General features: G+C 39.6%; 1 protein-coding gene and 1 non-coding gene across 9 annotated transcripts; one reads left to right on the top strand and one right to left on the bottom strand.

Moving 5' to 3' along the window:
* Positions 1–39,268: 39,268 nt before the first annotated feature.
* Positions 39,269–111,370, top strand: FERMT2 (FERM domain containing kindlin 2). 8 transcript variants are annotated; one of them, XM_043472111.1, is made up of 18 exons: positions 39,269–39,510; positions 41,137–41,302; positions 68,116–68,349; positions 82,820–82,954; positions 89,201–89,233; positions 89,562–89,787; positions 90,145–90,247; positions 92,572–92,679; positions 96,237–96,371; positions 97,078–97,127; positions 98,325–98,449; positions 104,794–104,900; positions 105,166–105,387; positions 107,373–107,396; positions 107,926–107,946; positions 108,527–108,651; positions 108,978–109,119; positions 110,084–111,370. In XM_043472111.1, exons 2-18 carry the CDS (start codon positions 41,146–41,148, stop codon positions 110,255–110,257), a joined length of 2,121 nt encoding a protein of 706 aa, XP_043328046.1. In that variant the 5' UTR covers positions 39,269–39,510; positions 41,137–41,145; the 3' UTR covers positions 110,258–111,370. The 8 variants fall into 8 exon arrangements, with proteins under 8 accessions (XP_043328046.1, XP_043328043.1, XP_043328051.1 ...); XM_043472108.1 differs by having other exon boundaries at positions 39,269–39,524; XM_043472107.1 differs by lacking the exon at positions 39,269–39,510 and adding an exon at positions 40,574–40,734.
* LOC122444361 lies at positions 61,764–61,870 on the bottom strand. The gene has a single exon (XR_006270205.1). It is a non-coding gene; the product is annotated as a U6 spliceosomal RNA (small nuclear RNA).
* Positions 111,371–144,179: the final 32,809 nt, after the last annotated feature.

The raw sequence follows: 144,179 nt of genomic DNA, 5'->3' as shown, positions 1-144,179 counted from the left end.
ACCCAGATTATAAATACTATATGTAAATTTTCATTTTGTAAATTTGGGTTCAAAACTTGGGACTAGTATCTTTCAAGTAATGATCCTGTCATTCAGGTAGCTTTCATTCCCAGGTTTATGCTACTACACACTTTCTACATACTTTCTTTGTGTTTCTCCAGACTCACAGGAAAGCCTCAAAAGTAAGCATTGTGATCAGGCTTCCCTCTGACTTGAAGACCACATATTAATCTTCAGGAAATGTATTCCTCCTGCCACACCCAAGAAGAGAATACAACCTCCAACTGGGTGAAAGAAAGCTGGTATAGGATATCTAACAACATTTCAGAAAAGCAGAGATCAAATATTCTACAGCTGAGAATTGCTTCAGTTGATGTCTATCTTCTCTACCCACTACCATCAACTCAAGTCACAGACAGAAAAGTGTGAAGACAAAAAATTTCCAGCCCTCAAACCATGATAGAGGAAAACCAAGTAGACCTAACTGGGTTCTGAAGTTTACAGAAGAAAAAGAATCTTGACTCAAAGCAAATAGAATGTAGACAATCTAGCTAAAATGTGAGCAGGATGAAAAAAAAAATTGTAAAGTGATTTAACAAACACTTATTTTTCCAACATTCAAAGAAAGGAAAATAGCATAAACATGATAAAGGGCCTAATTTAGAAGAACCCTAGAAACAAAGGAATCGACTACAAATGCTTTTGACCACAAATCATTTTAAGAACATGAATTAAATAAAACAGGGGCTCAAATACACTGTGATAAAAGAAAAAAAGCAGAATGAGCCGAAAGGAGGACCAAACAACATAATTACAAAATTAATAAAAGTAAAAGCAGCAAGGAACAGAGTAGAAATTGCTAAAAAATTTGAATTACTACCATAGAGCAAAGGTTTGAAATACCTAATCATAAATGATGTCCCAGAAATAGTAAACCCATCAAATTAAACAAAAAATATTCAAGAGAATACCCCTGAAACAAAGGAAGGTGAATTTGCAGAATTAAAAAACACACAGTTTCAGAAAACCTCAACATGTAACATTCAGTACTGAGATATATCATGACTTAACCTTAACCTATTGAAATTCAAAAGTAAGACTTCTCCAAGCATTCAGGCAAACAATATCAAATTATCTGCTGACTCAGAATTCAATGACAGAAAATAGGAACAAAGACTAAAGTAATGCAACCAAGAGTGTGTTATCCAAATAGGTTGTCATTCCTGTACATACACAAAATGGACTTTTTCTAAACATACAAAAATATCAGGAAACATAATGCCCATGAGCGTCTCTCAAAAAAACTACTTGGTGATATCCTGGCATTTAGGGGACAAATTTAAGGGGAAAAAAGGAACAAAGAAGCATATAGAGGACTTTCAGTGAACCCCAAATCCATATAAATACAAACCAGTACAAACTGCCAGACTGTCACTGAAGAGAATGTTAATGTTCCTGAAGAGATTGTTAACAAATATAAAGAGTACTCTAAAAGTCAGGAAGAGAGGCTGTGAGGTGGGAGACCATGTATGCAGTTTATCCCCATCTTTTACAGAAGGGGTCAATCAATGTATGAAATTGAAACGACTAAACATGCTTAGTGACATCCAGAATCTCTTCTCGGTCTTTTTTTTTTTTTTGTCTTTAACTTTTATTGGAGTATAGTGGCTTTACAATGTTATGTTAGTTTCTTGGTGTCCAGCAAAGTGAATCAGTCATATATATATACACATATCCCCTCTTTCGTAGATTTCCTCCCCATTTAGGTCACCACAGAGCACTGAGTATAGTTTCTTGTACTATACAGTAGGTTCTCATTAGTTACCTAGTGTATACACAGTAGTGTATATATGTCAGTCCCAATTCATCCCACCCTTTCTTCTCAATCTTAAAGAGATTGTTTAGGGACTAGTGTTTCTTGAAAGAAGAAACAGTTATTGGAGTTTTAGCGATTCTTTCCACTTCAATTTTGTTTTCTGTGAAATCCAAGTTATTTTCTTCTATGAAATTCAAGTGAAATTAAATCAAATGCTACTATTTTTGTTGATAGTAAAGGAGACTTACTATGAGATGATGTTACATCAATGGGATTAGGACAATACAGGAGAATATTAAATACTCCTGATTCCCCCTTTAACAAATGTACATTTTGGGCTTCCTGATGGTTCAGTGGTTAGGGGTCCACCTGCCAGTGCAGGGAACATGGATTTGACCCCTGATCCAGGAGGATACCACATGCAGAGGGACAATTAAGCCCATGCTTCACAACCACTGAGCCAGCGAGCCACAACTACTGAACCCAAGAGGCACAACTACTAAAGCCTGTGCATCTAGAGCCTGTGCTCCACAAGAGAAGCCACGGCAATGAGAAGCCCAGGCACTGCAACAAAGAGCAGTCCCCCACTCACTGCAACTAGAGAAAGCCCTCACATAGCAATGAAGACCCAGCACAGCCATAAATAAAAAACAAAACTAAAAAAATTTTAAAGATTAATTACTCATTAAAATGTACATCTATTTCATTGTGTTCATATCAACTAAGTTAGTGATTTCAAATTATACCTTTCATGGGTATATACAATTTACCAAAACTCTAAATTGAACTGTACACTTAAAATGGGTATATTTTTATTGTGTGTAAATTTAGTTACAAAGATGTATTTAAGTGATTTGTTTAGATTATGTCCCATTGGAGCCTATCTAGAGGATCAGGGGCGAAATGAAGGTAAAGGTCAATGGACAGGGCTTTCTTCTCCTCCAGCTCCCACCCATATCTGTTTAATTAACCTGAGCAGTTTGGCATTTACTTCTTTTACACAGACTTCAACACAGGATTCCATAGCTTGAAGGAAGGGGGTAAAAAAGACACTACTGTTTTAAAAGTATTAATAGATATCAGTTGACCTGAATATAAAAAAATTGTGTATGGCTGTACACGGTGGGTAAGAGAAAATGAGCTAACAAAGTAATTCTAGTGAATTAAAGGTAAACATATTTGAAGCAGACCTTTCTGGATGAGACACACATTCCTGCTTTCCAGCATGACTTCAGCCCAGGTCCTTCCTGGACAGATGGAGATGGTCTCCAGATGGCCTGTGGTGCTTCTGGATACACAAACGGGCCTCACTGGGGCTTGGACAACCCCCTCCACACCCCAACCCCCCACCGCTCGGCCTCCACCGCATCCCCCAGCGCTGCTCAAATTACCAGCAGGCCCACACCAGCGAGCGGCTGGCTGGGGTCCTGCCCGCACAAAACATTTTCAGTTTCCCTAACAATTTTTTCCCTCATCCTTGCAATGTTTTGGCAGCTGCAGGGCCTCTTTTTCTCCTCTCTTTCAACTTGCCTTGTGCTTCGAGCCACAGGGGAGACCCAAAACCCTGCAGAACATCCCGGAATGCAAAGCATTTGCAATGAGTCACAGCTGCAAGAGGTGCCAGCGAGGGCTGTTCCAGACTGAGAGAGGGAACGAGGGAGGAGGGGTAGGTGCGGCAGCCGCAGAGCTTGTGTCAAAGGCTGGACCAGGAAAGAGGAGCGGCAACGCTGGCTGAAAGGAGTAAAGAAAACCACCAGGAAAAATCTGTACAGGGACCACTCCTCTGAAACATCACCACCTGCTCCGCATGGATGGAGCTGCCGGCTCTTCTAGCCTCATCCTCTAAGCCCCATTCATTTTCCCAGGAAAAAACAACCTGGACTGTAGAGGGCTGCAAGTTAGCTGGAGGAAATGATCCTGACAGTCCTGTAACCAACAACCAGAAGGAGCTGAGCCCACTGAATTTTGCAGTCAGTACACTATTTTAAGACACTCTTTAAAAATGCAGTGGGCGTTCTTTCCTTTTACACCAACAGAGGGGGTATTCACTGGCTTTTCCTGCCTGAAGACACTCCTCCCTTTTAAGTCCTGGAAAGAGCATTTGGTGTCAAAATATTACCCTCTTTTCAATGTTTTTATTCGTCACTATGAATAGAGAAAATGTTCATAATATTAATCCAAACTATTTGAAAAACTATAAAATAAGAAGTAAGAGCCCCCTCTCACTTCTGCCCACCCTAGCCTCCTAGTTCCACATCCTGGAAGTTAGCATTGTTATTTATTCCTTGGGCATTTTTCCTGAAGTGTTTTCTGCATGTACAAGCATGTCTGGTATATGCAAATTTTTGTACAAATAGCATACATCACACAATGTTCCGTTCTTTGTTTTGCTTTTTTTTTTAACTTATTTATTTTAATTGGAGGCTAATTACTTTACAATATTGTAGTGGGTTTTGCCATACTTTGATATGAATCAGCCATGGATTTACATGTGTTCCCCATCCTGAACTCCCCTCCCACCTCCCTCCCCATCCCATCCCTCTTGGTCATCCTAGTGCACCAGCCCTGAGCACTTGTCTCATGCATCAAACTTGGACTGGAGATCTGTCTCACAATTGATAATGTACATGTTTTGATGCTGTTCTCTCAGATCATCCCACCCTCGACTTCTCCCACAGAATCCAAAAGTCTGTTCTATACATCTGTGTCTCTTTTTCTGTCTTGCACATAGGGTTATCGTTACCATCTTTCTAAATTCCATATATATGCGTTAGTATACTGTATTGGTGTTTTTCTTTCTGGCTTACTTCACTCTGTATAATGGGCTCCAGTTTCAGCCACCTCATTAGAACTGATTCAAATGTATTCTTTTTAATGGCCGAGTAATATTCCATTGTGTATATGTACCACAGCTTTCTTATCCATTCGTCTGATGATAGGCATCTTATTATTACTCCTTCTTTAATCACCAGCCCCATCATCACCAGGCTTACCAAGTAGCTCAGTGGTAAAGAATCTGCCTGCCAAAGCAGAAGACACAAGAGATGGGGGTTCGATCCCTGGGTCAGGAGGATCCCCTGGAGAAGGAAATAGCAACCCATTCCAGTATTCTTGCCTGGAGAATCCCATGGACAGAGATGCCTGGCAGGCTATACAGTCCATGTGGTTACAGAGTCAGACGTGACTGAATGACTGAACGTGCAGCACACCATCATCATCACTTACACTGTGCTTACTAATTCTGAGTACTTTTCTAAGTGCCTTACACATATTAACTTATCTAACCCTCACAGCAATCTGATGAGGGTAGGTGCTATCGTTGTCCTTATTTTACTTGAGAGCAAAATGAAGTGCAGAGAGGTTAAACAACTTCCAATGACCTACAGTGGTGAGATTGGGGGTGGGGGGGTGGGCGGGGAGGACATGAGAGGGAGGCTCAAGAGCGAGGGGACGTACGTGTACCCGTGGCTGATTCACATCATTGTATGGCAGAAACAAAAACAACACTGCTAAGCAACTATCCTCCAAATAAAAATTTTAAAATAAATAAAATATTTTTAATAAAGAAATTAAAAAAACAACTTTCCAAGAAGGTACAGGTAGTAAGTGGCAGAGTCAGACATAAGATGGGTGTTCATGGAAGAACAATTTGTAGGAGGTTTGAGGGAAGGAGGGACTAAACAGGTGTTGTCAGCTGGCAAATCTTCTCTGTTCCTTGTAACACAAAGTTTGTGAGAGAGAGAGAGAGAGAGATGGTTTAACCCTTTCTGCTCCCCAGTCAGCAGCAATCAACAACTGTGGGGCTGTTCACAATTCACGGGTATTTTTTTTCGACCCTATTTCACCAACAGGCTGCTTCAGCAAGTATAGCAAAGGTGTGTTTTTCCTTTTTACCTATCCCTCCCCTGCTGCTCCTCAGGGCCACCTGGGAGCTCCTGCAGCCCGCTCAAACCAGCCTGTTCACGCCCCTCTCTGACAGGAGAGTGTGGAATTCTCGCTCACGTGGAGGCGCACCACATGGGGGACTCTGTGTGGGAGCCACACTGCAGGCCTCCGCCTGCCACCTCCACCACCCCTCACTGACCCTCGCTGCATCTGGCCTCCATTTCCCATTGTTGTGGATCAGGGTTTGTGGTTCTCACTTTTGGTTGCCCACTCAGTTTCGTTCCCCATTGCCCTACTTCTAATAGAACCCCAACTTTTTTCAGGCATCCCAAACACCCACACACAGCCCAGGAGTTTCCAGGGAAGATGGCTCCATCCCCTCGATTCTCAGTCAAGGAACAGGCTATGGTTGGCCTAAATGCATTTCAGTAGGAGTGGCTTAAACTCCTTCCTTTGCCTGTATTTAGTTAAATATCCAAGGTTTGAGCCAAACAGCATGTGGCGATCTCTTTGGTGATACTTACTGATCCAGAGGCAGGCGTGTGAGCTAACTTGGCATCAGGACTTTCACGGCTCTCTCCCCTAGAGGATGTGAACAGGGAATCAGGTAGCCAAAACTGCTGGGGCAGCCTCAGGGGGAACAGAATGAGGAGCAGCCTTTAGATGAATCCTTAGGACAACAGCAAAGAGAGGCAGGAAAAATAACACTGATGATATTGTCCAGCCTGACATATCTTTGGAGTTCTTATTACATGACTTAATGCATTTCCTTATTTTTTAAGCCAGTCTGAGTCAGACTTTCTATTACTTGTAGTCAAAAGCTTCCTAATTAGTACAGAATTAAAGAAGTTGCCTAGCATGGTCAAAGATGTATCTTGTGTTTTTTATTGTTTTAGCTTTTCCACTTATTTTTGAAGATGTTCAAAAAACTAAAGAATCCACCTGCCTATGCAGGAGATGCAGGAGATGCAGGTCCAATCCCTGGGTCGGGAAGATCCCCTGGAGGAGGGCATGGCAACCCACTCCAGTATTCTTGCCTGGAGAATCCCAGGGACAGAGGAGCCTGTCAGGCTACAGTCCGTGGGGCCCCAAAGAGTAGGACACAACTGGGTGACTGAGCAGCAGAGCAGAGCAGTTCAAATTACCTTCATGAACTCGACTAGTTCGATCAGAATTGTAAACCATCAAAAAAGACGGTTAGCTTCAAAACACAGAGCAACAGCATTGGCCAGGGAAAAAAGCCTTGCAGTAATTGTCATACTCAAGGAAGCAGGGGCATCCTTCACCATTACATATGGACAGGCCACCTTAGACTTTCTCGCTGCATTTCTCTCTTTATGTGTCAGTCACCCACCACCATGGGATGTGGGGTGCTAGAGGCAGGGACTGGGTTCGCCTTGTCCAGTGTCTTAGTATAGTACCTTCAACTTGGGAATGAGTGCCAAGCATGAAGCACTCCAAATGTCAGAGTAATTCTGAAGGCCCTTAAGATACCCCAGGTATAAAAACTGAAATCAGCATAGTAAAGAAGAGGTGCTGAGTAAAAACTTCTCTGAATTTTCAAAACCCATAGCCATGGTGGAGCACAGGAGGAAATGTTAAATCTGGGTTTTTCTTCCTCAATTACTCGTTGTGTGTGCTAAATTTGTTGTATATTGTTTCTGAGTGGTCCTTTCTACTCTTTTTCTCCTAAAGAAAGGTAAAGAGCTTTTGTACTTCAAGGCCAGCATGGAGGATTGATTTAAGTGAGTCCAGAGGAGGATGGGATAAGGCTGGGCTTGGAACTGGACATTTCCCCAAACATGAGTGGCTAGGAATGGGCAGCTTTGACAGTCTCCCAGGAAGTGACAAGTGTAGGACTCCTTTGCACAATGTCTCAGGTAAGGAACTGAGGGTATGCCTGCGTCTCTGCAATAAGTTTACCCATCAGCAGAGTGGACCACCCTGAAGAGCTACCAGGTTGGCTCAGATAAAATTGTCTGAGTGGATGACCCTGGAGGCCCAGCCCTTGACAGCTGGAACAGGGAGCAGAAAGGACAACCTCAATAATGTCAAGCAAATCTCATTTCCTCTCATGGCTTGTGCATTTTGCATTTTAAGAAATCCTTTTCCACACATAGGTCGCAAGGATCCATATATATGTATATTTTTCTATTAGCTTCATGATACCTTTGAAAATACGTCTTTAACCCATTGGGAGCCAATGCTCATTTATGTGATAGACAGGGATTCAGTTTAGTTTTTCTCGATACAGTGAGCAAGTTTTCCCATCTGATAAACAGTCCATCCTTTCCCACACATATGTTCCAATCTAAACACAGTTGTACCTCTGCGTTCTATCATTCTGTTCCAGTTGTTCATTTTGTCTGTTCTTGTACCAGTACCATAATGTTTGAATCATCATGGCTTAGTATTCTTAGTATTCCTAAATATTCCCTCTTTGCCTTTCTTTCTCAAAGTGGACTTCACTGAATCATGGACATGTATCTCCAAATTAATTTTAGGATAAATTTTCAGAGTTTCTCAGAAAACAAACAAACCCTGACATTTTGATAGAGATTCAATTTATGGATTAATTTGGAGAAAATCTGCATTTTCATATTATGCCATTCTACTCATGAGTATGGAATACCTTTTCATCTATTCAGATGTTCTTTTATGTACTTTAATAGAGTTTAAAATCTTTTCTTATAGAGCTCTAGTATATTCTTTGTTAATTCCTAGATATTCTGATAGTCTCAGGTGCTACTGTGAAATATGTTATTTTTCCCATTATATATTTTCTAGTTGCTTATTGTTAGTATAAAGAAATGCTATTGACTTTTGTCTCATCAATTATTTATACCTTACGGGAAACAAGTTCCATAGATTTTTCCCTGGGAGAGATTTTAGTCGGTAAAAGAGGGGAGGAAAAAGAGCATGAAGATACATGTGAGGACAAGAGGCTCTGCAAGAAGCCCAAAGGACAGGGAGGAGGCTGCCAGGTGCTTTGGAAAGCAATTTTATTGCTTTGTCTTTTTCCCTGAATTTTCATAGAATTATCCTAATTCTAGCAAACAGACCAGCCTCTTCACAAACGGGACACTCTTTCCTCAGTGACTAGTTCCACCATCAGAATCTATCTGGAGTCCAGTTCCCTCTCAGCACCGTCACCACTACCTCTGTAACCCAAGCCCTCTCCTCTAATCCAAGCAGTCACCTATGACGCTAACCTTCCAATTGGTCTCCCGCATTTGACACTTCCCCTGTACAGTCTCTCCCATGAAACCTGTCTTTTCATCATGTCACCCACCTGCTCATAACTTTGCACTCTGGATCCTCACCTCATTAGGTGCCCAGTTAGAAGCCTGAGTGTTACTGTTGCTCATGAGACTCCAGAGAGCTGGCCTGCCCGTCTGCTCTCTGAATCATCACCTACCATGCTCCCTCCTGCTCACTTTGTTCCAGCCACGTTCCAACTTGGCAAGCAAGCTGCAGCCTTGGGGCCTTAATGAATTATACTTTGCTGCATAACAAATTACCCCAACACTTAGCATCTTGAAATAACAAAGCTGTATTATTTCCCAGTTGTTGAGGGTTAGAAAGCCCAGAGTGGCTGAGCTGGGGGATTCTGACTCAAGATCTCTGATAAGGTTACTATCAAGCTTTCGTCTGTGGTTACAGTGTCAACTGAAGGTTCACCTGGGGAAGGATATATTGGTACTTCGAAGCTCACTCACGAGGTTGTTGGCAAGCCTCAGGTCCTCATGGATTTGGGGACTAAGGACTTCCTTTCCTCCTTGGCGGCTGGCCAGACACAGCACTCAAGTGAGCCTCTCTAGAGCAGACAGCAACTCTCCTGGCAGCTCCCCAGGGAGAGTGATCTGAGAGAAATGAGCACCCAGAGTGGAAACTGTAATCTTTTTAAAAGCTAATCTCAGAAGTAACACACCATCAGTTCCGCCATATTCTATTTATTTCAAATTCAGCACACACTCCAGGAGAGGGGAGTCGAGCTCCACCTCTTAAAGAGCGCCAAGCATTGATGACACAGTTTTTATAACCATCACGAACGTTGCACACATTCCATCTGCTCTGGGGTCTCGCTGCAAGGCTGACTCCTCTCATTCAGGTCTCTGCTCATCAGAGAGACTTCTCGTTACCTTCCTGTCTAAAACAGCATTATTCTCTGTTCCCTTCCTCTGGTTTTTTCATAGCCTTTATCTTTTGACATATTAAGTTTTATTTGTTTATAATTTGTCTTTCCACTAGACTATTAGCTTGAGAAAGGTAGGAACTTTGCTTAGCTTGCTGTTGAATCCCAGTACCCTAGAACTTTGACTGGCATATAGTAAGCACTCAATAAATACTTGGAGGGCAAGAGAGGAGAAGGGAATCCCAGAAAAGGGGCCCCTGTCTTTAGTGTCTTCCTGTTGGAGACCTTGTTCGAGTCTGGAGCCAACTATCTGTCCAACCCCTTGGGTCTGGAGGAATCCCAGGTGTTGGATGAAAGGTCAGAAATGTCCAAATCCATGGGACTTCCCTGGTGGTCCAGTGGTTAAGAATCCACCTTGCAACGCAAGGGTTGTGGGTTCGATCCCTTGTTGGGGGACTAAGACCCCACCTGCTGATTAGCAACTAAGCCCCTGTGTCACAACTGGAGAGTCGGTGGGACACAACGAAAGATCCCGCAGGACGCGTGCCACTACCAGGACCCAACACAGCCAAGTTATTTCGTCAATTAACTTAAAAAAATATCTTCTGGGGTGAGTTTTTACAAAATAAGAAAAAGACATGTCCAAGTCCTAACCTCTAGTACCTATGAAAGTGATCTTATTTGAAAATAAAGTCTCTACAGATGCAATTAAGTTAAAGATCTCAAGATGAGATCATTGTGGAGTTAGGGTGGGCCCTAAATTCAACAGCTGGTGTCCTTATAAGAGGAAAAGGAAGATCTGTAATTCAAAGACACAGAGAGAAGAAGGCCAAGTGAAGATGGAGGCAGAGATTGTATTTTTGCTGCGGTTAAACCAAGGAATGCCTGAAGCCACCAGAAGCCAGAAGGAATAAGGCAGGATTTTCCCCTGAGCCTTCCAAGGGAGTGCAGCTCTGCCAACACCTTAATTGCAGACATCAAGCCTCCAGAACTAAAAGAGAATGCATTTCTATTGTTTAAAACTACCCAGTTTGTGGTAATTTGTTAAGGCAGCTCTAGGAAGCTAATACAGAATCTAAGCACTTCTCTGAGACTCTCTCCTTAGGCCTCTGATTATAAGTGATTAAGAAGAATCATCTCCAAGACTTAGATAAAAATTAATGACTCAGATCAGTTTTCATAACTTACATGCCAGATAAAAACCCTTTAGAATCATTTGGAGAAGGAAATGGCAACCCACTTCAGTATTCTTGCCTAGAAAATCCCATGGACAGAGGAGCCTGGTGGGCTACAGTCCATGGGGCCACAAAGAGTCAGACAGGACTTAGCGAATGAGCAAAATCATACTGCTAACTACACATAGAACTTTTTAAACACAACTTGCTTGTCTGTTAAGTTGCTTCAGACATGTCTGACTCTGCAACCCTTTGGACTGTAGCCTGCAAGGCTCCTCTGTCCATGGGATTTCCCAGGCAAGAATACTGAAGTGGGTTGCTGTGTACTACTCCAGGAGATATTCCCAACCCAGGGACTGAACCCGTGTCTCCAGTGTCTCCTGCATTTTGGCAGGCAGATTCTTTATAACTATCACCTCTGGGAAGCCCCAACTTGCTTACACATGCTCAGAAAGAAAGTGAAAGTGAAAGTTGCTCAATCATGTTCAACTCTTTGCGACCCATGGACTATACAGTCCATGGAATTCTCCAGGCCAGAATACTGAAATGGGTAGCCTTTCCCCTCTCCAGGGGATCTTCCCAACCCAGTGATCGAACCTAGGTCTCCCACATTGCAGGCAGATTCTTTACCAGCTGAACCATCAGGGAAGCCCAAGAATACTGGAGTGGGTAGCTTATCTCTCCTCCAGCGGATCTTCCCGACCCAGGGATCCAACCAGGGTTTTCTGCATTGCAGGCGGATTCTTTAACAACTGAGCTATCAGGGGAGCATGCTCAGAATTCTGTCTAAGTTCAGGATATACAAGAAATGGTATCATTTGATGTCTCTGTGGAAGGGGACAAGGATGGAGGAGCAAAGGCAAGAGGCAGACATTTTGAAGTAAATACCCTTTTGTGCTACTTGAGGTTTTATCTTGCACCTTCCTTTTCTTAACCCACAAACGCACAATTAAGAAAAAAACAACAAAGCATTCCTATTACTTCTATAAACTGGGATATAGTTTTCACAGAGTTATGTAAGAGTACATTTTAGCCAACAATTGCTTAATCAAAAGCAAACATCTATCAACAATATTCACTTGTTTATTAAGGAAAAAAAAGAACTGCAATAGAAGCAGAGAATAGAATGGTGGTTACTAGGGACAGGGAGGAGGGGAAATTGGGAGATGTTGGTTGAAGGGTACATAGTTTCAGTTATGCAAGATGAGTCATTTCTAGAGAATCCACTCTGTAGTATAGTGCATATAGTTAATAATACTATTCTGCATATTCCAGAACTTGTTAAGAAGGTAGATCTTGTATCGAATGTTCTTATCACAAAAACAGAGGGAAGGAGGAAGTGTTTAGAGTTGATGGTCATGTTTCCAACAGTGTTGATTGCGGTAATGGTTTCACAGCTATATCCTTACTTTCAAACTCATCAAGGAGTACACAGCAAATATGTACAGCTTTCTTTTGTATGTCAAGCATTCTTCAATTTAAAAATATTTTTAAAAGGGGCTTCCCTGGTGGTCTAGTGGCTAAGACCCTGTTCTCTCCATGCAGGGGGCCCAAGTTCAATCCCTGATCAGGGAACTAGATCCCACCTGCTGCAATGCAGGCAGACAAATTATCTTTTAAAATTTTTTAAAGGACTGTGATATTACTAATAACAGTTGGGCACACAGTAGTGAGAATGTAGCAAAAGTCAGTGCTTTGTTACATTGCTACTTCCTGAAATCTGTTTACAAATCAAATTTGTCTCCCTCCACTTACTTAATTTCTTTGTCATAGTTTAGGATTGTCAGGGTGTGCTTGCACCTTCTACAATGTGGTTAGATGAAAGTGAGGGCACCCTGAATGACAATTACCACTAGATTCTCTTTAAATAAAGGAAAGACGGGAACTTGCTGGCAGTCCAGCAGTTGAGACTCTGCACTTCCATCACAGGTACAGCCCCTCCCAAAGAGATGGTGACCACAGAACACAGGCCATTTTTTGGTGTTTGTTTGTTTTCCAAATAGAAAGGTGAGATAGGCTTATGTGTGAATGTTCACGTAAGGATAATGATTTTTGTATCTGTCCATAAGTCAGTGTTTTGGGAGATCCAAGACAAAAATGCACTCATTGATACTCACTTCTTCTTTGTTTAATTCAAATGTAGTGCCTGCATGTGCCTTGAAATGTGTCAGAGGCTAAGGATAAAAGCAGTAAGGCAGGGAATCTGCTCTCAAGATGGGGACAGACTTGTAACTGAGTGTGCATGACTCACATGATGGGCTTAGTGAGCCCGCAAGGAAAGGGTGAGCTGCCATCCAGGGACCTTCGTGGAGCTTCAAGGGGAGGCTTCAGAGAGTAAAAGTCACAGAGATGATTAATTTTGTTAATGGCTCCATGATGGGCAATATTTCTGTACAATAACTGTAATCCCAGACCATCTAAACAGAATTGGTTTTTTCTCTTACTTTAGGAATGTCTGATTCTTGGCAGTATATATTCCGGATGCACTCTTCGTAAATTTCAAAGACTTCACTGGGCTCAATCACATACATCGTGGGAGAATGATGACCACCCAACAAGAGGTATAAATTGGAAGCAGAGAAAGATTCCTCTGTAAGGAAGAAAACTTAGGGGCTAAAGGGGTGTATGCCACTATCAGGCCTGGTCCATGAAACCCCATGCTCTTTGCCCCTTGCAGCTGGCTGGAATGCAGATGACCCCCAAGCAACATCATGGAAGCCACCAGTTAAAGCCTGGCTGCCCAAATAATACAGAAGGAGGAGCCCTACTGACTCAAGTCATTTACCTGGTCCTATTCTGCGAACAAGAAATCACTCCGTGGTATTCCAATCATAATAAAATAAGGGTCAGTTTGTTGCAAAAGTTAGCCTTTTCTAAGTCATACACTTGCCTAGTAAAATTCTTCCCTTTTGTTTTTGGGGGGAGGGAGGAGACGCATAAGAAAGGACAAACAGGGAAATTTAATTATACGGCTTATGCTGAGCCTCTGTCATTTGCCCCTTTAAACCCATGCTCCATCTTTCCATACCCTGCTTTCAGTCCCTGAAGACTGACCTGCATCTCCGGGCCTCTGAGAGCCTGGGAGATGAGTGGGAGGGAGGGAAGGGAGGTCTTGCCCTGGTTTGCTCCCTGTGAGGTCCTGACCGAAGTTCTCTGCTGCTCCCAATTTGACTGTTTCCCATGACTATCTCACACTTCCGGATTCAAGCAGCAGCTCCCTGCTCTTGTCCACGTGGGCTTTGCATTAGTCAGCTCAGCTTAGTCAGCTTCGGCTGCCATAAGGAAATACCATGGACTGGGTGGCTTCAAAAACAGACATTTGTTTCTCACAGTCTGGAAACTGGGAAGTCTGAGATCAGGGTGCCAGCATGGTCAACTTCTGGTGGAAGCCTACTTCCTGGCTTGCAGACAGCTGCCTTCTTGCCCTGTCCTCACATGGTGGTGGGGGAGAGAGAGGGAGAGGGAGAGAGTGAGCTCTGGTCCCTTCTCATAAGAGTAGTAATCCCACCATGAGGACCCTACATGCATAACCTCATCTAAACCTAATTACCTCCCAAAGGCCCCATCTCTTGATGCCATCACATTGGGGGTTACGGGCTGCCTAGGGGAGTGGAGAGTGGGGGGATCACAAGCGTTTAGTCCATAACAGGCCTAAGCATGTGTTGTCGGCCAGGCTGCTATGAGACCCGGGTCACGGTAGCATCCCTTGCATACAGCTACCCTGCACCCACACCTGTATGTTGCCCATCTGTAAACAAACAGTCCTAGAATCATCCTCCTTTGATTGTGCCATCTGTTTCCTGTTAGCACTCCAACTGAAACAATATTGTTTTGTTTTAACTCTCAAAGATGACAGTAACAAATACTATACACATCACCAGAACCTAGTAAGGCAATGGTACATTTTAGGACAATAACAATCACAAGCAGTAATTCACAGGCAAAGTATTCCATCTCCCTCTTCAGTACAGCAGAATTCTCTCCACAATGCAACCCAAACCTAGTATGTCAGTTCCCTTAGCCTTTCTGCCAGAATTGAAACCCCTAGCCCAGCCTTGAAGGCTCTTCATTATCTGATCTCTTCTCTCCAGTGTTATCAATGCCATTTCCTGCCCCCTTCCCCCTACTCCCTCATGCCCCGAGCCTTCTCTCTGAATCCCCTCCTGTCTTCCTCTTCACTTTGTGCCAGGTAGTCCTTTAAAACTCAGCTCACCTCTCTCCTGCTGAGGGAATCCTGACACCTACACCCCCACCCCTCCGCATCTTCACACACACATCCCTTCCTAGGCTGGAAGACACTCCCGTCCCCCTACCCCACACCGCTTTGTTTTCCTGTCCCCTGACACCTGGATCATGATTCTTTTAAGGACTGGAGTTGACTGTTATTAATGTTTGTAAGCTCATAGTAGGCACTTTAAAATTTTGTTGAATGCATGTCTCCAGTGGCTTTACACTTTTGTTAAAAGCCTGTATGTGAACTGGACTTCCTGTAGGAGACCTGGATAAAGCTGGGACCATGTTCCTCTTCTCTCCCCACTCACCTTCTACAAGAGCTGGAGACTTGGGAGAAGAGTCTATTTCTCTTACAGTATTTTGGCACTTCCCTCCTCCTCGTAGAATGAAGACATAGCTCACCATCCTTACCTCTAATGTGTCTGACTCTTTGCAACCCCATGGACCGTAGCCCACCAGGCTTCTCTGTCCATGGAATTTTCCAGGCAAGAATGCTAGAGCGGGTTGCCATTTCCTCCTCCAGAGGATCTTCCCAATCCAGGGATCAACCCACATCTCCTGTGTCTCCTGCACTGGCAGGCATATTCTTTACCACTGTACCACCTGGGAAGCCCTTTAACTTGTTCAACTCACTACAAATTCCCAATGAATAGGACCTGAGTTACCCAAGGTTTTGCTCTTACACACTTCTAGGTATTTTTTAATTTAGATTTCTGAATAGGTAATGCATTCTTATTGGTCAAAACCAAAACGTATACAAAGTTATATATATAGTGAAATTTCTCCCCTCACCCACCCCATGTTTCTGTGAACTCAGTTCATACCCTCCATATGTAACCACTCTTCTTAATTTCTTACATATACTTAGTTCCAGAGTTGTTTAGTGCACATACAAATTTCAAATATACATTCTTATATTTCTCTCTTCTTTACCAAAGCATGACATACTTTTTTGAACTGTGGGGTTTTTTCTAACTGAATATGTTTAGAAAACTTTCCTTACCTGTTCATAACTAGCTTCCTTGTTCTTTTGTACAGCTGCACAGTATTCCAATGTGTGAATTTACTTAACTAAACCTTTATTATAAACATTTGAATTGTTTCTAATCTTTCGTTGTAAGTAATGCCTATAGTGATGCACATTTTAAATTTTTTTTTTTTTTTTTTTGACTGTGCTGGGACTTTGTTGCTGTGCGGGCTTTCTCTAGTTGCAGGGAGTGGGGACTACTCTCTAGTTGAGGCTCGGGAGTTGTGTTATACGGGCTTAGTTGCCCCGAGGCATGTGGGATCTTCCCGGATCAGGGATCAAACCCGAGTCTCCTGCGCTAACAGGCAGATTCTTCACCACTGAGCCGCCAGGGAAGCCCCTTTCCTTTTTTTAATTTATTTTTTAATTGAGATACAGTTGATTTACAATATTGTGTTAGTTTCAGGTACACAGCAAAGGGATTCAATTATATCTATGTATATATTCATATCCTTTTAAAATTTTTTCCATTATAGTTTATTACAATATATTGAATATAGTTCCCTGTACTCTATAGTAAGTCTTTGTTATGTATTTTATATACAGTAGTGTGCATCTCTTAATCCCATACTCCCAACTTATCCCCCCCACTTTCCCTTTGGTAGCCATAAGTTTATTTTCTATAATAATGATGCAGATCCAATCTTGATATGATGCTATATGATTCGATGTATAATTTTTTTTAACATTTTGACTTTATCCTTTATTTCAGAAACTTTTAATCTGTTGACCAATCAATACATGACATTTGCTAAAGGATAAATTAAGGTTAGACCACAAATCAATGATCTGAAAAAGTTATTTAACTTTATGAGTTCATTTCTGGGCATTTATCCATAGAATGTTGGATGATCTAGCAGAGTATGAGTTCATTTCAATGGAGCAGGCGGGTGGATGTGTAAACTTTGCAATTTCTGCCAAGGTCATTTGGACAAAGAAGCATTCTGGATTCCCCTTGGGAAAAAAATCTCAATTGTTTTAGTGATTTGATGATCAGTAATATTTTAATATGTGTTGTTCAGTCACTCAGTCGTGTTCGACTCTTTGAGACCCGATGGATGCAGCAGCCAGGCTTTCCTGTCCTTCACCTTCTCCTGGAGCTTGCTCAAACTCATGTCCTTTGAGTCAGTGAAGCCATCCAATCATCTTGTCCTCTGTCTTCCCTTTCTCCTCCTGCCGTCAATCTTTCCCAGCATCAAGGTCTTTTCTAATGAGTTGGGTCCTCACATCATGTGGCCAAAGTAGTGGAGCTTTAGCACCAGTCCTTCCAATGAATATTCAGGGTTGGTTTCCTTTAGCATGGACTGGTTTGATCTTCTTGCAGTCAAAGGGACTCTCAAGAGTCTTCTCCAGCACCACAGTTCAAAAGCATCAATTCTTTGGTGTTCAGCCTTCTTTATGATCCAACTCTCACAACTATACATGACTACTGGAAAAACTGTAGCTTTGACTATATGGACTTTTGTCGGCAAAGTATTGTCTCCGCTTTTTGATACACTGTCCAGTTTTGTCATAGCTTTTCTTTCAAGATGCGAGTGTCTTTTAATTTCATGGCTGTAGTCACCATCTGTAGTGATTTTGGAGCCCAAGAAAATAAAGTCTGTCACTCTTTCCATTGTTTCCCCATCTCTTTGCCATGAAGTGATGGGACTTGAAATATTAATGTGCTGTATTCAGCAGAAGTTACAAGAAAGGGAAGGGCTGAGCTTGTCCATCCACATCCAGGGCACCATGAGCCCTTGAAGGAAGGCACGCTGCTTCAGGAGTGCACTCTGCCCTCTGCTTCAAGACCATGCTCATTCCAGAGGCTGAGAGGTCAGTTGTGGGTTCCTCGTCTGCTCCCCAGGACAGGATAGATGTGTGTGGGATTCTGTATGTTTATCCTGCTGCTGTACAGACTGGCGTCCTACTTGGCCACAGGAATTCTGTCCAGCTGCCCCCTGGCAGGGTTGATTAGTGAGGCAAGCCTTTGGGCATGGTACGTGCTACATCTGCTAGAGGGCAGTGATGGGCTGGAAGGGGCCAAGAGACTATTACTAGAACTTACTAACAGCTTGTAGGAGCTCCTTTCCTCAAAGAGGAGGACTGTGAATCTTATGAAGCTGTTCAGTCTAAACAGTGTCTGGCCTTAGACCTAACCTCAAGATGAGACACGTTTCCCTTCAGGAAGGCTGGGCCTCTAGGCCCTCTGACTAGAACCAACTGAGAATACTCCGTGGGGCCATGCCACCCTCTGCTAAACCTTGCTTTGGGGCCGAGATACCTAAACTCCTCTAAAACAGTGAGATGCTTCATCTCCTGTATCTCTTTTATTAATTAATTTATTTGTTTATTTTTGGCTGCCGTGAGTCTTCATTGCATGGTTTGGGTTCTGGGGCAAACAGGCTCAGTAGTTGCAGCACACAGGCTTAGTTGCCCCATAGCACATGTGATCTTAGTTCCCCGACCAAATATTGAACCTGCATCCCCTGCATTGGAAGACAGATTCTCAACTACTGGGCCACCAGGGAAGTCTCTTCCTGTATCTCTTTACATGCATATTTTATACTTTCCAAAGTGAAAGCCTTTATTTCTGAGAAAATAAGACAAAAGAAAAATTTTACCTTCTTTTGTCAAAAAGAAAAAGGTGAAGATAAAATTAGAGGTCTAAATCAGAGAGAACTGTTGCTAAAAAACACAGGCTTAAAGACTTTTTATGAATAGTTTTCACAAAGCTTGCTTTTATTTTGACCATTAGCCTTCCTGACCCTTTGAAGTCTCTGGTAATGGTATTTTTATCTCTTTCATAGGTTTCTGGAACTCTCTCCAGTTAACCAATTCCACCTCTTCCCATCTTATCAGGTTGGAAACCCTATATTGGATGGACTACTCTATTTCACTTCTGATATTTAGTAGGTAAAATTTTTAAATTATATTATGGTTTTCATGTCTGTTTATTTCCTGCCACAAGTCTTCACTGAGCACTTATGAGTTCCTGTTCCAGTCATCTGGGGATGCATCAGCGAGCAAAACCAGTGAAATCATGGCCTGTACCAATTTCTCCACTGAAGGGTGGGGTGGTAGATAAACGCTTTTTTTATGACCAATAGTTGAACACAGGTCAGTTTAGTAAACTGATTTCCAATTCTCAAGTTCAAATATGATCCTGAGAAAAAAAGTGAGCCCTTCTGTTAACTATTTTCCTTTTTTTCTTTCTCCTCCTTCAATTTTCCCAGACATCTCTTTGATTTTCCCCCAATACACACACACATACACACCTATTTTTTAAAATCTCTTGCCTGAAAACTCATGCAATTAAGTGATTAATTAAGGTTTTATATTGTGACAATATTTATACATTTCAGTTATCTATTGCTGTCTAATAAACAGCCCCATGATATAGTGACTTAAAATAACAGCCATTTTATTTGCTCAGGATTCTGTGGATCAGGAATTAGGGCTGGGCTCAGCTGGTGGTCCTGCTTCATATAATATTGTCTGGCTCACTCATGAGGTTATGTTCAGCTGGCAGTTTGGTCGGGGCTGGAGTGGTCAAGGTGTCTTCAGGCTTCTCTCCACTGGTCTCTCTCCAGCAGAACAGAGGGTTTCTTACATGGCAGCTAGCTTCCAAGATGGAAGACCAGCCTTGAAAATTACATATCACTTCTGTCACATTTTATTGGCCAAAAGATATCTCAGAGGCAGCACAGATTCAAAGAGAGGAAACATATGCCACTCACTTCTTGTTGGGGAAATAGCAAATTCACAATGCAAAAGAGCATGTGGGAGGGAAGATGTCATTACAGCCATCTTTGGAACATGAAGTACTGTACGGACCTATTTTATGTTAGCTGGTAATCCACCAGAAACAACAGTTATAGTCAGTAGTAATGAATCAAGTATTACTTTTCTCTCTGTGTGTCTGTCTGCTTTTTACTAACAGTATCTGAGCTATAAAGAATGACTTGAACAATAATCCTGAGTTTCATGAATATCCATCAGTATTTTTATTAATAGCTCCGTTAGTTCCAAGGAAGCAATTCTGGCTAGCTTTGTTAGTCACTAAGTCGTGTCCAACTCTTTTGCAACCCCACGGACTATGGCCCACAAGGCTTCTCTGTCCATGGAATTCTCCAGCCAACAATATTGGAGTGGGTTGCCATTTACTTCTCCAGGGGATCTTCCCAACCCAGGGATCGAACCTACGCCTCCTGCATTGGCAGGCGGATTCTTTACTGCTGAGCCACCAGATGGGAGTTTTCATTGGTTTACCAGTTAGTTTACAGACCATAGGAAGGTTGGAGAACTAGACACAGAACATGGTTAGAACCGAAGGACGGCTAGGTGGAAGACCCCACCCTGGCGCTCCAGGTGAGACACTACTGCTGGCGCTGCGCACACACACAGTGAACACGGCTGCCTCGGGGTCTCCCTGCAACCACGCCTGTGCCAGAGGCTTTCTTATGGCCCCAAGTCCTGAGTAAGAAAAATCAATTGTGCAGTCTACCTGCTCCCTCATTGACCAGGAGGTGAGGAGAGGGTCCTTTCCCCTTCAAAGGTTGGGGTTTAAAATCAATAAAGCATCCTGTTCCAGCCTCTGCTACCTCTCTGACCTCAATTCCTATTCACTCTGCTGCAGCCTCAATGCAGAACACCACGTATGCTCCTGCCTCAGGACCTTTGTACATGCCGTTTTCACATCTGAAGTGCTCTTACCTAAGAATCTGCATGACTCTCTCTCACCTTATTCAAATCTTTACACAAACATCACCTTTTCACAAGGCCTTCCAATAGCCATTCTATCTAGAATTGTGAGACTTTTCCCCATACTTCCTATCCTCTATCACTACTTTTTTTTTAACCTCTTAAAATTATCTAACAAAGCATATGTATATATTCTCTTCCCCCTCGGATGTAAGCTTCACAGAGGCAAGAATTTTAGTCTGTTTTATTCAATATTATGTCCTCGGCATCTAGAATAGAGCCTGGAAAACATTAAGTGTTCAATAAACATGTCTTGCTTAAAAGGAATGTAGAGCCAGTATCTACATAATCCCTTTGAAATTCCTTTAAAACACATTTGTTGTAAGGTTGACAATGATGATTCTTAGAGTTTAATCCTTCTACCAGTATATCTGCCTAGAATATGTTTTTCTCATTTTAATTTGTTAAAATGAAAATTTTTCTTAGGTTAAAAAATTGTTTAATTTATTGTTTCTTTACCTTCAGCCAGGCTTATCCCTCTGCCTAAAAGGAAATTAGATGAGTCGGACAAGGATCATTTATTATAAAACCATACCTTATGCTTTGTTCACTTCTCAGCGCTTCCAAAGTGATATTTGGCTGATTTATTGCACCACTTTTCAGGATATTGCCTCAGGCCTAATACTTTTCAAAGTCGTCTCCTTCATCCCTCATTCAGAAAGACATGAAGTTGGCCTTTTTCCCATTTTCAGAAATGTATTAGTCCTCAGGAGCTGCCTCAAGCAAAGCAGCCCCACTGTGACCTTAACTAATTCATGATGCATCCCAAGAGACAAAAGACCCCGCCCAGAGACTAGAATCCATTGATAGCATCCAAGTAGTCATCAGTGAGTCAAAAATACGTACTGATTGCAAAGCAGTGCTAGCTCTTCCCTTTTCTGTGGTTTAATGTCCAGCCTTCTCATCAGTGGAGAAGCTCATCAAGCTCTGCCTCCTGCAAACTTGTGCACTTGTGCAAACTGGAAGCAGAAGGGAGAGGATTCAGCTGGCTTTAACAAATGTTTTGTGACATCTCACATTTGTGTCCCTGGCACAGGGCCCAATTTCAATAGCCCTGTATCAGATGATAGCGTATTTCCCTCTTTGTATAATAATTGATGAAGATGAACTCTCATTCATTCATTCACAGAACATGTTCAAATAAATGAAATATTTCAATAAGTAGAATGGTCTCTATATCCACAAGGAGAAATCAATTTAAACAGATGAGTTTTGGGTGTTAGAAATGTTAATTTTTAAAACTACAGAAAATGACAACCATTACAACAAAACCCATATTCATTCCTATCAGCCAGAATTAGTGACCATTACCATTTTGTCTTTCTTTTTTTTTTTTTTTTTTTTTTTTCCAGCCTTTAAAAAAAAGGTCATGCAGTGCACGATAGTTAGAATAATATGACAGGGCTTAAAGTAAGTCAGTCCACTACCCCTAGACCCCTGATCTTCTGTTTCAAAGCAACCTCTACTGCAAATTTTTTGTATTTCCTTACAAAGATATTCTATGCACCTAGAAGCTTATATGTAAATGTATTCTCCTTTTTTCTTTTTTTCACAAATGGAAGCTCATGATATACAATATTCTGCCTCTTAATTTTTTCAAGCAATACATCTTGGAGACCTTTGAAACAAGAGACTTGTAAGTCTAACATGAGAAAGTACTTTTTAACTTCCATGATAATAAAATTTTGAAATAAGTCACTAAAACTGATAATATTAGTTTCAACTCTCTCAAACCACTTCCGCCACCTCTCTGGTTGAGGTTCCTGAGAAGGTGACTCTGAAACAGATTAACGTGCAGGAATTTCATTGGGAAGTGCTCTTGGAATCAATACCTATGTAAGAGAACAGAAGAGAGAACAAAGCAGAAATGAGCAGAGAGGAAGTTTGGGTTGCAATGCAGTTTCAGCTACGGCCTCGTGACCACTTGGGGAGCTGAAGCTGGAATGATCCTTCCAAGTTGTCCTCAGTCAGGAAGGAGTCCAGGCCTTTAAACCTCTACATCAATCAGTCATGGGATGCAGATGGCGCCTGAAAGGTTGTGACCTTGGGCTACATGGTCCTCCCAGCCAAGACAACTTCCAGGGAAGGCCAACAGCTAAGGGCTACCTGCCAGAGGCACTCCCAAAATAGGGGGGGAATAGGTTCTTCATCCCTGAAGGGGAATCCAGGGAAAGCATCATAGTATCTACTCTGCTTTTTAAAAATTCTCTTTTTAAATATTCATTTATTTATTTTTGACTGTGCTGGGTCTTCACTGCAGCACACAGGCTTTCTCTACTTGTATAAACGGGGATTATTGTAGTTGTGGTGTGCCCACTTCTCATTACTGTGGCTTCTCTTGTGAAGAGCACGTGTTCTAGGGCACACGTGCTCAGTAGGCTGTGCACAGCCTGCTGTGGGATCTTCCCAGACTAGGGATTGAACCTGTGTCCCTTGCACTGGCAGGTGGATTCTTAACCACTGGACCACCAAGGAAGTCCAAACCTTCCTATTTTAAGATTACATGTCACAGTATTTAGGAGTGAAATTTCACAATAAATATAATTAACTTTCAAACGGCTCCAGAAAATATACTTGTGGGAATTGGAGAAAGAGATAAAGCAAATTTACAAAATGCTAACAATTAGTGAATCTAAGCAGAAGATATGTGGGTATTCATAGTATTAATTATTGCAATTTTCCTGTGGCATTGGTGACACAGTATAACAGGTTGTATCTGGAACGCAAATGCTAGAACCAGGTGACATAAGTTGTTAAAGGTGGATAACTAAGGTCATTATGCTAGACTTTCATGGTGACCCTCTCAGGTCTTCTCCCAACTTTCAGACCTCATTTTGAACAGGAAGGATTTTCCACCAACACAAACATGCCTTTAGTAAGGATAGTGGGGAGATTTGAGAACACACGCTCTCTGCACATCACTGTAAAGAAAAGTACCCCAAATTTAACAAATAAAACAGGAAGTACTGTGTGCCTTTTCAATATTCTCCTAGAGCATTATCTCGAACAAGACTGCCTAACAAGCCTGATGGTCTAGGAAATGTAATTTTGTTTGTTTGCCATTTACTGTTGATTCAAGCCTAGACTCTGTGAAGTTAAATATTACCATAGAAAATTGGTAATGATTTTTGCCCAGTCAGTATGATAATCTCAAAGATTATGGTTTTACTCTTAGGACATCTACCAGTTTTGTATCTAATTTTGCCATCTTATTCTAGCATTCTTTTTTTCACCAATCCTATATATCAGCTTCCTAGATCCTCTTTGGATCAATTTCACCATCCTCCTGTTTCTTCACTAATAATTAAATAAATCTTTGACATATTGTATATTTTAATAAAAGTCATGTTTTGAAAATTATATTGTGACCTCCTCCAGACTGCTATCTCCTAGTTTCCTTTGGGAAAAAAATGTATTTCTTTTGCTTATCACCATAAATTCTCTTAATAGAATTTATAGATCAGAAGGCTCTTTTACACCAAGCCTTCAACTCTGTCCTGCATGGGACGACTCCAGTGGAGTTTTCTTACCCATCATTTTTCTTGAGACATGTAACTTATTTCTCTCCCTTGAGTATTTTAAAGGATTAAAACTCCATTAGTCCTGCAAAAAAAAAAAAAACAAACTACAAAGCCAATAAAATCAACTGCACAATTATATTACATGAAAATAAAATACCTAAAAATATAATACAAACAGTGACATTAGAAGAGTGAATTATATGAGCAACAAAGATTTGCCATGGAGCTGTAGGAACAGGCTAGACTTTGCTGTTCTTTACATCCATCATCCACTCTGCCTGGGCTGAGCTTTGTTCTCATTGCCCAGTGCCACTGCCATGCCAGTTGCTAGTATTAGTCACTCAATTGTGTTCAACTCTTTGCAGCTCCATGGACCGTAGCCCATCAGGATCCTCTGTCCCTGGAATGCCAGTTGTTAACTATTTGACTATCACTCTCGAATTAATACAACTGGAATAAGGTTATTTTTATTTTTGTAATCATTTAAAATCATGGTTTGTTAGAGTTTAGAGGTCAGTCAGTCAGTTTAGTCGCTCAGTCGTGTCTGACTCTTTGCGATCCCATGAATCGTAGCACACCAGGCCTCCCTGTCCATCACCAACTACCGGAGTCTACTCAAACTCATGCCCATCGAGTCGGTGATGCCATCCAGCCATCTCATCCTCTGTAATCCCCTTCTCCTCCTGCTCCCAATCCCTCCCAGCATCAGGATCTTTTCCAATGAGTCAATTCTTGGCATGAGGTGGCAAAGTACTTGAGTTTCAGCTTTAGCATCAGTCCTTCCAATGAATACCCAAGACTAATCTCCTTTAGGATGGACTGGTTGGATCTCCTTGCAGTCCAAGAGACTCTCAAGTCTTCTCCAACACCACAGTTCAAAAACATCAATTTTTTGGCGCTCAGCTTTCTTCACAGTCCAACTCTCACATCCATACATGACTACTGAAAAAACCATAGCCTTGACCAGATGGACCTTTGGCAAAATAATGTCTCTCCTTTTTAAATATGCTATCTAGGTTGGTCATAACTTTCCTTCCAAGGAGTAAGCGTCTTTTAATTTCATGGCCGCAGTCACCATCTGCAGTGATTTTGGAGCCCCCAAAAATAAAGTCTGTCATTGTTTCCACTGTCTCCCCATGTATTTTCCCATGAGATGATGGGACCAGAAGCCATGATCTTAGTTTTCTGAATGTTAAGCTTTAAGCCAACTTTTTCATCTCCTCTTTCACTTTCATCAAGAGGCTTTTTAGTTCCTCTTCACTCTCTGCCATAAGGGTGGTGTCATCTGCATATCTGAGGTTATTGATATTTCTCCCGGCCTGTGCTTCTTCCAGCTTGTGCTTCTTCCAGTCCAGAGTTTCTCATGATGTACTCTGCATATAAGTTAAATAAGCAGGGTGACAATACACAGCCTTGACGTACTCCTTTTCCTATTTGGAACCAGTCTGTTTTTCCATGTCCAATTCTAACTGTTGCTTCCTGACCTGCATACAGGTTTCTCAAGAGGCAGGTCAGGTGGTCTGGTATCCCCATCTCTTTCAGAATTTTCCACAGTTTATTATGATCCACACAGTTGAAGGCTTTGGCGTAACCAATAAAGCAGAAATAGATGTTTTTCTGAAACTCTCTTGCTTTTTCGATGATCTAGTGGATGTTGGCAATTTGATCTCTGGTTCCTCTGCCTTTTCTAAAACCAGCTTGAACATCTGAAGCCTGGCTTGGAGAATTTTGAGCATTACTTTACTAGCGTGTGAGATGAGTGCAATTGTGTGGTAGTTTGAGCATTCTTTGGGATTGCCTTTCTTAGGGATTGGAATGAAAACTGACCTTTTCCAGTCCTGTGGCCACTGCTGAGTTTTCCAAATTTGCTGGCATATTGAGTGCAGCACTTTCACAGCATCATCTTTCAGGATTTGAAATAGCTCAACTGTAATGCCATCACATCCACTAGCTTTGTTCGTAGTGATGCTTTCTAAGGGCCACTTGACTTCACATTCCAGGATGTCTGGCTCTAGGTGAGTGATCACACCATTGTGATTATTTGGCTCATGAAGATCTTTTTTGTACAGTTCTTCTGTGTATTCTTGCCACTTCTTCTTAATATCTTCTGCTTCTGTTAGGTCCATACCATTTCTGTCCTTATCGAACCCATCTTTGCCTGAAATGTTCCCTTGGTATCTCTAATTTCTTGAAGAGATCTCTAGTCTTTGCCAATCTGTTGTTTTCCTCTATTCCTTTGCATTGATCGCTGCGGAAGGCTTTCTTATCTCTCCTTGCTATTCTTTGGAACTCTGCATTCAAATGGGAATATCTTTCCTTTTCTCCTTTGCTTTTCACTTCTCTTCTTTTCACAGCTATTTGTAAGGCCTCCTCAGACAACCATTTTGCTTTTTTGCATTTCTTTTCCATGGGGATTGTCTTTAGAGGTGTTAGTCCCTTTAAGAAATAAAAATGAACTTACATGAGTGACTATAATAGTCAAATTCATAAAGGTAGAAAGTAAAACAGCTAGGGGATGTTGAGGGGATGGCAAATTAGTGCTTCATAGATACAGAGCTTCAGTTTAAGAAGATGAAAAAGCTCTGGAAACAGATGGTGGTGCTGGTTGCAGAACAATGTGTATGTAGTTAATGCTACTAAACTGTACACTGAAAAATGGCTAAAATGGTATATTTTATCTTATGCTATTTTACTACCAAAAAGTCACTACTAAAAATAGTTAATTTAAAAAAAAGAATCAGGGACTTACCTGGTGGTTCAGTGACTAAGACTCTGCATTTCCAACGCAGGGGGCCCAGATTTGATCCCAGGTCAGGGAACTAGATCCCATGGGTTGCAGCTAAGACCCAGTACAGCTAAATAAACAGATACTTTAAAAACAAACAAACAGAAAGTCTTAATTATTTGTATCATTTTTTAAAAAATTTAAAGAAAATAATGAGACTACACGTAGCAAATAAGTTCATATAGATGTGAAAAGAATAAAAAAAATGATAGGTGTTCAGAAAAAACAATAAAAACAAATAGTTAAGGGTATTAATTTCATTGAAGAATCTAAAGAAATATATTGCCTACTGAAAAATTGTTGGTACACTTATACCATATATAAAAATTGTATCTTCTCCCAGAGAGGAAATAACCTGCAAAAGAACAAGATGAAATTTAGAAATTTGGGTTGATTACTGGAAACACTCCCTGTCTAGGAGATAAATATTGAATTATGAAATGGTATCCTCAGGGAAATTGTGAAAGTCATCATCCAAAATATTAAAAATTAAATCAGATAAAACATCAGACAGGCCTAATGTAGGAAATGATCCTGTCCTGGTTTTGGGGAGACAGACTGGAAGACTTGTTGGGGCTTTTCTATTATTTATCTGAAAGATTCTGCCAAGCAGCAAAATCCATATGTTTTACTTAGGCATAAGCTCTGAAACTGCTATTCAGAGTTCCTGAAAAAAAAAAACAGTAGGTTAATAGAGACTTGAGACAGGGTTGTTGTTCATTGGCAAAATCATGTCCGACTCTTTGCAACCCCACAGACTACAGCACACCAGACCTCCCTGTCCTCCACTATCTTCTGGAGTTTGCTCAGATTCACGTCCACTGAGTCGGTGATGCTATCTAACCATCTCATCTTCTGCTGCCCGCTTCTCCTTTTGCCCTTCAATCTTTCCCAGAATCAGGGTCTTTTCCAATGAGTTGGCTCTTTGCATCAGATGGCCAAAATATTGGAGCTTCAGCTTCAGCATCAATTGGAGTCCTATTTTGAATGTATTAAACTAGAGACCCAGGCATGCCCAGATCCTGCACTATCCTTCATGCTCAGATGGTTCAACCACAGGAAAACAAACAGCCAAATTCAAAGCGAAGTTACCTTTCATTAACATCTGAGCCAGCACTTCACACTCCCACAGAGGGAGGGAGTCTCTGGCTGGACTGGAGAATGTGGCTTCTGCTTAAGGTTTCATTTCTTTCTTCCAAATAGGAGGAGCCTGCACCTCTGGAGGGTGTATAGAATGGAAGAGAGGAGGCACTGGGTCTGCCCCAGGTGGAGAAAGGCTACCACACAAAAGATGCTGGAGATAGGTTCTGACTTGAACAAACACTAAACCTGCTTGTAAACAAACCTCCCCAACTAATAATATGGGCTCTAATCTACATATTAACAACTCTTCCCTTGTGGGCAAAGACCTAGGAGTTGTGGGGAGAAGGGAGATGTGTCCTTTCCCCATTTTCTCACACTCAAAAATAAATTATGTATGAGAGCCAATTCTCAGGAATGCAAAATTATTTAATATTGGAAGGACTGATGCTGAAGCTGAGGCTCCAATACTTTGGCCATCTGATGCAAAGAGCCAACTCATTAGAAAAGACCCTGATGCTGGGAAAGATTGAAGGCAAAAGGAGAAGGGGACGACAGAGGATTAGATGATTGGATGGCATCATTGACTCAATGGCCATGAGTTTGAGCAAACTCCGAGAGATAGTGAAGGACTGGCAAGCCTGGCGTGCTGTAGTCCCTGGGGTTGTAAAGAGCCAGACACGACTTAGTGCCTGAACAACAACAAATTCACATGTTTACCTCCTGTAGAATTGTGAATGCGAATAGTGTGTTAGTTGCTCAGTCGTGTCTGACTCTGCAATCCCACGGACTATAGTCTGCCAGGCTCCTCTGTCCATGCGATGCTCCAGGCAAGTATACTGGAGTGGAATGCTAATAGAAGCCTTCAGTTAAAAGCCTTTATACTCTGATTCATGTTGAGGTTTGACAGAAAACAACAACATTCTGTAAAGAAATGATCCTTCAATAAAAAATTTTTTTTAAAAAGAGGTTTTATAGGCTTTGAGGATGGATGTCCAGAAATACTGTGACTTGAAATTTAAAGTCCTATCACAGAAGGAGTTGTTTCTATAGTTAGGAGGACAAATATTTTGGTTGGAAAGGAGATAAGATAAATTTGGATCAAATTAAGGGAGAGTCCTAGTATTATGTGGAGAATGTTATTGTCCTAAACATAACATGAAAACATTGAAATTTATTAAAGGAAAGAGAAGGAGACTAGAGGGAATGTAAAAGAAAAATATGTTGAAATGTAATGACAGAAAACCTGAGAATTTCTCAGCTAGACCTTCAGCAAGTTATGGATGAAAACATACTATCCATTGGCTGTCATTCATTCAACAAATATTTATTGAGTATCTATTTTTGTGCCGGCTACTGGGAGGTGTTGAGGATAAAACAGGGTGGGATAGACACTGTTCCTTCAAGGTAGGGTTGGCATACATTAACCAAAGAATCATACAAATATCTAATTGTAAACTGTGAGCAGTGCTGTGATATGAAAGATGAGGGCTTAAAAACAGCCTGTAGCAGAGTAAACCAGTTTAGTCTGGGAGTGAGGGAAAGCTTCCCTTACGTGGTGTATTTGCACTGGGTATCTTAGTCTGCATTTTCCCAAACGCAGACCTTAAGACAAGAGTTTGGGCACAAGTGACTTATTTAAGAGTGAATGAAAATTTCATGGACAGGACCCTGGCAGGCTACAGTCATGGGGGTCACAAAGAGTCGGACATGACTTAGCGACCGAGCACGCACACACAACTTACTTAAGAGTGAATGAGCAGGTTAAGGAAGGAAAACTTTTCCATTATAAAGGAAGGAAGGGCCAGGAAAATATGGTGTGACAGGAGGCAAGGGAAATGTGGCAAGGAGAGAGTGATTGCCAATGTTAAGAACTGCCAATAAATCAAGATGAGGGTAAAAAATGCCTTTTGAGTTTAGTGACATGGAGGCAATTCTGACAACATGAGCCACTTCAGTGAAGTAATGAGGCAGAAACAAGAATGAGGTGGGTTCCGTAGTAAGAGAGTAACAAGGAAAGGAAGACAAAATGTTCTCTGACTGGAGACCGTGAGCAGAGGTCAGCCATTTAAGCCATTGTAAGGAGTTCAATTTTATTCTGAGCACAATGGAAAGCTGTTGATGTTTCTAAAAGAAAAGTAAATCTTGTGATTTACATATTTAGAGGATCACTCTAGGTACTCTGTAGGAAATAGACTGGAGAGGGGAAGAGTGGAGAGACCACTTAGGAGGCTCTTGAATAAATAACCCAACTGATAAGCTGGTGGCAGCCCCAGGATGGTGATGGTGAGTTGTAGAGAAGTGGATGAATTCAGGATCTATTTTACAAATGGACTTAGCATGTACTTAAGTCACTGGAGGGGTGGTGGTGAAGGAATGGGAAACCCAGCTTTTAGGTTCAGCAAATGGATGAATGATGGCATCATTTACTGAGATGGGAAACAATGGAGCGGGAATAGATACTGAAGGAAAGTCAGTGTCACATTGCACACATTAGTGTGAAATATTTTTTATGTATTAATCTACAAGTCTGGAGCTCCAAGGACAGATCAAGGAATCATCAGCATAGAGACAACATTTTAAGTCTCAAAGTAGAAGAAGGTAGGCCAGAGAGAGAATGCATATAGAAAAGAAAAGAGGTCCTAGGTTGAATTTAGGGCTTGGCTAGAGGCTAAGGAGCCAGCAAGGGAGAGTGAAAAAAGAAGACAAAGATAGAACAAAAATAAGGAGATGGTGATTTCCAGAGGCCAAGAGGAGCAAGAAATTAGAAAGAGAGCAGGCAGCATGTAATGCTGCTTGAAGTTTGAGTGAGAAGAAGATGGAAAAGGCATTGCATGTTTTGCAACAGAGAAGTCATGAATGTCAGTGGAGAGGTGAACACAGAGACTAATTTGAGGGTGAATTCAAAAGTAATTTAGACTCGAGGAAATAGATATGTTGCACATAAGTATCTCATATAGGTGGTTTTGTGTTCAAGGGGACCATAGCAATATGGGTAGTGGAGGGATATATGTCATCAAGAAAGACCTTCTTCTTTCTTTAAATGGGAAGTGGTAGAGGCATCCCAGGTGGCACAAGTGGTAAAGGACCCACCTGCCAGTGCAGGAGACGCATGAGACAGGGGTTCAATCCCTGGGTGGGGAAGATCCCCTGGAGTAGGAAATGGCAGCCCACTCCAGTATTCTTGCCCGGAGAATCCTATGGACAGAGGAGCCTGGCGGGCTACAGTCCATAAGGTCTGTAAGGTCGAAAAGAGTCCGACAAGACTGAGCAACCAAGCACAAAGCACAGCAAAGTCTGTCTATATGGTGACGGCAGTGATTTGCAGCAAGCGGAGAATTAGATGAAGCAGGAAAAATTGCTGATGCGGAAATAGTGTGGATATCTCCAAGAGAACAGTACTAAAAAAATAATGGGATCCCAAAGTAAAGAGTTTATATTTTCATAGATGCATTTTTTTTCTCCATTTGCTCACTAATTTCATAATGAAATTTAAGTTGAATTTAATTCAACGGGGAGAAAAGATTTGCAGTGACACCTCCCAGGCAGCAGGTGGTGATGTTCAGCTGTGGTCAATTCTCTGTCACCTGAGCACCTGTTTAGGAGCAAGTGGATAAAAACACTTTTGTCCTTCCAAGTTGAACTGAGTTGGCCTCAGGGCAACTGGAATTGTTGGTGACTTTCTGGTTTGGCTCTTTTAGTGGAATTGCAACTCCTAACTTGGGAAGAATAGAGGGTTTATGCATTTGAAGAGGGCATTGTGATACAAAGCACAAAGGGGAGGGATCCTTTCTCCGAACGGGGGTTGGGAGTCAGTAATTTACCTGCCACTAAAAACAGGGAGGAACTGGCTAGAGAGTAAATAATACTGAAAATCAGGGAGGAGCCTAGTGTGTTCATTAACAGGGAAACACTTATCAAGTGGGAGTTTTTGCTGTGTTGCAGGAATTGACGGCAGAAGGCAGCTGTGGGGGTTGACCTCTTGACCTGTAGCCTTCCAGTGACTTACATGTGACGGCTATACTGTCCCCAGGCCAGCTGACCCCCTGCAGCATCTCTGGGGCAGGAAAGTTGGCATCTGTGCTGCTACCACTGGTTTTCTATTACAGGCCTCTGAATTTCTGTCCTTGTCATACTGAAATAATCTCTTAATCACATCCTTCCTTTCTTACATCCTGGCCCCAATCTGACCTCCTGGGAGGGCGTCCATCTGAGCAGCACAATAACTCAGCCAGCCCCACCCTCTTCTTGACTAATATAGATAGTATTTATTTAAATAAGTTTTTACACCAAAATTTGTGTATCCTGCCGTGCGTTTCCACTCTTATAAGATGGTTAGAACCTTCCAGTAACACAGTTCTATCCCTGCAAGCTTGTGAGTCTATATTCTGTCTTGGCAAAGGCTGCTCCTATTCCCCCTGAAGCTTTGATATAATCCCAGATAATCCCAGAGGTAATTTGGTTTCAGTGTTAAGCAACCATGTCTTCCACGGTGTTTATGCATGCTCAGGTCCCCTTTCGAAAAAGCATTTCTGCTCCTGTGGCTCCTCCAATGTACCATCCTATTTCTTGCTTTCCTTTTATTGATAAATTTCCCTTTCTTTAGCTGTTTGAACCCTGTCTTCAGTGGGTTGGCTGTAAAGTGATCTCTCCAAGGTGAGCAATGATTCTCACCAGCCTCATCTTCTTTTGGCATTCTATTCTCCTGGACTTCTCGGCATCATTTGATAGTGCTGACCAACTTTCCTTCTTGGAATGGCTTCTTTCTTTCTTTGTTTTGGTTGCCATGACAGTGGACTAATTTGATTCTTTTCCCTACTCCGATCCTTTCTTCTCTGTTGCTTTAGATATCTCTTCTTCTTGCTTCCACCCTTGGAGAGCAGTTCCCCAAGGGTCAGTCTCATTTGGGAAGTTGGGACACCCATGAAGGCTTGCCTCAATGTAAATGATTTTTCTCTGTGTGATCTTATTCTCTCACAAGATTACTAGGCTTGTTTACCTAATTGTCCTCCAAGTGTTTCCACTGGGATGTACAGCTTTCACCTCAAGTTCAACATTTCTTTAAAAAAAAAAAAGCTTCACATTTCCCCTGGTCCCTGAAATCAGCAACTCCCAATTTTTCTTTTCCAGTTCAGTAACTCCACTGTTTTTTCTGGTCACCCAATGGTAAAAACTTTGAAGCATTTATGATCTTCTTTTTTCAAACCTGTTTTAAACCCACTTCTTCCAAGTACCAACCATGTGATTTAGAACAAATTAGACAACCAGATAATCAGTTTGGCTATCAGTTAACTCACATTAAATAAGGATAATAATAAAAACTCAAGGTTATCATGAGGTACACGTAAAGTGTCCTGCACAGCACTTAGAACATCAAAAATGCACAAAAACTTTAACACATTGAATTCCCTCCATCTCTCACCCGCTATTACTTACCTTACCAGCCAAAGACTTTCTCTTGCATCTAAGTAATAAGCAAGCAAACTTCTGGACTTTTGTTGAAAGAACTCTTGTTCTTCCATCATGCATATTTTTCTTGGATTAATCTCATTTGAACATTGCCTTCATGATGTTACTATTGTGAGCCAGTTTTTTAATGGCTCCCCATTCTCTTTCTCAGACTCTAAACTCACTTATCAGCCTCACTGCATGCTCACTCTTCCCCAGTGTGGCATTTCTTTCTTCTCTCTGGCTGGTGATCATGCCAGACTCACTTCTGCCTCATGATTTCACATACCACACCTCCGGGGAGGCCTGGCGTGCTGCGATTCACGGGGTCGCAAAGAGTCGGACACGACTGAAGGACTGAACTACTACTGCTACTACTACCTCTGGATAGGCCTAACTCCATCTACTATTTCAGATCTGCTTAGATTTATCTTCAGAACACGTTCCATGACTCTCTTGATGACTTTCTTTCACAGGCTAGGTTATCACAATCTTCAAAGTGGGTCTGCACTTCACAATTTAGTCATTACAGTAATAGAAATTTTATCGCTTCTGATTTTTTAATGTCATTTTAAAACAATTTTTATTTTATTTTTGACTGTGCTGGGCCTTCGTTGCTGCGCGGACTTTTCTCTAGTTACGGCAAGCACGTGTTACTCTCTAGCTGTGGTGCAGGGGCTTATTGTGCAGGCTCTCAGGGACGCAGGCTTCAGTAGTGGTGGCTCATGGGCTCAGTAGGTGCAGTTCCTGGGCTCTAGAGCACAAGCTCAAAAGTTGCAGCTTCCTTAGTTGCTCTAAGGCATGAGGGATCTTCCCTGATCAGGGATTGAACCTTTGTCTCCTGCATTGGTGGGCGGATTCTTTACCACTGAGCCACCAGAGAAGCCCCTCCCCTTTAATTTTTTAATGAATCACTAAGAAATACTTCTATGAATATTAATAATAGTCAAAAGGTGGAAATAACCCAAATGTCTTTCATTTATCACTTGAAAGACATTTGGTTGTTTCTATCTTTTGGCTATTATTAATGTAGCTGGACCTTAAAGAAGGCAGAGCACCGAAGAATTGATGCCTTCAAACTATGGCGCTGGAGAAGACTCCTGAGAGTCCCTTGGACAGCAAGGAGATCAAACCAATCTTAAGGGAAATCAACCCTGGATACTCATTGAAAGGACTGATACTGAAGCTGAAACTCCAGTATTAAGTTCATCTGATGTGAACAGCTGACTCACTGGAAAAGTCCCTGATGCTGGGAAAGATTGAGGGCAGAAGGAGAAGAGGTCATCAGAGGATGAGATGGCTGGATGGCATCACCGATGCAATGGACATGAGCTTGGGCAAACTTCTCAGGAAATGGTGGCGAACAGAGAGAAGTGGCATGCTGCACAGTCCATGGGGTCACAAAGGGTCGGACACGACTGGGCGACTGAACAAAAACAACAACAATCTTTGTATACAAGTATTTGTGTGGACATATGTTTCCAATTCTCCCGGGAGAATATCTAGGAGCAGAATTGCTAGGTTATGTGGGAATTCTATATTTAACATTCTAAGGAACTGCCAAATCATTTTTCAAAACAGCTGACCATTTTGCACTCACACCAGCAATGCGTGAGGGTTGTAATTTCTCCACATCTTAGCCAATACTTGTTACTGTCATCTTTTTTACTATATCATTTTAGTGGATGGAAAGTGTTATCACATTGCAGTTTTGATTAGCATTTCCCTGATGCCTAATAACGTTGAGCATGTCATTACATGCTTTTCGCCTATTTGTACATCTTCTTTGAAGAACTGTCTACTCAGATCATTTGCCCATTCTAAACTTAATTACTTGGCTGCGCCAGGTCTTAGTTGTCACCCTCAGGATCTTTGTGGTGTCATGTGGGATCTCTCGTTGCATCGTTGCATCTTTTGCTGTGGCACACAGGCTCTAGCTGTGGCTCGTGGGCTCAGTAGTAGGAGCATATGGGCTAAATTGCTCTGCAGCACATGAGACCTTAGTTTCCCGGCCAAGGATGAACTCAGGCACCCCCTGAAGTGGAAGCACAGAGTCCTAACCACTGGACCACCAGAGAATTCTCTCTTTTCACATTTTTTTTTTCTTTTCACATTTTTTAAGAGATTAAAAAAAAAAACAAACTTTTTATTTTATATTGGAGTATACCTGATTAGTTTCAGGTGGGCAGAAAAGGGACTCAGTCATAGATATACATATATCCATCCTCCCCGAAACTCCCCTCCCATCTAGACTGCCACAAAACATTGAGCAAAGTTCCCTGTGTTATACAGTAGGTCCTTGCTGGTTTTCTATTTTAAATAAAGCAGTGTGTGCATGTTGATGACAGACTCCCTACCTAACCCTTCCCCGCCTCTTTTCACATTTTTGTTACTGTCCTTTGAAATACTGGCATTTTTGATTTTGATAAAACCCAACTTAGTTTTTCTTTCATTGTTTTTGTTTTGATGTCCTGTTTAAGAAGGCATTATTTAATCTATGGTGACAAAGGTTTACTCCTACGTTTTCTTCTAAGAATTTTACAGTTTAAATATTATATTTAGGTCTATGATCCGTTTTGAGTTAATTTTTGTAAATGGTATTAAGGTCTAATTTAACTCTTTATGCATATGGATAGCCTTTCTGGTGTTTTAAATATTCCAATATTAGAAACATGTTCCTTAAGAGCTTGTGACGTGTGTTATACATCTCCATCATGTATAACATGACATATCTCCGTCACGGAGATATGTCTCCGTGCCCTGCACTGTGCTAAGCACACAGTTAGCCACCTTGTTTGTATGAGTGTGTGTGTGAACAGTTCATATTTCTGTCAGAGGCAGAACATTTCACAAGATGACATGATGTTCAAAAAACTGTCTTCTAAGGATCAACTAGCATGATTTTCTACCAAACAGCTTTCTGTAATCTAGAGCAGTAAATACAAGAGTGTATTTCTTTCCCCTTGAAGTAGAGATTTCAATGTTATCTCAGAGGCTTTCTTTAGGTCTGTGTCAAAACAGCCCCACCCTAAAGCAAGTCTTCCTTGTTGCTCATTTTGCCAGACTTTTCCTTACTCTCCACCTTGAATACCACTTCCATCAAAAAAGTGGCCCCTGCAACCTTCCTTCCCATTCTTAGTTCACACTCCATGCCCCTTGATTTCTACCTCCTTAGTAGCTTTCACAAGGAGCTCCATTTTTGGTAATCCCTGAGACAAACAGAGAATTCTGCTCACCTGGTATTTGACAGGAACAATTCATCACATTTCATCTTGCTGGCCTCAAATGGCATTTTTAAGCGCATTTTAAAATACTTCTACACATTCATACTCACACAAACCTTCCCTTATGTTCTCCTATCCCCTAACCTCTCTGTATTTCAAACTCAGTGGTTATATTTGCTACGAACCTTTAAAGACTGTAAAGCACAGTTTAAGTGCGCTCAGAGAAAAAGCTGAAGTCAACCTGAGGACTACCAAGCCGGAGGGCTGCATCTGACGGCAGATCTGTGAGGTATCATTTAGTCTAAACCTAAGCCCAGTGCTCGGTACCTTATTTGGATATTGCTGCTTTCAATGCTTGAGCTGTTCTTCCAAACACTGGAGTTCTCGGCTACTTTTCAGTATGATGTAAGTACCACAAGTATTGCTTTGTCTTAGAGGTTCTAGTAGGGGATTTCAGATAAGATTCCACATCCGAACACACTGGGAAATATTAGGTGGAAGTAAACATTTAAGAAATGTTATTTGAAGGTCTCACTCAATAATCGAGAAAAAAAATCCCCAGTTTCAGAGATTCAAGTCTGACTCCTCTTTAATCTTCAAAGCAAGCAACAGCTTGAAACACTCACAAAGAGGGCCTACAGGGACCAGCTGCACCCAACTCAGCCTAACTATTCCTCTAATAGTTCTTATAGGGGGTCACTCCCTACCCTCTGCTTCCAGTTGGCTCGAACACCAACTGCTGATTATCTGAAGCTAGTAAAGTCGCTTGTAAAGCTATAATTAAGCTGTTTCAAATGCTAAGAAACGGGACTGATAGTTGCAATATTAACACCCCGCTCCCAGCTCCCCATCCTAATGTAGGAAACATTCACAGAAGTCAGAAGCAGTCAGAGTAGTAGGCATTGTAGTGGGAGGTTGTTCAGAAAGTAACTCACTGGAGAGTTAGAAAAAGAGAACTAGAATGTGAGCATTGACAGAGTTTCTGAGACACAACAGTTGGCTCAGACAAATTTGTCTGAAGGAAAGGGAATATTCAGAAAGGATGTGGATATTTTTCATTCTACAAAGGCATGTTTAAGAAGTCATAGTCATTCAGAGCCTGCTGGAGCACTTGCAAAAGTTGTTGAGGTACAATTCTCAGCCTCATTCCTGGCTCTATTTTAAGTCTCTAATCCTCCACTTCCCACACTTTTTCCTTGTTGTTTTGTGCCCTTTATAATGTATGCTATCTCATAGTTTGCACATCATTATATAATGCCGTAAATCTTTGGAGGATAAGGTGTAGAAATAAGAACATACATTTCAAAGCCAGGATTTCCCCCAAACATGAAATATCTCCATGGGGCAAGACATAGTGTTTCCTAGCCTTTTGAGTTGATTTGATCCTAGCATGTCTTTCATTTTCTTTGTGCCAAGGTATTTGTAAATTTGTGGGCAAGACAAAGAACTTGAAGTCCCTGCTCTCAAAGAACTCATGTCTTATTTGGGGATATTTGAAAACACAAAAGGAAACCCCTGAAGGTCCTGTCCAGGTGTCCAGCAGCTGCTCTATCAGCTGTGTCTATCACTGTGAAGGTAATGGCATGCCCAGAGAAATTGAGATGCTGGATGTAATTAAAGGTGGTGACAGACAAAGTCCTGAATGCAAAGCTTTGGAATTTTTAGAAAATAAAAAATAGAGAGGCAAAAAAACCTCCCTTGATTTTAACACCCAGATAGCTTGTTAACAATTTGGTGTATTTCCTTTCACTCTTTTTTCTCTTAATAATTAGAACTAGACACGCTTGATTTTTTTACAGCGTACAGTTCTGTACAGTTTTTTTTTTACCCTAAAAGTTACTATTTTATTAAAAACATTTTCCTATTATATTTGCAACACCATAATTTACATAAACATCACCTCCTCTCTGGACGTTCATACTGCTTCCAAGTGAACTATTTAGAACCTCCATGAGAAGAAATGATTGGAGACTGGAGCGCCTACAGACTCCGAGGCATCAATTTCTCCATGATGACTAGCTGAAAATACTGTAGTGGTTTTCCCTATTTTTGGTGCCAAACCTCTGGCATCTGACTAAACTTCGCTGCTTTTCTTTTACTTTTCTATGGGTCCCACCCCTTTCTTGAGGCCTCTAACCTCGTTTCCCAATAGTGTTGCTGAACACAGGATTATTTGCCTAGGGTGGGGGTGCGGGTGTCCTCTTTGAAGAGTCTGACAGAGTTCAAGAAGACTTGGAGGCTTTTAAAACTGAGGGTCTTTTATGGGATCTGGGATATCTTATCTGCGTCTTCCTGACCTAAATTCGTCGAGCCCTGTATTTGCCAGCGAGGCAGTTTTCCAATAGCCGTTTTTGACTGGAGCCCTCTCGGTTGAGTGCGATAGTAAAAGGGGGAAGTGGAAGTGAAGTGGGAAGCTGGAGGACCGTTCTCCATCACTGGTCAGTCTCAACAGGTAACATTCTTTAGTTCTTCCCGTACCTGCTGGCACCGGTTCAGAGCTTTTAAAATTCCTTCAAGGTGTGGCTGAGGGTGGGGTAGAGGATGTCCAGCCATCTAAATAACTTAGTAGACTGGGATTGTTAAAATGCAAATAAAAATACACAAATACGTACAGAGTCGAAAAGGCTGGAGAAAAGAGTTTCCGAATAAACCTCACTGCCTTGCTTCCTCCCCCCTCTAACTACAGCATCGTGGACCTAAATGACTCACTTCTGGTTGGAGTTTCCGAATGGGTTAAGAGCGCAAGTAAACTCTTGAGAGTCCGGTAGGAGTTGCTGATTGTGCCGGACATTGCTTGCAAAGCAATTTTGCGGTTCCCCTCTCTCCGCTTTTTCTCATTCTTTTGTTGGATGTTCGCGAAGTTGGCTTGGGCATTTACTTTTTTAAAAGTTTTTACGTCCCCAGGCCCCGGAGTGCGGCACTTCTCACCGCCCCGAGACTTTTGGGCTCGCTCCAGCCGTGGGGAGGGGGCGAGGGCACTTTGTTCACCGAAAACGACCTTGCCCTGGGAATTTCCTGCGGCCATTTCTCACGGACGAGCCCCCTCCTCCGGATGGAAGCACCGACGCCCACCGCTACATGCCCTCCCGGAGCCAGAGACGCGAGCGTGGAAGGGAGCGCCCGGCGCCCTCCCGCACCCGGGTGGGAGGTAGCCGCGCTCCCCGGGCTCCCCCTCCTCAGGTCCCGCGGCCGAGAGCCCGGATGTTGGATTCACTCCCTACGCCGGGTCCTTCATTTCCATAAAAGGGCAGCGACTCGGCGGGGCCGAGATTGCTGCCGCCGCGGGCGCCCCCGCCTCCCCCGCAGAGCTCGCCTCCCCGCCGCGCGCCACCCCTCCCCAGCCCGGGAGTTCGCGCGGCCCCGGCCCCGAGAGCGGCGGCGGGGGACGGCGCGGGAGGGGCGAGGCGGCCGGACCCGCGGAGGGCGGCTCGGCGGGGCGGGGAGGAGGGAGCTGGTCTGGGACTGAGGGGGCGGGGAGAGAGGGGTGGAGCGCGGAGGGAGAGGCGAGGGGCAGCGACGGCCGGACTCCATTAGTCGCTCGGGCCGGGACGCCGCGTTTCGCCGGCAGAGGAGAGGACCCGACACCACCACCGCTGCCGGGCGAGCCCCCGCTCCGCGCCTGTTGCCGCTCCAGCCCGGGCCCGGAGCGCAAGAAGCGCGCGGTGAGGGGCCGGGCCCGGCAGGGATTGAGGGGAAGCGCGGGCGGGGAGGAGGACCGTGGAGCCCGCGGACGGCCTCTCCCGGGCCTGGGTGCGGCCGGCCGGCGGGCAGGTGAAGCCCGCCGCGGTCCGCTAGGCGAGGGCCGCTAGGCTGGGGCCGCGCGGGGCGGGCGGTGCCGTGTCCTCCGTGGGCCGCCGCGGGGCGGGTGCCGGGGTGGCCGCGGGAAGGGGCGGGGGCGCCGAGTCCTGCCGGCAGCTGGCCTCGCCGCCGGCTCTCCCGAGTTCGTGCGGAAACCCTCGCCTTCTCCACCTTCTCTCACCCGCGGCTGACTCTGCGAGTTCGGTGGGATTTGCTTTCCTTTGGGGGAGTGACGCTGACGAGAGCCATTTCCTCCGTGCTCGCAGGAAGGAGCCATGGCTCTGGACGGGATAAGGATGCCAGATGGCTGCTATGCGGATGGGACGTGGGAACTGAGCGTTCATGTGACGGACCTGAACCGCGATGTCACCCTAAGAGTGACTGGGGAGGTGCACATTGGAGGGGTGATGCTCAAATTGGTGGAAAAACTCGGTGAGTAGCATCCCGGCCGCGTCAAAGTAAAGACTTCCCAGACTGGGCGCGCGAGTAGGGAGCGGGGGACTTAAGGCGGGAGGAGGGGTGAATTTTGGAAGTCTTGCTTGGCATCCTGTAAATGCCCTTTTTTTTTTTTTTCTTCTTAATGTAAGATCCCTTAATATTTAAACAAATAGGCTTTTCCCCCTTTGCCTCTTTTTTGTATTGTTACTCTTTGAAATTTTAATAATTTGGTTATTCCAGTCTCCTAACTAGTACTCTTAATTGCGTAGGAAATAGAGAAAACGCCTTAATTCTTAAAGGAAGTGAGAAGAGTGCGCAAGTGAAGGTTGAGAGGGTTATATTACAGGGATTGTGGTTATCAGTTCCTTACCTTCAGTGTACCTGAATATTGGTGACGTTTGATATTGAAGATGATGCAAAATCTATTTAAAATTAAATTCTGTTGGAAAATGTTCGACTTCTGGCGTTAATATGAAAGTTTTGTAGCTGTGCTACTTCGTGATGGAGTATATTAAAATGTTCCAGTCATCCACTCTTAGAAGGGGTGGGGCAGTGTTTGACTGTCTATAATAGTCCGTGCTTTTAAGTTATTTCGAGCGTTGGATTTTATGTGAATAACAAGCTAGTGAAAGAATTTTGTTTTAAAAAGCAGATATTATGGACTGGAGATTGGCAATATTTGCTTAGATACAAATAATATTGATTTAATACTGTTAAGTTGATTGATTTTAAAACTGACTCAGTCTTACTAGCATATCCAACAATGTGAAGTGTAAGAAAATTTTTCAGTACACATTTGTGATGGATGAAACCATTTTCAGCTGGGAGAATCAACTAAAACGATTTAATAGGTGCTTTTGTTACAAGAGAAATGCTTGGAGGACTGTTCCTGAGTTTTAATGTGTCATTTGTTTGTAATACAAGTTCTGATAAGTGTGTAGCATTATCTTTTTAGGCTTTGTGTGCGTGTCTTTTTAAAACACAGCATTCCTTCTTCAGGCCACTCTGGAAAAGTAGAAAAATGGTTATTTATCAGGAAATGTATTTTTTACCAAGGATTAGTGTATACCTACTGTATAAACTTACTGAAATTGTGCCCCAATGTAATTGCAGTATAAGACAGCATTCATTTAGGTGGGCCTTTTTTGGTTCAGTGCAGGGAGTTTAATTATTGAAAGACCATAAAGAAGCTCCTTAGAGGGTAGCCTCCTTAGGAATGTGCATTGTTTGGCTCTCCGAGACTTAGCCAGGGAGGGAGCCCCCCTGCTTTTTAGCCCTTTCAAAATGAGATTCTGCTGTGTGTTTATCTACATAACTGTTAGTTATCATTGTTCTTATCTGATTTGACTAAGTCAGTCACTGTGCAAAATGTTTCTGAGTCTGTTTTGCCCAATAAGGGATTGTTTAAGGAAGAAAATATCAAATTGTGTTTCCTTTGTCTTCAAAGGGAGTAAGCATTTTCTTCAGAGATTGCTTTATATATGACAAATGGGCCTTATTAATACACTGGTTTCAATAAGAGATTATTGTGAAAAAGGAGCTGTTGAAGGTGACTGAGACAACTTGTAGTTCTTGAAAGCCAGGCTTTATCTAATGAATAAATAATGACTGTGTTGCATTGATTGGAGCTGTTTATTATAGAATCACAGGCATAAATAGAAATACAGAGAATAAACTATTTGCAGACAGAACTGATGTTAATTTGCAGTGACTATAATGTTAATCTTTTAATGTTGATATATTTTAAATTTTTTTATGCAGTGAAAAGAAACCCAGTAAGGTAGGAAATGTGTACTTGAAAGCCTTACATCTTTCTTGAACTGAACAATACTGATCCTCTTAGATTTTGATTTTCAAATAGAAATTGTTCTTTAGCGTAATTCTGACTTTCCCCTTTGGTAAAAGTAGGGCTTAATGAATTTTTGCTCCTGGTTTTAGGATTAGATACTTTGAATGGCAAGCTAATTTGTTACATATTGGGAAGTAAATAGAGGAGAAATTCTGGAGGGCATTTGGACTTACAAATCAGGCTCCTCAGATTAGAAAAGAACTTTTTAGTTCTTCAGAGTTGCCTAAAACTGGAATGGCCTACCTTCTGAAGCCCTAAGTTGTGTTACTAAAGGTATTGGGCAGACTGGATGGTTACTTGTCAACAGCTGAAGTGGATCAAAGAAGCTTGCAGAGAGTCTAGATGAAAAGAGGTGGAGGTCATGGCACAGATCAGATGGTACAGGGTCTCATGTCTGAGGGGGTTGTAGAGCAGGGATGGAGAATTAGCAGAACCAGGCTGCTCTGCACTCAACAGTTGTGGTACCGCAGAGTAGCCTTCACCTATGTCTTCAAACTCCACATGCCTGTTTGATACCCTTCTTATTTCAATCATAGTGTGTATGAATGAATACCAGAGCATTAGGTTTTAAGGCTGTCTTCCATATAATTAGGGATAGCAGTTATTTCTCTGGGATTGGTAGATTTTATGATGACTCCTTCCTTCAACATTGTTAAAATTTTGTGTGTATGTACACGTATGAAATTTTCTGCGAAGAGTCTTCTTAGCTTTCATTAGGTTTTTGAAGAGATCTATGATCAAAGATTTGGCCCTTGAAGGTCAGCCTTATTTTGAAGCTACAGTGTTCATCCCAGACTCAGGCACTTTACTGAAGCAAGCTGAAAAAGTAAATAATGCTTCCAGCAACATCTTTATATTTAGAATTTTATAAAGAACGTGTGTGCTTCAGGTAAGATCATTCAACCATGATTCTTAGATTTATGACTTTAATTCAAAGATATACACGATCCCTTTTAAATTTTAGTACACAAGATATTTGTTATTCTGTGCAGATCTTTTAAAAGAAAATAGAGTATACACTATGAAAAAGTGGGCTTTAGGGAATTATATCCTGATGTCATAGAAGCTTCTTGCATCTGTGACTTTAGGTTGATACTAGACAAGTAATCTCCGTATCAATCTTCCCAATGTTTATACCCCATTCTGAAAATGAAAAGTTATTACACTTGATTTTTTTAATAGATTGAAAGCTTTAAAAAGAATTTTTAAAACTTACTGTAATTTTTGTTGAAAACAATTTTCAAAGCTAATAGTTTTTTTTTTTAAGAAAAGAGTTATAAAATATCAAGGTTAAGGATTATAAAAATAAGACACCAGATAATAAAATTATAAAAATATTTGTATTTAAAAATACATGTTTCAGGTAAGGAGGAGGCTCGGTTTTATGGGATTACCTGATGTTGCTTTGGCGATCACCAAGAAGTATTAAAACTGTTCTACTCTATAGGATTCAGAGCTTAGTAAGTATTGAGGATTCAAAAATGCCGAAAGATGCTTTGTTTCATTGCATAGCAAAAGGCTTCTGTTTCTGGATGTAGCCTTTGGAAACAAGTCATCCTCACTTTATCATGTATCGTGTTCTTGCTATAATAATGAAATAGAATATATTTATGTTGGAGTTGTGTGTTAGGATTAAGTTAAACTGTGAATGTAGCACACACAATGCCCCACCCCCCAAAGATTTTGGTTCAGATTACCTTAAAAATCCCTTAAAGTGATAGGTAAGTGATCATGAAGTATGGTTTCCATTCATTCATTCATTCCATCTCATAGAAGTATAAAATAGCTAGTTTTTCCTTCAGAAATTCCAAAAATAAATTTTAGCTAGAGCACAGATGAAGAAATTGGCTTGCATCCGGGGCTTTGTTACACAAAAATACTTTAAATACTAGGATCAGAGCTTGGCAAGATGCACACAGGGAGAAATGCTTGTTACTGGACAGCTCCCTTATATTGCTTAGTGCTTCTTGGGTAGGGCGTGCTTATTTAGTGAAATGGTGTCTATGTTGTTGAAATCCTCAGTTTTTTTCCTCCGAGGGCTTATGATTGGATTCATGGAAGTGAAATGTCTTCATGATGCAGAGTCACTGCATTCATGGTGGACTATATCAAGATAAAAATTTCTGAAAATCTTTTGAAGTGGGGTGGGAGAAGCACTTAATGGTGAAATCATATATATTAGAATGAGTTGAATTTTAGTTAAATATGTACTATCTTAGAGCAAGTTTACTCAGTATTTAGAGTACTCTTAATAATCCATAGGAACTGGACATTGAATTTTATCTGTTTCTCAGCACATCTGAAGCTCTTTAAAAATAAAGGACAGTATGTGAATTTTACTAAAATTCTCATAGCACGTAATAAAGTTCAAGCTATTCCTTGGATACATTATGGGTTGTTTTCTGCTGTGTTTTATACCCAGTTTTTAGAAAGTCAACAAATACTGTTTGATTCCAAGTAGGGTTAACTTATATTTATGGGCTTCCCTGGTGGCTTAGAGGTTAAAGCGTCTGCCTTCAATGCGGGAGACCCGGGTTCGATCCCTGGGTCGGGAAGATACCCTGGAGAAGGAAATGGCAGCCCACTCCAGTATTCTTGCCTGGAGAATCCCATGGACGGAGGAGCCTGGTAGGCTACAATCCATGGGGTTGCAAAGAGTCGGACACGACTGAGCGACTTCACTTCTTATAGAGGCACTAAAAAGAATATATCTTTTTTATTCAATTTGTTAGAAAAGATAGTGTTGGAAATGTCTATTAGCTATTAAAAACAGAAAATTTGAAGTTTTGTCTTTTATCTTCAACTCTCCTTTTTGTAATTTCAAACTTACAAGTTCAAGAATGGTAACTGAATACTATAATCTTCATTTAGATCATCTGTTAGCATTTTTCATTTGATTTCTCTGTGCAGATACACACACACTTTTGGGAACCATTTGAGGAAGTTACACACATCATAACCCTTCATCTCTAAGTACTTAAAACATGTATCACCTAAGAACAAGGACTTTCTCTTTCATATTACATTACAGTTATCAAGTTCAGGAAATTAAACATTGATTCAATACTGTTGTCTAACATGCATCCAGATTCATATTTGGCAGTTGTTCCAGTATTGGCCTTTGTTTTTTCCACCCAAGATCTCATTCTACATTTAGCTGTCAGTAAATTGCCTTCTTTACTTAGCCTCCTTTATTATACACAATGGCTACCAAGGTTAGAACCATAAGAGATTATGTAATATGTGGCTTATTAATATTACATTGAGATATATGTAAAGTAATAATACCTGTTTCCAGACTTCACAGCCACCCTATTGAATAGTTCCTCAGCATTTGTCTTTTTAAGACATTGTTTTACCTTTTTTTCAACAATAAAGCTCTTTATCAGTGTGAATTTCACTTCAGAATGATTGTAGGGTCTTCATACACCTTTATCTTTAAAGTTCAGTTTTCTTCTTAGCTTACTAATGGATAAGGTATAGACAATATTTTTATACATCATTGGGTATAGGTTTCCATAGTGTTAGTTGTCTTTAGACTATAGTAGATGCTAATAGATACACAGAATAATAAGTAATATTCTGGCTCTGTCACGTATTGGCTGTGTGATCTTTGATAACTAATCTTCTGAGTGAGTTTTGACATCTGTAAAATTCCAGTTTAAAAAAACTTTCTCATAGGTCTCGGTGAGAAAAGAGATAATACATGTGAAAATGCATTATATGGACTATTTGTGCTGTACAGATAAGAGTGGCTGTTTTCTCAGTGGCTTTGAGAGTCCCTGAATATCCTGAAGTGGAGGCAGGGGTCAGGGAGGAACTCCTTTTAAAAGGAGTTCAGATGTAATCTAGACTGTTGAAAAGGTTCCAGCTTTAATCGTGGAGAATTACACCCCTCAGAAGGAGCCTAGTTTGGGACTGCTTTGTGCTCCCAACTCCCAACAGCAAGGAAAATAGCTATCATTCCACCCTTTTGCTCACTTCCAAGCATACGTGCCTCTGTAATGTAGCAAAGAGCTGTTTAACTACTGTTTTCATGAGATTTCTGCAATGGAGTGGACCAGTAAGTGGACAATGGTATTCCAGAGATTAGAAAAATTTATAACCATGAAGGCCTCAGTAGTATGTTTTTTATTCAGTTGTAACAAAGGAATGATATACCATTGTGTCTTGGCATGTGAAAACATTGAGCCCATTTAGAAACTCATGGAAATGGTTTAAGAAAAAAGCTAATAAGTGCAATATTTTTATTTAGATAATTATCTTACTGAAATAATTTAAAAATTATGCTGATGCCATAGTACATTACAAAATGATATATATGCCCAGTGTGAGGTAAACAGATACTCTAAAAGAATATTGTAAGATAACTTTTTAATTGAGATATAATATTCTGCACTCATGTTTGTGGTTATGAAGTCATATTTACTATAATTCTTTTGTAACAGATTTTTGCATAATTACTGCATTTTTTGCTTGTTAATTTTTCTTAAAATCAGGCTTACTGAGGTATAATTTACATGCAGTAAAATTCATACTTTTTAGTATACTGTGCTGAGTTTTAGCAAATGCATGCAGTCATAAAACAACCACAATCAAGACATAGAACTTTTCCAACACTCCAAAAACTTATCTTTGTGTTTTTTTTATAATGAGCCCACCCCTTCAACTCCAGCTCCTGAAAAACCAGTGGATGTCTTTTCCAGAATGTCATATAAATGGAACCATGTAGCTATGAGGGTGGTTTCTTTCACTCGGGTGGCTCGGCTATAAAGAATCCCCCTGCAATGCAGGAGACATGGGTTTGATCCCTGGGTTGGGAAGATCTCCTGGAGAAGAAAATGGCAATTCACTCCAGTATTCTTGCCTGGTAAATCATGGATTGAGGAGGCTGGCTGGTTACATACAGTCCATGAGGTCGCAAAAGAATTGGACACAACTTAGCGAGTAGTACACTTTATTTAAAAATAGTTATTAGCGTAATACATTTTAGATTCTTGTGTATCAGTAGTTGTTTTGATTGTTCCGTTGTAGTTCATTGCATGATTGTGTACCACAGTTTATCTGTCTACCAGTTGTTTCCAGAGTTTTCAGACTACCGCTGTTGTTTCTCGTTTGCAGAGATTTTATGAGAGTTAACAATTGTTCTGAGTCCTCCAGTAGCATTTGGTATTGTCAGGTGTTTTTGGTTTTATTTTTGTTTAATTTTATTCAGTCTAATAAAGTATGTAGTGATATCTTACTATGATTTTAAGTCACACTTCCCTAATGGCTATGATGGGAAGCTTTTTACAGGCTTATATGCCATCTGTATATCTTAGTAAACTGTCTTCATATCGTTTGCTTATTTAATTGTTTTATTTGTTTTCTTGAGTTTTAAGATTTCTTAATATATTCCAGATACAAGTACTTTATCAGATAGGTGTTTTGTAGTATTTTCTCCCAGTCTGTGGCTTGTCTTTTTATTTTCTTAATAGTATCTTTCAAAAGAGCAAAATTTTTAAATTTTGAGGAAGTGCAATTTTATCAAGGTTTTTCTTTTCTGGATTGAACTTTTAAAAAATTGTCCTCCACAAGGGAATTGGCTTAGTCGAAGTTTGAAAGATTTTGCCATATAAGTTTTTTAGCTTCTGTTTATTTTTATATGTTGAAAGGAGGAATATATGAAGTATAGTAGCGATAATGTATCAGAAAGGAAATAATTGCATCATATCAGTTTGAAATAATGTAATTACAACTTTTATTTGGTAAAATCTGAGCTATAAAATAATAAGCCAGTGAAAACTGATTTATCATCAGTCCATTAGAAAACCTAGATATTTTAGAACTTTAGTCATAAAAATAGATCTGCAATACAGGCATCATTGAATAATTAAAATTTTAGGGTTTAATGTTATAAAAAGAATTAAGTCTGAATTATAATCCTGACCATGCTACTTAATAGCTTTGTGATTTTTTTTTTTTTAATTTTTAAGTCAGTTTTCATGTTAAGGGTCTGTTTCCTTATCTGTACCATATAGATAAAGACAGAATAAGCCTTCATTTATGTTTGTTCCCTTACCTTTGTAGTGTTACTGGAAGTCTTTGAAAATTGTTTTTCAAATATAATATCCTCTAAACAGTATCGTTGTATATAAAGGGTCATTATTTGAATCCTTCATTCTTGGTATTTGTCTACCTTCCTTCATTGAGAATATTACACTGTTTATTCATAGTGACTCAGAGTTACGTGTAAAATGTTGAAATTTTTATTTTCTGATATTTTTTCTCAGTTTCAATAATTCTGCTTCTAAGTGAATTAGTGTTCTTAAGAGAAGAAAAGCAATAAATGGTTGAAATGTGAAGTTTACATTTAGATTTCCCTTCCTTTTATGATTCAGTCTGCAGACTCGATTATTTATTATTTAGTAATAAGGACCATCCAGTTTCAGTGGGTAGCCCTTAATCAGAATTCAAGGTAACAGAGCCGGTAACCTTCAGCCCAAAGGAGGTGACGTTTGCTTTGGAATCTGTAGTGAATCTTTTCTCAGATATTTCCCTATCTTATTTTTATATTATCCTGTAAATAAAAGCTACATGAGGTATCTTAAAGATCAGTTTTAAAGCATCAGTGTAATGATGGTTTTGATATCTTTTCTTAATGGAGCCTTCAAGGTTATGAATAAAACACCAGTGACGTGCTAGCATTATTGATTGCAGGTGAAGATGTCTGTTGGATAAGTGCCTCCCAGTTTATTGTTCCTTAATGTAGTTCCTGAATTTCATAACCTTTGAAATTAAAAATAACTTGAAAAATGCGGACAGTTGCTGTATCAGTTTAAGCTTTTATGCAAGGTGTTGATGCAGTCTGTTGCTGGGATAGAATGCCCTTGTTGTGGAGCATAGACTGTGGGAGGACCTCCTGTCATACTCCTGATTTTGCAGCCCTGTGCTGTGTGACCTAACCTGTCTGTGCCTCTGGTTGCTCATCTGTGAAATGGGAATAGTAACAATGTCTTTATCCTAGGATTATTATAAGGACTCAGTTAGTTAATATATGTGAAGTGTTTTAGAATAGCATCTGTAAATGGAGTTATGTTGATGATGAAGTGTAGCTACGTAAAATGTTCCCTTTTACTGAGCTCGAGAAATAATATTTTATAAAAGATTGGGAATGTGTCATTTATAAAGGTAAGCCAAAAAGTACTGATTTATTCTCTACCATATTAGCAATGTATTTTAACTTTATTGTGCTTACCTTTATCACTATGGGGTTTCCCTGGTGGCTAAGACGGTAAAGGATCTGCCTGTAATGTGGGAGATCTGTGTTCCATCCCTGGGTCAGGAGGATCCCCTGGAGAAGGGTGTACTGACTGCCCACTTCAGTATTCTTGCCTGGGTATGACAAAGATGGTTTAGAAGCAGTAGATTTTATACTCCAATATATACAAAATTATGGATAAACCATGCTTAAATGGAGGATATTCCAATAAATTTAATATTCTGGTTTAAGCAAATGCCTTTTTTAAAAGGTGAACTTTGTCAGTGTTTAAGGGCTTAAGTCCAAGACATGGCCACTTAGAGTTATTTATGACCTTGGCATATTGTTTTAACCTCTCCTGATTATTAATCTCACTTAACCTTTGTTTACTTCCCTGCTTCTTAGAGCTAATGTAAGAACTAACTATGATGTAAAAAGTATTGGGATGACCAAAAAGTTTGTTCAGGTCTTTTTCATGAGATGGTATGGAAAAACCTGAATGAACCTTTTGGCCGCCCCAATATTAACAGAATCTCTGGTAATGAGTAGAATGCCCATATTAAGAGCTCAAAAAACATGTTATCCTCAGTTATCCTTCAAATATTATGTAAACCTAAAACAACTATTTGAATTGTGGATTGAAGTAGCCTGGTTTATTTTCATTGTATTTGTGTAGTACTTAGCCAGAACCCCTCCTTAACTTCTTGCTCTTGTAAGTTTTGTTTAATGGTTCTGAACTTTGGAATACGTACGTTCCCTGAGCCAAACTGCCTGGGTGGGAATACTGGCTTCACTCCCTATAAGCTTGGTGACCCTGGGTCAAGTTATTTAGCTTTGCTATGGCTTAGTCTCCTATAAAACGAGGGTAATAGTATACTTACCTCATAGAGTTGTTGTGAGGATTAAATGAGTACATATGTGTAAAGTACACAGCGGTATGTAGTGAGTACTGTTCGAGGGGTGGTGGTTGTTCAGTTGCTCAGTCTTGTCCAACTCTTTGTGACCCCATGGACTGCAGCATGCCAGGCTTCTCTGTCCTTCAGAGTGACTGTGGTTATTTTATTGCGGATCCTGATGGACAGCTACGATATCTCACTACTAAATATTTTCCCTGATGAGTTTGGGGAATAAATGCCTTCAAAGAACTTAAACTAGGAAAGAGGGACTTTAGAGCAAGAGGAGACAGTCACATGTAAGTATTCCTACCCAAAGATAAGTCTGTACATTCATTTTTTGTTTCAGTAGGTTAGAGAGGCTTATAACATGTGGCATTTGTGAGGATCAAAGAGGTGGTGAACTTGACCCATCAGTTGTAGCAGCAAGCAAACATTTATGGAGGGCCAAGCATTATATTAGGTAATGGGACGTAGTCCCCACATAAAATCTGAACGACTTTCTATTAACAGTGAAAACGGAAGATTGCTTTGAATTGGCAGCCTCGATGTGAGGCACCAAATACGTGGTTCAGGAAAATGGTGGAGATTTAGAAGCATGAGCAAATACTTACTGTCTTTATTTGAAGAGAGCCTGGGTGAAAAAGTTCGGAAGAAAGGTATTCTGGACTGAAAGTTGTGAGGTTTATGATGTATTAGAGACTAAGAGAAGTAGAAAATATGATTATAGAGAGGAAAGATATCATTAAGTGGGGAAATGATAATCTCTTTTCTTCTGTTATTCCCTCATTCACCTACTTGCTTTAAATGAGAACCTACTAGAGTGCCAGATACCATACTACAAATAGCAGAGACAAGAAGTGTACAAAATTAGTTTAATCCTTGGAGTCATTCAACCTGCAATCTTAGGGGCAAGACAATCTTTAAATAAGTACTTGCTATTATGTGATGAGTGTTATGATAATTGAAATAGTTATCAGAGAGTGTATATACTGGGGAACCCAACCTAGTATATGGGGAAAGGTTTCTGGAGGAAATTACATTTAAATCGAGGGCTGATGGTAGAGTAGGAAAGAGTCAGATGAGTGAGTGGCATAGGATCTTAGAAGTGGGTGTAGGATAAAAGAACAGCAGGTTGGGAGAACATGAGAAGTCCAGCATGAGAGCATGGGAATGAGGGAGGGCTGCCCATTTGAGGAACTGGGAGTCTGTGTTGATGGAAGAATGGTCCTGGGGAATCAGTGACTTGACAGGCTTAAGAAATAAGCTTAAAGTTCATTGTAAACCAAATTTAAAAGATTTAGTGTTGTGTTAAGAGCTGTGAGATACCAATAACAGATTTTAAACTGGAAAGAGACATCAGATCTTTATGAATTTGAAGTACCTCTTGTTCATATATGTCAGTAACATATGATATATGCAGTAGTAAGCCTCCTGGATTCCAAGAAATATTTTTTTCCATAGCTTGTGCTCCAGTCCTGTATTAGAATTTGTTTCCATACTTCATTTTTGAAGTATAGAATAGCTAGTGCCTTTGACTAACTTCAAAAAACAAATCCAGTTTTAATACTCCATGAGTCAAACACTAACTGATAAATTCAGCCTTGATGTTACTCTTAGAATTTGTCAGATGTTGACATTGCATGGACTCTGAGTCCAGTCTTCTAGGAACTAAGCCAATTGAACCAAATTTGCAGTAAGCCTTCAGGATTGGATAGAAAGTTACCCACCCTCTGGAAATGAATAATTGACATGCCTTCTATTTGTGTTCACTCCGTAATTGCATGCATGATTTATGTCATCTGGTAAAACTTCTTAACTACCTGAATTAGTGTATTTTGTAATAGCAAATACTATTGCTGTTTGAAATAGTATTCAGTTGATGCTGAAATTGATAAACATTATTTTGTGTTTGTGAGTAACTTCAGAAAGCGATTTGTAAACTTAGTTGATTGTGTTTTGCTTTGATGGGTGAATTCCTGAATTTTCAATCAAGTTAGCTATGTCAGAGAAATGTCATTTAGTCACTTTGTATCAGAAGTTTAGTTTCTAAATGTTTTTAATCACTGGTTGATGCATCTGTTTTAGTCACTCATTGAAATCTTAATGTAAAACAATAATTTTCTTATGCTAAAATTGAATGGAGTACTTTAATTGAAGTATTTTGGCAGTTTGAATGATATGTAAACTTTGAAATGGTTTGCTGCTTCTGCTAACAGATAACAAACATTTTATTAAGAATAGGACATATCAGAATTTTATGACATATCAGAATTTTAGGACATCAGAAACCATCAGTATTTTGCACAGTTTCAACATACACGTTTTAGTTATGGTTTAGTTAACACCAGTTATCTAACAACATGGTTCATGTTTTAGTTACCACCATACTTTTGTTTAATTGCATAAAATACCAACTTTGCTTCTGACTCTTCAGTCTGCAATTCACTATGTCAATAACAGATGAATACATTTAAGAGTTTTCATGTTACTTGCATATTACAAATATTTATTGGTTTAATTCCATGTACAAGGCCCTGGGCTTTGCCTTTGAGGTATAAGACAAATAAGACCAAAGACCCTTAATTGAGTGGAGGAAGAGAGTTACATCAAATCAGTTACAGTTGATTGGGATACATTATTCAGAATGCTAAGATGTACCTAACTGCTTTGGCAAGAGGGTTAGTGAAGACATAGAGATGGTAATATTTGGTTTTTATGTAGGCTTTTGTCAGCCTGATGAGAAGGAAAGAGAAAGGTATACAACCAAGGAGGCAGAAAACATCAGCTTGTTTCACAAACTAGGCCAGAACGTGAGTTGTAGAACCTGGGGACAACTAAGCATCGAGGTGCACAGAAGGTTAGGATTTATATAACCTACTGAGAGGTTATAAAACACTTCAGCAACAGAGGGACTTGGAAAGTTAAGTAGACAAGTAAAATGATCAAATTTGCATTTTAAAAAGTAACTCAGATAATTTTGTAAAAAAAGATAGTTCAGACAAGAGATGTTGAGGACTTGAACTAAAGCAATGTAATAAAAGAAAAGAAAGGGACACCTTTAACAGCCATTTGAGAGGTAAATTCCATAGTATTTGGATAGAAAGAAAAACAGGGAGAAATTGTAAGTTCAGCCTTAGAGAAATATATTCAACTTTTTTTGTGTGAGGGGAGGCTCCAAAATCACTGCAGATGGTGATTGCAGCCATGAAATTAAAATCACTGCAGCTTCTTGGAAGAGAAGTTATGACCAACCTAGACAGCATATTAAAAAGCAGAGACATTACTTTGCCAACAGAGGTCTGTATAGTCAATGCTATGGTTTTTCCAGTAGTCATGTATGGATGTGAGAGTTGAACTATAAAGAAAGCTGAGCACCAAAAAATTGATGCTTTTGAACTGTGGTGTTGGAGAAGATTCTTGAGAGTCCCTCGAACTGCAAGGAGATCACACCAGTCCATTCTAAAGGAAGTCAGTCCTGAATATTCATTGGAAAGACTGATGCTGAAGCTGAAACTCCAATATTTTGGCCACCTGATGCAAAGAACTGGCTCCTTAGAAAAGACCCTGATGCTGGGAGATATTGAAGGCAGGAGGATAAGGGGACGACAGAGGATGAGATGGTTGGATGGTACCACCGACTCAACAGACATGAGTTTGAGTCAACTCCAGGAGTTGGTGATGGACAGGGAAGCCTGGCGTGCTACAGTCCATGGGGTCAGAGTCGGACATGACTAAGCAACTGAACTGAACTTAAAGATTTTAAAGGTTAGGTTAGTATGATTACTATTTGTATCATCTTGGAGGGGCTTCCCAGGTGGCACTAGTAGGAAAGAACCCACTTGCCAGTGTAGGAGACATAAGAGACACGGGTTTGATCCCTGGGTCAGGACGATCCCCTGGAGAAGGAAATGGCAACCACTCCAGTATTGTCTGGAGAAGCCCATGGACAGAGGAGCCTGTCGGGCTACAGTCCACGGGGTTGCAAAGAGTTCAACATGACTGAGTGGCTTAGCAAACACACATGATCTTGGTATGAAGGGAAAGTGTTAGTTGCTTAGTTGTGTCCAACTCTTTGCGAACCCATGGACTGTAGCCAGCCAGGCTCCTCTGTCTGTGGAATTTCCCAGGTAAGAACACTGGAGCAGGTTGCCATTTCCTCTTCCGTGATCTTGGTAGTCTTCGCTTAATTTGTTGAATGGATGGGGTGAGTGGGCACCAGTTACTAAGTTTTGGAATATTTACATGCATCATTGCCAGTGTTTGCTGTTTTCATTTTATTGATTACTAAAAGTGTATGTCAGCTGAGTTAGCTCTGGGACATTTTTAAAAAGCAGTTTTTTTCTGCTTTTCATAGCTGTGGAAAATCAGGAATATACTTATTTCTAGTGTACTAATAATCCTATTATAGTTGCTTGAATTAAGTCATAGATAGTGTTCTAGTGGTGTAGTATAGAATGCACTGCTGAGAATCTCTTGGATTATTCTTCTAGAGGAAAGGATAATTCTGGAAGGAGGGTTGCTCTTCTAGAATAAGATTTAAAATAATTGAGGAACTTACTTTTGGTCTCTCTAGAACAGTCTTAAGGAAGAGAAGAAGGATTTAGAAGTTGTTTCAGTTATTCTTATGTGATACAGAATATTCATTTTATAATATCAGTTCAGTTCAGTTTAATTGCTCAGTCGTGTCCAACTCTTTGCGACCCCATGAACCACAGCACGCCAGGTGTCCCTGTCCATCAGCAACTCCCGGAGTCTACCCAAACCCATCCATTGTGTCGATTATGCCATCCAACCATCTCATCCTCTGTCATCCCTTTCTCCTCCTGCCCTCAATCTTCCCCAGCATCAGGGTCTTTTCAAATGAGTCAGCTCTCTGCATCAGGTGGCCAAAGTATTGGAGTTTCAGCTTCAACATCAGTCCCTTCAATGAACACCCAGGACTGATCTCCTTTAGGATGGACTGGTTGGATCTCCTTGCAGTCCAAGGGACTCTCAAGAGTCTTCTCCGACACCACAGTTCAAAAGCATCAATTCTTCAGTGCTTAGCTTTCTTTATAGTCCAACTCTCAGATCCATACATGACCACTGGAAAAACCATAGCCTTGACTAGACGGACGTTTGCTGGCAAAGTAATGTATCTGCTTTTTAGTATGCTGTCTGGGTTAGTCATAACTTGCCCTCCAACGAGCAAGCGTCTTTTAATTTCATGGCTGCAATCACCATCCGCAGTGATTTGGAGCCCAGAAAAATAAAGTCAGCCACTGTTTCCACTGTTTCCCCATCTGTTTGTCATGAAGTGATGGGACTGGATGCCATGATCTTAGTTTTCTGAATGTTGAGCTTTAAGCCAACTTTCTCACTCTCTTCTTTCACTTTCATCAAGAGGCTCTTTAGTTCTTCTTCACTTTCTGCCATAATAATTTTATTTAATCTCTAATATAAAATAAGAAGTGGTTAGTTACATTATTTTTCTGGATTGCCTCTTTGCTGTTGATAATCTGTGTTCTTCACTTGTTTTAAACTCAGTTTAATTTTGTTTAGTAGTATATGTATTCTTCAAATAATTAAATAGCTGCCAGCCATAACCTTTTTGAATTTTATTGTCTATAGCTGTCATCATTAAATCAGTTGAACATGTGCTTAATATAGATATTCCTTCACATTTGGTGTTTGAAAGTGAACTGATGAGTGACTTTGCAGTGTTGGCTGGTTCTAGGTACGACCTCCTGAAACCAGTCTTACTTGAATCACAATTTCCGTGGTCCAGTTCTTATTATCTGGTGAAATGCCATATATATATATATACATATACACACACACACACACATCTTAGGATATATCTTGAATTGATTAGCTCCTTGGTGCCTGTGAGGACTGGAGTCCGTTATATACAAATTGACATTTCCAGTTTATGGATAGTATTGGAACAGAGAAATGGAGTAGTTTGAGTGACTATTTCCCCATAGTTCTTTGAGACTCTAATGAAAGAGCCGTCTCTGATGACAAGGTTTCTCTGCCTGGAGTTTGTTTCCCTTGGGCAGAGCTGAGTGAACATAAATTTAGTCTGTGAACCCATTTCTTCATGCCGACTCCTCAGTTGAGATTTCACTTAGGTGCCTATTAGAACTGGAATCTGATCTCTTTGCCCCTGAGGATCTGTAGAGCCTCAAGCAAGAACCTAACCCCACTGAACCTGGTTTCCTTATCTATAGGAAGAATTTAGATTGGGTTGATTCCTAAGGACCTTTTCAGTTCCCAGTTTATGTGGGTCTTTGTAAGCCCCCCTGTGATCCTGGCAGGGAAAGACACAAACTAATAAGCAAGTTGTGGAAAGATCCATGATGTCAGACTTACGGAAAGTTTGTTGAAACTCCCACCAGAGTTTTACTCAGCTCTTTGCCTTCAAGATGGCTTGAAGTCTACCCCACAATAGTCCTGCTACCAGTGCAGGCCACTTAGCTCTGAGTTAGGAATGGCAGGTACCATGTTAAGGAAGGGCAGGAACGAAATACAGCCTCCATATTTCACTTCTCAGCACTCTCCAGTCCCTCTGGCAAGACCTGGGGTATTTCCACTTCATCTAATAATCCGTTTACCTCCCTATAAGTGTGAGTGTGTGTGAAGTTGCTCAGTTGTGTCCAACTCTTTGCAACCCCATGGACTGTAGCCCACCAGGCTCCTCTGTCCCTGGGATTCTCCAGGCAAGAATACTGGAGTGGGTTGCCATTTCCTGCTCCAGGGGATCTTCCCAACCCAGGGATTGAACCCAGGTCTCCCGCATTGCAGGCGGACGCTTATCCTCTGAGCCACCAGGGAAGCTCAGTCCCTAACCTCCCGATACTCCCTCTCAGTTATCGTGCTTTCCTGGTGGCTCATTCAGGAAAGAATCTGCCCGCAATGCGGGAGACCTGGGTTCAATCCTTGGGTCAGGAAGATCCTCTGGAGAAGGGATCAAATTTACGATTCCTCTGTCCTTTGATTGTCTCATCTCTTGAAACAGGAATTGTGATAGCATTTACCACTTAGCATTTTTGTGAGGATTAAATGAGAGTATGTTAAGTGCTACTGGTACATGCTAAGTAAATGTTCAGAAACAAATCTTGGTGCTGTTGGTATCATCCATTTGATTTTCAAGCCAGGAACTTTCTAGCGTTCCTCTTCACCTTCCAGCTGTCCTCTCTCATCCATAATCAATATCAGTGAGACCTGTGAATGTAATTTAGACATATCTCTCACATTTGGCTCCTTTTTGGCTTCTGCCTTAGATAAGGTCCTACTCCCAGAATATTGCAGTAAATTTCTTGTGCCAGGTTCTTTCTTTTTCTGATTCACTCTCTGTAATCCCATCATAATTACCTTCATAAAACCATCTGATTTAGAGCCACTATTGTCTATAGAACAGTTACTCTTGGTACATGTTAGAACTCCCACATTAAGACCCAGGTAAAACATCCCCTTTTCTTCAGAGCCTAATCAGTCTTCCACATTTAAAGTTGTTTGCTCCTGTTGCATTTTTCTCTTTTATCTTTTTAGCTTATTGTATTTGTCTGTGTCCCTCACTTGAACAGCAAGAACCTCTAGGATGGGAATTCTGAGATAAGTGTAACTTAAGTGTATATTCCCATGGCCTAGCTTAGTGTCTGGCATATAGTAGGTCCTTAGAAAATGTTTATCGATTCATTTATTGGTTGTGTTTCCAAAGAGCAACAGTTTGTCTAGTTTGCCTATTTCCTGTTTTGGAAATCTGAGTGATTAAAAAGACAAGAACTTGAGAATAGTTTTATGTTTCAGGAATTGGTAAGGAAAGCGGAAGGTAAAGCTCTTCTGTTGTGAGGAACTTTTTTTTAGAAGAGGAAAGAAACCTTGGCCTAAGGCAACAAACCGTAGCTGGGAAAGAGGAAGGAGGCCAGTTAATTCCTACAGTATATTAAGGATGAGGAGGGAGTAGCCAAGTGTCCTACTTTTAGGAGGAAAAGCTTCTCTCCCTCACCACTTAACACCTCCATTGTTTTTAAGCTTCTCTTCCCTCCAGCCCACACTGCAGGTGCCCCTTAGGAGTTTTCTTTACATCTCTAGTTGGACATCAACCATATATTCTGCAAAAAACCTTATGATATCAGTTTAGTGGAATATTTCTCGTAGTATACTTTGGACTATTTTAGATTTGGGTAATAGTCTGATTTGGAATCTATTTATAATGTTTCTTTGTGGCAAATCTAAATTCTAAGACTCAAAAGAATTTTTTGAACATAATCATTTCATACTGTAAGGATTGTCTTGAGCAAAAGATGATGTAAGAAAGAAGAGGACGTCGATAGGGTTTGATTCCCCATGTCTAGGGGAATCTGTGCCACACTTAGTGTAGATATGTTTTAATTCTGAATTTGAAGAAGAAAAAATGAATTTTTAAACATAAAACTAAATAAATCTTACATATTATTTTTCATGTTGGTTTAAGAGGAACTTCCTTGTTATTTTCTTTTTTTGTTTCCCAAACTTTAAACTTTTTATTTTGTATTAGAGTATAGTCAGTCAGTGAACAATGTTGTGGTAGTTTCAGTGAACAGCAAAGGGACTCAGGCATAGATATACATGTATCCATTCTCTCCCAAACCTGCCTCGCATCTAGGCTGGCACATAACATTGAGCATGTGCTGTACAATAGGTTCTTGTTGATTATACCTTTTAAATATAGCGGTGTGTACGTGACGATCCCCCACAAGTCCCTAATTATACCTTCCCCCTGCAACCATAAGTTCATTTTCTAAGTCTGTGAGTCTCTTTCTGTTTTGTAAGTAAGTTCATTTGATCATTTCTTTTTAGTTTCCACATGTAAAGGATGTCATATGATATTTCCCCTTCTCTTTCTGACTGACTTCACTTTCTAGGTCTCTCCATGTTGTGGCAAATGGCATTATTTCATTCTTTTTAATGGCTGAGTAATATTCCATTGTATGTATGTACCACATCTTCTTTATCCATTCCTCTGTCGATGGACATTTAGGTTGCTTCCGTGTCTTGGCTATTGTAAACAGTGCTGCAGTGAACATTGGGGTTTTTCTCTGGATATATGCCCAGGAGTGGGATTGCAGGGTCATGTGTAGCTCTATTTTTCGTTTTTTTTTTTTTTTTTTTTTAAGGAACTTCCATACTGTTCTCCATAGTGATTGTACCAATTTATATTCCCACCAACAGTGTAGAAGGATTCCCTTCTCTACAGATCCTCTCGAGCATTTGTTGTTTGTGGGTTTTTTGATGATAGCTCTTCTGACCTGTGTGAGGTGATATCTCAATGTAGTTTTGATTTGCATTTCTCTAATAACGAGTGATGTTGAACATCTTTTCATGTGCCTATTGGCCATCTGTGTGTCCTCTTTGGAGGAATGTCATTCAGGTCTTCTGCCCATTTTTTGAGTGGGTTGTTTGTTTTGATGCTATTAAGTGTCATGAGCTGTTTCTCAATTTTGGAGACTAATCCCCTATTGGTCACATCGTCTGCAAATATTTTCTCCCAATATGTAGGTTGTCTTTTCATTTTGTTTATTGTTTCCTTTGCTGTACAAAAGCTTTTGAGTTTAGGTCTCATTTGTTTATTTTTGCTTTTATTTTCATTATTTTGGGAGATGAATCGAAAAAGATGTTGCTGTGATTTATGTTAGAGAGTTTTCTGCCTCTGTTTTTCTCTGAGAGTTTTACAGTATCCAGTCTCACATTTAGGTCTTTAATCCATTTTGAGCTTATTTTTGTGTCTGGAGTTGAGGAATGGTCTAATGTCATTTTTTTTTTTGCATGTGGCTGTCCAGTTTTCCCAGCACCATTTGATGAAGAGCCTGTCTTTCCAACATTGTGTAGTTTTGCCTTTGTCATAGATTAATTGACCATAGGTGAATGGGCTTATTTCTGGGTCCTCTGTACTGTTCCATTGATCTGTATTTCTGTTGTTGGCCAGTACCATACTGTTTTGATGACTGTAGCTTTATGGTATAGTCTGAAGTCAGGGAGCCAGATTCCTCCAGCTCTGTTTTTCTTTTTCAAGATTGCTTTGGCTATTTGGGGTCTTTTGTGTCTCCATACAAATTTTGAGATTTTTTTTTTCTAGTTCTGTGAAAAATGCCATTGGTACTTTGATAGGGATTGCATTGACTCTGTAGATTGCCTTGGTAGTATAGTCATTTTGACTATTGATTCTTCCAGTCCACGAACATGGTGTATCTTTCCATCTGTTTGTGTCTTCTTCAGTTTCTTTCATCAGCATCTTATAGTTTTCAGAGTACAGGTCTTGTGTCTTCTTAGGTAGGTTTATTCTGGGATTAATGTTTTCTTTTTTTTTTTTTTTCCAGAGCATTACCCTATATTTGATGTTCAGGGTGCATGTACAGGGTTCATGTCTAGGTATTCCTTAACCTAGACAGACAGATACAAGTCGCCATTCTCCTTTAATTTTTGAAATAACTTTAAACTGCGTAATCCAAAAATATGGAACTCTTCACGAATTTGCATGTCATCCTTGTGCAGGGGCCATGCTAATCTTCTCTGTATCGTTCCAATTTTAGTATGTGTGCTGCTGAAGCGAGCACGATTAATGTTTTCTTGATGTAATGAAGGATCTTTAAAATTTTCAATATGAGGGTTCATTTATCAAATGTGTGCCAGTCACCTGTGCAATGTGCTAGAAATATAATGGTGATCAAAATAGGCATTGTCCTTGTCTTCTCAGTGTTTAGTAGGAAATTAAGATACCTCCCCATCCCAGGAACAACAAACGAAATGAATGCACATTTTGATAAGTGATATTACAGTGTACTGAATTAGAGAGTAAAGGAGGGACATAGGACACTGGAAGTCTTAGAGTGGTTAAGAAAAACTTCTCTGAGACTATGGAATTTCAAATTTAGAAGACAAGAGAAAACTAGACATTCAGAGAGTGTAGCGACACTTGCAAAGCCACCAAGGCAAAAAAAGCTTATTTACTAGACAGTTCTTGGAATAAAAAGAAGGTAGGTGTGACTTAGCAGCAGCAGGTGTGGCCTAGGCAGAGGAAGAGTAGCACAAGATAAATATGTGGGCAGTTTTATGGGCTGTACTGTGTGGAAGTTTGTAGACTAAAAGTCATTTGGATTTCATTCTCAGTGCAGTTGCAAGCTGTTAAAAGATTTTCAGCAGGGGTATTGACGTGAAAGTGTTAAATAGATCACTTTGGCTGTCGTGTAGAAAGTGCTGGATGAAATCAAGGAGACTAGACAGGAGGCTCTTGGCAGTAGTTGGTATAAGAGATAATAATGATGACCTGAAATAGGATGGTGCCAGTGGAGACCAAAGTGGAGATTTTAGGAAGTGGAACTGAGGGGCTTGATGAATGTGCAGACTAGGGAAAGAGAATTCACTACTTTTAGCTTTCTAGCATGAGCAGCTTAGGTTGATTCTTAGGGCTACTTAATGACAGTAGAACTAGGAGAAAATTGGATTAAGTTTTGCATATATTTGACCTTCCTGAGTAGTTTAGATGATAAAGAATCTGCCTACATTGCGGGAGACCTAGGTTCGATCCCTGGGTCGGGACGTGGCAACCCACTCCAATATCCTTGCCTGGAGAATTCCATGGACAAAGGAGCCTGGTGGGCTACAGTCCATGGAGTCGCAAAGAGCTGGACATGACTGAGTAGCCAACACATTTTGCATATATTAAGTTTGACATTCTTCTGAGACATCCTGATGGAGATGTGGGGTAGTCAGTAGGATGTATAAACTGATGCTCTAAGTAGAAGGGTAGTTTGTTAGTTAGTGAAGTCGCTCAGTCGTGTCCAACTCTTTGCGACCCCATGGACTGTAGCCTACCAGGCTTCTCAGTCCATGGAATTTTCCAGGCAAGAGTACTGGAGTGGGTTGCCATTTCCTTCTCCAATAGCAGAAGGGTAGGCTGGAGATAAAAACTAGGAAGGTAAGTGCATAGAGGCCATGTAAACTCACAAGAATGGATGAGATACCTAGGAGCCAGAGTGAGAAGTGCATGGTTTCTAGAAGGTGGGCATGGCAACAGAGCATAGGTAGCTGGATTGGTTTCAGATGATTAGGAGGAGAGACATTTTCATCATAACTCAAAGGCAGTAGACCCATACCGGTACAGATGCAAGGAGCTTTGTACATTTGGTTGGCTCTTAGGTGAAATAGTTTCAATCTGATGGCTTCTCTATTTGCTGAAGTAGAATCCATGGTTGTCTACTGAGAAGGAGGGTACACAGGCATTTGAGCAGGGTTGGCAGGTTTGAGATACAGAAGAAACATGGTAGGATTTCCCAGCACTATCTTAGATCCTGTTGGCCTTGAATTTGTAATGTTTCAGTCTGCCTGGGTTGAAATGAATGAGCTATTACATTAAGATACACAGCTTTACACACACACACAATTTGTATAGTTAAGTATTTTTGAGGTGCAGTTAGCTCTACTTTTGCCTTGGTGAATGATTCTCAATTGGTTTATCATCATCTTTCTCAGGATTTTCATCAGAGTGTAAAGCTGTTTTTGCTACTTCTGAATAGATTAAATATATTCTTGTGATATCTGTAGTGGAGCCAGTTGTGGGACATGATGTGTAGATATTAGCTTCAAAATAAGATACACAGTGTAACAGAGCCAAAACTAAAGAAAGATTTTCTAGTAAGTAGGAAAATGTTGCCTTGCATATTTAAGAGAGCTCAGTCAAGCCTCTAACAAGTTTTGAAATGACACTATGACACAAAGACTCTCTCTCGAGGGGCAAATTAAAGAATAATTGGAAATGTGTTTAAGTTTTACAGGATTATCACTATTTAAGTAATGTTGAAATACCTTTTGTTCTCAAAAAAAGACTGAAAGTACTTCTTGGACTTGCCATCCCCTTTCTGTTCACCTACCATCCATGATTCTACTCCCTAGTATAACAAAATGATCAGGAAAAGTTGTCTGTATTCCTTATTTCTACTTCCTCATTGCCCAGCCATTGTAATTCAGACTTTCATCCTGTCCACTCCCATGCTGACTTCTTGCATGGCCTCTGAATTTCACTCATGCACACCCCTGCCCCTGCATTCTTCAAAATTATTTGATGACTTTGAAATAAAAAATCACTCCCCTGCTTAAAATCAAGTTTTAGACCCACACCCAAAGTGGTCTGGGCTGAGTCCAGGCATTGCTCTATTTGAAAAGTTGCTCAGATCATTCTAATGCCAAACAGGCTGAAAAACTCTGCTCTAGTGGCTTCTATCATACTCAGAAAGAGTAAAAGCTGAACAGCCTTATGGTATACAGGGCTTCTGCCAAGCTCTCTGGTGTTTCACCTCTTCATTTCGAGTCATACTGGCTTTCTTCAAAGATGTGGGAACTTTGTTCTTCTCATCACTGTATTTCGAGCACTAGAGTAGTGCTTTCTGGTAAATGTTCAGTAGATATTTGTGTAATTAATGAATATTTTACGGATGCTGTTTGTTTCTTCTGTAGTAGTGATTATCTTGTGATTAGTGCTGATTAGGTTGCTGGCATTTTGAGTCTTTAAGAATGCTACCAAAATTATACTATTGGAACAAACATCACAGGCTAATCATTCCATCTTATTTATCAGTGGCTGCTTTGGGTCTGGGCTGCGGCATGCAGGGTCTTCATTGCATCACACAGATTTCTCTCTAGTTGCAGCCTGCGTTCCTTGCACTGGTACCAGATTCTTAACCACTGGACTATAGTCCCTTCAACTATTACATCTTCTAACACTGACTCCTTTTTTTACTGTCAGAATGCCCGCTTTTCTCTTTTTGTTTGCTGGTGTGTGCAGTATTGACACTTCAGATCTTTCCTGGTGTTCTGTTTCTGTTTTTATTTGGGGTAATTTTTTTTTCCTATATTGATACTTACCCACTGTTTTCTGTGGGTAAAAAAGACTGATCTTAGCAGTGTTTCCAGTCAGCAAGAGAATCTTTCTCTTTCTGTGGGTAAACAGACTGTTCATGGTGTTTCTAGTACATAATCTTTAGATTACATGTCCTTCTCCCCTATGTTTATTCTTAATAGATGCAGGGGGGCTGTTCCTTTGGTGTAAAAAACCAAGGTGGAATCGATGGGGAGGGTTAGATTCTAAAGAGGAAGATCATAGGAAGTACTTGTTTCTGAGGTCAGCGTTTGAAGCCTAATTGATGCAAGGTTGAGATTTTACTGAATCTGGGCCTATAAAGTCTTTCTGTAAAAATCCATGTAGTAAATATTTAGGGTTTGGTGAGTTAAGTGCTTGAGTGCAGGGTGGTCAGCCCCATGCATGGCAGCTGGGGAAATGCTGGGAATTTAATGGCCCTAAGAGCAACCCTCAGCCAACTGGATAGATCCCCCAGCTTTCTCTTTCCTTAGGAGGAGGATTCTAAGTCATGTTTTATGTGATTCCTCAGAGGGGCTCTTGGAGGACTGAACTCCAGTTATCCACAGAAGTTAATGAGTTCTTAATAGACTTTTCTCCCTTGTCTCATTTTTCCTAATCCCCTCAGGTATGCTTCCTGGGATCTCCGCCTCCCCCCATCCCACCTCAATAAGCTACTTGCCCCAGAGTTCTTATTTCAGGGTTGTCTTTTGAGTTAAGACAAAGGAAATCCAAATGACTTAAGTCAGTATTAACAAAACTATTATTATTAGCAGCATACAGCTTTTTCCTCTCTCTCCCTGCACTGGAAATATATGTTGTGACTGCCTTAATGATTGACATTGGTAGCAGAAGTGAATGGGTTGAAGAAGAAAGTATTAGATACCAATCTACCATTCCTTCAATTCAGCTCAGCCTTACTCTGCAGTGGTTACTGTCATTCTTTACAAATGATCTTTTTCTGCCTTCTGCTGTTTGTTCCTAAAGAAAACAGTAAACCATCTGCAACATGTGAGACATTTACCTCATAGTATACAAAAAGGTCCCAGCCTTGGTTATCTGCTTGTGAGCCAGATTGGATTTACTGTTTTCTAAAAGTTGATAAATTCAGTGCTGGAAAGTAATTTAAGAGGCCGGGTACTATATATTGAATACACTGTGTCACAAGTAAGTAGTTGTAAAATATGTATTTCTGTAACCAAACTTCAAATTGACAGGGCTTTCCCAAAACAAATACTGAAATTTCAAAATGCAGTAAAATCACAAGTAACAGTTTTCCCATTAAAGTACTTACTCTTTAAAATATTTTTTTTTTACTGTCTGGGGGAATTGAAGGTCTTTTTCCCTCTTGTGACCTGTTTCTTCCGTAATGAGGAGAATTATATCAGTTACCTTTCACGGTTATAGAAGGTGTTTCTGGCCCATAGTGTGGTAATTTGATGTTTTACTATCTGAGGCTTCAGGGGGGCAAGTTGTGCTAAAAAAAGCTTCAGGTTTAGTATATACTTTTAAACTTATCTTCTTAAAATAGACCAGTTCTTTTTAAAACTGTATTAAAATGAGCTTTATATCAGAAGCATGATGATAGTTTTCATTTTTATTTTTTTCCTCTGGAAAGCTTCGTTTTTCTATGTTGTTGTTGGTTTAATATCCTGTTCCCTCTTTTTGGTTCTTAGTTCATCATATAATTGATCCCCACATTCTTTACTTGTATTGCTACTTTAATAATCAGCTGAAATTGGATTTTATTTGTAAATTTGTTGCTGTGATCTGCTGTAATCCGGGGGTAGCCAAATCTTGTGTAAGGTACACTTTTCTTTATTTCAGTTCAGTTCAGTCGCTCAGTCATGTCCAACTGTTTGCGACCCCATGGATTGCAGCACGCCAGGCCTCCCTGTCCATCACCAAGTCCCGGAGTTTACTCAAACTCATGTCCATTGAGTCAGTGACACCATCCAACCATCTCATCCTCTGTGGTCCCCTTCTCCTGCCTTCAGTTTTTCCCAGCATCAGTCTTTTCAGATGAGTCAGCTCTTCGCCTCAGGTGACCAAAGTATTGGAGTTTCAGCTTCAACATCAGTCCTTCCAATGAATATTCAGGACTGATCTCCTTTAGGATGGACTTATTGGATCTCCTTGCTGTCCAAGGGACTCTCAAGAGTCTTCTCCAACACCACAGTTCAAAAGCATCAATTCTTCAGCACTTAGCTCTCTTTATAGTCCAACTCTTTCTTTATTTAGTTTCTTTTAATTTAATTGTATATGACTGTTAAATAGTTTAACAGGTATTAATGTTTTTTCTTGTGCCAAAATATATTGGGGGGGGGGAAATGTTACTTTTCTTGGAATATATTTGGGTGTGTGGTTGGGATGTAGTTTTTTTTTGTTTTCTCTCAAGTTAAGTGTTACTCGTGGATGTTTTCTTTTCCAGGCTCTTCTTTACCTAGGATAGTGGTTTTGTTCATTTTCGTCCCATCTTACTTTTCACCACCTCTCAGCCTCCACATGCTTCTGCAGCCTCATACACCTCAGCTTTCTCACCAGCTTTATCATCAGAATATTGTCCATTTCTCAAAGCTGGGCTAAGAATCCACCAACTCCATCTCATTATTTATTCATCCTTTTGACTCCAATCCCCAGCGTCCTCGTTGTTCTCTGAATGCTTACAGAGAATACTTACTCTGTCGTGTGTGTGTCTGCTTTAACCGTTATTAGTTACCGTGAGTATTATGCCTCTGCTGTCTTCTATATTAGCTTTCAAGGGCAGAGTGTTTTCTCAGCTGTTTGCTATTTCTTTTAGTATTTCTTCAGTATTACTTATCACATAACGGGCACTTAGTATTTAACTAATTGTTCATATTAAATACCTAGTTACTTAGTTTTCTGCTTGTAATTTCTCTCAAGGCAGTCCTGCAGATTTTTAAGTGTTTTGTTTGTTTTTTTTAATAGATGTAAAAAAAGATTGGTCTGACCATGCTCTGTGGTGGGAAAAGAAGAGAACTTGGCTTCTCAAGACGCATTGGACCTTGGATAAGTATGGCATTCAGGCAGATGCTAAGCTTCAGTTCACCCCCCAGCACAAGCTGCTCCGCCTGCAACTTCCCAACATGAAGTATGTGAAGGTGAAAGTGAATTTCTCTGATAGAGTCTTCAAAGCTGTTTCTGACATCTGTAAGACATTTAGTAAGTACTGTATCAATTCTTCATGAAATTATGAGTTGTGTGATATGTATATGACTGACATTGAGTTTATCTCAAGGAGTAGGGATTGGGGTGAGCAATCTGTGCTTGTGTGTATGTGAAATTATTACTTTATTCTTTAACGTTTTTATATTTAAGATAAAGAAATACTGAGTTAAACTAGAACAGGAGTCTAGTAGAGCTCTTTCCTTTCTAGAAGTATATCATATACTTATTATTATTGAATATCTCCTTCTGATGACCTTATTTTTATGGAAAGGAGAAGGGAACAGGCTTTATTTTCAGAGGAAGGTAGCTTCTGTAGTGTTCCCTTCAGTGCAAATCAGTATTTGCACTGATTCAGGCAGATTGTGTCACTTCTTTCACTGAAGGGCTGACACAGTTCCTAAGGAAATGACCACGCGTGTTGGCATCCTTAACCAGTCTACAGTTTGACCACTCTTGTAGCAGTTCTGTTTATGTTTTCTGAAATGAGATGTGGATTATGTTTGGTTGACCCAGTTCTATCATATGCCAGGAAGTATTTAACCATCAGAGAAAATCTGAATCATTCTCATCATTAATACATAATTGTGTCATACCATAGATTTGGGGGAAATACAGGATATTACTGTTTTGGTCTAATAACTCAGATTACAAGGTTTTTTTATGTTTAATGGAATTTCTAAGAAGAAAAATAAAAATACAGAAAAATACTAAGACTTATGTAGCATTTACCTAAATGTCATCTAGAATTAATAGTTGATGTTTTGTCATTTTGCTAAACTCTTAAAGTCAAATAATATAGGTAAGTTTTGATTCGTATTCTTGTCTAATTTCCCTTTATAAAGCAGCTACTGTCATAAGGTTAGTGTGTATCTTTCCAGTACTTTTGAAAATACATAAATACACATACATGCACATACACATATTCATATCTGTGAGTGTATATACTCAAAAAATATGTTACTGTAGTTGTTGTATAGTATCTTACTTTATTTTGTACGTGTGTGGTGGAATCTCTCTTTTGTGTTTGTGTAGAAGTAGAAGGTAGAATTGTTTTAAGTGTATACATAATTCATTTTGGGTACTGTCAAATTGCTCTCCCAAGTGGTTATACCAGTTTACATTCCAGCTCGCAGTGTGTGAAAACCCATTGCCTGAAGCCATCACTAACAGTTGAATGTTGTCAGTTTTTAGTGTTTGTTTCTCTGAGTGAAAAAAATACAGTATTGCATTTTAGTTTATAAAGATAACTATATTTTTATGTCTTAGCTGGCCATTTCAGTTTCTTTTTTGAATTGCCTGTTTATATCACTTATCAATTATTTTTAATTAATAAACTTTTTTAGAATAGTTTTAGGTTCACAGCAAGATGGAGCAGAAGGTATAGCGTTCCTATTTACTCTCATTTCCGCACATACAACCTCCCCACTGTCAACACTCCACACCAGCGTGGGACATTTGTTATAGTGATAAACCTTCATTAGCACATCATTATGACCCAGACTCCATGGTTTACATTAGGGTTTACTCTTGATATTGTATAGTCCACAGTTTGGACAAATGTATAACCGTTATTATAGTACCATACAGAATAGTTTTACTGTCCTGAAATCAGTGCTCTGCCTTTTCATCCCTCCACTACCAACCCATGGCAACTGTTCGTTTCTTTACTGTCTCTGTAATTCTGCTTTTTACAGAATGTCATACAGTTGGAATCATACAATATGTAGCCTTTTCTGGTTATCTTTTGCTTAGTATACAGATTTAAGTTTCCTTCATGTCCTTTGATGGCTTGATAACTCATTTTTTTAAAGTGCTGAATAACATCCCATTGTCTGGATGTGCCAGTTTATTTTCCACACCTACTGACAGATATCTTAGTTATTTCCAAGTTTTGCGATTATAATAAAGGTGCTATAAACATTTATGTGCAGGTTTTTTTGTGAACATGTGTCTTTTACTCCCTTGGGTAGATTCTGAGGAGAATGATTGTTGGATCATATGGTAGGAAGATGCTTAGTTTTGTGGAAAACTGCTAAACTGTCTTCCAAAGTAGCCATGTCATGTTGTGTTCACATTCAGTAGTGAGTGAGAGTTTTCATTGCTCTAAATCCTCACCAGCATTTGGCGGTGTCAGTGTTCTCGATTGTGGACATTCTGATAGATGTGTAGTGGCTTAGCAGTCTTACAATTTTGCATTTTGATGATAACATAAAATGTCGGACATATTTTTATATGTTTTGGTGAAGTGTCTGTTTAAAAGTCTGTGACCTATTTTTTAGTCAAGCTTTTTGTTTTTTTTACTGTTATATTTTAATAGTTCTTTGTATGCTTTGGGTAACAATCCTTTGTCAGATATGACTTGCAAATATTTTATCCTGGTCAGTGGCTTATCTTTTCTTTTTTTTGGCAGTTTCTTTCACAGAGCAGAAATTTTTGATTTTTATAAAGTCTAGCTTATCAGTTATTTCTTTTCATGGTATGGTGTGTAATTATTTTTTATAAATACATTTTTGAATTTGATTTGCTAATAGTTTATTAAATATTTTTGCATTTATGTTCACTTAGAGATATTGTTCTATAGTTTTCTTGCAGTGTCTTTGTTTGATTTTAGTATTAAAAGTAATGCTAGCCTCATAGAATGAATTAGGAAATATTTCCTCTGCTTCTGTCTTCTGAAAGAGATTATAGAGCATTATTATAATTTCTTCCTCAAAGATCAAGGAGGAAAGCTCCTTGACATGGGTTTTGGCAATGATTTTTTTGGATATAGCATCTAAAGCACAGGCAAAAATAAACAGATGGGATTACATCAAACAACAAAATTTCTATGCAGCAAAAGAAATGATCGGCAAAATGAAATATAATCTATGGAATGGGAAAAATATCTGCAATCCATGTATCTTATAAGGAGTTAATATCCAAAATATATAAAGAGCTCAATCAAAATTCCCCAAATAACCCAATTTAAAAAATGGGCAAAAGACCTGAATAGACATTTTCCAAAGGAGTTTTACAAATAGGCAACGAGGTAAGTGACATGAAAATGTGCACATCACCACTGATCATTAGGGAAATACAGATTAAAACCACAGTGAGATATAGCTTACATTTGTTATAATTCGGTTCAGTTTAGTCACTCAGTCATGTCCGACTCTGCGACCCCATGGACTACAGCACACCAGGCTTCCCTGTCCATCACCAGCTCCTGGAGCTTGCTCAAACTCATGTCCATCAAGTCAGTGATGTTAGTCTTGGTAGAATGCCTATCATCAAAAAGACAAGTGATAAAATGCTGGCAAGGATGTAGAGAAAAGAGAACCCTTGTGCACTCTTGGTGGGACTGTAAATTGGTGTAGCCACTATGGAAAACAGTGTGGAGGTTCCTCAAAAGACTAAAAGTAGACTACCATATGACCCAACAATTCCACTTCGGGGAATATATCCAAAGGAAATTAAAACACCATGTCAAAGAGGTAACTGCACCCCCATCTTCATAGCAGCATTATTTATAATAGCCAAGACATGTAAACAACTTAAGGGGAGGAATTGGATTAAGGTGGTCAAAAGGTGTAAGATAAGTACTTGGGGATGTGGTATATGCATGTTGACTAGAGTTAACACTACTGTATGGTTTATTTGGAAGTTGTTAAGAGAGTAGATCGTAAGAGTTCTTAACACAAGGAAAATACTGTGGTGACGAGTATATGTAAGTTCACAGTATGTGTAAGTCAAGTCATTATGCCGTACACCTTAAACTTCCACCGTGTTGTCTGACATACCTGAGGTATGTCAGGCACACCTCAGTATAACTAGAAAAAATGTTTGGTGGAATTTAAGTGAACCTGTCTGGCCCTAGTGCTTTCTGCTTTGGAAGGTTATTATTGATTCAATTTCTTTAATAGGTATAGGCTTACTCAGATTGTCTGTTTCTTTTCTTGTGTGACTTTTGGCAGACTACTTTCTTAGTTTTTTATTTGGTAAAAATTATCTTGGCTTTCTTTTGTTATATTAGAAAATGCTCCTGTGTAGTGATTAAATGAGGTTCTTTGTTATATTTTCCTTTCCTTTTTGAAAGAAACACTTCTGGCAAAAGCATGCCAAGTTCTTTTATATAAGGTGAGTTCTGACATGCAGGCTTTACAAGTGAAGAAGAGCCTTATTAAGAGTAAGAAGAGCCTTATTAAGAGTTCATTTTTGTCATTTTTTTAGATTCCACATATAAGTGATATATGAATATTTCTCCTTGTCTGACTTCACTTCATATTCCGATGTGTCCTGGCATAGTTTTAAGTTTATTCTGTTTTTATTGTAATTCTTAGATTTATGGATTTATAGTTATCAAATTTGTGTAAGTTTCAACCATTAGTTCTTCAACTAATTTTTGGTGTCCCTTCCCACACTTGCTGTCATTTGCTGGACTTGTTTCATATATGCTAGAGCAATTGTTATTCTTCCGTAAGTTGCTGATATTCTCTTCCCTTTTTTGGTCTTTATTCTCTGTTTCATCTTGGATAGTGTTCACTGCTATCTTCAAATTCCTTGATCTTTTGTTAATCCCATCCATTGTTCATTTCAGATGTATTTTTCATCACTAGAAGTTTGGTTTTGGCCTTTTAAAAATACATAAATTTTAATTTTTTTCTTCATTATTTTTATGCCTTTCCTTTCTTAAACATGTGGAGTGTACTTATAACAGCCGTTTTCATATCTTTGATTACTGATTCTATAATTGTAGTTATTTCTGCATCTGTTACACTGCCCACCCCCCCCCTTACTCCTGATAATGGGTTGTATTTTCCTGCCTCTTTTTTGTCTGGTAATTTCTTTTTGAATGTTAAGAGTCTGTTAATTTTACACTGTTGGCTGGATTTCTTTGTGTATTCCTTTAAGTAATGTTGGGGTTTTGTTTTTTTTCTGCCAGATTTTTCAGTCACATTACTTGGAATCAGTTGGATTCTTTTGATACTTGCTTTTAAACGTTATTCAGGGCAAGTCCATTAGTCTGGAGCTAATTTTCTTCTGGGGATTCTTCTCAATGTCCAGTATATTAGGAAGACTTTCCCTCACAGGTGTACAGATCTGTATTCACCCAGATCCCAGAGAATAACTGCAGATCTCCAGAACTCTGTTCTCTCTGGTACTCTGGCCCACAAATTCTAGTCATCTTGGCCTCCCTAGGTTCCATCTCAGATGTCTCAACTCAGCAAGACCTGACTCTTTTTGCCCCCTCCCCACCCTGAACTACTTTTAGACAGTAAGCTGATATACTCAAAGAGCTCATTGGTTTTTTCTCTCCTCTCCTGTGCTCCTTGTTGTCTAATATCTGAAAAACTTTCTTTCCTCTTCCTTTATTGTTTAAATAAAGCAGGAGGGTAAATCACATTCTTGTTACTCTGTCTTGTTGTCAGTTGCTAAGTTGTGTCTGACTCTTTGCAACCCCATGGACTGCAGCACACCAGGCTTCCCTGTCCTCCAGTGTCCCCTGGAGTTTGCTCAGATTCATGTCCATTGAGTTGATGATGCCATCCAACCATCTCATCCTCTCAGTTGCCCCCTTCTCCTCCTACCTTCAGTCTTACCCAGCATCAGGGTCTTTTCTAATGAGTCAGCTGTTTGCATCAGATGGCTAAAGTAGTGGAGCTTCACCTTCAGCATCAGTCCTTCCAGTGAATATTCAGGGTTGATTTCCTTTAGGATTGACTGGTTTGATCTCCTTGTTAGCTTCTAGAGGCCTCCTGAATTCCTTGACTTGTGACCGTCCTCCTTTTTCAAAGTCAGCAACAGCAAGTCCAGCTCTTCTTACTTCTCAAGTCTGTATGACCTCTCCTGTCTTCTCTCTCCTCTGCTTCCTTCTGCCTTTCTTTTCTGTTAGGCAGGCTTCTTGTGATTGCTTTGGACCCACTGAAAGAATTCAGGATAATCTCCCTAAAATCTGTTGATCAGTAACCTTAATTCCATTTACAAAGTCTTTTCACAGCAGTTGCTAGATTAGTGTATGATTGTATAACCAGGAGCAAGAATTTTAAGGAGCTATCTCTAGAATTCTGCCTGCCACAGATTCCTTTCTGTCTGTCAGTCACTGATTGTCCATGCATACAGATATCTGATAGGAAGCTGTAGTTGAATGGGGTTTAGCTTGTTTAGTTTGTCCCTCTAAGGGGTATTTAGACATTGAGCAAGCCTTTTCAAATGTCAGTATCTAAAGGATCTTTTCTCTAGGGCTTTTCAGATTTTCCTCTAAGGAATCCTAAAGGGTGTGTATCTAAGGGGTAGGTGTAATTCAGTATGGGACAGGATTCATTTTTCTTGTCTCTTTTTTACATGATCATGCTTGATGTTTAGCATAGTGAGTCCATGTGTTTCCCATTGGTGTCTCCTGCAGACACCTTGATTTTCTGTTTGTCCACTTTACTAAGTATTTGCTTCTCTCCCATCTGGCTTTTGTCTCAGCATTTTTCTGATGTTGCTTATCTGATGTTTTTCTCCTGTTTTGTCCTTTTAGGTTCATGTTTAATTTCTTTACATTTTGCTGTGATATTTTGAAAAGACTGAGAGTAAATGCAAAAACTCAACCTACATGTTTAATTGAAAACTCTTAAGAAAATTCTGTTTTTAAACAAAATCTGTTTTATTATTTTACCTGAGTACCCTTTTCCACTCCTTCATTTCCCGTTTCCTCAGCCCCATAATTTTTGAGATACATATGCTCTATGTATATTACATAATTATATAGGTAATTTATGTTACCTCTCTTCCACTAGACTTGTACTCTACTTGATAACATTGATTTTGAACATTGGATTTTATTGCTGTATAGTTTATCATTTTGTTGTAAATAGATCCTGGATCACTGCTTTGTGTAGTGACTCATAAATGCTACTATCTCTTTATATAATTTAGCATAAAGGAAAGACAGCTTTGTATTTTGGTATGCCCATTTTAAAGTTTTTACATCTCATCGTCCTGTAAGTGTATTTTATTTTAAATAAACGTTATTTAATTATTTATGTTCTTCACCAAGCCCACTCTTTACCCATGTGATTTAGATTCCTAAATTCACTAGTTTAATTTCTTCCTGATGTAAGACACAGAGTAAATACATAAGTCCTAAGTTCCTGTATCAGCAAAATAGTATCGCATATGGATTTACTTTTTTTGGTTATTGCTGTAATGAAATGAAAACCACTTACTCACAGACTTCATGTGTAGCCAACAGCTACCTTGCTGCATATAGAACTGCCTATCATTAGAGAAATAAGATGATGTTCTCCTCTTCCTACCCTTTCCCTTAGCTGCAAGTTCTCAAGAAAAAGTTGGAATCAAAATTACCTATAGAGATTTAAAATTGAGATATAATTGACACATAAATGTAAACATCAGGTGTACAACATAATGATTCCGTATTTATATGTATTGTGACATGATCACCACAGTAAGTTTAGTTAACATCCATCACTAGAACTTTTATAAAACAAGCTGTTGGAGCCCCTGAGTCACTAAGAGTATTATCTGGGGGTGTGACCTAAACATATGTTTTTAATATAGTGCTTTTACATCACAAGCAGTTCTCACGGGCACATATAGTTAGGAGCTGCTTCATCTGCCTATGAGCAAAAAGCTAGTTAACAGTTAACAGTACTCATTTTTCTAAAAATGTTCATAGCTGGTTTGTGAGCTGACAGGAAATGGCCCATGAACAAAAATCTCAAAGGATGAATCATGTAGTGCAGTGATTCTCAAGAAGAAAGGACGTACCAGAAATTTAGGAGGCGTTTTCCAATTACACATGCTTGCTTTCCTCACTCCCACCAAACTTAGTAATGGTAAACTGTGGTAGAAGCAGGTCATATCTCTCAGGCGTGATTAGTTTTATGTCCTATGTACTTTTTAGATTTTTCACCCTGCACCAGTTTATGATTTGCTTTGGAGAAATGAATGGGTGGAGAGAGAGATTACCACCACCACCCTGCCCCCACTTAATGCTGACGTAGAGGAGACAAGTGATTATTCAGAAGCTTGGAATTTCTAATGTCTTTATTTACTCCCAGCATGGCAGTGGTGGCATTTAGAGCTGAGGGTACACTGAGAATTGAAAGTACAATCTATAAATCATTAGATCTCTTAGCATGCTAAATCTTGTTTCTTTTAAAAGTAGTCTAGGAAATGATGATTCAGTTCTGTTAATTAGATAAATATGGCTCAAAAGACATACTTGAAATATCTTCTGAATTTCTGAATCTACATAAACACAACTTAGCACTACTGATTCAGATCCCCAGAATTACTTTCAAGGATAAATGGGTTACCTTTGTTATGGAATTGTGTCCTTGGGCTCTTTAATCAATAGAAATTGAAAAGAGGTGAGGAATTCAGGCACGGCTTTATTGGGACTCATGCTGTCCCAGGGCAAAAACAAGTAACAGGTCCCCTTGCTCATTCTCTGAGGGAGGGTGGACTGGTTCCTTAAGTCGGGATCTGGTGGGAGCAGATCTGTGGGTTGGGCTGGAGGGGTGGTTAGATGATCTGCCCACCCCTTGGTGCAGTGCGCAGGGATCATGCTCAGTACCCTACTTCAGCACCTGCAAAATGAAAGTTGGTTTGAGGCCTTTTTGTATCTTATTGTTCATAATTGCCCTGATTGCACATGCATGCAGTTGTTTTTAGTTCCTTATAATTTATTTGTTGCTTGAGGAGACATTTGTCCAGGTGCAAGCACTCTGGTAAAGGGTCCCAGGTCCCAGCCTTATCTCAACTTGTATGTACAAGACTGAAGAAAATCTTTTATTTTTAATTTTGTGACTTTAGCTAAAGAAGTCACTGTACTACTTTTAACTTTAAAAAGACCTGCCTGGAAGCTTAAGTGACAGAATTTAAGGAACAAACATTTATTTTTAATATCATCTCTGCTGCTTACTACCTAAGATGTTCACCTACTCTTTGGTAAAGTATTTGTTCAGGACAGTTTTACTGCTAATTCCATGTTCATGTTTCAGAAAAGTATTCACCCCGAAATAGCATGTAAGTACAAAACAAAAACCTAATGTATACCAGTGTTCCTAATAGTAAACTTCAAATAACCAACAGAGAAACAAACAAACAAAATTCCATTTAGTTATTGAAAGGTTTGGATTTCTTTTTTAAACATGGTTCAAGGTATAAATAAGTGAAAAAGAAAGTTCAGTGTGGTTTGCAGTGGTATCTACCATGTTAACTTTTATATGCAAATTAACTGATCTGAAGAAAGTGAAAGTCACTCAGCTGTGTCCGACTTTTTGCAACCCCATGGACTCTACAGTCCGTGGAATTCTCCAGGCCAGAATGCTGGAGTGGGTGGCTGTTCCCTTCTCCAGGGAATCTTCCCAACCCAGGGATAGGACCCAGGTCTACCTCATTGCAGGCGGATTCTTTACCAGCTGAGCTACCAGGGAAGCACTGATTTGAAGAAATCTAGTAGAAAAATGAGCAAAGGAAGGAATAATATAAATAGCCAAAAACCCATGAGGAAGTGTAGTTCATCACTAATAATCAAAGAAATGTAAATTAAAACAAGGAGATAAACATACTGTTTTAAAAATAAAGCTTTAAAAAAATAATATATGTATCCATTACAAAGCACAAAGCCATACAAATGTATGCTACATTTTGGCCTTAAAATTTGTTTAACCTTTGATCCAGTAATTCTATTCCAGTGAATTTCTAAAGAAATAAAACATGGAAAAGTAGGTATATATAGATGTTTGTAGAACCGTTATTTATAATGGGCACAGTAATGGAAGAATGGGCAGTTTTATACATCTGTTAAAATGATCACTGATTCATATAGTCATATTCCGTTTGTCACAAACAGGTTTTAAATGTTTTAATACTGTCTTGTAATTTCCAAATGTATACCATGATTGTATATATTTTTTTTAATTAGAAAAAAACATTAATACCTAATACTTAAGAAGTATTTATTGTGTGTCAGGCCCTGTGCAGTCATTGAATTTTCATAAACACCTCCTGTGGTGGTAGTTTCATTTCACATATGAGGAAACTTGGATGCTAGTAGGCTAATTAGTAGCTTTCCCAAGTCATGCAGCTAATAGTGTAGCTGAGATGTGAATCCAGGTAGTTTGGCTGTGTGCTTCTGCCTCAAATTGTGCGTCATCACCTCTGCAGCAGTGTGGCCCATCCTAGTTCTAATTTCCTCCAGATAAAAAGCTTCCTAATACTGGGTTGAGTCTAGTGGAGACTGTGGGTTTCTCAAAGTACAGATTACCCGCTGTCAAACTCTGACCCATTGACTTAGCAGTCTCCAGCATTACAAGTTAGGCAGGGACTTGGATTTCATTGTCTCTTCTCCTCATACTGACAGATGGTGTAGATGCCACCAAACTGCAAGAACACAACTGCACTTCTCCTTTCTGCTGCTTTTTTTCCTTGGCTTTCCCTCTCTTTACATTCTATTTTTTAATTAACTTTATTTTTATATAATTGATGTATAATAAACTGTACTCATTTAAAGTGTACAGTTGAATGAGTTTGACAAATGTTTCCATCTCTGAAACTATTAGTACCACAATCAGGATATAGAACATTCCATTAACTATCAAACTCTAGCTTAACAGTCACTGATCTGCTCTGTCACTGTAGATTTGCTGTCATTTTCTGGAATGTTGTGAATGAAATCATGCAGTATATACCCTTTACTAATTGGCTTCTTCTATTTAGATAATAATTTTGAGATGCATTCATGTTATTGAATATATCAATAGTTTTGTGGGTTGTTTTTTTTTCTTACTGATGACTTGTATTGCATTCTAAGAGTAGTGTTCCACTGATACGAAAATATAACATGTTCTTCCACCTGTGTTATTTCTAGTTTTGAGTTCTGTGAGTAAAGCTGTTGTAAATATGCTTTTCCTTTTCTTAAATAATAGTGGAGTGTCTATAAAGAACATGTTTAACTTTATAAAAAACTGCCAAGCTGTTTTCAAAATTTTTTTATTTTGCATTCCCAGCAACAGAGTATGAGAGTTTCGCTTTCTCTCCATCCTTTTAGCAACACTGGGTATTATCAGTCTTATTCATGTTGAGCCCTCTGATGGGTGTATTTGTGTCTTGTGGTTTTAATTTGCACTTCGTGACCATTAATGTTGAGCATCTTTGCGTATGCCTCTTGGCTATTCTTATGTATTCTGTGGCGAAATGCTTATCCAAATCTTTAGCCCACTGATCTGCTTATTATTAAATTGTATGGGTTCCTTATATATTTTGGATACAAGTCTTTTGTCATATATACATACTATATTATGTGAATATTTTGTCCCAGTATACAGCTTGACTTTTTGTTATCGCAACAGTTTTTTTTTCTTGTAGTAAAGGGCAGTTTTGTGTGTGTGTGTGTTTTTTAATTAGGAGTGTGGATATCCTATCTAAGAAATATTTGTCTACTTAAATTTTCTTTAGGTCTATGATGTGCTCAGTTGCTCAGTCGTGTCCAACTCTCTGCAACCCCATGGACTGTAGCCCACCAGGCTCCTCTGTCCGTGGGATTTTTTAGGCAAGAATGCTGGAGTGGGTTGCCATTTACTCCTCCAGGGGATCTTCTGAATCCAGGAATCAGACCCTTGTCTCCTACACTGGCAGGCAAATTGTTTACCACTGTGCCACCTGGGAAGCCCAGGCCTATGATACATGAAATTAATTTTTGCATATTGCATTAGATGAGGGCTAATGTTCTTTTGCAGGAGGAGAAGGGGACGACAGAGGATGAGATGGCTGGATGGCATCATCGACTCGATGGGCATGAGTTTGAGTAAACTCCAGGAGTTGGTGATGGACAGGGAGGCCTGGCGTGCTGCGATTCATGGGGTCACAAAGAGTCGGACACGACTGAGTGACTGAACTGAACTGAACTGAATGTTCTTTTTGAAAAATACATGAATCTCTCATTTAGCACTGTTTATTGAAGAGATTAAGAAAAAGCAAGAGAGTTCCAGAAAAACATCTACTTCTGATTTATTGACTACATACACCAAAGCTTTTGACTGTGGATCACAACAACTGTGGAAAATTCTTAAATCTATGGGATTGCCAGACCACCTTATCTGTCTTCTGAGAAATCTTTATACAGGTCAAGAAGCAGCAGTTAGAACTGGGCATGAAACAACAGACTGGTTACAATAGGGAAAGGAGTATGTCAAGGCTGTGTACTGTCACCCTGCTTATTTAACTTCTGTGCAGAGTGTATCATGAGAAATGCCAGGCTGGATGAAGCACAAGCTGGAATCAAGATTGCCGGGAGAAATATCAATAGCCTCAGAACGCAGGTGATACCACCCTTATGGCAGAAAGCGAAGAACTGAAGAAACTGATGAAAATGAAAGAGAAGAGTGAAAACATTGGCTTAAAACCCAACATTCAGAAAACTAGGATCGTGGCATCTGGTCCCATCACTTCATGGCAAATAGATGGGGAAACAGTGACAGACTTTATTTCAGGGGGCTCCAAAATCACTGCAGATGGTGACTGCAGCCATGAAATTAAAAGATGCTTGCACCTTGGAAGAAAAGCTATGACCAACCTAGACAGCATATTAAAAAGCAGAGAGATTACTTTGCCAACAGAAGTCCATCTAGTCAAAGCTATGGTTTTTCCAGTAGTCATGTATGGATGTGAGTTGGACTATAAAAAAAAAGCTGAGCACCGAAGAATTGATATTTTTGAACTGTGGTGTTGGAGAAGAGTCTTTTTGAGAGTCCCTTGGACTGCAAGGAGATCAAACCAGTCCATCCTAAAGGAAATCAGTGCTGAATAATCATTGGAAGGACTGATGCAGAAGACACTTAAGTCATGTCCAACTCTTTTGCAACCCCACGAACTGTAGTCTGAGAGGCTCTACAGTGGCCACCTGATGCAAAGAACAGACTCACTGGAAAAGATCCTGACGTTGGGAAAGATTGAAGGCAGGAGGAGAACGGGGACGACAGAGGATGAGATGGTTGGATGGCATCACCAACTCTGTGGACATGAGTTTGAGCAAGCTCTGGGAGTTGGTGATGGACAGAGAAGCCTGGCATGCTGCAGTCCACGGGTCGCAAAAGTTGGACATGATTGAGCGACTGAACTGAACTAAATTAAGAGATTTCCCTTTTCCTTTGAATTGCCATAGCACCTTTGTCCAAAATAATTGGCTGTGTCTGGATTTGTTTCTGGGTCCTCTCTTCTAATCCATTTGTTTATATGTCTTATCATTTATCCAGTAATTGCATAGTTATAATTGCTGTGGATTTATGATGTCTTAACATCAGGTAGTTTAAGTCTTCCAACTTTATTCTTTTTCAAAATTGCTCTCACTATTATAAAATTTATAAGGAAACGAGAACAATTCTACAATCAAATTGTTCAGAAGAGTAACCTTGAATTTGGATTAGAATTTCATCGAATCTTTAGCTCAATATGGGAGGAACTGACTTCTTAACTTGGACTTCCCTGGTGGCTCAGTGGTAAAGAATCTGCCTGCCAATGCAGGAGAGGCAGGTTTGATCCCTGGGTCTGGAAGATCCTTTGGGGAAGAAAATGGCAACCTACTCCAGTATTCTTGCCTGGGAAATCCCATGGACAGAGGAGCCTCAGTCCATGGGGTCGAGAAAGAGTTGGACATGACTTAGTGTCTAAATAACATCACCAACTTCTTAGTCATTCCTGCTGTTTATGGACATGGTGTATAATATGTAATGTAATATATAAACTTATTTGGGTCATTTTTAATTCTTTTTGTGTAGCCATATTGCTTCTTATATATTTTTTGGTTTTTTTAAAACACACTTGGTGATTTTCTCTTTTTTTTTTCGATGGCCGACAACTTTATACTCACAGCTATCGTTAACTGTACAGTAGAGACATGGAATTGTAGAACAGCAGACATAAGAAAATATTCATTATTTTGCCCATTTTTCATTATGTGTACACATCAGGTTCTTTGCATGAAAATGAATAGAACAAACTCAGAAATCTGTAGACATTTGGTATCAAGGTAGAAAAGTTTGAGTTGATTAAAATTTTGAGATTTGTTAATGGTGTGAAAATATTTTCTTTACATTTATTTTATATATCTAGTATAACTTATATACAGAATGAAGCAACCATATAATATAAACCTTAATTCCATAGAGTTTTGATTTAAAATATATATAAATAAGAGCTATTATTATTTTCTTTCTGTACCATAGTATTATCTTTCTACTTTTAAGTAACTACATTTATTGGATAGTTATGAATTAAGTGTGCTTTGGTATATTGTTTTTAAAAGTGTCATATTCTAGTGTTTTGCATGGCATTAGTATCTGACAAAATACAAACATGCACAGAAAGAAATTCAACTTCTTTTTTTGAAGTGGATTCATAGATTTACCAAGTGTAATGTGTTTAAACTTTCCATTATCCCAGTAAAATAATGTTTTTTTCTTAATTGTAACAGACATCAGACACCCTGAAGAGCTTTCTCTGTTGAAAAAACCCAGAGATCCAACAAAGAAAAAAAAGAAAAAGCTAGATGACCAATCTGAAGATGAGGCACTTGAACTAGAGGGGCCTCTTATCACTCCTGGGTCAGGTGAGTCTTTGACTAAGCATGGGTTCAGTGTGAGAACCATGAGAGCCGTATGCCTCTGTGTGTGTGTATGTATGTGAAATATAGTTGATTTACAATATTGTGTTAGTTTCAGGTATTGCAGCACAATGATTCATTTATACACACATGTGTAGAAAAAAAAATATATATATATATGTTCTTTTTCAGGTTCTTTTCCCCTATAGGTTATTAAAAAAATATTGAGTACAATTCCCTGTGCTGTACAGTAGGTCTTCCTGTCTGTTTTTTATATCAATATAAATGGACTAAATAGTCTGGAGAGTGGTCAGGTTAAAGAACACTCTCCTTCTACATGTTTTTCCTCAATCATCACCAGAGTCTGTCACGTGTGATCATCATGTCAGGTGTTAGTAGTTGAATCAATAATAAGAAAAGCTGGTTCTGTGCTCAGGAAAAGTCAAAAGGAGACAGTACCTTAACTTATCTCAGTTCTTGGCATTGCGGAGATTGGAGGGTTTTTTTAGCATTTAGTTCCATTTTGGGACTATTTTGTGGAAACCACCTCTGTTTAGTTAAGACATTATTACTTTTATCAGGTTACTTAAAACGTCTATGCTTTGCATACGCTAGTCTCTTAGTGCCTCTCTTTGCTCTTGAAGAAGCTTTCTCATATTTCCTTCCATTACTTCCCCAACCTGAACCTCACTGAACCCCTACTTCCCCAACCTTATGGCTTCCCCTGCTGTCATAAGTCACCAGGCTTTCTGTGTTTGGTATTATATTATGTGTTCTCCCCTAATAACTGTAAGGTCCTGCATGAAGAGACTGTTTCTTACCTTTTTGTTACTAGGACCTAACTCAGCATATAGCATACAGTAGGGACATGGGCACTGTCTGTTGAGAAGTTAGATGACTAATCAGTTAGATTACATGATTCTTTGGTTCCTGAAAATTAGTTTCCCATGTTTCCATTGGCTGCACATTTATAAATCCATTTCTTAGGATAGATCTCAGAAGCAAATAAATACACTAATTTTACTAATTCAGTTCATTCCTGTTTTTTAAAATTCTGGGGTGATAATGATGGTAATGAAAGTAAACAGGGAATAAATACAGACTTATGTATGCCCAGAACTGTTTCACACACTTTACCCATGGAAACTCATTTAATTCTCACTACAACCCATCAAAGTGGATTATGTTATTATTCACATATAAAGATGAAAATATGGCACAGTAAGTTCAGTCGCTCAATCATGTCCGACTCTTTGCTAACAGTAAGGTTAAGAGCCATAAAAAAGGCTAAGCACCAAAGAATTGATGCTTTCCAATTGTGGTGCTGGAGAAAACTCTTGAGAGTCCCTTGGACTGCAAAGAGAGCAAACCAGTTGATCCTAAAGGAAATCAACCCTGAATGTTCATTAGAAGGACTAATGCTGAACCTCCAATACTCTGGCCTCGTTATGTGAAGAACCGACTCACTGGAAAAGACCCTGATTCTGGGAAAGACTGAGGGCAGGAGAAGAGGGAGGCCGAGGATAAGATGGATAGATAGCATCATCAACTCAGTGGACATGAATTTGAGCAAACTCTGGGAGATAGTGAAGGACAGGGAAACCTGGTGTGCTACAGTCTATGGGGTCGCAAAGAGTCAGACAGAGCAACTGAACAACAAAATTAGGAACATCTAAGGTCACGTACCTTGTAACCTTTATGTCTCTACTCATGTACTGATTACATCTGGGAGCTACCAAGAAATAAGATAGTCTTTACTCTTAAGTAATTTAGAGGCCAGTGGGAAACTGTAGTTACTGTATTTAAGGAGGTAATACATAAACGTTAAATGAATATTATAGAAATAATGTTATAAGAATTTAGAAGACAAAACAATTCCAAGTAGGGTGTATTCAGTTTTCAGGTTGGGGAATTAAGTTTGTGAATTGGCTAGGATTTTGATTGGAAGAATAGGTGATCCACGTAGAAAGAATGATATTAACAAAGAACATCCTGGCAAAAGAAAAGTACAAGATGTGTAAATAAACCATTTGAGCCAGTTCATAGGGGAGAGACCTCTAAGGAACTTCTGGATCACACTAGAGGGTATTTAATGTCAGGCTGAGGAATACAGGCTAGTGCATTATAGAGTCACTGGTTTCTGAATATGGTACAAAATGAACAAATCATTACTTAGAATATCAAATTTAATTCCAGTAAAAGGTGGAGGAGGGAATGAGGGGAAAGAGTAGTGGTAGAGCCTACAGATTAAGGAGGTCAAAGAGAGTAAAAGAGTGTGTCTGTCATTAGAATACGATTAAAATCTGATTTAGACTTGGTGGTTTATATAGATGAAGCCGTGTGACAGTAGACAGAATCTCTGCTTTCAGTTTTTTGTTTCTTTTTTTTTAGTTTAAATGAAAACTCACTTAATTCTTAAGATGAAGAACTACACAGAAAGGTATATTTATGGGATGATTTTAGAGTGGTTGAAATCAGGCAGGATTGGTCTTAGAGCTGCAAGGAAGAGCTTTTATATAGTGCTTTAAGAGAAGATAATTAGAAGACAAAAGATAATGAATTAAGACAAGGGAAAGCTACAAATATTTTAGAGTAAGTAACTGTGGGTTTCTTTTCTTTCTTGTTTTAAATTGAGGTGTTACATATAGTAAAATGAACAGATTTTAAATTATGGATGAATATTTGCCAATGCATACAACTTGTCACCACCCAGAACTAGGTATAGCATGTAACATGATGCCAAGACCCCAGAAGGCCTCTTGCATGCCTTTTCCTGTGCCTCTCTCACCACAGAATAGTGTTGGGCTGGTTCTTGAACCTCGTGTGAATGGAGTCAGACACTGTGTGTGCTCTCTTGTGTCTGTGAAGTGACTGTTTTCAGTTGAAGGAGCTTTTTTTTTAATAGGCTTTAGTTGTCTACATCCAAGCAGTTTAAAAACATTTGAGGAGTTGATGTGAGATGCTAAGAAAGTACATAAAGATAGTGATATGTAGAGGACTGATTATCTATCGAGAAGAAGTCCCATACACACATGAGAAGTAATAAGAGATCAATTTTTAAAAGAAATAACTAAATATCAAGTTTGCCTGCTTTTATCATTTGTCAGTCATATTAGTCAATGTTTGGACCAAATGCTGGCAGATTTGATCAGTTGCATTTTATGTTCATGTAAATAGCAACAGGTCTATACATCTCAGCTTGTGACGTCTTCTGGGGGTCAGACACTGCTCAGTGCTACACAGAGGTTCCTGTACCGCAGGGGGTGGTCAGGAATATGTGTAATTTTCATTCTACTGAGGCAGAAACAGGCTGAGTTTCCTTTAGTGCCTGTGTGCTTCCTGAATTATGAGCATCTGTGTGAGCATGGTTAACAATTATGTATTTATGTGTTTGTGTATCTTCATTTCATCCTTATAGAACATCTGTGAATTTGGTGGCATTATCTGCACTTTACTTACAAGGAAAGACCATTACAAGGGTTAAGTAATTTGCCCAAGGTCACAAAGCTAATCAGGGACACAGCTAGGATTCAAATCCAGATTGGTCTGGGTCTAGCACTCATGTGTCGAACCATTATGTAACATCATCTCTCCAGTTTTTAATATTTAAAGGTGAATACTTTGTGAATTCTAATAGGAATATTTGATAAAATATTGGTGTGTAAATTTTACTTCAACAAAGCTTTTTTTATTTAATATTTCAAAAGGTAAAGGATCATGAGTGAATCAGTGATTCTCAGACTTTAGTCAGATTCTTACCCAGAAATATGATAAAATTCTGAGTGTTTACATACCTTGTTTGCAGGCTGTGCTCAGGTGACACTCTCTAGTGCTTTGCCACTTGCTGGCTGTAACTAGGTAAATATCTAATCTCCAAGTACCTGTGAGGAGGGACCACTGGAAGTAGCCTGATCCCATGTCTGGGGGAAACTATTTTTCCATGTAAGAATTAACTTTACTGTTTAGTGCTGATTTACAGATTACTAAATCAAGATTTACTATGGAAGTAGAAAATTACTTCATTAGGAACTTTTCTAGGAAATCTTAAAGGCAGCTCAACAAAGGAAAAGTCTGGGTCCTAAGGCATTCGAGGAAGTCAGGAAAATCACCATGCAGGATGCCATTGTTCCTAACTAGAATTTGCCATTTTAAACATCAAAGCATTTTTAAAAAACTATTCTTTAATTATAAAAGTAATGAGTTTTTAATATTTATAGTAGGTGGCCCATACTGTAGTGCTTGTTAAAGTCTTTGTTTCTCATCCTTATAGTTTTTAAGTTATCATTCTGTGGTGTTCAGCAAACTCATCTATTTTGTTGCTGAGTACATATGCTACCTCATCTTACCCTTTATTAGTTTTCTGCTTCAACTATGGCTTAAATTGGGCAATCAGGAATACAGGCTGGTTGAGATTGTCCCTGAACTGGGACTTAAAAGGAATTTAAAATGCACATACCCTCTGACCTAGCAGTGCTGCTAGAATTGGGAAATAAGTACAAAAATGTTTATTGGAATGCACTGTCTGCAGTAGCAATGGCGACATCAGTAATAAAACTGTAAAATGAATAAATGCACACCGATTGGGAATGGCATAAATAAGTTATGGTACCTGGGAGGCAGTGTGTTTAGCTGCAGTCGAGTCGGACTGCTGATTTATAGCTTGGCTCTGCAACTTAATAGTTCTTGACATTGGACACATGTATGAACTTCTCTGTGCCTCAGCTTGCTCCTCTCAGATGACGACAATAAGGCTGTTGAGAACACCTACATGAGCTATTTATTACTGCAGGCTGCCTAACAACAAATGGAAAAATGAAGTGAAAGTATGGAATGTAGATTATACAAAGTATAGGTAAATAAGAAGGAAGAGAATCAATTGAATGGCTGATTCTATTAGGTGTTGTGTAACGTAGGGGAATATATTTTGTTTTAGAAACTTCATAAAGAAGTTTCATTTCAAAAAAAGTTTCATTTCCACACCTTATTTACATGTATGGTCTCTATAGCAGAATTATCCTTTGCCCAATTGAGCTGGAGTATTGTCCTCAGCCCTTTTATAAATAACTCTTTCACAAAATGCCCTTGTATTTTAAGGTTCTTTGCTTTACAACTAAATATTCCAGTATTCTTCCTCAAAGGCTAAAAGGGAACATTGCAGCCTCCTTTGTTTCTTCACATTCTACAAATTGTTTTAGTATTCATTGGTAGAACACATTTAGAGGTATCAAATCAGATAACCCTGCAGTTAGTAAAAGTTTTTGTTTTTTTTTTTTTACTTTATGTTCTCTTCCTAGACTCTGTCTTGACAACTTTAAACATCTCTAGCCTTACCATCACTTTTTCATGGGTAGTTGTTTCTATCATTCTGTGTTTGTGGGTGGTGTATAGTTAGAGATGACAGGAAAGAAATTCCTAAGCATATTCCTAAATTAGGTAAGGAAAACAGCTATTTCATTAACAGCATCCATTTAACAATGTGACACCCATTTACACATTTTCTTTTTAAAAATTATTAATACAGGATAAAATATATTAACAGAGTTGGAACTTTGAAGGGGATGTACTTTTGCTCAATGTCATTCTGAATTTTTTTTAAAAGTCTTAATAAAATCTCAATTTTTGCAGTTTAGATGACAGAATAGATCATCAGTGGACTAATACAACAAATTTTTTTTTTTTTAATGTAGTCTTTTTTTTTTTTTTTTTAAAGTATTTAAAAAAATGTATGCCTAGCCCTTTAACACTGAGGAAGCTGAAGATTAAAAAGATAATATCTCTGTAACTTCAGGGAATTAAATATAAAATGCCCCTTTGTTAGCCTCTTTCTAGGGCAAAATTTATATATCCTTTTGCTTTAATATTTTATTTGTAACTGTTGGAGCCAGTTCAACTATTAATTGGGAAAACAACAACATAAAATTATTATCTTAATTTATGTGAATTTATTCAGTTACATTGAGTTGTCTTAAAACAGGGTATGGTGATTTCAGAGGGTGATAAATATACATGTTTGTCACTAAACACATGCCAAGAGCACAACCTCATTGTTTTGAGTTGAACAAAAGCTCATTTTAGGTTATAGCTTCTAAGGTTCTTTACTTACTCACTTAAAATATTTATTTCAGTTTATGATTCGCAGTTAGGAAAATCTGTTTTCCTTTTCCCATTTTCTTTTCATTTTCATTCTTTGTTTCTGTCTTCTATTGTTGCCTTTCCTTTACCTTCTGAACTCCTTTCTTTCCTTTTCTATAGGCACCGATGTTCTTTACATTGGCCCTCTGAAAGGTGAGCCTTGGCACAGTCGAAACACAAAAGTGTTGGTCTGTCTGCTTCAGCAATATCCTTAACTTACTCTAACTCTCTTGAGCTGTTTTCCCTAGAATTTCTACCAGCTTAATTATATTTTTGACCTTATTGTTACATGTTCTTAATGCTATTCAAGTGAAGTTAATTTCACATGTTTCTAAGACAGGTAAAATAATGTACTAAAGCCTTCCCTTCCAGAACGAAGTTTGTGTCTCACAGTGTGTTTTACATCATTATAGCATGTGCTACTGAAAAGTGAGATAACTGTACTTCATACTTACTACCTGTTTTTCACATTGTTTATTAGGAAGTATATATTCAAGCCCAGGACTTTATAGTAAAACAATGACCCCTACTTACGATGCTCATGATGGAAGCCCCTTGTCGCCAACTTCTGCTTGGTTTGGTGACAGTGCTTTGTCAGAAGGCAACCCTGGTATACTTGCTGTCAGTCAGCCGATAACGTCCCCAGAAATCTTGGCAAAAATGTTCAAACCTCAAGCCCTTCTTGACAAAGCAAAAATCAACCAAGGGTAAGTTTTTGTTTTATTTTTGTTGTTGTTTTTTTGCTACTACAAATTATAAGGTTTTTTTAATTGAAGCATAGTTGATTTACAATATCGCGTTTCAGTTGTACAGTGCAGCAGTTCAGTTTCATATATATGCATGTGTGTGTGTCTGTCTGTATGTGTTACTGAATACAGTTATACAATAGGTCCTTGTCAGTTGTCTTATTTTACAAATAGTAGTGTATATGTTAATCCTAGCCTCCTAATTTATCCCTCCCAAACAAGGGTAAGTTTTAAAATATAGATACAATTTAAGAATTTCTTTGTCTACATAGAGGTAGAATTAATTCTGTCTTGCTCTGTGTTTGTTAATTTGTCCAGGTGGCTTGATTCCTCAAGATCTCTCATGGAACAAGATGTGAAGGAAAATGAGGCCTTGCTGCTCCGATTCAAGTATTACAGCTTTTTTGATTTGAATCCAAAGGTATCGAGGGTTTAGAGGGATCTCTTTTTGTTTCTCTTTGTTTCTTGGAAGTTGGTGGGGTAAGGAATTGCTTGGATATGGATAGCAAGTCTTGAATATAATATTAGAAACTCAAAACTTTGGACACAATTGCCGGTATTTTAAAGAAGTCTATTGTTTTAGTAGGTTGGAAACATAACTAAAACCTTTTCTTTTTGTTAAGATAATTGAATTTTTGGTTGATTTGTATTTTTTAACTTTCTTTTATATTGAAATATAGTTGGTTAACAATGTTGTGGTAGTTTCAAGTATATAAGGAAGTAATTCAGTTATACATGTATCTATTCTTTTTCAAATTCTTTTCCCATTTAGGTTGTTAGGTAATATTGAGCAGAGTTCTTTGTGCTGTACAGTAGGTCCTTCTTGGTTATAACTTTTAAATACAGCAGCGTGTACATGTCAACCCTGAACTCCCTAACCATTCTTTCTGCCACTCTTCCCCGCTGGTAACCGTAAGTATGTTCTGTAAGGCTGTCTGTTTCTGTTTTGTAAGGTCTTTGTATCATTTCTTTTTAGAATCTGCTTATAAGGGATATCATACCATACTTTTCTTTCTCTGTCTGACTTACTTCACTCAGTAAGACAGTCTCGGTTTCCTCCTTGTTGCTGCAGATAGCATTATTTCGTTCTTTTTTTAAAAAAGATTTATGTATTTTATTTTAGCTTTGGCTGCGCTGGGTCTGTGTTGCTGTGTGTGGGCTCTCTCTAGTTGTGGCACGCAGAGGCTAGTCTCTAGCTGTGGCGCACAGGCTTCTCTCGTTGCAGAGCACAGGCTCTAGAGCGCGTGAACGCAGTAGTTGTGGCGCACAGGCTTCGTTGCTCTGCAGTATGTGGGATCTTCTGGACCAGGGATTGAACTGGTGTCCCCAGCATTACAAGGCATATTCTTAACCACTGGATCACTGGGGAAACCCTGTTTTGTTCTTTTTAATGACTTCATAATATTCCCTTGTATTTATGTGCCACATCCTCTTTATCTGTTCCTCTGTTGATGGATATTAGGTTGCTTCCATGTCTTGGCTATTGTAAGCAGTGCTGCAATGAATATAGGGTTGTGTGTATCCTTTTGGACCATGTTTTTCTCTGGATATATAGTGGGATTGCAGCATCATATGGTAGCTCTATCTTTAGTTTTTAAGGAAACTCCATACTGTGTTCCATGGTTTCTATTTACTACAGAGTTGGTAAAGTTAGTTTATGTTTTTTAATATCTCTCTTCAACTCTACTTAGGTAGAAGAAAAGTTTTCTGAAAGATTACCTATTCAATTACTTTCAAATTTCTAATTACATATCCCAGATGCTGCTTCAAAAAAATTCTTTTTAAGTCTACATTTCTCTGTTTCATAGCCAAACATTGTAATGTGTTTTTGCTGTCAAGTGGTTGTCATCATCTCTGCTACTGAAATACTGTGCTTTTCTGATAAGATGTAAATTTGCTATGAAATCTGGAGTGTTTCCCCCAGAAAACACATGACACAGAGATTTGGATCTTTTGCTTTCGTATCATCCTTGGTGGGAGGACTTCTCTTGTCTGCCTCTGATACTTTTCATGTCTAGATTGTAGCCTAGATTTTAATGTATGTATTTATCATCTTAAATTATGTGCTTAAATAATACTTTGTACAACACTAAAATGTATATAGAATTACAGAAAATCATTTTAATTCTTTTTTAGGCTATATCATACCTAATTTTGGTAAAGCCAAAGGTTTCTGGGAACACAGTTACATTTGCATGGGGTAGGAAGCGGCTATGCATTTTGTTACTATTCTAAGCTATATAACTACTGGTTTTTATTAATATAACTGGGTAATTCAGTAACACTTAAGTAACACATTTCCACAAATGTGTGTGTGCCCTTTATTTTGAATTTTTAAAATAATTACTGTTTCCAAGGACCTGCTACTTTGTCTGGGTATGCATTTCCACAGTAAGCAAGATGTTCCCTGAAATAATTAATTTACTCTGTGATTATGACATGTTAGTGTAAGTTGCAAAACAATACTAAAAAGCAGTCAGTTCTGCCTTACTTTAATGTCTTCAAGTTAAATTCCTTTTGTTAAGGGCTAGTATACCTAATGGTTATTACCCTGGAAAATAACATACAGAATCTACTTTTAATAGTAAATATGTAAAAATCTTTTGGCATATTTTAATGCCATTTTTAATGAAAAAATTAAAGATGGTATATATAGATATGTATAACCCTAAGGGTAGCTTTTTTCCTTATTGCTAATGTTAAAGGTAACATATTACAAAAGAATTGTGTCTCTTTTTGTTGCAGTATGATGCAATCAGAATCAATCAGCTTTATGAGCAGGCCAAATGGGCTATTCTTTTGGAAGAAATTGAATGCACCGAAGAAGAAATGATGATGTTTGCAGCTTTGCAGGTAGTGAAGAGTATTGGTAAATTGGACTTTAAAGGGGAATGGATAGGGGATTATTTACATGGTAAAGTGGCATAGTAATTCCAGTAGTATTTTGATATAATGTTTTTTTTGTTTGTTTTGGGGGTTTTTTTTTGTTTTTTTTTTATTTTTTTATTTTTTGATATAATGTTTTATTTTTTGCTATGTAGAAAGTGAATGGACACTTAGAAGGCAAAATATGTGAATTTAATTTTTTTGTCTTATGTATGAGTTTAGTGGTATACTTAAGTAGTTACTTTTCTGTATCCACTGACCCCCAGATCTATATTAGCTTAAAACTATCCAGTTTTCCCCTGGAAATAAAATCCATATTAAAAATCAGATTTCTGAAATGAAGCCTTGCATAACTTCATAAATAACTGGGAATGGTAATATTTGTAAAATGGGCTACAGCAGAAATTAATACCTTTTAAGATGATAAAATTTCAATAGACTAGTAAAACTAAACATAAATAAGTCCTAGAATGACATTTCCTTAATAAGCAAGTAACTAACATTAAGCTAGTATTTTTCCAAATGTGGATCTTGCATATTTCAGAATTATAGTAGGGCTTACTAAGAAATTAATGTCCACTGATCTCCCCTCTGGTAAAGTAATATTAGGATGGCACCCACAGTTTCATTCTTAGAGACACTGAGGTCTGACTGACCACTAGATTAATCTTTCTAGATGAATCATTTCAGATATCTAAGTGTTCTCAGATTATGGTCGAATTCCATTTTCACGTAAAGTTCTGATTAAGTTGATGTTCTTTGAGTACAATAAGCAAAAAGAACATTTAGTTTTGAATGTCTTTTACTTTAACAGTGATTTAATTCTTCATTAGAACACAAATAAAAGTGTTCTCCATCTTCCAAATGCTTTTATGTACCCAGAAAAGTGTCTCAGTTAAGACTCACAACATTGTTTTTTTGAGAGGAAGAACAGCTCATTTCTTCTTCGTTTACATTCTAAAAGAGGGAAATCAAAATGAACTCCAGATGGTAAATGAATGAAATAGTTTAATTATTTATTTTCTAGAGACTTGCTTAATCAGATAAGACTCTTTTTTATGTTTCTGGATCATTCAGGCTACCTGAAGAATTTCTTGAATTAAACTCTGGAACAGTTTTTGGAAAATATCTCACTTGGTTACAGCATTCTCTCTACATTTTTCCCACTTAGAGTAAGGGCTTTTAATTCTCTAGTGAAAATTTTGCTGATGACAAAGTAAATAAGAAAACTTGTAAAATGTATATGGAGAAAACCACAGCTTTTCTTACATGGTATTTCTTATCTTTGTTATTATAAAAATAATGCATTTTTTAAAAAAGGCAACAGTTATATGCAATGCCCAGCACATAGTAGGTGTTCAAAAAATAGTTATTGAATGAGTGTACACATAGTTGTATTGTCACAGAAATGGGACTATTCTGCGTCTTTCCCCAACTCCCACCCCATCCAGTAAACATTAGATATTCCATTTCAATTTAGTAGAAAAACACCTCAGAATGCTGGATTTTAATTCATGGAGACTGAATGCCCCAAAGCATAGCTTTCCCTGGACCATTTTAGAATCTAGATTCAGTGAGAGAAATTTGGACTACAAATCCCCTGAGTTGTTAGAAGCCTTCCCAGAAACTGACCCAAAGCCTCTTGGAAGCCATCCAGCCCAAGAAGGGGGAAACTCAGAAAATATGGCAAGGAGATGCCTAGTATTTTTTATTTTAGACATAGGCTGCACCCTGAACTATTCTTTTATTAGAACTTCTGGTTCCTTGTGTAAAATAAATCTACAGTAGTAAAAAGAAACAAAGTACTTCAAAGTAAGAAGCTGTGGATTTTGAAAAGTTAGAAAAGTTAGTAACACTGTTTTTTAAGCATTTAGGTCCAATCCTGTATTGTAACATTTAACAGATGCCCCACCCATGCACATTTGAAAGCAAAGCTGGATTTTATGACCAGTCCCATTCACAGCCAGGATTTCTCCAGTATAACTCATAAGGACCTTCTGCATCAGATTCATCTAAGGCACTTAGCAGCCTGGGGCCCAGGCTAGACTCCAGATTTGCTAAGTCAAAATCTCTGAGGGTGAACCTAAGCATCTCTATGTTTAACCAGCTCTCCATATGATTCTTCTTATACTCTGATATTTGAGACCACTGCCCGAGAGCCTCAACCTACCTCCTTCTCCATGGTTTGTGAATATGAAAGTTTTCTACCATTATAAGGATCTCATTTCAACACAACTGAAGATATAGCCAGAGAGTAGTAGTTGTTAGTCACTAAGTTTGTGACGCCATGGACTGTAGCCTAACTGTAATCCATAGACTATAGCCCAGCTGTAGTCCTCTGTCCATGGGATTTCTCAGGCAAGAATACAGGAGTGGGTTGCCATTTCCTTCTCCAGGGGATGTTCCCGACTCAGGGGTTGAACCTGTCTCCTGCATTGGCAGGCAGGTTCTTTACTACTGAGCCACGAGGGAAGCCATAGCTAGAGACTAGTCATTATTAATTCACTAAATCTTAAAAGAGAGGAAGCTATTGGCCTCTATTAGTTAATTAGATAATTGGCCTCAGCATTAGTTTACTAATTGTTCCCATGAACAGATTGTATTTGGTGAATGAATCCTTAAGAAATAAGGATTGCTACTTATTTAGTGCTCTGAAAGATAACTGATTAAGTGATTTAAAAGTTTTGCTTAACTTTGTATAAAACCTCTTAAGTTTAGCATCAGAATCTCATCATTAAAATTTGTTCTAAACCATTTATCTAAGTGTGTTTAAATCATGACTAGTTCTACACCCAAAGGTTTTTTTATATATATATAGGAGGACTTATCACTACTCATTATGTATATACATATATGTATATGTGAGTATTCATGTGTGTCAGGGGTGGTGTATGTATTCACATATAAACATGTTTATTCTTAGGTGTAAATGACAATGTAAATTAGGTTTTTAGCATTGAATTGAAGATGGGGGTGGGGCAGTGAAACTTTAGTTTTCAACATAATAGCAATAACTAACTTCCCACTGCAGGGTAATAGTACCCAGCAGTAGTAAGTAGTAATAGTAGTAAGTAGTAATAGTAGTAAGTAAGATAAGGTAACCAGTGTTAATGCATTTATTCAGAAGACCTTATGCATTTTCTGTTCATTCATCCAGTACCTGTCGCTTCTAGCTTGCGTGCTAAACGTGGAATACTGCAGGGGAGGTGGGACACTTAAAAGTCACTGCTTGTGTAGAGTTCAGTGGAAGAGGTGTTAACTCTTAAATCCTAGGGATTCCTAAACTGAATTAATTTGTGTTTGTCAAAAAAATCCTCCTTTTTTGAGTAAAGATTTATTAGCAGGTTTAGGACACTGATTTCAGGTGCCATGCCCATCATTTTTCTATCCTTCTAATTCTTGGGAGACTTTTAGCCTTTCGGATTAGGTGACAAAAGGCATTCAATATAGATACAGATAATAATCTCACTTTAAAATTCATAGTTAGAAAAATCATTTAAATAAAATGTCACTTCTGGTTTTAGTATCATATCAATAAGCTGTCGATCATGACATCAGAGAATCATCTGAACAACAGCGACAAAGAAGTTGATGAAGTTGATGCTGCCCTTTCAGACCTGGAGATTACTTTGGAAGGGGGAAAAACATCAACAATTTTGGTAGGGTGAATCTTTTACCTATTAATTTAGTCTGATGCTTATACCATTTTATGGAATTAGGTTTTCATGAAGTGTTTTGAGACATATAGAGAAATATTAAATGCTTTAGAGAATACAGACATAGATTTTCCAGAAATTTTCAGGGAAGTTTTTTACATTAATACTGTTTAGTCTCTAGTGCTTCCAACACAGTAGAGAGAGATCTTCTGCCAGTACAGTCTGCATATTCTCTTACAAGTAGTGGGAGAACATTTCTGCAGAGGAAAAGTTAACTTCAAGCCATGGTAAAATCCATTCATTGATCTCCAAATTTGAAGTATTACAAAAAGAAGAGGAAATAGATCTCAGTAAAATTTTTAAATGCTTAGATATTAGCTATTACAGAAGAAACACTATTCTCAGGACTGTTATGATTCAGAAAATTTCTGTATGCAGCTATAAACAGTTTTAGCCATATTAGAATCAACACTGCATTCTTGTGGGTTGTGTAAATTGCTGTATTGATCAAATTTTTAATAGCTTTTTATGCCATTTGAAAATGCCTTTGTACTATATGACCATGTATATAGTACCTTTAAAATCTTTATAATCTGTAATTTATGTAATTTTCCTTGTTTATTGAACAAGCTGGTTCTTAATATCAGATGCTAAACAGAGTTTCAAAATTTTTTAAAGTGAGAAAAAAATGTTTTCATTCTTCTCCTAGGGTGACATCACTTCCATCCCTGAACTTGCTGACTATATTAAAGTTTTCAAGTAAGTACAAAAGAGGAGGAATTCCAAATATTAATAAATAAATGTCAGTTTTATAGTCACGTTCACATTCTTGAAATTTATGTGACTGGCAAATGCATCTCTAAAAGCATTTGCCAGTTATATGAACACTAAATTATAATGTGGAAAAATTTCACCTTTACAAAATTAAAATTCCTATACTTATTAAGTTGTTTTATCTGATAAACATTTTACTTAAGGCGGGGAGGAGATTGTGTTACTTAGATGGATTGTATCATGCAAATTCTAAAACATACGGTTCATATAAAGCATCCTGTCTAAGTGAAAGCAGTACATAGTGAACTGCTATTTTCAGTGGTTATTTCCTTGTTCAGAGCCCCAGAATTTATTGGATTCTACTCATTTCTTCATGGGATATTTTACAACACGATTCCAGAGTATCTTATCTAGATTTTTAAATGGTTGGTCTAGTCATACTCCACAGAATCAAGAGAACTAGGCATTAAGGCAGAAAGAGGAAAGGAGGTGATGTGGAATATAAGCTCTGAAATAAACCATTTATTGTAGCTGAACATAAAACAGCTCCACATAGTAACGTTTCTAAGGTACTGACCTGATTTCAGATGCTGCTCCCTACCTCCACTTTGTTTTCCTTTTACCCACCTTTTTCATCTACCTACACTTTTCCTTATCCTCTCCTCCCCATGCTTCATGTTTGGCATTGGAGTGGCAAGTGAAAGTCACCACTGCAGTACATCCCTAGAGATAATTGCTTCGCGCACTTTAGACTTGCCAGGCAAACTTGCCTGTTTAGGGAGGCTCTGGAGGCAGCCCTGCAGACACCACGACCCTGCAGGTACTTCCAGGACCCAGGAACCTTCCAGTTACTGACATTTCCTTCACTTTTACTTTCCTGTCCTTTCCATGTGACCTGCTAGTGATGGGCACAGCTACAACTGACAGAAAACTGGAATGTTCTCTTAGGGTCTTTCTCTGCCCACTCACTGTAATATCTCCTGAGCAGATTGAGAAGAAGGGGAAATTCCAGTAACAATAACACTGAATAGAACACACTAGACGAAAGGGAACTGAACTCGGCATATATAAAACTTGGCCTCAGACTTTTAATATTGTGAGATTTTGCTGCTAAAACATAGCATTGATAAAGTTGTTTCAAAAGTGTTTTTTTTCCCCCTTCTAATTCTGTTCGACACATAGGCCAAAAAAGCTGACTCTAAAAGGTTATAAGCAGTATTGGTGTACCTTTAAAGATACATCTATTTCTTGTTATAAGAGCAAAGAAGAATCCAGTGGCACACCAGCTCATCAGATGAACCTAAGAGGTAAGGAAAGCCTTGGAATGACTGTATTGATGGTAGAATATCTATTAGCTAATATTCACTAAACTTCATTTTGCTGGGGGATAAAGCTTTTAGCAGTTCCTTTTGCTCCTTTAGGTACTTTTTTTAAGTTCAGTATTCAGTTTCCCATGAAGATTTTGTTCTAATCTCTGTGCAGCCCTCGCTTGAAGGGTATGCTTCCACTTTTATCCCAAATACATCTGTGGCGTCCCTTTTCTGTTCTTCAGCATGAGGACATGTGGGTTTTCTCATTCTGCGGGAGCTGCCCGCATATCTGCTTCAGATTCTGCCTCATTCTCATCTCTGCTGTAGTCCTCTCCCAGTTTTCGGGGCTGTCTCTATCAGCATCCTACTCCTTTTCCTCACCTTAACAGGTAACCAGCTGGTTCAGCTCAAGTCCCCAGTCTCTTGGCTTTCTGACTCACCAGTGGGTTAGCCACCGCAGGGTTTTACTGAGTTCTTCCCCTTTCCCAACACCTCTCGCCTGCACAATTTTGTTGTCTTCGACGCTGCTCTCATCCTGGGTCCCGGGGCAGCCCCAGGAGCCCTCTGAGGCTCCCTCCTAGCTGAGGTTCCCTCTGCTGTCTCAGAACAGGGGCTGGTATTTGAGCACATGTTGCTGCGCCTGTTCCCACGGTCCTGTGGCCTAGACTGAGTCCGGCTGAGGGCTCAGAGCTGCTGGCTTTGGTCTTTTTTCCCCCATTCAGGTCTGTGGAGTTACAGCTTCATTGGGTTCTAGTGACTTCCGTTTGTTCTTCACACTGCTTCTTCACCTCTTTGAAAAACCTGTTGGATGCATTGGTTCAGGGGGGAGGAGCATTTCCTCTCCTGGCTGGCCTGGTTCTTCTGCAGCTGGAGGACGTCCTGCTGCCCCTTGCTCTGATTTCTCTCTACACAGCCTTCAGCTGCGCTTGCAGATTGCCCATGAGCCTCTCACTTGCAGTGATGTTACTTAAAGCTGCCAGCTTGCTTCTAGTTGAGACACCACTCCCTCTGGGCAGCCGTGCCCCTGAGAACTGCTCTCCGGCACGCTCTCAGAGCACTCACCACGCCCTTGGTCCCTAGCATGTGTGCTGGAGGATGCAGGGCACACTGGCTTCTCACTCTTCACACTCCTTCTACTGGCCTTCCCTTATAGCAGAGGCTGGAAGACTAAAGGACATTTTCCAGATTCATTTCCAGTGAGACTGAGATTCCAATCAGATGCATTCTTGCATTCCAGTCAGATGAATTCCCAACTGAGTTAAGGGGTTGGAGAGGCAATTAGGAAAGGATTTAAGTGTTTCCGGGCTCTGGAGTTACATCTGTAGATCTGTAATCTTTATTTTTTTTGCTACATTGTGTATTAGAATACTTTTAGTATATTTCAGCAAAATGTCCAAATCTCTACCCTGTCTCTATTCTGCCTAGTAGTCATCTGTGAACTATTGCTTTATAATTACATGTGTGTGTGCTAAGTTGTGTCCAATTCTTTGCAACCTTATGGAGTGTAGCCCGCCAGGCTCCTCTGTTCAGGGGCTTCTCCAGGCACAAATACTGGAGTGGGTTGCCCTGCCCTCCTCCAGGGGATCTTCCCTACCCAGGGATCAAACCCACGTCTCTTAGATCTCCTATATTGGCAGGCAGGTTCTTTACCACTAGCGCCACCTGTGAAGCCCATTTATAGTTATATACATTTTATTAAGGGGCTTCCCTCATAGCTCAGTTGGTAAATCATCCACCTGCAATGCAGGAGACCCGGGGTTCGGTTCCTGGGTGGGGAAGATCCCCTGGAGAAGGAAATGGCAACCCGCTCCAGTATTCTTGCCTGGGGAATCCCATGGACAGAGGAGCCTGCCAGGCTACAGTCCACGGGATCTCAAGAGTCAGACACAACTTAGCAACTAAACCACCACCACAACCACTGCATTTTAATAAATAGAAAAACCTCTGCTCTGGGGTAGAAGATTGCTATGTCCACGTATTGAAATTCTGTAATTTTCCTAAAACTTCTAGTTAGACTCACTGCCTTTCTTCCTAGGTCATGAGTTTTTAACTTTTGGATCTTTACCATTATTTGTTACTCTCAGAATACATTGCAGCTGTCCTCTTGCTTCCCTTCCAAGCAGCCCAGGATCCACTCCGATTATCCACTCTCGATTTAGAGGTTTAATCTGTCTTCTGGACCCCATCTTCTCTGTCCTTGTTACGTCCTTAGTCTTCTCTCTGTGTGACTGAGAAGTTAAGTCCTGGATGGAGAACAGTTTACAGGGTGTCCTAATCCCACTTCTCCCACGTCTTTCCAAAGGAGTACTTTTCTAGCACATCACACTGGTGAGGGTAACACTAGCCTAAAAATCAAATGGCCTAGGTTCTGCTCTGCCACAAAACAAGCCCTGTGATTTTGGAAAAATAACTATCACGACCTTAGTATCTTCCTCTGAGTAATGAGAGTGCTGGACTGGATGCTCTCTAAGGCCCCTAAGATATCTCAAACGCACAGTTCCAAAAAATGCAGGTCAGCAGATGCTGACTGGTCACCCATGCCGCACACTGTGCCAGGTACCAGAGTGATGAGCGAGAACAGATTACAGTCACATCCCTAAGATGTCAGAGAATGCCAGGAAATAAACAGCTACAATTTGGGCAATAGTAGGACTTTAAAAAGTAAGCAGTAGGTCAAAGGAACAAAGAGGTAAGGATGCTGTATCAGTCTTCAGTGATTTTGGAGAGAATTAGGGGAAGCTTAATAGGGGAAATAACATTGGAGTTAAGATCCCAAAAAGAAAATTGCAATCCATGAAAGGAAAGAGGAGAGTTGGTAAAAGAGACTGACGTGCAAAATTGCTTGGGGAAAAGCATCAGCAGTCACTCGGTGGGTGGATGAGGGGGCATGCTTCTGGAGTGTGGAGTTGAAGCTGAGAGGATGCATCCTTCCCTGATAGCTGCTGAATCCATTCCTTTTAACAAGAAAGGTGACAGCAGGAGTTAAACTTGTTAAGGAGATTGTTTTCTAAACTGGCAGCAATGAAGTGGCACTGAAGGATTATGAATATGATAAGATTCATCATCCTTACATTGGCTGCAATGTAGAAGAGTAATTATAGAATAGTGATACTGATCCAGGTTACACTTATCAGCATGGGTTAGAAAAGGACACAACTTTGTTAGATTCTCAGGACGTTCAGTCAACAGACTGGATGATTGACCTGGGAGAGGCTGGGGGAGTGACTTGATCCTGGCTTGTACAGTTGGGTGGATAGGGTAATTCTGAGATTGAGAATATATAAGAGCAGAGTTTGGGGAGGAAGATGAGCTAAATTTAATTGGGTTATTTTAAATTTGAGGTGCCGGTGGTGTATCTGTTTGGAGCATGGGTAAGATCCATGCTGCAGATACTGATGGGGTAGCAGTGAGTATTAATAGTAGATGCAGCCTTTGTAGTAGTTGTCTATAATATGAAAAGGCTGAGAGCAGAACCCTGCAGGACACCCTTGTTTAAGGGACAGGGCAGATTAGAGGGGGTGAAACTTGCAAGGGAAATAAACAACAAAAAAAATATCTAGGAAGACCATGGAAATGAGGTATGATAGAAGTTAAAGGACAGAGTAGTCAATAGTATCAAATGCTACAGAAAAGTTATATTAAGCTTCCATAAGATTTAGCCACATGGAGGTGGTTCATGGCCTCTATTAAGAACAGATTCATCAGATTTCAGTGGGCTTTTATGCATGGGAACCCAAGTACAGTCACTGAGATGGGAAACAAAGATAGCTTTTTGATGAACCTCATCTGTGACAGGCAAGGAGGAAAAAGGGCAGTAATAGAAGAGAGAGGCCTAAAATGGAGAGGTGTTTTATGGTTTAAGATGGGAGACTCAAGGAAGTTAAATGCTGATGGAACTGTCATGTAGAAAGGAAGGGAGGTGGGAGGACAGGATCTCTGTGATGGAACAAGGTACCTGACAGATGGTAGAAAACTGCCTGCTCGGATAGGAGAGATACCTTTTCCTCTCTGTGGACGTGAGGGTGGTCAGGTTTATCTGCTTTGGCGGCAGGAAGTTGGGGGACCTCATTTCTGATGGCTTTCATGTTCTTGGAAAAATAACAGGTGAGGTTGTTCTCTAAGAGTAGCATAGGAGGCCTGAGAAGATGTGAAATAAGCATTGTTGAGGATGTTAACGCAGAATGGTTGCAAGTGTTAAGGGGCAGGTTGACGTTGGGAATCTACATGTTTCTAGTGCAACTTACCTGCTCAGTTTTGTGATCCCCCCACCCCTGCCCATCTTGAGAGTGCTCAGCAGCCAGAGCATAGTCAAGTAAGAGGTAGGTGGTTGGGTTGAGCCAGGATTAAGGTTTTGCTAAGTGTGTATAATGGAAAGACAGTGCGTCTGGTGAGTTGGAGGTGACAACTAGTGAAGCAGGGTCCAGGCTGGACTGCAGAGAAAAGGTGGAAACATGGAGCCAATGGGGAGAGAGTTGTGGGGTCACAGGATTGGGTCTACCAAAGATTTTGAGGGGATTTAGGATTGAAGATTGTGCTCAGAATGGGCTGTTTGCAGTTAACATTTCAGAGGATTAGTAATTGGGTTGCAGTAAGGTCCAGCATGTTACCGTGGAAGTAAGTAGCCAGGGAGGTGTGGAGTGAATATTGTCTGAAATGTGGCTTCTGAGTGCCTCTGCCTGCACTAGTGCCTGAGTTACCACTCTCTTTGTCTCTCTCCATGTAGTTTTCTTGATATTTTACTTTAAAAAGAGGTCTAATTATTATGGAGTTGCATACTTGAAATATATTTGAATGATTAATGAAATTTGTGGAAAAGATTGTATATCTTCAGACTTCTCTTTGTTTTAACTTTGCAGGTTAAACACATTGCCGCACAACTTGCTGAGTGTTTGTAATGATTGTATAGGAGTTGCACGTGGTAGCTATGTGAAGTAAATACTCTAAAAAGAAAGCAAAGAGGGAGGGAAAGTTCATCAAATTCGAGATTGAAGTTAATTATGGAGAGGAGAGGATCTCTCCTTTATCTACAATGTTTTGTTTCTTTTATTTGCTACTTAAAACATTTATTTGATGAGGTAAAAAATGATAGTTTAAACATTTGTTCAGATACACAGAAGCTTACTCTCTTGTTGCTTGTACTTTATTTGTCAGGAGAAGTTGCTCCAGTTCAGGGACAAAGGCAACAGCAGGCTCTGCTAACAGTTTACATTCTTCCCCACAGAGTCTGCACTGTGGTCTTAACACGCATTGAGGGCAACATGAACTAAGTACTAACAATTGGAATACTCTTTGGGGAGCTTTGATATAATCTTTATCTTACTGATCCTTACAGCATCACTGTGAGATAGAGCTTAAGGTCAGGGAATTTGGGCATAAGTAAATATGATATACTTACTAAGTGGTCAAGAAAGGTCTGGAACCCAAATCTGTCTGCTTACAGAGCTCTTCTTCACTATTTTATACTGGTTACTAGTTTAGGCTGACCATTGCCCGATTATCTATCTGGGTATACATTCAGTAAATCTGTTTTCTCTCCTATAAAGCCATAAACTAATGGTTAACAGAGTTGATTACAGGGATTTTTTTACAGTCTGTAAATGTGCGTATTCCTGAAAACTTGCCAGTAAAGTGAAATTCTGCATGCCCTTATTTTCATGCTGACTTCCCATGTATGTAAGTTTATGTTACCTTCTGTGTCAGATGGACTCCCAGAATTTTGTGCAAGTCAGGAGAGCCTGTGCCTTAGTCTTCCTCGCACGCAGCCATAGGAGGGCAGAGCAGCGAGTGAGGAGCAGTGGGGCCCTGAGGGGCCCTCATATCGGACCCCAGCTCACACTGGCTGGTTCCCCACGCATGTGCCTTTCTTAAAACGCATCATAAAGTCATTTATTCTGACCAGAACACACTTTAGAATTTTATTATGGGAAGATATTTTAAAATCCCTGTACATTTAGAAACTTAGCAAAAAAAAAAAACCCTAATAAGATTCAAAGAACTGAATGATATTAAAATAATATTGTGTGAAACTTGTGGGAATGGAGTGCAAGTTTTCTATGTATAATATCCTTTTAATAGAACTCTTTCCTTCTCTTCTCAATCAAGTTTTGTGAATTGTGAGGGCCGCAAACTGTGCAGTCACATCTCTTGTATATTAGGTCTGAGTTGAGTCTTTGCTCCACCCCCAACAAAATTACTGAACATAAAGAATTGCCTGATTTGTAGATTCCATTACAGGAAAATCAGCATGTTAGGATGCCATAAAATGGGAACTGCCTGTATTGGCTTGGGATTTCTTAAGTGTAAATTTAACCATTTTAATAATTTTTTTTTTTTAACTACAGGGTGTGAAGTTACCCCAGATGTGAATATTTCAGGCCAAAAATTTAACATTAAACTCCTCATTCCAGTTGCAGAGGGCATGAATGAAATCTGGCTTCGTTGTGACAATGTAAGTTTTCTGATTAAAAATAAACCTCAATTTGGGGGATGTCCCTGGTGGTTCCAGTGGTTAAGACTCTGCACTCCCAGTGCAGGGGTCATGGGTTCAATCACTGGTCAGGGAACTAAGATTTCACATGCACAGTGCAGCCAAAAAAAAAACGTAAACCTCGGTTTTCTTTGCTTCCTTAGTGAGTTGACCATTCATTCTTATATTTTATACTCAAAGGACCTATCATGTGGTAGATTCCAAACCTCAGTATTTCTTTTCACAGGAAAAACAGTATGCACACTGGATGGCAGCCTGCAGATTGGCCTCCAAAGGCAAGACCATGGCAGATAGTTCTTACAACTTAGAAGTTCAAAATATTCTTTCCTTTCTGAAGATGCAGCATTTAAATCCAGATCCTCAGTTAATACCAGAACAGATCACAACTGATATAAACCCTGAATGTCTGGTGTCCCCTCGCTATCTAAAAAAGTACAAGAACAAGCAGGTAAACGGTTTTTTACATATACTTTAGTTTCCCCTCTTAAACACAACTTTTTTAGTCTTAATTGGTAGTCTTAATTTTTTATCAGGTGGTTAAGTTATAAGGAAAAAATAGCTTGCAGTCAGTTTAAATTGGTCATTTAAGAAAAGTCTTATTATTTTAATAGGATGGATAATGAGGTAGAATAGTTGGGAGCATATTTATTCTAAACCACCTGAGGAAATTACTCTGCTAACTGGATATTCTTTTCAGGGAATTGAATATGGTCTTACTTACTGCTTTGTGTTCCACAGTTCATGCCATTTTATTTCTTAAATAAAGTAAATGTGATCCAGAGCACAGCCAGCATTTCCCAGCCAAATCTCTGATGACTCTTCTTGCTGTCGAAATGGACCTTTCCAGCTTTGGAAATAAACTTTACGTGGTTTATAGTCCACGTTTAACATTGTATTTTCTTAACATTAACAGTCAAAACCTAAGCTAGATTTGTATAATATGACAACGTTTGGTAAATTTTTGTTGAAATTCACTGCTTTTGTTCCCTCTGTTTAGAATTCCTTTTCTGGAAATGACTACCGTAAAAGGATTGCTATTTAGAAAAATGGTTCTTCGGTCCAACACAAAAGGTTCTTTGCCAGGGGAGTTTCACTTGGGATAGCCCCCAGTATTCTCGATACCCAGCATCATGCCATAAAAGGGAAAAGGCTCCAATTTAGGAAGGGGGTGAAGAAGAACTTTGAAATAAATACTTCATTTTTAATCTAGTTTCATTTTTATCTTTGTTTAAGGAGTAATTTTAAAATGTTATGGGAAAGGCCCAATGACATACCCAGAACACTTGTTAATTCTTAACTTTAAATACAGCGTTTATCGTATGGGTCTGAAATCCCTTAGGTGGAAATGTTCAAAAGTTTTAATCACCAAGTATTTGTCTTTTAAGTTGCAGAAGTTGTGTAAGCTACATAGAAATTGTTTATCCCATAGTCATATGATGTGGGAGTAGTGAGGAATGGAGGAAATGCCCTCGGAGCTGTGTGGAATGTAGATTGTAAGTTAACAAGGGAAAGTGAATCGAGTACTGATTTCACTTTTTAATTCTTAGGTTAATTCATTTTAAAGTTACTTATAAAGAGACTTGTTTATAAAAGTGATGCCTTCAAAGTCAGTGACTAGTTTCAAATCTTAACAGTTTTACCATTTCACTATCAGGTAAAAGATCTTAAACTATAATTGTGAAGATTGCCAAATGTTACTTTAGCTGTCAGACAGGTACTGAATTGTTTTCCCAGAAGCCTTTAAAATGATAGATTTTAAATAAATAAATAAAACGATAGATTTAGCTGTAAAAAGGTAAATTTTCTGTTGGTGAGTTCTTGACTACAAGTCAACTGAAGATTGTCTTGAGGACAAAGAACGTGTGGCTGTCTTTAACTGGCAGGATGGTAGTATGTATGTGGTCTGAGGTTAAGGAGCTTTCTAGCCTTGTCTTCCACACTGTCATCTTATCAAATGCACATTCATTTTGAATTTTCCTTTCCCTAACGAGGAGGTTGAGTCAAATATTGCCCTGACACCTAGTAAGTGCGGATAAGCAGGAGTTCAGTTGCTCTTGCACGGCATATGCTGTGCTGGTTGTTGGACTTGGTGGCTCAGTAATTCGGTTTGTTGAACTGTATAATCCAGTGGCACTCAGGAGGCAGATAGGTCTGAGCTGTGCAGGCCATGGGGGTCAGTCAGCCCTGCCAGGACATAAAGTCTTCAGGCGCATACAGCCTTTGTTACAATCTATTTTAATTCCCCAAGATTATCTATTAGACTTGCTATGGATATTTTTCACATAACTATGACTCCCAAACTAGATTTTTACATTTTAGAGGAAAGAATTGTTCTTTGTTTTATCCATATTAATCCAAATTGAAATGAACTTGATGTATTTGTAGCCACCACTCCTAGTGTAGTGTATGGCATATTTTTATTTTCCCTTCCAGGAAAAAGGATGCAAAAAAAAGATGGTAATTGAGGGGTTTGCTTTTCTTCTGTAAATAAAGAAACAGTATGGTCACTGCACTTATTTAATGCCTTCAACTTTTTTCTGAAAAGCTGTGCATGGATCATATTATTTGACTCAATATAAGACAAGATTAAAGGCTTTTGAATATTAATTTTTTATCTTGCTACTAAAATAATTAGCTTTACCCTAATCAGTAAGAACTGGTACATGAAGGGGAAAAGATTATTTGCATTTTAAATTTTCTCCCTACAAATTTCTACCCTTAATTTTAGTAACACTTAACAATCTAAAATAATGTGGAGTGTTTCTCAGTATTCTAAATGGAAAGTAATCACTGCTTTCTCATTTTCATTTTCATGCTTGCATTTACTTTGCTTGGTTTCCACCTAGAGTAATTTTTTTGCATGGTTTTTGGCTGGAATTTTGGTTTGCAGGTTACCGCAACTTTTTCTTTGCTTCATTGCCATTTTTTCTGATTGCCTTTTTTTCTTTCTGCTTCTTTTTTCTTTTCCTCGCATTGCCATCTACAGCCAGGCTATATAAGAGATTTGGTAAGTTCTCCATATTTAAAAAAAAGAAAGAATTAAAAATATTTATAGCCCTAGCTACAATCTCCCCTCATGAGTTAATTTCCCTCTACTCTTTGAGCAAATAGGCATCCCAAAGTGAGTAAATTTTAAACCTAACCTTTCTAATTACTCCTTTAGAAAAATTTTAAAATCATTGCAGTGATTTCTAGTGCTAGAAACCTTTATGGCAGGCACTCATTCTGCTCAGGTATCTTGATACTGAACTTAAAACCCATCTTGTATATGAGGATTAGAACTTGTACTATCATGTGTGTGTGTACTTGAATAAGTCTCAACAATTATATATACACCTACTAGTACTTATTGTTTCTTGACATATGGAACTAAAATTAAGAAAAGCTATATATTGAAGTTTAGTTTTGAAAGTCATTATTTTACTAAAATTCCCAAATGTAGCTTCAGTTATTTTCTAATTTCATCTCTCGCAATACATAATTTGGGGGCATGGGGCACATAATTCAAAGTTTTAATCCTTTTTTGTCTTGATTCTACCATGAAAGAATAATATCTAATAGTAAATATGATGTTTACTCATGTTTAGATAACAGCAAGAATCTTGGAGGCCCATCAGAATGTAGCTCAGATGAGTTTAATTGAAGCCAAGATGAGGTTTATTCAAGCTTGGCAATCATTACCAGAATTCGGCATCACACACTTTATTGCAAGGTCAGTGGTTCTACTAAGCACCAATGTGTAAACCTCAGTCTGTGCCTTCTTACTTAATCGACTTCATGTAATTAGAAGTTAAACATTTAAAGCTACCTACTGAGACCCATTAACCTATTACACAGTAAAATTTAAAGAATGTTGGAATGTATTTTCTGTGCTTATAATTTTTTCATCAGAAATTTAAAGTGATTTCATTTCTCTTTTTACTCAGGCAAGAATAGCACTTTAAGAGTTAAAAAGTACATATCTTCAAGAAAAACAGACCGACATGTCCCCCTACCACCCCTGTTTTAAAACATGTATTTATGTTTTTAATTCTGTAGGTTCCAAGGGGGCAAAAAAGAAGAACTTATTGGAATTGCATACAACAGACTGATTAGGATGGACGCCAGCACAGGAGATGCAATTAAAACCTGGCGTTTCAGTAACATGAAACAGTGGAATGTAAACTGGGAAATAAAAATGGTAAGCTGTAACCATGCTGCTTGAACACACACACATAGTCGATATGCTAAAAATGAATTAATTAAGAAGAAAAGGCCCTATAAATGTTTAAGATTCTTTGTGCCATTTCCTCTTAAAGTATAAAACATGCTTGGTTGTTCATTTCCTACTTAAACTTGCCTGTTTTATAAGTGCCCAGATACTTCTAAGAGCATAATATGTTACAATATTGCCTAATCTTTAAGGTTGTCTTTCTCTAATGAATAAATCCTTTCCACTCACAAATAGCAGCTACTCTTTAGTGAATGCCTACTTTATGCCAAGCATGATACTAGATGTTTACATTTGTACCCTATTTCTAAACGTTACCCCAGCCCTGCAAGGTAAATGGATTATTCCCACTATACAAATGAAGGCCATTGTTGTCCATGACCACACACTGAGAATTAGGATTCAGACTGGGATACTTGGGGCTTTAAAGCTTGGCACACCATGCTACCCCTAGCCTTGGAGTACATGACTCTCACTTAAACAGAATATTTCCCTAATAAGTCCTTTGTTTTAGGGTCATTGGATTTATTTTACTGATTTCAATTACTTCATAGAATCTTGTATTTCTGAAATATTCAAACATGAAACCTAAAGGTTAAATAGCTAAACACAGGAAATAGGTTTTCTCCCAGGACTTGAAGGAGACACTCATTAATTGAATCACCAGAGATCTTTTGGGAACTTAATGACCTAAGCCCCTTGCATTCAGCCTTCCTTTTCAGAACAAGAAAACTAAAAAGGAGGAGGGGAGGGGCCAATAAACTTCTACTTATGCTTTTGGACTTGAAGGCATTATTAGTTTAGGATTGAAAAAAAACAATTTGAGGACCGGCGAGTGTTTTGTGCTCAGGGCAGACCTTAAGTGTAGTGGCCTCACTTGGACCCAGCCATCTGGACTTCTGCAGGGACTGACGGTTCTCTGTCTCTGTTCCAGGTCACTGTAGAGTTTGCAGATGAAGTACGGTTGTCCTTCATTTGCACTGAAGTAGATTGCAAAGTGGTTCATGAATTCATTGGTGGCTACATATTTCTCTCAACACGTGCAAAAGACCAAAATGAGAGTTTAGATGAAGAGATGTTCTACAAACTTACCAGTGGTTGGGTGTGAACAGAAATGCTGTGTAATGAAACTCCATGGCCATAACAGTTATTTAACTTTAAAAGCTGTTGTTTGTTATATGCTGCTTAATAAAGTAAGCTTGAAATTCATTATTTTATCATGAAAACTTTTTTGCCTTACCAGACCAGTTAATATGTGCACTAACAAGCACGACTATTAATCTGCTCTCATGATACAATGTATGGACTTGAATATGGCACATGTTCCTTAGAGCCAGGAATTGAAACTGAAGTAGTGGGTAGGTTAGGAACAAAACATCACTGATTCAAGTTAGCCAAACTGTAAGAAACTCAAGCCATCTACTTTAAAGCTATCCAGGGCTTAAACTATATGAAGTCTATTTATCATGTTAAATGCATGTGTTTTAATGTATGTTTAATTTGACCTCATAATTTTTCAAATATCCTACTTTGGGTAGCCATCTGTCATCCGTCCCCCCCACCCCACCCCCAAAATAAATCAGGCCTACAAAAGGTGCCTGGTATTTAATAATGTTATTGTTTGATCTTGAAGGAAAATGCTATTAGTCATTATGCCTGGTTTGTTTTTGTCCTTGAATAAGCATGTATGTATATTGTCTTGTGTTTTTATTTTTACACCATATTGTATTACAACACTTTTAGTATTCACCAGCATATTCACTGTCTGCCTAAAATATGCAACTTTTGCATTACAATATGAAGTAAAGGTCTATGAAGTATGCATTTTGTGTAACTAATGTACAAACACAAATTTTATAAAATTGTACAGTTTTTTAAAAATCTACTCACAACTAGCAAATGGCTTAGATGTAGCATCTTTGCATTAATTAAATGCTCTTTAAAATATAATTAATGTGCAGTTTTAATATCTGCTAAATTAAGGATGACTTCATTATAGTCATGATTTGCCACAATGTCCTTAACTCTAATGCCTGGACTGGCCGTGTTCTAGTCTGTTGCGCTGTTACAACCTGCATTGGTGCTAGTCAGAAAATTCCTAGCTCACATAGCCCAAAAGGGTGCCAGGGAGGGGTAGATTACCAGTATTGTTCAATAATCCATGGTTTAAAGACTGTATAAATGCATTTTATTTTAAATAAAAGCAAAATCTTTTATTTAATGTTTCTTTTGTACTTCTTGTTTTTACTGTTCACGTGACATGGACTTTGTGGACATAAACTTTCGCTTTTGTAAATGCTGCACCTGCAGCTTGTGAGAGCAGCGTGCTCAGTATTCTGCAGTGTCAGCAGACAGGCGTCCTTAATCTCTAAGAGGGAGTCTTCCACTTCAGTGGAAACCCCTCATTTTTCCTACTACTTAAGGATGAACTATAAAATATTTATGTTAGAAATGTAGCTATAAATAGAAATATGACAGATGAACTGACACTGCTGGCTTGAGCAGAACTGATTTTAAACAGAAAAATGACTCCGTTTAAGAAAACACATTTTTTTAATGAATTTACTCTGTATTGTTACTGCTATCACATCATCACTCAGACTCAGAACTTCAGTTCTGGACTTTCTCCTTTACCCCTTGCAATTAATATTTCGCTCGTGCAGCCCAGTGTCTTTCTTCTGTCACTGCTCTCACCGTCCCCTGAATTCAGATCTTTGGCCTATGTCACATTCCCATGGCTTTTCTTTGTACTCTAAGGCCAGGTCTTAACAAGGCCTTGCTCAAAAATTTAAGAGCTCCTTCCCATTTAAAAAAAGAAAATGTAATAATATGTTCCCCTTCCTCATCTTAAGTACAGGTCGTCAACTTATACAGTCACTTGCTAAAAGCCCCAAAATATATTTAGTCTGTGGCACACACCGGTGTCCTTGCTGGTCCCACAGCCTCCCCACAAGGGAGAATAGCCTCTGTGCTGATTGTTCGGCCTCTGGTGGCCCTTCTGCCCTCCCAGGGATTTTGAGATCAGTTTAGCCCCAACACAGCACCGGGCTGTATTTCAGCTCCAGTAACTCCTGGTTGCTCACAGCATAAAAGCTAATGGTCCCCAGTCAAACGCTCAGAGGTCTCTTGTGGCCTGTTCCCCAGCTCAAACTGGGCCACTCCAGACACACGGCACTCCCATCTCCATTCATTCCCCAAACCTAGTTGCCACCTGTTCACATCTGAGCTTTCCAGCGTTTTAGAAATTTTAGAAAGAGGTCGAATGTTCTTTCATCCACGAATACTTCCAAGTTTCCTTGTAGCCAAACATTTTCTCTTACTCCTCTGAACTGCCACTGAATTTGGTCCTTTTTGGAACTTAAGAGCAGTCATCCTTATTAGGATTGAGTATATCCTATTGCCCCTAATAAATTACTTAAATTATTACTTCTTTGAGGACTGGATCTGAGTGTCATGGTTTCTACCTAGGATCCATTAACATATATTTGTTTATTGATTATAGTGATGATTATTTTGGAAGTCAAGAGGTTGTTACAACTTGGAACTTTTCAGCATCAGCATAGTTTAATATGGAGGAAACACTTTTTGGATACTGTCTGCACTAAGAGGCATGCTAAGTGCTTCCACATACATTTTCTCTTCTATAAGTGTCAGTTACTGGGTCGTGTCCGACTCATTGCAACCCCATGGACTGTAGCCTTCCAGGCTCATCTGTCCATGGAATTCTCCAAGCAAGAATACTGGAGTGGGTTGCGATGACTCCACCAGTGGATCTTCCTGACCCAGGGATAGAACCTAGGTCTCTTAGATTGCAAGCGGATTCTTCACCACCTGAGCCATCAGGAATGCCCTGTCTTTTTTAAAGATTCATGCAACTCTACCTCCTCATTTTATAGATCAAGCTCAGTGAGGTCGAGTAACCTGTTTGAAGTCACATGGCTATAACTGACAAATGCCAAGGCAGAGCTAGAAGTGGAACCCTGATTTCCATCTCCCTATCCAGTGGTACTTAATCCTGGGGAGCCCTATTGATGGTGGTCTCTACAGAGATGACACCAGTCAACGAAAAGAACACTGGCAGAGCCTCCAGAAACAGCTTCTGGTTTCTGCTCAATAACTCATTTTCAGGTAGACACAAAGGCACAGGGGACAAGAGACTAAGCTCTCTTGCAACTCGTTCTCTCTTTTTTTTTTTTTTTAATTTTTTTATTAGTTGGAGGCTAATTACTTCACAACATTTCAGTGGGTTTTGTCATACATTGATATGAATCAGCCATAGATTTACACGTATTCCCCATCCCGATCCCCCCTCCCACCTCCCTCTCCACCCGATTCCTCTGGGTCTTCCCAGTGCACCAGGCCCGAGCACTTGTCTCATGTATCCCACCTGGGCTGGTGATCTGTTTCACCATAGATAGTATACATGCTGTTCTTTTGAAACATCCCACCCTCACCTTCTCCCACAGAGTTCAAAAGTCTGTTCTGTATTTCTGTGTCTCTTTTTCTGTTTTGCATATAGGGTTATCGTTACCATCTTTCTAAATTCCATATATATGTGTTAGTATGCTGTAATGTTCTTTATCTTTCTGGCTTACTTCACTCTGTATAAGGGGCTCCAGTTTCATCCATCTCATTAGGACTGGTTCAAATGAATTCTTTTTAACGGCTGAGTAATATTCCATGGTGTATATGTACCACAGCTTCCTTATCCATTCATCTGCTGATGGGCATCTAGGTTGCTTCCATGTCCTGGCTATTATAAACAGTGCTGTGATGAACATTGGGGTGCACGTGTCTCTTTCAGATCTGGTTTCCTCAGTGTGTATGCCCAGAAGTGGGATTGCTGGGTCATATGGCAGTTCTATTTCCAGTTTTTTAAGGAATCTCCACACTGTTTTCCATAGTGGCTGTACTAGTTTGCATTCCCACCAACAGTGTAAGAGGGTTCCCTTTTCTCCACACCCTCTCCAGCATTTATTGCTTGTAGACTTTTGGATAGCAGCCATCCTGACTGGCGTGTAATGGTACCTCATTGTGGTTTTGATTTGCATTTCTCTGATAATGAGTGATGTTGAGCACCTTTTCATGTGTTTGTTAGCCATCTGTATGTCTTCTTTGGAGAAATGTCTGTTTAGTTCTCTGGCCCATTTTTTGATTGGGTCATTTATTTTTCTGGAATTGAGCTGCAGGAGTTGCTTGTATATTTTTGAGATTAATCCTTTGTCTGTTTCTTCATTTGCTATTATTTTCTCCCAATCTGACGGCTGTCTTTTCACCTTACTTATAGTTTCCTTTGTAGTGCAAAAGCTTTTAAGTTTCATTAGATCCCATTTGTTTAGTTTTGCTTTTATTTCCAATATTCTGGGAGGTGGGTCATAGAGGATTTTGCTGTGATTTATGTCGGAGAGTGTTTTGCCTATGTTCTCCTCTAGGGCAACTCGTTCTCTTACGACAGCAGTTTAAAGACCAGCTGGAAGCCCCTGATGCAGTTGGTCACTAATCTTCACTTGGTACAAATTATTTTTTATGCAACCTCGAACTTCAAAAGTCAAGGAGTCTCTAAGGAGACATGGACTTATTTTTCCCCAGGCATTACTGAGGGATAATTGACAAAGCTGTAAGATATTTACAGTGTACACTGTGGTGATTTGATCTACATCTAGAAGGATGTAGATCACACACTCTACACACCACCACCTGGCTAATTAACACACTCACCCCCTCAGAGACATGAACTTTGTGGAAGGAAAGCCACTTGGCAGTTCTTGGCCAGCATAGAGATAGTGCTCATTTCATTTTGTATTCCATAGTTCTGTTCTTTTTTATGATAAAAGTCATATTGAGGTGCTTTTAATCATTTATCAGTTAGTGATGTAGTGGGATCAGACCAGTCTGGGTTCCTGGCCTTTAATTTATCTGGGAGATAACTGCACAGAGTTAAAGAAAATGTTTCAAGTACACAACAGTTTACCTATATTAAATGTAGTAGTTTCCCAGTAAAATACTAGGTGTTTTTTTTTTTTTTAACTCAAAACTTCTTTGATACTCTGGAACGCATCCTTATCTTAGACTTTTCTTAATTGTTTCTGCCCCTATAATTGTTTGACAAGGGCTGCTGCTGTGTTTGACCATCAGTCAAAACATAGTAACATCCTCACTGCTCTGATAATTCAGAAAATAAGAACAGGACTTTCTGAGATCCATCCCTTTGTGACATAGTATCATCACTGATAGTTCTTGAATGCCCTCTCCTCCACCCATGACCTTGCACAGCTGCCGCCTATCATCTATGCTCCACTTTATTCTAAAAATGCAGATGCTGGTTCCAAATAATCCCGCCACCCCCTCTCCCAAAATGTTTTTGTGGCTACTGTAGCTGTTCCCTCTTTTAGTGGCTATAAAGTTGCAAAGGAAAGGCAGGGATGAACTGACTCGCTATGTGGGGTATGTAGGCCTAATAGACATATACAATAATAAGTGGATTCAATTCTTACTCTGCTGATAAAGTTCGTGTCATCTCCACACAGAACTGCCCAGGAAGAAGTTGTTTACTGAAAGCTCTGTGTTCTTCAGCAAATTAACTGTGTCATTATCTGTTTGAACTGCTTTGGCCTGGCAGGTCAAGAATGGGGGAGGGAGGTGGCAGAGAGAGTGACAGGAAATGGGAAATTGTCTATCTGGGTAAGAGGAATGAATCTCTCCCAGTGGATGGCAGAGCCAACCAGAACAGGAAACAGAGTAGCAAAAAAGCCTTATCTGGTGACCTGATTTCCCATTGTGCTGATTCCTCTCTTGCTGTCTCTGCTTTATTTAATAAACAGTACTAAGTTTCCCAGGCTGAATGTATACATTAAATTTCTCTATTTATTCTCTTAATAAACAGTTATCAGTGCACGCACACACACACACAACACACACTCACCTAGTTGAGTTTCTCTTTTGATGTCTGTGCCTGGGCCTGCATATTACTAAAAATTACAAGCACTTAAAATAATTTGAGACCATTATTTCATGAGATCTAATTATAATCTCATGTGGCTTCACTGGTCAAGCATTCTCTCTTACTATTCAGGGAAATGGTCCAAGTTCAATGTTAATTAAATTTGTGATAAAAACACGACAACCAACCAGACAGGTTTAACATACCTGTATTAGTATGGTTTTCAGATATTGGACAATTTTTTTTAAAAAAACACTTTTTTGAACATAAATTCTCATCTCAAATCCAAATTTCATGAACTTAATTTTTATGATCAAGTAAAATTCAAGTAAACACATTAACTATCAGGTTTACTGATTGGAACGTCTAAACCTTGTTTCTATTTTCCTTGCCTAATTGTAAATTCAATTAGCACTTAGAAGGAATATTTAGAAAACAGCATATTTTCTATTCCAGGAGCACAAAGGGCCAAGAATAGCCAAGACACTCCTAGAGAACAACAGGTATGGCCTTTCAGACAGCAAGAAGTCCTATAATTATAGTCCTAGGTAACACTAGACAGAAAGTGTCACCTTGGCACAGAGATCCCAAATAGACCCCAGAAGCAAATGTGCCCACATAGGGAAGCAATTTCCAAGAGCCAGTCTTGCAGATTAGCGTGAAACAGAAGGACTTCCCACCAACCGCTGCTGGTGTTTATCTTTAGGGAAGGAATTTGGACCACTGACCTCATCTGTGAATGTTGTAGTCCAGGTCAATTCCAAATGCATTAAATATTTAAATAGGGAATGGGAAAGCATATAACTGTTAAAAGATAACATAAGGGGTCATTCAGTGAGGAAAGATTTTGTGTATTAAGACACAAAAAGTACAAACCAGTTACATTAAGATGAAAACTAAGATATTATGAAGTGTGAAAAGGCACACTGGACCAGATATTTTCAACACATAGTTGACAGGATTACCATCTGGAATATAAATACACATGCTCACTGATGAAGCCAAAAGAAAAATGGACAGGTGATGGCCATCCATTCTCTGGTGACTCAGTGGTAGAGAATCTACCTGCCAATGCAAGAGACAAGGATTCCATCCCAGATCCAGGAAGATCCCACATGCCACGGAGCAGCTAAGCCCGTGCACCACAACTATCGAGCCTGTGCTCCAGAGCCTGGGAGCCGCAACTACTGAAGCTCATGAGCCCTAAAGCCCATGCTCCCCAACACGAGAAGCCATTGCAATGAGAAGCCCAAGCTCCACAGCTAGATAGTAGCCCCCGCTCACTGCAACTAGAGAAAAGCCCGTGCAGCAACAAATACCCAACATAGCCAAAAATAAATAAATAAAATTATTTTTAATAACTGGACAGAACACTGGAATGGGTACTTCACAAAAGAAGAAAGCTGAACAGCCAGTCAATCTATGGGGAAAAAAAAAAAAATCTGTTCAACTCTACTAGTATTCTACAAAATGGAGGAAAAAGCAAAGTTAAATTAGTTGTATTTAAATACAATTAAAATACAGCTTCACACGTACCACACTGTCAAAATTTTCAAAGTCTGACAATATCAAGCATTGGCCAGGATGTGAAATAATCAGAATATTTGTTGGTGGGAGTATAAACTGGAACAGAGCCCTGCACAAACACTTTGAGGTCACCTGGTAAAATGGAAGATGTATCCTCTAAGCCAACAATTCTACTCCTAAGTATGTACAGAACCTGGAGAAATTCGCATGTGCAAACCAGGAGACACAGATGGAAGTACACATGGCAGAACTACTTACAATAGCAAAACAAGAGAAGTCAGATGTCCATCACAGGAGAATGGGTAAGATATAATACAGTCATAAAATGCAATCAAAATAGTGAACAAATTCCAATACACAAAACAACAGAGGTTAATCTCAACCTAATGAATCAAAAATCTAGCTTGTAGAACACATAGTATGATTCAAATTTTAAAATGTGCAAGATGTTTTAACATGAAAAATGGAAGCAAGTGAGTCTTGCTCTTGACAGCTGACACTCTGTCCTTCTGATAGACTTTCCCAGGTCGAACTAGATCAGCATATGGTGACCCCTCCTGCCAAGTGAACCACTAATTGGTTGACTCCTGGGCCGCCCTGGTTTATGAATGGAGCTAATGAGCCCAAGGTCAGGGGTTCAGTCCCCATGTGGCCCGGTTGGCTTTGCTCTGTTTCATGCTCACAGGAGGCACCATTATTCCGTAAAATGCAGGCTGAGTCACGTGAGTGAGACCAATGAACAGACCAAGAACAGTTCAAGCAGAAAATCAACATTAAGCTCAAGGCTCTGGTCAATATATAAATACCAGCATTGTTACTCATAAACATTTTTGAAGATGTCAACCCAAAACCCTATTAAACTAGCCAGGTCCTAGGAGAGGAATCAGGTAACTTACTTGACACTTGCCCTTGATGCCTACTTTAGTATTAAGTTGTGTCCTTGAGATCCAGCTTTCTACAGGTGCTGACTTTGTAAGACAGCAATTCTGAAGGAAATGTTGATTCTCAAGAAATTAGGCTCTTATGATTGGAAAGTGCTTTATAAATATATGATCAGGAAGACAACAAGATAGGAATGAAGATAAAAGCCACTGCTTACATAAACAGGGCTTGAAAATACCTGGGATCTATTTTGATTTGTTGTTTTTAAAATGTTCCTATTCATACAGAAAGTACCAGATTAAGGAATGATGATAGGTAAATAAAACTGATGGAGGCTTTTTAAAAATAATGGCTCAAAAAAAAAATTTTTTTTAATAAAAAAATAAAAATAATGGCTCAGTAAGACTAGTTCAGTGCTGCTTCAGTGAGGATAGAAGACACATAGAATCATGGACTAAACAAGATACATATCAAGTGTTCTTTCAAGGGTATATTTGGAAAAGCCATCATTTGTACCAGGGTGTGATGATACCAGTTGATCTGTACCAAAGACAGGGAAAAGGAAGCTTCAAAAGTAGCTTTGACGGGGAAGAAACTTAACAAGAATGAAGAACAGACAGCAAATACTGAAGACTGTTAGGAGGTCATCTTTGTCACTCAGGTTCGACTTTTATTTCTAAATGTTATACTCAAGAAATCATACAAAGTTTGTATAATCAGCCTATATGTCCTTACAGAAGGTTTGGAAACGCCTCAGTTTCAAAAGCGGCCTGAATGTCTTGCCCTAAATAGGTTATGCTACTTTCTGATTGGGTTTCAGTCTCATTTCAGTGCTCCAAGTACTTGCCATCTGGCAGTAGTTTAGAAACTTCCTTTTGCTTTCTCATAAATTTTGTTGAAAGCAACCACATAATGAAGAGTAAATGCCTTCTACTTATCCTTAGCAGGAAGCCGAAACTGAGTTCTTTGCAACGCCCTATCCAGGCCTGGCTGTGCTGTGTAGACGGAGGCCTACACTGTAAGCCTGACTGCTTTCACATGCCCAGAATTCCTCCTATGAGGATCTTTAAAGAGGGGACTGGACAGATGTTTTCTTTCATCTTCACTGTTTAAGACAAGTCTGTGGAATGCAGAAATTTCAAAAGGTTCTTTGTTTGTTTGTATGTATGTTTAGGCAAACAAAATGAATTTTAACTGTTTCTTCTAGTCCCAAGAACTGCTTGAGATCAAATTACGTTGATTTTTAAGCAAAAATGACTTCTAGCCTACGAGATGTGATTATAAACCTTGCCCTTGATTTATATTCCAAGAAACTGCACTAAGAAGTTGTATTCCATAAAAGCCTGGGTCACAGTATTTTGCAACCTGTTAGGCAACTATTTTAAAGGGGGTATGTGTGTGTAATAACTGATTGGTACATGATTAATTGAATTCTGTCTCTAAGTAAGAGGTCACAAAATACTTCAGGCCAGTCAGCTCATTTTGTTCCAGGAATCTATAAATACAGATGAGTTCCTCAGTGAGGCAGGTAAAGCCACATGGTTGACTAGTCTTTTGAAAAAGGCAGTGCTCGCTTCAGCAGCATAGATACTAAAATTGGAATGAAAAAGGCAGAAATTTTCTTGGTCATCTGAAAACCAAAGTAGACTCCTAAAACTTAAGCTGGAGAAGTAGAAGGCAAAGAGCTGTTAACTTAAAAAAAAAAAAAATCAGGAAGAAAGTACTATATTAAGTGACATAGGGTCCGGAGATGAAGAGACTGTAATAATCGTGGAAGATAGCACAGGAGTTTTGGTACATGTCACATGACTGTTTACAACTAACTGCCAAGCCAGCAACGGGGGGGATAAGCGCTCATGAGGCAGAGAAGGCCACGGGCCAGAGCAGCCCAGTAGCAATGCCCGACCACGGGGACAGTGGTGGGGCCTTGAAGGATCTGGAGACAGCCTCGGGGGTGCAGGGGTGGGGGAGGGGGGGCAGCCCTGGAAGCAGGAGGGTTGGAAGCAAAGTTCCAGGTTACTGAGAAAATCCCAATCCTGACATGAGGAAATGGTAGGTGCTTCATAAATATGTGTGAAAACCTAAAAGAGGGATTTTTTTTTTAAAAAATGATTAAATTACTCAGAGAAATCAGTGGAGTAATGTGGTGTTTGAGTTATTCAAATGAAGCTAAATTTAGCCCCCTGTTTCAGAAGTACCAGATGGGGAAACCAGAATGTGAGGGAGACAAGCCCTTCAAAATCATCCTGAAGAAACACAGAAAATAATACACACATGTAAAGCATCAACTATAACCTTACTTAGTATAAATATCCGTATTTTCAAAAAGCAGTGGAGGGACAAAGATGAGAAGGCAACAAGAACAGCAAAAGAGGTCTTATTAAAACACAGCATAAAGGAGGATAGCACGCTGAAGCCTCCAAAACAAGATGGCCTGGAGAAGACCCCTGGGAAGGCCAACATCCATCGGAAAAGATGGTCCTCGCATTTCAGGCTGAGAAGGGGGACGGCGGAAACAGACCAGAGCATGTGAGTGTCCTCAGGGATCCGGGGTAGGAGGGAATCACAGGCCGGCGCCTACAGTGGGGCGTGGGAACCTCCCTGCTTCACGCACGTGAGGGTGTGGGAACTCTGACCCTGAGCAGATGGGCCAAAATCTGTTTTTCTACAACGAAATAAGTTGTGGTGCTAAGAGAAACTTCTGTGAAGTGATCTGAAAAGACTGTCACCACAAATAAATCTTCAAAGAGAGTTCTTTCTGGAAAATTCCATCTAGGTCTTTTAAAGAAAAATGACACCAAACCACAACAGTATGTAAAACAAGAAAAAGAGACCAAGGGAGCCCTGCTCTTCCGAGGGGGTGGGCGCCCATGAGTCTCAGACACACTTTCCCTGACAATCCTCTGTGTCCCCCCAAGACCCTCCTTATTCGCTGAGTGAGTCCCAGCCTTAGAAATGAGAGGTGCCTGGTTGTGCCTCTCCAGTGTCTGATGGACCAGGAAAAACAAGGTGCTTGAAACATTTTCCCTGAATGAATGAGGCTAGGAATTCCAAACAAAAGGGAAAGATTTCCTTTAACAACGTGAAGGCTGGGAGGTAGCAGTTGCTAACGAAAGATACTCAGAAGGAAGTGTACTCCAGGCCTGAGGGTGAATATGGTTATATACTTTTTTTTTATTAGCCAGCTGGGAATGATTTATTTTACTATTTTTAGGTTCAAAAACCTTAGCCTTCTCTTCCCTACCACTAGCTGTTTTAAAGTTACAAAATAGAGCCAATTGGAACACTGGCCCAGCAAAATATCCCAGAGACAGGTACTCTCAAAAGAAAAAAAAAATTAAAATTAAAAAAGTAAACATTTCACATTGTATGCATACATCAAAATATCAAGCTTAAATTATACACAATTTTTATCTGTCAGTTATGCCTAAATAAGGATAGACAAAAAAGAAATAAAGTAAAAATAAATAGTCTTATTAAAAAAAAAAGCAAACAAGAAAAAAAGATTTGGGGGTTGTTTACATTATCATTTCATGCTAGGAATTTGAAGTCAATCTGATGGAGATAATGTTAAGGTATTAACTTCCAAGTTCACTACAAGGGCAGGAGCCCTTCTCTAATTTCTTTTCAGCCAAACCTTCCCCAGAGGGATCTCATCACGTCAATTCCCCAAATATCAGAGATAGTCACACAAGAATTAAACAGAAAAGTGTTTTTTCAAAGACAAATACAAATACATTTTTAACGTGCTCTCTGCCCCATTTTCTCTCCACTAATCATAACTAACATTTGTTGAGCAAGAACTTGGCCAAGCAGTTTACACATACTTCATCTCATTTAAACCTCACAAAACCCTATGATGGATCGAAACTATGGGGAAATTAAGGAGTTTTTTCAAAGCCACAGAGCTAATAAGTGGTTCCAAAGCTTGTAATCTTCAACCACCATTCTCCCCCATTAATATGGATAATTGGACGTTGCCTAGAAAAGTGCAGCAACCAGAGCAGCCCATGATCCATCCATCAATTCACTTTTTAAATTTTCTGCTCAATCCTATCTGACCCTTTGTGACCCTATGGACTGCAGCCCACCAGGCTCCTCTGTCCATGGGATTATCCCTGCAAGAATACTGGAGTGAGTTGCCATTTTCTTCTCCAGGGGACCTTTCTGACCCAGAGATGGAATTTGCATCTCCTGCATTTGCAGGTGGATTTGTTACCACTGAGCCACCTGGGAAGCCCTTTAAGTTTTATACACTTTTAAAACTTTTTACTATGGAAAAACACAAACATATATAAAGAAAACAGTATAATGAATCCCCATGTATCCATCACATGAATTTAACAATTACCAATATCCTACCATTCTTGCATCTCCTTTACTGCTTCCTACTCCTCACTCGATTATTATGTTCTTGCAGGTTGTTGAGGTAAAAAGCATACATACACTGACATGCATGAATCTCAGCTATACAGCCTGATGGATGCACACCTGTAATCCACATTCCTCACACAATTCAGAACATTTTGTCTCCCTGGAAAGGGCCTCCGTGTCTTCCCAGTCCTCAGAGGCAACCACTGTTTTGTTTTTGTTTTTCTAAACTTAGTTTTTCCTCTTCTAGAATTTCTATAAAAGGAATCACACAGCATGTCCTCTTGTGTCTGGCTTTTTGAGATTTATCCAAAGTTGTTGGATACATCACAAGTTCATTGTTTGTATGAACACACCACAATTTGTCTATTCCATTCTCCTATTGAGGCACATGTGGGATGTTTCCATTCTCAAGCTATTGTGAATAAAACTACTGTGAACATTCTTATACAAGCCTTTTTGCAAACATGTGTTTCATTTCTCTCCAGGAGTGGAATTTCCAAGTTAAAGGGTAGGTGTATGTTTGATTTTTATCTGAAACTACTAGGCTTTTTTCCAAAGTGGACATACTCCGTTATATTTCCTCTAGCAATTGATGGGTGCTGCTTACAGACTCTTCAACATTTGATGTTGTCAGTCTTTTAAATTTTAGCCATTCTAATGGGTGTGTAGTCTCAATTCATTGTGGTTTTAATTTGCATTTCTCTGATGACTACTGATGTTGGGCATCCTTCCATGTGTTTGCTGACCATTCATCTATCTTCCTGTGTGAAGTGTGGGTTTAGGATTTCTGTCCATCTTTTAAATAGTGGGTTGTCTCGGGGGCTTTCGAAAAGTGGCTCAGTGGTAAAGAACCCACCTGTCAATGCAGGAGACACAGGTTCAATCCCTGGTCTGGGAAGATACCACATGCCATAGAGCAACTAAGCCCATGTGCCACAACTATTGAGCCTGTGCTCTGGAGCCTGGGGGCCACAGCTGCTGAGCCCATGTGCTGCAATTACCGAAGCCCACGTCCTCAAGAGTCCATGCTCAGCAGCAAGAAAAGTCATCACAATGAGAAACCCCAGGAGCCCCTGCTCGCTGCAACTAGAGAAAAAGTCCATGCAGCAACAAAGACCCAGCACAACCAAAAATAAGTGAATAAATAAATAAATAAAAAGTGGGTTGTCTTTTGCTTCACGATAGGAAGGACTGAAACGTCTCATAGATGCCACCCTGATGGGCACATGCCTGCTGGGCAGGGCGGAGATGGACACCCCTGCTCTTTGTCTGTGTGTGTGTGTGTGTGTGTCCCAGGAGGCTGACCACGCACTGGTCCTGCTGCTTCCTGCCTCTGCCTTCCCCCCCAACTCTCTGCATTCCTCTGTGTCTCCCTTCTACCCTTTGGTGTTTGGGTGGTCCTGCTCCAGGCTTCCTTTTCAAGGGGGAGCTGAGAGAAGGATCAGAAGGAGTGAGTCTGAGATATCAGCAGTGTCTGCAATAATTCACAATTCAATAAATGCTGATGAGGTTAAAAGAAAAACTGGATCATCTTTATTACTGAATTGTGGAGTTCCTTACATCTTTGGGATACAAATCCTTTACTAGATACACATTTGCCACTGCCTACTTCTAGGCCATAGATGCTTATTTATTTTCTTTATTCTATTTCTAATAAACAGAGATATTTCATTTTGAAGAAATCTAATTCATAATTTTTTTCTTTTATGGTTATTGTTTTCTGAGTCATATGAGAATAGTTGCCTCCCCCCACCTCATGAATGTTTACTGTTCTCTTTCTAAAGCTATTTAGTTTTAGCTTTTATATTTATGTTGAGGATCCATCTTAAATTAAGCCTATATATGCTGTGAGGTACTGGTTGAGATTCACTTTTCTTTACACGAGGTTATCCAGTTATTCTGCACCCTTGGTTGAAAACACTATTATTCCCCCATTGAATTATCTTAACTCTTTGAAAAAAGTCAACTGACCACATCAGTGAGGATCTATTGCTGGACTTTCTGTCTGTCCTTACTCTGTACTTTCCTTTTTATTTCCTTGCTTTATTCTTCTTTAACATTATTCTGGCAAGTCTAGGTCCTTTGCATTTCTGTGTAGATTTTATAATTATCTTGTCAATTTTGACATTAAAAAGCCTGCTGAGATTATACTGAATCTCTACAATTATTTTGGAGAGAACTGACATTTTAACAACATTGAGTCTTCCAATCAATAATTTTGTATCTCTTCCCGTTTATTGGAATTTTTTTTTTTTTTTTTTGGCAAGACTGAGTCGCTATTTACCTAACAGAAACAAAGCTATTTTCTTTAAAGCAGCTTGAATCTCCAATCCTTTGGCCACCTGAAGAGAAGAGCTGACTCTCTCTAAAAGACCCTGATGCTGGGAAAAATTGAGGGGAAGAGGAGAAGGGGGTGATAGAGGATGAGATGGTTGAATGGCACCACTGGCTCAATGAACATGAATTTGAGCAAACTCTGGGAGATAGTGAAGGACCGGGAAGCCTGGCGTGCTGCAGTCCATGGGGTTGCCAAGAGTTGGATACCCAGCGCCCGAACAACAACAATTGAGACGTAACTGATATATTAAAAAAACCCTGCAAATATTTAATGTTGCAATTTGATGAGTCTGGACATATGTATACACCCATGATACCACACTGGAATCTTTAAAAGGAAAAAAAATGTTATCAGAAAAATCTTATTCCAATGTTAAAAGTGCTTTATATTCTATTCTACCCTACACAAAAGCTTTCTAATTATTGTATTACTTTAGTCAGAGATTACCTTAAATAATAGTAATAATTTCAAATAGGGAAAAAATGAGTTCCACACAATGTAAATAAAGGAAATATATAAGAGCTAATCAAAAAAAAAAAAAAGAGCTAATCAAACAAAATGTGTATTACTGAAACAAGTATATCTTTGTTTGGTGTGTGTGTGTGTGTTTGCAGTTGATAAGGGGATGGGCACATAGTCTACCTGAAAGTAGGGGAAATTAATCACACAATTTGAGGACCTGAAGTGTTAGACAAGGCTTCCCTGGTGGCTCAGTCGGTAAAGAATCTGCCTGCAATGCAGGAAACCCGGATTTGATCCCTGGGTCGGGAAGATCCCCTGGAGAAGGGGATGACAATGCACTCCAGTATTCTTGCCTGGAGAATTTCATGGACAGAGGACCCTGACGGGCTACAGTCTTTGGAGTCACAAAGATTCGTACACAACAAAGCGATTAACACACACACACAAAGTGCTGGACAACATAAGTGGGGGAAAAAAGATGCTGACAAAAAGATAATGGAAAGTGGAAGCCCTAGCTGATGGCACAAGATAGCCTCTTTTGTTAACTTCTTAACAGTCAAGTGTGATTTGTTAAAGAGAAAGCCTCGATGGGGCTGGAGTGCTTTGTGATACCCTGCACTCCAGTGGTGCAAGTCAGCTCTCTTGTAACAGTACGAAGACTGAGAAGTGAGAGAGAAGCAGTTCTTCAGCCCAGTTCAGCTCAGTCGCTCAGTCACGTCCGACTCTGTGACTCCACGAACTGCAGCACGCCAGGCTTCCCTGTCCATCAATAACTCCCAGAGCTTGCTCAAACTCATGTCCATCAAGTCGGTGATGCCATTCAACCATCTCATTCTCTGTCATCCCCTTCTCTTCCTGCCTTCAATCTTTCCCAGCATCAGAGTCTTTTCCAATGAGTCAGTTCTTCACATCAGGTGGCCAAACTATTGAAGTTTCAGCTTCAGCATCAGTCCTTCCAATGAATATTCAGGACTGATTTCCTATAGGATTGACTAGCTCGATCTCCTTGCAGTCCAAGGGACTCTCTAAGTAGTTCTTAACTCCCTGCTAAGGGTGTGACATCGGCAGCACTTTCTATGGGACTAAGACCCAGCAAAGGTCAAGTTTTATATGGCCAAATTAATTAGACTAATTAGGCATTAATGCAATTTTGAACGTGATCTAGATACATCTTTCCCTTTGTGAATAAAAGGTGCTTTTAAGATAACCAAGCCAAACTGTAAAACTACTTTTCTCTACTGTATAGTAAGGACGATGTTGGCTAGAAACAGGAGTTTGCAGAATAAAATGTCAATATTTAATAATTAAAAAACCATTCTAATTCTCAAAGCGTATGAATGAAACTATTAAAATACCGAGTCCTCACCAGAGGTACGCCAGCATCAACAATGTAGTCTACATTTTAAATATCTATTATGTAAATATGTGCAATCATTTCAAATTACAATTATTACAAAATCAGGACAAATCCCCAAGAAAGCTGTGTACTTGTGTGTATGAATTGGAGGTGGAGGTGAGGGTCACAGAAACATTAACTGTCCCAGAGCCCCCATTTCTCTATTAGATGTTCTTCAACACTGCACTCTTTTCATTTGTCCCTTAAAAGAAGGATTAGATAGACAACACCAAAAGAAATGTCTCCAGGTCTGCAGGAAAATGTGCTACTGCTTTAAAATAACCACAAATGGGCCGGGCCTTGGCTCTGCACATCCCAGGGTTACTCACGCTTACTTCCACAGCCCCTCCCTGGCACAGCTGTGGAGTAGGCAAAATTTATCTTTAGATTCTCCTACTTCCCTGTCTGGGCCACGGCCCTCTCTCTGGGTCCATCCACGATGCTTGATACCTCATGCTGCCCAGGGTGACACCACACCCAGGCCCGCCTGCCTTGAAATGCAGCTTTGTCCTTAAAATAGTATTTCTCCCTCTCCCTCTACTTTGCCCCAACCCTCAAATCAAGTTAAAAAAATTCTCATCTTCTCAGTAATCAACTGGGAAGAAAGCAATGTTGTAAATGAATTCACACTAGCATGTGAGTAACGAATATTTTTTATACCTCCCATGTGCACTGGCATTGTAAAAGTTTGTTAAGCTAAAGGAATGTGTTCCTTAGAAGGAAAGCTCAGTCTGTAGAATATCCAACAGAGAAAATTTGGAGCAATCTGGTTTTCCCCAAGCCGTCCAAGTACCATTAGACTGGCAGAGTTTTGTCAGACTTAATAGAAGTAGTTACTACCTCCATTGACTCTCAGGCAAAGGGCTAGTGAAAAACTGGCAGATGGATAGATTTTTAAAACTTATGAAAAAGTGAAATGCAAATTTAAAAGAACTGACTGACTGGAAGAACTGACTCACTGGAAAAGACCCTGATGCTGGGAAAGATTGAAGGCAGGAGGAGAAGGGGATGACAAAGGATGAGATGGTTGGATGTTATCGCTGACTCAATGGACATGACTTTGAGCAAGCTCCAGGAGCTGGTGATGGACAGGGAATCCTGGCGTGCTGCAGTTCATGGGGTCGCAAAGAGTTGGACACAACTGAGTGACTGAACTAAACTGACTGAAATCTAAAAGATGAGATGCATTCTAACAGTTTCCCCTTCTCAGTGTAAAATAAAACTGAATAATCCACAAGGGTGCCAAGACCATTCAATGGGAAAAGGACAGTCTTTAACAAATGGTGCTTGGAAACGAATAATCACATGCAACAGAATGAAACTGGACCCCTACCTTACACTGTACATAAAAATTAACTCAAGATAGGTCCTAAATGTGAGAGCTAAACACTATAAAACTCTTGGAAGAGAGCATAGGAGAGAAAAGCCTCATGACACTGGATTTGGGCAATGAATTCTTAGGTATGACATCAAAGCACAGACCACAAATTGTTGGGGGAGTGTGTAATTTCCTTGGTTCTGTCTCGCCACAACAAAAATTTGAAGTGACAAAGTGGTGTTATAGCTCAGTTTTATTAGGAAAAGCAAAGGATAGTACACGCTTCATAGTACACCCTCAAGGAGTGAGGGCGGGCCGACCCAAAAGACGAGAGAAGAGAGGCCTCAATCCTTCTAGGCTTCCTCCTTTTATACATTTGTCTCCTCCTCACTGAGCCTGCCCTATGTAAATTGGGCTAGCCAGGAGGGCTGTTTTCCCTAGGTCCTCACTCTGGTCCTCGGACCTTCCTTTGTTCTATTTTGGTCCTCAGTCTGGTCCTCAGACCTTCCTTTGTCCTATTTTTGCGGGCTTTTCCCTTCTTTGTCTTTCAGCCACTGCCATTTTGGACTCCTTTTTCCTATTCTAACTACCTAACAAAATGAAAAGTAAATTGGACCTTGTCAAAATCCAAGACTTTTCTGTATAATAGGACACAATTAACACAGTGAAAAGGCAATCTACAGAATGGGAAAAATGTTTACAAATCACATATTTGATAAGAGATTAGTATCCAGAATATATATATATAAAGAAATCCTACAACTCAACAACAAAAAGACAAATAACTCAATTTTAAAATGAGCAAAGGATCTGAAGACATTTCTCCAAAGAAGATACACGAATGGCCACTGTCACATAAAAAGATGTTTAACATCATTAATTAGAAGGGAAATCAAAATGCAAATCAAAACCACAATGAGATACCACTTCATACCCATTAGGAATGCTATATACAAGAAAACAGAAGACAAGTGTTGGCGAGGATATGGAGAATTCAGAATTCTTGTATTGCTGGTGGGAATATAAAAATGGCATAGCCACTATAGAGAACAGTATGACAGTTTCTCAAAAGTGAAAATTAAAAGCACAGGTCACTGGCCCTAGATAGCCAAGGTACATATCAAAGGAATGATCTCAGTGAGCATAAACTCTTGCATCTTCCCATACATAGAAATGTGCTAAACTCATTAACTTGAGATATTTGGTTTTGTTACAGAGTCCAAGCTCACTCTGTTCATCACACGATAGGCCAATGAATCCGAGAGACGAGGTATTGAGGCAAGGAGCAGGCAGACCGAGAAGATGGCAGGCTAGCACCTCAAAATAGCCATCTTAATGGGTTCTGGATGCCAGCTTCTTGTATAGATCAGAGAGAAAGAAGCAATGAGAAACTAAAGTCAAAAAGCAGACTAGAGAGGGAGATGCAGTGGGGAAGTAAAGTGAAAGGGTCTTCAGTCTTGTAAAACATCTCCAAAGGAATGCCCAGCCTTCAAAGTTCAGTTCAGTTCAGTCACTGAGTCGTGTCCAACTCTTTTCAACTCCATGAACCGCAGCATGCCAGGCCTCCCTGTCCATTACCAACTGCCGGAGTCTACCTAAACCCATGTCCATCGAGTTGGTGATGCCATCCAACCATCTCATCCTCTGTCGTCCCCTTCTCCTCCTGCCCTCAATCTTTCCTATCATTGGGGTCTTTTCAAATGAGTCAACTCTTCGCATCAGGTGACCAAAGTATTGGAGTTTCAGCTTCAACATCAGTCCTTCCAATGAACACCCAGGACTGATCTCCTTTAGGATGGACTGGGTGTGTTAATCTCTTCTATTCAGAGGTGGGCAGGGACAAACTATCTCTCCAGAGCTGAACAAAGGCACTTTTGTTTACAGTCAAGCAGAGGGGCAGGGTCCTCCAGGCAAGCCATTGAATATGATTATAATAATAAAAGCAAGTCAAAGAAACAGTTTCCAACATGGAGTCCGAATTGGCTTCCTCCCTGCACCAGTTCTCTTTATTTGACAGTAACCTTTTGAAGTCTGACTATCTGGTCTTTGTTGCAAAAACTCCTCCATGTCCTCTATATCTATATCCTATATCTTACCTCTTCAGGGCAGTCCCTCAGAGCTATCTGAGAGGCTGTGTCCCTGGCTTAAGTCCTCAGTTTTGATCACCAATTAAAACATCACTCTCAACTGTAAAAAATAAAAAATAAAAAGTAGAATTACCAAATGATCTAGTATATACAGAAGACTTGAAAGCAGGGACTCAAACAGATAATTGTATACCCATGTTCATAGCAGTATTACTCACAATAGCCAAAAGGCAGAAGTAACCCAAGTGTCTGTGACAGAAAAATCAATAAACAAAATGTGATATATACATGCAATGGAATATTATTCAGTCTTAAAAAGGAAGGGAATTCTGATACATACTACAACTTAGATGAAAAGAGACAACATAAAAAAATTTAAAAAAAATAGAAAACAGACAATATGTTAAGTGAAGTAAGAAAAAAGCTAGTCACAAAAGGACAAATACTGCTTGATTCCACTTACATGAGATAGAAGCACTCACAGAGGACAGAGACACATAGACCCAGAAAGTAGAATGATGTTTGCCAAGGACTAAGGGGAGGCAGAGGATGGGAAATTAGTGTTTAATGGATACAGAGTTTCAGTTTGTGATAATGGAAAACTTTGGGAAATGGATAGTGATGAATATGAATATATGTTAATGCTACTGAATTTTGCACTCAAAAAGAGTTGAAATAATAAATTTATTCAGTGTATGCTATGTATATTTTACCTCAGTTTAAAAAAATGGAATAAGCTTTACTTGACAAGCTCTTTTATAATCTAAAATTGTGTTTCCAATATTTTAAATATATAAACTAATAAAGGTGATCTGATATTATTTCACCAGGATCGAGCAGGCCATCAATTAAGACCAATGTAAAAATATTATGTCCAATGTAAGAAACATGACCTGAATTAGAAAGAAGGAAGAAAAGGAGGGAATGAAGGAAGCAAAGGCAGGGAAGAAGGAAAGGACAGCTTCGGTAATCGTTAGTGTTCGCCAAGACTCTAATCTTTTCCCTACTTCCTGATCCCCTAGAAGTCAGGCACATGTCTGGCTTGTAAGATGTGACAGATGATGATCACTTCTGGATCACTTCTGGTGGCCAGCCTTAAGAGTTGAGGTGTGATTCCCCAGGAGGTTTTCCTCAGCTGCGGCCGGCAGCTCTGTTCCAGACGGCAAGTGTGCATCCCTGTCTGAGAACTCCGGCTCGTGCCAAGCCACCAAGGACATTTTGTGTGAGTGAGAAATAAATCTTTACAGTTTTAAATGATAAAAAAGCAGGGGTTGTGTGTTACTAAAACATAATATAGGCTGTGGCTTCCCCACTGGCTCAGACAGTAAAGAATCTGCCTGCAATGCAGGAGACACAGGTTCCATCCCTGGGTGTTAAAAATCCCCAGGAGAAGGGAATGGCAACCCACTTCAGTATTCTTGCCTGGAGAATTCCATGGACAGAGGAACCTGGCGGGCTGCAGTCCAGGGGGTCACAAAGAATTGGACGTGACTGAGCAACTAACACAACATAGCCTGATCTGAATGACAGAAAAAAAGAGGGTGGCTTCTGCAGCGGGATGATAGCTGCTTTATCTTCTTTCTTCTCTTTTTTGTATTTTCTAATTTTTCAATTAATTTTTAAAATCAATTTTGTTCTCTCCTATGAATGGGTATATTTTTTTGTAATAAGGAAATAATCTAAAAAAAAATTTTTTTTTTAAGTTCATCTGATTCTTCCATTTTGACTCTGGAACATAGAACCAAAAATTCCTAAGTCTCCTTGGATCCAGTTTAACAACAAATTGCTTGGCTGGACTGGGTGAAGATGGTACATAGTGGGCAGAGTCCTGGAAGCTGTCAGGCCCCTGAGAACCATCGGCCCACCCTCTGATCCTGCTGGCCCAGAAGGGAAGTCCCGGGCTTTGCAGAGCAATCCAGTGTCTATTACCTGCCAAGCACAAGTCTGAGAAGGGCCTTTTCCCTCTCAGAGTAATGGTACCAGAGCCCCTGTGCCCCTCACTGTGGTGGAAAAAACAATTTACCACACAAGACAAAGCTGCTCTCCACCAGCCTCGACCTCAACCCTCATCCGTGCTGGGATCAAGCTCCTCATTCCCCAACTTTGACGTTTGTGTCCTTGACCTGCCTTCAGCAAGAGTCCTGTCAAGTTGGTTTGGTAAGTCTCCCCACCTTTGAAGTCTCTCTCCTCTCAGTAATTTTCCATCTAGCTCCCTCTGCTCTTTGGCTGTAATCCCCAGTTGTCTATTGTAGTTGGAGTTGAACTTCGGCTCTCTTCCCAACTGCGACGTTCCAACTTACAACAGCCCTGGAAAAGCTTTCCTTACTGTTTAGACAAGTGTTAGAGTCATTCTTTCTTTAACACAACAGCAGGAATTTTGGAACTTAAAAATATTTTAGCATTTTAAAGGCAATAATCCCATGGTGAGTGGGGGGAGGGTTCAAAGCTACTGGCAAAACAGCCAATCATTTACCCAATCATCTAACTGTGTTCTGGTAATGAAAACCCAACAGTGGCTGAGCCCGTAGCTTCATAACCTTCTAACATCAAGAAAATTTAATGCTCACATCCGAGGTCTCCCGGGAGAATGGAAAAGAAATTATTTGTGGTGATTTAAAAAGCAGTGCCCAGGGCTTAAAATACTGTTGCAGGCACTCAAATCCCTAGACCCATTTACTATGTCCACCAATCCACCTCTACCCACCCCCAGCACCTACCCTTGCTGCTCCTGTTGTGAACTGGAAATCAGTTACCCCCTTCCCCTCCCACTCTGTTGAATCCTCAGGCCCAGCCCTTGGCTCCTCAGGGCCGTGGCACCAGGCAGAGTTGGCAGCCTCGTCTGGGAAACTGGGTGCTGACGCTGGAGGCAACACAAGCCTGCTGCTCAGTAGAGAAAACGCCCAAGACTTTGGCGTGTGTCTGGCTGCGTGACTCACTGGAGGAGCTGTCTCTCTGGGAGGAAGTGGGGAGCTGCCTCTCAGAATTCCATTTAGGTACATTGAGGGGTGGAATACCACTTGAAGAAGCTGGAGGCCAGAACTTATCCCAGGGCACACGACTGCTTGTGACTGAGCCAAATGGGTACAGACCATCCAAGAGGAAACAATTTATTCTCTTTACATGATGAGAAAGGTGTTCTGGGGTAGTGTGGGTGGCTCTCACAAACAGAAAATAACTACCCTTTGCTTGCATCATACCTAACCTTCTGGATAGTACGTAAGGCAAAATGTCTTAGAGATGCATCTGGAAACCTCTGATTCATCACAGATGCTTTACCCTTAGTATGGGCAGTTCTTTCTTAGCCCCAAGGCCATTCTGGTTTCCAGAGCAAGGGGTGTTGGCTAAATTCGATAACTGAGTCATTTGTCTTAATGAACTTGATTACTAACTTCCTGACCTTGGTTATAGGGCCCAAAATTAGTTGGTCTCTGAATGAGAATGGTATTCAGTTTTTTTTTAATGGCCATCATTTTATTCATTAAGTTTTATAAGCAAAACAAACAAACAAAAAGTTTTCTTTTTCACTAAATTAATATCTACGGTGGGGGCAGATTTCTGGCTGATTATTAGCTGTTAATCACCTAAACAACCCTCCCCAGTCTGCCTCATCACCCATCAAATTTTAATTTAATGTTTTTCCTGTTTAAAAAAAAATAGTTACTTCCATTGGTCACAAGAATATATTTTAAAATAAATTCTCTATTTTAAAAAAAATCTAAAAATTCAGAAATTTACTTGTGCTTCCATTCTATTTGCCAATGACATTTTTCTAAAGTATGACAAGAACCATCCCTATACTCATCTGCAGCAAGAACCATGCCAAGACAGCGAGTCAGCCAAAGTGAGGAAATTACATGACTTCCATTTTTGGACAAGAAGGTACCATGACAGCGATTTTAACTACATGACATTGCATAAAAATGTATTTCAAAGCCAAGAGCTCTCTCTCAGTTATCTACATTACATCATGTGATTCTTTGTTCCCAATTAACTGTTTAATGTTGTCTGTCTTTATATATCTAATGGGTTTTTCCCCATCAAATAATATTTTCAGATGAATAGTAATTTAATCAAATGTTCCCCTCTGTTTAAAAAAAAAAAAAGAAAGAAGCCGGAGCTTGTTATGGGCTAAATCTAGCTTAATTGTATTAGTTTTTTTTTTTTTTAAATAAAATATATTAAATAAAGCTGAAGAGAACATATTTTGGAAAAGCCTATTCCCAGTGACTTCAGTGTTTTCTCATTAATTTTTTTTTTAACTCAGGCCCTTAGTTTTCTCTTATGAATTAATTAACTGAAAACCAGATCTGGTTCTAATTCCCAAACCCAGCTCTAATTGAGAATAAGCTTTTAGTCATAGGACTTCAGACACAAAGTCTGTCTTACCCACTGACTATGCCCCGGGCAGAGAAAACCTTGATTAGGAAAGTGTAATAGGGAGAGCAATGGGACATAAAGTGATTCAAGCAGGCATCACTAGGGTGTGTGTTTCATGTTCAGAATTCTGTGTGATCCTAATGATGTTCTAGGAGGAAAACTGCATTTTAAATTCATTTATCTCTGACCCTGAGTTTTGCTAAAACTAGCATTAGCTAAGCAATCAATTTCCATGGAAGTTTTGCCTTAAAATGGGTGGTTCCTATGTCATACATGACAAAGAAATGCTGTGGAAATGTTCCAGATTAGAGAGACATGATAACTTGACCCTACAGTAAAGAAAAAAATGCTTTAAGCTTTTGCACAGCAAAGGAAACCGTAAAGAAAAAGAAAAGACAATCCATAGAATGGGAGAAAATATTTGCAAACAATGGAACTGGCAAGGGATTAGTCTCCAAAATATACAAAGAGCTCATACAACTCAATATCAAAAAAACAAACAACCCAATCAAAAAATGGGCAGAAGACCTAAATAGACATTTCTCCAAAGAAGACATATAGAGAACCAATAAGCACAGGAAAAAATGCTCAACGTCGCTAATTTGGAGAAATGCAAATCAAAACTACAATGAGATATCACCTCACACTGGTCAGAATGGCCATCATCAAGAAGTCTACAAATAATAAACACTGCATGTGTAAAGAAAAGGGAACCCTCCTACACTGTTGGTGAGAATGAAAACTGGTGCAGCCACTATGGAAAAGAATATAGAGTTTCCTTTAAAAAGTAGTTACTATATGATCCAGTCATCCCACTTCTGGGCATATATCTAGACAAAACTTTAATTCAAAAAGATACATGCACCCTAGTGTTCTTTGCAGTACTATTTACTACTGCCAAGACAATGAAGCAACGTAAGTGTCCATCAACAGATGAATGGATAAAGAAGATGTGATATGTATATATACAATGGAGTGTTACTCAGCTATAAAAAATGGATTAAATAATGCCATTCACAGCAACATGGATGGACCTAGAGATTATCATATTAAGTAAAATAAGTCAGACAGATTATATGATAAATTGTGAGTCGAAACATAGTTTTATGCCTAGCATCATTGTAGTTGCCTCAGTGAAATATTTTGAGAAATGCTCTTCATTCATGATATAGATTCATGAAGAAGCTAAATAGCATTAATCCTTTATGCTGACAACTGGGAGTTTAAACCTCCTATGACTCATACGTGACAACTACATACACCAACATGATTTATTAGTATTATATCAATATTTTTAGTTCTATTGTATTTCAACTAAAAATATCAATATATTTTATATCAAAATATCAACATGAAGTCAAGACAGAAAATCAATGCAAACACAAAATAATCCATCCTTTGAGAAAGAAAGTGAATGAAAAATCTATGTACTTTGCTTGATGCTATTTTATATATTATGTCCTGAAGTAGTTTATTCACCACATCCAACTGAGTGATTAACAAATGTTTCAGAGAAGAAAGGATCATTTCTCTTTAACAATGAGTAGTTCAACTCCTTTCAAAGAAAATACTGGACATTAATAACTATAAAAGACAAAGTTTATTATTAATATTTATATTATTTATTTATTAGCTTGACACACTTACTAGATCTGTTACCACATTTATTTATAATCTCCACATAACTCTCCAGAAATTTGGAAATAACAGTCTATTTGTGAGCAGGATGTGTCATAAGCAGCTTCTATGATAAAACAAAGAAGACTGTCTTCTACAAGGAATAGTAACTGTAATTCTTATGGTAGTAAACATTGAAAGTGTTAGGTTATTTTTCTAAGTGAGAGTTACAGTGATACAACTAATTGCTAATATCACAACTGGCCATGTATTTATGGACTTAATAGGAGAGGCAATCCTGGCCAAATAAGTAGTAGCCTTCATGAAATTAGTTATTGTCATTCTAGCCATTTTTCTTCAATTTGCAGTGTTATTTGCTGTTTTATTCAAGATTACATATTCTTCCTGTCAATAAGTCTCTGTTTACATAACACAGAATGACCCACTAAACCGACGTGTATCATGTAGCAAATCCCAGTCCCGATGTCTTAGGAGCCTCTTAAGCCATTGTCATCAGTTAGTCTAATTGTGTGAGACCGTGTCAAGAAGCAACAGTTAGAACTGGACATGGAACAACAGACTTGTTCCAAATCGAGAAAGGAGTTCATTAAGGCTGTATATTGTCACCCTGCTTATTTAACTTACATGCAGAGTACATCATGCGAAATGCCAGGCTGGATGAAGCACAAGCTGGAATCAAGATTGCTGGGAGAAATATCAATAACCTTAGATATGCAGATGACACCACCCTTACGGCAGAAAGTAAAGAACTAAAGAGCCTCTTGATGAAAGTGAAAGAGGAGAGTGAAAAAGTTGGCTTAAAACTCAACATTTAGAAAACAAAAATGATGGCATCTTGTCCCATCACTTCATGGCAAATAGATGGGGAAACAATGGAAACAGTGAGAGACTTCATTTTGGGGGGCTCCAAAATCACTGCAGATGGTGACTGCAGCCATAAAATTAAAAGACACTTGGTCCTTGGAAGAAAAGCTATGACCAACCTAGACAGCATATTAAAAAGCAGAGACATTACTTTGCCAACAAAGGTCCATCTAGTCAAGCTATGGTTTTTCCAGTAGTTATGTAAGGATCTGAGAGTTGGACCATAAAAAAGCTGAGCACTGAAAAATTGATGCTTTTGAACTGCAGTATTGGAGAAGACTCTTGAGAGTCCCTTGGACTGCAAGGAGATCCAACCAGTCCATCCTAAAGGAAATTAGTCCTGCATATTCATTGGAAGGACTGATGCTGAAGCAGAAACTCCAATACTTTGGTCACTTGATGCGAAGAACTGACTCATTGGAAAAGACCCTGATGCTGGGAAAGATTGAAAGTAGGAGGAGAAGGGGATGACAGAGGATGAGATGGTTGGATGGCATCACTGACTCGATGGACATGAGTTTGAGTAAACTCCAGGAGCTGGTGATGGACAGCGAGGCCTGGTGTGCTGCAGTCCTTGGGGTCACAAAGAGTCGGACATGACTGAGTGACTGAAATGAACTGTGAGACCATGTAGACTCAATGATTTTATTATGCTTGTGTTTATGATAGAAGATCTGAGAAGATACTTTTGAAGCCTATTTCATACCAGTTGTTCTCATTTTTATTGACTTTTTAAAGGTTTAACCAGCCAGGTGTTGTTTCTGCACTTGTACTAGGCAGTTGCTGAGTACCAACATGCCCTTTCTCCCCAAGTGCAGTAGAAGTAATTACCGCTTCCCAACATCTCTGTCTTCTGTCCTTGGGAGTACGTATTGTTTGAGCTCATCACAGAATGGTAGATGGAAATTATCAGAATATCCTTCAAACCCATTTTATTGCAGTCTCTTCAGAAGGTTACACTCCTGAAAGCCTCAGGATATTACAAAGTGGCTTTTACAATGTCAGATAGAGGACCAAGGTCAACACTCGTGATAGCCACAGGCTTCCATGGTCTGTACATGATCGCCAGCTTTGCTTTCAAAGTCATCAGCTTATTACACCAACTAAAATTTCACTGTATTTCTTATCATCATTTTATCTTTGATGGTTTTTAGATGTATTATGGGTTTTCCTATACATCTCCACTTATTGATGAGGGTCTTATTTTAGTAGTAGTTATTAAAATTGACTTCTAGTCAGTTTTGGTTTGCATTTCTCTAATATTTAGAGATGCTGACATCTTTTCATGTGATTTTTAAAAAGGGTGTGAGTGAAACGTGTCTCTTGAAATTGGCTTCTTGAATTTCTTCAGTGTATTGGATTTTCTATCAATGACCATGCCTAGGACATTTCTTGGGGGCAGGTGAAATTTACTTACACGCCCGAAAGCCTAGTGAATATTAAATGCCCATCAGCACACCTTTTCAGGGTTTCCCTGGTGGTTCAGATGGCAAAAAATATGCCTGCAATGTCGGAGACCTGGGTTCGATCCCCAGGTCAGGAAGATCCCCTGGAGAATGGAATGGATGCCCACTCCAGTATTCTTGCCTGAGAAATCCCATGGACACAGGAGCCTGGCAGGCTACAGTCCACGGGGTCGCAAAGAATCAGGCACGACTGAGCCACAAACACACCTTAAAAGTTGCTATTGCAGAAAATGGCCACAAGGCGGCAGCATTTCTTCATGCCCCACTTCTTATATTCTTTATAATCTCGTTTTTATTGTTGTTGTTCAGCCGCTAAATTGTGTCCAGTTCTTTGCAATCCCATGGAATGCAGCACACCAGGATTCCCTGTCCATCACTAAATCCCAGAGTTTGCACAAACTCATGTCCATTGAGTTGGTGATGTTATCCAACCATCTCGCTGCGTTCTCTTCCTGCCCTCAATCATTCCCAGCATCAGGGTCTTTTCCAGTGAGTCAGCTCTTCTCATCTGATGCCAAAATATTGGAGCTCCAGCATCAGTCCTTCCAGTGAATATTCAGGGTTGATTTCCTTTAGGATTGACTGGTTTGATCTCTTTGCCATCCAGTTCAGTTCAGTTCAGTTGCTCAGTCGTGTCCGACTCATTGCGACCCCATGAACTGTAGTATGCCAGGCTTCCCTGTCCATCACCAACTCGCGGAGCTTGTTCAAATTCGTGTCCATGAAGTCGGTGATGCCATCCACCCATCTCATCCTCTGTCGTCCCCTTATCCTCCTGCCTTCAATCTTTCCCAGCATTGGGGTCTTTTCCAATGAGTCAGTTCTTCGCATCAGGTGGCCAAAGTATTGGAATTTGGGCTCCAGCATCAGTCCTTCCAAAGAATATTGTTTTCAAGTTGTTGTTATTGGAAATGACCACAAGGCGGCAGCATTTCCTCCTGCCCAACTCTGATTGCTTATGCAACCAGAGCCTGAGGGAAAGCCTTGCTCTGGGAGCGTCAGTTTTAGCGAACTGTGTAAGAAGAATTGTGTCTCTTGATTTCTTCCCCCTTAACCTTTATTTCCTGGACACGTGCTAATTCCTGCAACTCCACTCTACAGAGGGTGATGTCATCCATAGGTGGGGTGACCTCAAGGAAGGAGGCTGGTGTTGGGATCCCCACCACCAGGAGTCTTGGAGCCCAGGGGACTTTTCGAAGCTCTTCCATCCCAGAAGTTCCAACATCCTTTGGGGGCAGTAGGCTTGGGTTGGCTGCAGGAGGACACCCCCCTCCACTCCAGGTCCTTCGGTAAAGGGCTCATCGTTTGGAGCATCTTCCTAGCCCCCTCAGATCCAAGACACTACAACCTTGGGACCCAAGTCTGCTCAGGTTCCAGGGATGTGACACCAGCCCAGGTCACCATGTCTGAGGGGCCTAGAGTCAGCATTTCCATTTCTTTTCTTTTTTTGTATCATTTGAATTGGGGGAATATAAGTGATTTACAATGTTGTGGATTTTTTTTTTTCCCAATAGACAGCAGCTTTATTCACTTATTAGAGAAAGAAATGGCAGCCCACTCCAGTATTCTTACCTGGAGAATTCCATGGACAGAGGAGCCTGGTAGGCTGCAGTCCATGGGGTTGAAAAGAGTCGAACACTACTGAACAACTTTCACTTATTCACTTATGTATAGACATCTATGTGTTCCTTTTGGGTGCTTTTCCCATATGGGTTATTGCAGAGTGCTGAATAGGGTTCCACATGCTATACAGTGGGTCCTTCTGGATTATTTTATAATTAGGAGTGTGTATATGAACCAGCTAATGTCTCCCTACCCCCTTTCCTTCTTGGTAACCAGAAGTTTCTTTTCTATGTCTGTTAGGCTGTTTCTCTTTGGAAAAGATGTTCATTTGTATCCATTTTTAGATTCCGTCTAGGAGTGATATCACATAATCCTGGTCTTTTCCTGTCTTTCTACTTCACTTAGCATGATCACGTTTATTTTCTTCTTTGTGACTGCAAATGGCATTATTTCATCCTTCTTGATGGTTGAGTAATATTGCATTGTGTCTATGTGCCCCATTTCTTTATCCTTTCATCTGTCCTTTCTCACTTAGGTTGCTTCTGTGCCTTAGTTACTATCCCCAGTGCTGCCGTGATTGCAGGGGTGCAGGTGTCCTTTAAAACTTTGGTGTCCTCGGGGGACTTCCTGGTGGTCCAGTGGCTAAGACCCTGCACTCCCAGTGCAGGGGCTGGGGTTCGATCCCTGGTCAGGGTACTAGATCCCGTATGCCACAACTAAAAGTTCCCACATGCCACAACAAAGATCAAAGATTCTGTGTGTCGCCCCCCCACTCCCCCACAAGCAGCCAAATAATAAATACTTAAAAAAAAAAAAACCTTTGGTGTCCTCAGGATCCAGGACCAGGCATAGTATTGCTAGGTCCCATGAACCTATACGTTTAGTTCTTTAAAGAACCTTTATACTATTTTCCCTAGTGGATGTTCTGATTTACATTTTCAACAACAGTGTGGGAGAGTTCCCCTCTCTCCACACCCACTATAGGATTTATTGTTGGAGATTTTTTTTGAGATGCCGGTTCTTGATCTCAACGAGGCAGCAGGGAGCAACCACACGGAGTGAGATCTTAACTCCCTTCCCAGCAATTGAACCTGGAAAGCCTGGATGAGAACCAGGAATCCTGGCCACTAAATCAGCAAGGGCTAGAAGCTAGAAGCTCTTTTTCCCTGGATCTTGGCCCTCAGTGAAAAATGCATTTGTCACCGAGGCAGAAACTATAAATGCAGGTATAAAGTTTATCATTAGAGATACAGCACAACATAAAGTGGGAGAGCACAAAGAGAAACTGTTTGCTTAGTTAAGACAGAAGCAAGGCAGAGATGCACACCCAGAGAAAGGGCGTGGGCGTCCTCCCCAATGAGGAGTGCAGTAAAGAGGCGGTCAAGTCACTTACACAGAGCAGTTCTTCCAGGTCTTTGTCTTTCTTCAGGCCAGTTATCTGATTTCTTTTGCTACAGCTGACCTACCCTAAGACCTTCCCCTGGCTGTGCATGCACCCCTCAGCCAAGACAGATTTCAAAGGCTTCCGGGAGGAGCCAAGACTCACTGTGGCCTGGTATTATTCCTCGACTTTTGACCCACAAAGAGCCTTTCTGCTCACGTGTAGTGTCTCCCTTGTCCGAAAAGAGGGGGTAGGGAGAGCCCTTAACCCTTTCTTCACACAGGGTTTTTGCCCCCTCTTTGTCCTTGCCTTGATTACTGCCATGACTATTGCCTTAACATGTTTACAAAAGACAAACACTGGCTATTTACCCTGTTTCTGTTATTTCCACTTTGGAGGGCAAAGAGCAGGCTGACTTTAAAGGCCTTAACTAGAGCCCACCTACCTCTTGTCTCCGGAAATGTTGACACTTGTGAGTGTTCAGCCTGCAGCCCGCTTCTTCATGCCGCGTGTAATGCAGACAAGAGGCCAGCTCTAAACGTCTAACCTGGAGGCCATCTACCTCCTGATTCATTCTGACTGATGTGAGATGATATCATTTTGGACTTGATCTGCCTTTCTCTTATAATTAGTGATGCTGAGCATCTTTTCATGTGTTTTATGGCCCCGTGTCTGCCTTATTCAGAGAAATGTCCATTGAGATCTTTGGTTCAGTGTTTTTAATTGAGTTATATATGTGTGTGTTTTTTATATTGAGCTGCACAAGCTATTTCTACATTTTGGAGTGAAATCTATTTCATTTGCAAATAATTTTTCCTATTTTGAAGGTTGTCTTTTTCTTTCGATTCCGATTTCCTTTGCTGTGCAAATGCTGTTACGGTTAGTTAGGTTCCGTTTGTTTATTTTTATTTTTCATTACTTTAAGTGGTAGATGAAAAACAACTTGCAGAGATTTATGTCAAACCATTTTCTGCATATATTTTCCTCAAGAGTCGTGTACCTGTCCTTTCGTTCACATTTTTAAACTGTTTGGAGTTTATTTTTGTGTATGGTGTTAGGGAGTATTCTAATTTCATTGTCCTTTTCATTGTTTAAGGAAGCTCCACACTGTCCTCCAGACTAGCTATTCTCAATTTAAATTGCCAGCATCAGTGTGGGAGGGTTCCCTTTTCTCCACACACTTTCCAGCACTTACATTTCTTTCTTTTTCTTTTTTCTTTATATAAATGGTAGTATTTTATTTTTATGCATTGAGCAAATTTTTTTTTCATTTATTTTTATTAGTTGGAGGCTAATTACTTTACAATATTGTAGTGGGTTTTGTCATACATTGACATGAATCAGCCATGGAGTTACATGTATTCCCCATCCTGATCCCCCCTCCCACCTCCCTCTCCACCCGATCCCTCTGGGTCTTCCCAGTGCACCAGGCCCGAGCACTTGTCTCATGCATCCAACCTGGGGCTGGTGATCTGTTTCACCTATAGATAATATACATGTTTCGATGCTGTTCTCTCGAAACATCCCACCCTCGCCTTCTCCCACAGAGTCCAAAAGTCTGTTTTGTACATCTGTGTCTCTTTTTCTGTTTTGCATATAGGGTTATCATTACCATCTTTCTAAATTCCATATATATGTGTTAGTATGCTGTAATGTTCTTTATCTTTCTGGCTTACTTCACTCTGTATAATGGGCTCCAGTTTCATCCATCTCATTAGAACTGATTCAAATGAATTCTTTTTAATGGCTGAGTAATATTCCATGGTGTATATGTACCACAGCTTCCTTATCCATTCATCTGCTGATGGGCATCTAGGTTGCTTCCATGTCCTGGCTATTATAAACAGTGCTGCGATGAACATTGGGGTGCACGTGTCTCTTTCAGATCTGGTTTCCTCAGTGTGTATGCCCAGAAGTGGGATTGCTGGGTCATATGGCAGTTTCTATTTCCAGTTTTTTAAGAAATCTCCACACTGTTCTCCATAGTGGCTGTACTAGTTTGCATTCCCACCAACAGTGTAAGAGGGTTCCCTTTTCTCCACACCCTCTCCAGCATTTATTGCTTGTAGACTTTTGGATAGCAGCCATCCTGACTGGCGTGTAATGGTACCTCATTGTGGTTTTGATTTGCATTTCTCTGATAATGAGTGATGTTGAGCATCTTTTCATGTGTTTGTTAGCCATCTGTATGTCTCTCTTTGGAGAAATGTCTGTTTAGTTCTTTGGCCCATTTTTTGATTGGGTCATTTATTTTTCTGGAATTGAGCTGCAGGAGTTGCTTGTATATTTTTGAGATTAATCCTTTGTCTGTTGCTTCATTTGCTATTATTTTCTCCCATCTGAAAGGCTGTCTTTTCACCTTGCTTATAGTTTCCTTTGTTGTGCAAAAGCTTTTAAGTTTCATTAGGTCCCATTTG

Source organism: Cervus canadensis, chromosome 6 (genome assembly GCF_019320065.1).
Source record: "Cervus canadensis isolate Bull #8, Minnesota chromosome 6, ASM1932006v1, whole genome shotgun sequence".
Taxonomy (NCBI): Eukaryota; Metazoa; Chordata; class Mammalia; order Artiodactyla; family Cervidae; genus Cervus; species Cervus canadensis.
This window is presented reverse-complemented; position numbering and strand designations above follow the sequence as displayed.

Coding starts and splice junctions, on each gene's coding strand:
- FERMT2 (XM_043472111.1), top strand. CDS start 41,146: ATGGCTCTGGACGGGATAAGGATGCCAGATGGCTGCTATGCGGATGGG. Junction 107,397..107,925: donor AAGGATGCAAAAAAAAGATG/GTAATTGAGGGG, acceptor TGCCATCTACAG/CCAGGCTATATAAGAGATTT. Junction 108,652..108,977: donor ATCACACACTTTATTGCAAG/GTCAGTGGTTCT, acceptor TTAATTCTGTAG/GTTCCAAGGGGGCAAAAAAG.